The sequence below is a fragment of the Papio anubis genome, chromosome 20 (assembly GCF_008728515.1).
Source record: "Papio anubis isolate 15944 chromosome 20, Panubis1.0, whole genome shotgun sequence".
NCBI lineage: Eukaryota > Metazoa > Chordata > Mammalia > Primates > Cercopithecidae > Papio > Papio anubis.
Genome location: NC_044995.1, coordinates 47,312,255 through 47,440,912, shown reverse-complemented (window position 1 = coordinate 47,440,912; position 128,658 = coordinate 47,312,255). Strand labels below are relative to the sequence as shown.

Here is a 128,658-nt window from a genome sequence, read left to right as displayed (position 1 = left end):
AAAAGACCCCAGAACAGTGGACGAGACCCACCCAGAGTCCATTTAATCTTTTTGGCAAGGATGGACACATGCCCCGGCTCCCAACGCCTTAAAGTGTCAATTACTCCCCCCCTTTCACCAGAGCAAGGCCACTCTAAAACATTTTTTTAAATTTATTTTAATTGACAAACAAAATTGCATGTATTGTTATGCGCATATTAAAACATTTTTATTATAAAATGCACATAACGGCCGGGCGCGGTGGCTCAAGCCTGTAATCCCAGCACTTTGGGAGGCCGAGACGGGCGGATCACGAGGTCAGGAGATCGAGACCATCCCCGTCTCTACTAAAAAAAGACAAAAAACGAGCCGGGCGCGGTGGCGGGTGCCTGTAGTCCCAGCTACTCGGGAGGCTGAGGCAGGAGAATGGCGTGAACCCGGGAGGCGGAGCTTGCAGTGAGCCGAGATCCAGTCACTGCACTCCAGTCTGGGAGACAGAGCGAGACTCCGTCTCAAACAAACAAACAAACAAAAAAATGCACATAACATAAAACTTGCCATTTTCACCATTTCTAAATGCACAGCTCAGAGGCATTAGGCGACCACCACCACCATGTCCAGAAGTTTCTCATTTTCCCAAACTGAAACGCTGTCCCTGTGAAACCTCACTCCCTATCCCCCTCCCCAGCCCCTGGAACCCACCATCCTACTTCCTGTGAATCTGATGATTCTAGGGACCTCATATGGGTAGGATCACACAGGTTTTGTCCCTTTGTGTCTGGCATATTTCACTGAAGGCCATGTCCTCAAGATGCATCCACGTTGGAGCCTGTGTTAGAATTTCCCAACATGACTGGTCTAGGCATATTTCCAATCGGGTAGCCCTGCTCCAAAAAAGAGCAGAAGGAAAAAAAATAAAAGAAAAATTTCCTCCTTTTTTTTTTTTTTGAGATGGAGTCTCGCTGTGTCACACAGGCTGGTGTGCAGTGACGCGATCTCAGCTCACTGCAAGCTCCGCCTCCCGGGTTCACGCCATTCTCCTGCCTCAGCCTCCCGAGTAGCTGGGAGTACAGATGCCCACCACCACGCCTGGCTAATTTTTTATATTTTTAGTAGAGATGGGGTTTCACCGTGTTAACCAGGATAGTCTCAATCTCCTGACCTCGTGATCCACCCGCCTCGGCCTCCCAAAGTGCTGGGATTACAGGCGTGAGCCACCGCGCCCGGCCAGAATTTTCCTCCTTTTAAAGACTGAATAATATTCTATTGTGTGGATGGACTATATTTTGCTTGTCCATTTATCTGCCACTAGACACTTTGGTGAATTGTGCTGCTATGAACACAGATGTGCAAATACCTGTTTGAGTCTTCGCCTTGAGTTATTTTGGGTATATGTTCTGAAGAGGAATTGCTGGATTATATGGTAATTCTATGTTGAACTTTTTGAAGCACCACCTTACTGTTTAATACAATAGCCGTACCACTTCATAAGAAAGGTCATGTTATTTACCTGGTGGTGTAAGCCATTAAAAATTTATTTAATTTGGCCAGGCATGGTGGCTCACGCCTGTAATTCTAGCACTTTGGGAGGCCGAGATGGGCAAATTACCTGAGCCAAGTTCAAGACCAGCCTGGGCAACACAGCGAAACCCCCTCTCTAGTAAAATACAAAAAATTGGGAAGGGCGCAGTGGCTCACACCTGTAATCCCAGCACTTTGGGAGGCCGAGGCAGGTGGATCACCTGAGGTCAGGAGTTCAATACCAGCCTGGCCAATACAGTGAAACTCCCTCTCCACTAAATAAATAAATAAATAAATAAATAAGCCGGGTGTGGTGGCGCGTGCCTGTAATCCTAGCTACTCAGGAGGTTGAGGCAGGAGAACTGCTTGAACCTGGGAGGCAGAGGTTGTAGTAAGTTGAGATTGTCCCATTGCACTCCAGGCTGGGCAACAAAGTAAGACTCCGTCTCCAATAAAACAAAACACAACAAAAAAAAATTAATTTTTGGCCAGGCATGGTGGCTTACGCCTGTAATCCCAGGACCCTGGGAGCCTGAGGCAGACTGATCACTTGAGGTCAGGAGTTCGAGACCAGCCCAGCCAATATGGTGACACCTCGTCTCTACTAAAAAGACAAAAATTGGGCTGTAGTCCCAGCTACATGGAAGGCTGAGGCAGGAGAACTGCTTGAACCCAGGAGGTGGAGGTTGCAGTGAGCCAAGATCACGCCACTGCACTCCAGCCTGGGTGACAGACCAAGACTCCGTCTCGAAAAAAAGAAAACAAAACAACAAACAAAACACTGCTCCTAGGGAAGCCTGCTGCTGGGTTTTTACAATCTGGGCCTTTCGGTTTGACTTCTCTTCACTCCCACCTGCTTGTCCAAAATTCAGATGGACGCTCATCTGGCCTCAAATAAAGACAGGCCCTTTCAGAGACCGGGGTATTTCCATGTTCCTTCTGTTCTGCCCAGCAATCATTCTCCCATTTTATCCTATTTTAAGTTTTTTTTTGAGACAGAGTCTCACTCTGTTGCCCAGGCTGGACTGTAGTGGCGTGATCTCAGCTCGCTGCAAGCTCCGCCTCCCGGGTTCACGCCATTCTCCTGCTTCAGCCTCCTAAGCAGCTGGGATTACAGGCACCCACCACCACACCCGGCTGGTTTTTTTTTTTTTTTTTCAAGACAAGTTCTCACTCTGTCACCCAGGCCCCAGGCTGGAGTGCAGTGGCACGATCATAGCTCACTGCAGCCTCCACCTCCCTGGCTCAAGCGATTCTCCCACCTCAGCCTCTCTAGTAGCCCTGGCTACAAACATGCACCACTATGCCCAGCTAATTTTTGTATTTTTTGTCCAGACGGGTTTTCTCCATGACGCTCAGTCTGGTCTCACACTCCTAAGCTCAAGCGATCCTCCTGCCTCGGCCTCAGCAGTGCTGGGACTAGAGCTGTGAGCCACTGCGTTCAGCCATTAATGCACAATTCTCCAAAGTTCAATTTCTTGAACTGTTACAAGTCTATACATCCATGTAACACTTGCCCTTACTCCAGAAAGTTTGTTCACTGCCCTTTTAGTTCATTCTCTGCACCCAGCAGTAGTGAGCTGGTGAATGTTTAATGAGCTGGTAAATGTTTAACAATGAGCCATTAAAATAAGGAGAGGCCGGGCATGGTGGCTTATACCTGCAATCCCAGCACTTTGGGAGGCTGAGGTGGGCAGATCACTTGTGGTCAGGAGTTCGAGTCCAGCCTGGCCAACATGGTAAAACCCCATCTCTACCAAAAATACAAAAATTAGGATGGTCGCGGGTGTTATCCCAGCACTTTGGGAAGCTGAGGTGGGCAGATCACCTGAGGTCAAGAGTTCAAGACCAGCCTGACCAACATGGTGAAACCCCATTTCTACTAAAAACACACAGAAATTAGCCGGGCATGGTGGCGGGCGCCTGTAATCCCAGCTACTTGGGAGGCTGAGGCAGGAGAACTGCTTGAACCCTGGAGATGGAGGTTTCAGTGAGCCAAGATTGTGCCTCTGCACTCCAGCCCGGGCAACACAGTAAGGCTCTGCCTCAAAAAAAAAAAAATTAGCTGGGCATGGTGGCGGGTGCCTGTAATCTCAGCTACTTGGGAGGCTAAGACATGAGAATCACCTGAACCTGAGAGATGGAGGTTGCAGTGCGTCAAGATCATGCCACCGCACTCCAGTCTGGGTGACAGAGGGAGACTGTCTCAAAAAAAAAAAAAAAAAAGCCCGGGCGTGGTGGCTTATGCCTGTAATCTCTGCACTTTGGGAGGCTGAGGCGGGCAGATCACCTGAGGTCGGGAGTTTGAGACCAGTCTGACCAACATGAAGAAACCCCGTCTCTACTAAAAATACAAAACTAGCCGGGCGTGGTGGTGCATGCCTGTAATCCCAGCTACTAGGGAGGCTGAGGCAGGAGAATCGCTTGAACCGGGGAGGTGGAGGTTGTGGTGAGCCGAGATGGCACCACTGCACTCCAGCCTGGGCAACAAGAGTGAAACTCAGTCTCAAAAAAAAAGAAGTTGACGACGGTATCAAAGATGCTTTTGAGTGGCTGTAAGCCAGCTGCAGTCCACTACCACCCCAGAAACCCCCTAGATTCTGCGTTCTATCCCCATAGATTCGTTTTTCCCTGTTCAAGAGTTTCCTGTAAATGGAATTGCACTCATGGTGTCAGCTCTTTGTGTTTTAGGACAATCTTTTGGTTTTGGTTTTGGTTTTGGTTTAGACAGGATTTTGCTTTATTGCACAGGCTGGAGTGTAATGGTGTGATCTCAGCTCACTACAGCCTCCACTTTCTGGGCTCAAGCCATCCTCCCGCCTCAGCCTCCAGAGTGTCTAGGACTACAGGCTCGCACCACCATGCCCAACTAACTTTTGTATTCTTTGTAGAGATGGGGCTGTCGTCATGTTGCCCATGCTGGTCTCGAACTCCTAGGCTCAAATGACGCTAGTACCTTGGCCTCCCAAAGTGCTGGGATTACAGGCGTGAGTCACTGTACCAGATCCTGAGACAATATTTTTGAGGTTCATTTATATTGTTTCACATAACGATAATTTGTTCGGTTTCCTTGCTAGATGATATCCCATTGTATGTACTGTGGGCATTGCCCTTGACATAGAACAGTAAATGAATTCTCCTTTTGACTGGGCACGGTGGCTCACACCTGTAATCTCAGCACTTCGGGAGGCCGAGGTGGGTGGATCACGAGGTCAGGAGATCAAGACCATCCTGGCTAACATGGTGAAATCTTGTCTCTACTAAAAATACAAAAAAAATTAGCCGGGCGTGGTGGCGGGTGCCTGTAGTCCCAGCTACTCGGGAGGCTGAGGGAGAATGGCGTGAACCCGGGAGGCAGAGCTTGCAGTGAGCCAAGATCACATCACTGCACTCCAGCCTGGGCGAATGAGCAAGACTCTGTCTCAAAAAAAAAAAAAAAAGAAAAAGAATTCTTCTTCTTTTTTTGGAGACAGTCTCACTCTGTTACCCAGGCTGGAGTGCAGTGCTGTGATCACTGCTCACTGCAGCCTCTACTTCCTGGGATCAGGTGATCCTCCTCCCGCCTCAGCCACCTGAGTAACTGGGATGACAGGTGCACACCACCTTGCCCAGCTAATTTTTTATTTTTTGTAGAAATGGGCGGGGGGAGTCTCACCATCTTACCTAGGCTGGTCTCAAACCCATGGGCTCAAGCGATCCTCCTGCCTCGGCCTCCCAAAGTGCTGGGATTACAAGTGTGAGCCACCAAGCCCAGTCTGTTAGAAACTTTTTTTTTTTTTTTTTGAGACAGAGTCTTGCTCTGTCACGTGGGCTGGAGTGCAGTGGCGCAATTTTGGCTCACTGCAACCTCCGCCTCCTAGATTCAAGTGATTCTCCTGCCTCAGCCTCCTGAGTAGCTGGGATTACAGGCAAGCACCACCACACCCGGCTAATTTTTGTATTTTTTGTAGAGACGGGGTTTCACTATTTTGGTCAGGCTGATCTGGAACCCGTGACCTCATGATCTGCCTGCCTTGGCCTCCCAAAGTGCTGGTATTACAGGCGTGAACCACCGTGCTGGGTCTGTTATGAATTTTTTGAGGCCAAAGAAGATGTTGGGTGTATCTCCTTCTCTCCCGCTTTACCTCCACGGACGTAACAGATGCTGGATACATATGGGCTACTTGAAGGAATGACCTGGTGTTCTTGTCCTCCAGGAGACAGGTTGCCTTATTAAAAGGCAACCATTCGCAGCACTTATGATAAAACAGGAGCTTTACTTGCTGAGGTTACAGTGCAACCTCACCCCCTCCACCCATTCTCTATCTTTACTACCAAGCATCCTTTGCCCTGTGACCTCTCTCTGTGATATATTTCCTACTTATCGTTGCTCCCAATAACACTTTTTCTGAGTACATCTGTCCCTTGGTCCCAGAGACGTGGTATCTCCTAAATTGCTCCTCCCAGGAAATAAATTTCTAATAGCTTTCTTGATAGATTCAATCCATGGTGACATTTATCTTGTAGAGGCACATGCTGGCGTTAATATCACAAGTGTACATTGTTTCCAACTAGCAATGTCCTGTGAACTTTATCTCTCTCACCTGTGCAGTGGATTAACTGCCAGAACAGCGGAAGAGACCCCTTTGGAAAGCAATTTAACCCTATCGTGACCACGCTGTGACTCAGTAGTTGGAATCGTGGGCATATGACTTAGAGAAACTCCTGCCTGTGTGCAAACAGGAAACTCACACAATAATGTTCTCAATGGCAAAAATTTGGAAAGTACACAGGGTCCATTGATGGGAGAATGGAAAAATACGACCCAGCGCAGTCCCACAGAGAAATAGGAGACAGCAGAAAATTCCTATGTGACAACAGCATGAAAGAATCTTAGTTAGTCTCAGCTACTTGGAAGGCTGAGACGTGAGGATTATTTGAGCCCAGGGGTTCCAGGCAGACCTGGGCAACATAGTGATCCTCCCGCCTCGGCCTCCCAAAGTGCTAGAATTAGAGGCCTGAGCCACCACACCCAGCCTTTTTCTTTCTTTCTTTTCTTTCCTTTTTTTTTTTTTGAGACGGAGTCGCGCTCTGTCTCCCAGGCTGGAGTGCAGTGGTGCAATCTCCGCTCACTGCAAGCTCCGTTGCCTCCCAGGTTCACGCTATTCTCCTGCCTCAGCCTCCCGAGAAGCTGGGACTACAGGTGCCCACCACCACGCCCAGCTAATTTTTTTGTATTTTTAGTAGAGACTGGGTTTCACCGTATTAGCCAGGATGGTCTCAATCTCCTGACCTCGTGATCTGCCCGCCTCAGCCTCCCAAACTACTGGGATTACAGGCGTGAGCCACCGCGCCCAGCCCTTTTATTTTTGTATTTATTTATTTATTTATTTATTTTTTGAGATGGAGTCTTGCTCTTTTACCCAGGCTGGAGGGCAGTGGTGCAACCTCAGCTCACTACAACCTCCGCCTCCTGGGTTCAAGCGATTCTCATGCCTCAGCCTCCTGAGTAACTGGGATTACAGGCATGTGCCAGCACACCCAGCTAATATTTTTGTATTTTTAGTAGAGATGGGGTTTTAACATGTTGGCTAGACTGGTCTTGAACTCCTGGCCTCAAGTGATCTGCCCTCCTCAGCCTCCAAAAGGGCTGGGATTACAGGTGTGAGCCACCGTACCTGGCCTTATGATACCATTTCTATAAAATGAAAATGGCTCAATGTTATTAGCTATTAGACAAATGCAAATTAAAACCACAATGAGATACTTCCATACGCCTATTAGAATGGGTAAAATAAAAATACTGACCAGGTATAGTAGTTCTGCCTATAATCCCAACACTATGGGAGGCTGAGGTGGGAGGATGGCTTGAGGCCAGGAGTTCCAGACCAGCCTTGGCAACATAGTGAGATCCCTGTCTCTACGAAAAACAAACAAAAAAAAAGCTGGGTGCACAACTGTAGTCCCAGCTACTTGGGAGGCTGAGGTGGGAGGATCACTTAGGCCCAGGAATTCAAGGCTGCAGTGAGCTATGATTGAGCCACTGCAGTCCAGCCTGGGTGACAGAGCAAGACCCTGTCTCAAAAGGCAAAAGAGGCTGGGTGTGGTGGCTCACGCCTGTAATCCCAGCACTTTGGGAGGCAGAAGCGGGCGGATCACCTGAGGTCAGGAGTTCGAGACCAGCCTGGCCAACATGGTGAAACCTCCCCTCTCTACCAAAAAATACAAAAATTAGCCAGGTGCGGTGGTAAATGCCTATAATCAGAGCTACTCGGGAGGCTGAGACAGGAAAATCTCTTGAACCCAGGAGGCGGAGGTTGCAGTGAGCCGAGATTGTGCCACTACACTCCAGCCTGGGCAACAAGAACAAAACTCGGTCTCAAAAACAAAAATAAAAACAAAATTTGGCTGGGCACAGTGGCTCACACCTATAATTCCAACATTTTGGGAGCACAAATGGGCAGATCACTTGAGCTCAGGAGTTGGAGACGAGCCTGGACAACATGGCAAAACCCTGTCTCAGCCGGGCGTGGTGGCTCACGCCTGTAATCCCACACTTCGGGAGGCCAAGGCGGGCGGATCATGAGGTCAGGAAATCGAGACCATCCTGGCTAACACAGTGAAACCTCGTCTCTACTAAAAATACAAAAATTTGCGAGGGTGGTGGCGGGTGCCTCTAGTCCCAGCTACTTGGGAGGTTGAGGCAGGAGAGTGGCGTGAACCCAGGAGGCAGAGTTTGCAGTGAGCCAAGATCGCACCACTGCACTCCAGCCTGGGCGACAGAGTGAGACTCTGTCTCAAACAAAACAAAACAAAACAAAACAAAACAAAACAAAAAAAACCCATCTATAGAAAAAAAAAAAATTAGCTGAGGGTGTGTTGGTGCACGCCTGTTGTCCCAGCTACTCAGGAGGTTGAGGCAGGAGGATTGCTTAAGCCTGGGAGGTTAAGGTTGCAGAGAGCTATAATGACACCACTGTACACCAGCCTGAGCAGGAGAGCAAAACCCTATCTCAAAAAGAAAAAAAAAAAATCAACAAAAAGATCAAGATGGTACATTTTATGATATACATGTATTTACCACAATTTTAAAAAGATTGGGGCCGGGCGCAGAGGCTCACGCCTGTAATCCCAGCACTTTGGGAGGCCGAGGCAGGTGGATCACGAGGTCAGGAGATCGAGACCATCCTGGCGAACACGGTGAAACCCCGTCTCTACTAAAAATACAAAAAAATTAGCTGGACATGGTGGCGGGAGCCTGTAGTCTCAGCTACTCGGGAGGCTGAGGTAGGAGAATCAGTTGAACTCAGGAGGCGGAGGTTGCAGTGAGCCAAGATCACGCCACTGCACTCCAGCCTGGGCAACAGAGCAAAACTCCATCTCAAAAAAAAAAAAAAAAAAAAAAAAAGAAAGAGAGAAAGATTATATAGAAATTATAGATTATAGAAAAGGAAAACTGCGCCTTATAATGTTTAGGGATATGAACACATGATTAATTGAATTTCGTGAAGTCTGTGAGTTCCTGGAATGCCGGGAACTCATCCATCTTGGCGTCCCTGGCTGCCAGCACAAAGCCTGACACATGGGAGGTGTTTGGTGAGCACAGATGTGAGCAAGTGAACGTGGCTGCTTTGGGAACCTCGTGGCACGGTGGCAGTGTGCAACCTGCAGGGGTTTGGGGCAGACACACCTGGCTCGAAGCCTGTTCCCTTGGATCACAGGATGTTCTCATCCTATTCTAGTGAGTTCCTGATGAAACCTCTCGCTCTTAGCCTGTGGCCGAGCTCCCAGGGTAGAGAACTCCAGAAACCAATCTGAGCTTCCTTGCAGAGCTGCAGCTGATTAACTTAACATCCTGGGGCGCAGCGTTCAAGGAGAAAAACAGGATGCTCTGAGAGAAGCTTAGCAGTGCTGTGCCAAAGCCAGCTCCTACTGGTGGGTAAGAGCCTATTTGTTCAAGTTTTGGGAAATTTGGGAACTGGTAGTTAATAGCTATGATTAAAAATCAGTCCAGGCGCGGTGGCCCACGCCTGTAATCTCAGCACTTTGGGAGGCTGAGGCAGGCGGATCACAAGGTCAGGAGTTTGAGACCAGCCTGGTCAACATGGTGAAACCCCGTCTCTACTAAAAAAACTACAAAAATTAGCTGGGTGTGGTGGCGGGCGCCTGTAATCCCAGCTACTCGGAAAGCTAAGGCAGGAGAGTCATTTAAAACCAAGAGGCAGAGGTTGCACTGAGCCGAGATTGCACCACTGCACCCCAGCCTGGGACAGACCAAGACTCTGTCTCAAACAGACAAACAAACAAACAAACAAAAATTCGGCTAGGAGCAGTGGCCCACCCCTGTAATCCCAGCACTTTGGGAGGTCAAGGCGGAAGGATCATTTGAGGTCAGGAGTCTGAGACCAGCCTGGTCAACATGATGAAACCCTGTCTCTACTAAAAATAGAAAAATTAGCTGGGAGTGGTGTTGGGCACCTGTAATCCCAGCTACTCAGGAGGCTGAGGTGGGAGAATGGTTTGAACCCGGGAGGCGGAGGTTACAGTGAGTGGAGATTGCGCCACTGCACTCCAGCCTGGGCAACAAGGGCAAAACTCTGTCTTAAAAAAAATAAATAAATAAAGAATAGGGAAATATTTTCCAGTATTCAGAAACGATTATGTGATTCATCACAGAAGTCATCCACATTTTTGATGAGCAAGTGAAGTTTTTTTTTTTTTTTTAGACAGAGTTTCACTCTGTTGCCCAGGCTGGAGTGCAGTGGCGTGATCTCGGCTCAGTACAACCTCCACCTCCCAGGTTCAAGCAATTCTCCTGCTTCAGCCTCCTGAGTAGCTGGCATTACAGGCACCTGCCACCACACCTGGCTAATTTTTGTATTTTTAGTAGAGACTGGGTTTCACCATGTTGGCCAGGCTCTTCTCGAACTCCTGAACTCAGGTGATCCACCCGCCTTGGCCTCCCAAAGTGCTGAGATTACAGGTGTGAGCCACCACACCCAGCCTTTTTTTTCTTTTTTTTTTTTTTTTGAGATGGAGTCTCGCTCTGTCACCCAGGCTGGAGTGCAGTGGAGCCATCTCAGCTCACTGCAACTTCTGCCTCCCAGGTTCCAGGGATTCTCCTTGCCTCAGCCTCCCAAGTAGCTGGGATTACAGGAACCTGCCACCACACCCAGCTAATTTTTGTAGTTTTTTTAGTAGAGACGGGGTTTCACTATGTTGACCAGGCTGGTCTTGAACTTCTGACCTCAGGTGATCTGCCCGCCTTGGCCTCCCAAAGTGCTGGGATGACAGGCATGAGTCACCACACCCAGCTGGCTTCTAGAGTTTCTTTTCTTTTTCTTTTTTTTTTTTGGAGATGGAGTCTCACTCTGTCACCAGGCTGGAGTACAGTGGCGCAGTCTCAGCTCACCACAACCTTCACCTCCTGGGTTCAAGCGATTCTCCTGCCTCAGCCTCCCGAGTAGCTGGGACTACAGGCACGTGCCACCACACCCGGTTAATTTTTTTTATTTTTAGTAGAGACAGGGTTTCACCATGTTGGTCAGGATGGTCTTGATCTCTTGACCTTGTGATCCACCTGCCTCGGCCTCCCAAAGTGCTGGGATTACAGGAGTGAGCCACTGTGCCCAGCCTGGAATTGCTTTATGACTTTGTGCCACATCCCGGCCGATGGATGCTTTTTAATTATTTTATCGCTCTGCAATCAAGGATTTGTGCAGATTAACGGGAAATGCGAGGGAACATGGGAAAATGAAAGGCGTTTAATTGTGGGAGCAAAGAGAACACAAAAAATTTATTTTTCGCTTTCCCATGATTGATTTATTTACACATATTATTATTATATTTTGAGATAGAGTCTCACTCTGTTGCCCAGGCCGTGGCATGATCTTGGCTCATTGCAACCTCTGCCTCTCAGGTTCAAGTGACTCTCCTGCCTCAGCTTCCCCAGTAGCTGGGATTACAGGCACGTGCCACCATACCCGGCTAATTTTTGTATTTTTAGTAGAGACTGGGTTTTGCCATGTTGGCCAGGCTGGTCTCGAACTCCTGACCTCAGGTGATCCACCTACCTCCACCTCCCAAATTGCTAGGATTACAGGCGTGAGCCACCATGCCTGGCCTTACCAAGTTCTGATTGAAGTGAGATGCCTGTAAGAAAGATAAAGTTAAAATGATGTTTTCACATGTCGAAATCGCTCTGATCAAAGTTCCAAACCCAAGGTTCTAGAAAGTGCAATGACTTTTTTTTTTTTTTTAAACAGGGGCAATTAAAAATTTCTGAGGCTTAGCAAGATCAAATGGGTGTGTGCAGTGCTCTCTCTGACATGCAATTTATGTAACTGTTTATTCGTAAATGTGATCTCTGTACTTCCTGTGAAGTATTTGAGGTCCTATTTGGAGAATTTGGTAAATAGGAAGTCTCTCAGAAACACGGGGTCTTCAGAAACGCATCTCAACCTTCTGGGCCTCAGTTTCCACTTTTCTTGTTTTAGAAAGACAGGGTGTCTCTCTGTCACCCAGACTGGAGGGCAGTGGCACGATCATAGCTCACCGTGGCCTCTAATTCTTGGGCTTAAGTGATCCTCTCACGTTAGCCGCCCAAGTAGCTGAGACCACAAGCACGTGCCACCATGCCCGGCTAATTTTTAAATTTTTTGTAGAGACAGGTTTCACTTTGTTTCCCAGGCTGATCGCAAACTCCTGGGCTCAAGCTCTCTTCCCACCTTGGCCTCCTAAAGTGCTGAGATTATAGGTGTGACCTATTATGCTGGCAATAAAATAACTTAAAACAATTTTTTTTAGAGACAAGATCTCACCTGGCACCCAGGCTGGAGTGCAGTGGCGCAGTCATAGCTTACTGCAGCCTCAAACTCCTTGGCTCCAGTGATCCTGCCACCTCAAACCCCTGAGAAGCCTGGACTACAGGCACCTCCCACCATGCCCAGCTAATTTTAATTTTTTTTGTAGAGACAGGGACTCGCTATGTTGCCTAGGCTGATCTTGAACTCCTGTGCTCAAGCAACTTTCTCACCTCAGCCCCTCAAAGTGCTGGGATTACAGGCGTGAACCACCATGTCCTGGCCATAAATTCAGTTTTTAACTCAGGCAGTGAGCTGTGGTCTCTAATTTGCCTACCGCAATACAGGGTGTGATTACATTGGGAGGCATTTGAGACATGAAACATGGTCATGTTTGTTTGTTTTGTTTTGTTTTGCTTTGGGCCATGTTCCTTTTTGTTTTGTTTTGTTTTCTGAGACAGAGTCTCACTGTGTCGCCCAGGCTGGAGTGCAGTGGTGCGATCTCAGCTCACCTCAAGCTCTGCCTCCTGGGTTCACACCATTCTCCTGACTCAGTCTCCCAGGTAGCTGGGACTATAGGCACCCGCCACCGCGCCCGGCTAATTTTTTTTTTTTTTTGTATTTTTAGTAGAGACGGGGTTTCACTGTGTTAGCCAGGATGGTCTCAATCTCCTGACCTCGTGATCTGCCCGCCTCGGCCTCCCAAAGTGCTGGGATTACAGGTATGAGCCACCGCGCCCGGCCGGCCATGTTCTTTATTATGAAACTACTGTGAGTCACTTCTCTTAACGTTCATTGATTTGACATATTTTTATTTTATTTTTATTTTTATTTTTTTTTTTTGAGACGGAGTCTCGCGCTGTGTCACCCAGGCTGGAGTGCAGTGGCGCGATCTCGGCTCACTGCAAGCTCCGACTCCCAGGTTCAGGCCATTCTCCTGCCTCAGCCTCCGAGTAGCTGGGACTACAGGCGCCCGCCACCACGCCCGGCTAGTTTTTTGTATTTTTAGTAGAGACGGGGTTTCACCATGTTAGCCAGGATGGTCTCGATCTCCTGACCTCGTGATCCGCCCGCCTCGGCCTCCCAAAGTGCTGGGATTACAGGCTTGAGCCACCGCGCCCGGCTGACATATTTTTATAGAAACCCTACTAAGTGCCGAGCGTTGGATGAGCAAAACCCCTGCCCTCACGGAGTTTACAATCTGGTGGAGAAATAGGCCACAAATAACATGCCAGGAAGAGCCACAGAGATTAATAAAGTGGGGAAGGAGCTTGGGTGCAGTGGCTCATGCCTATAATCCCAGCACTTTGGGAGGCTGAGGTGGGAGGATCACTTGAGTCCAGGAGTTCCAGACTAGCCAAGGCGACATGGTGAAACCTTGTCTAAAAATTTAAAATAAAGGCTGGGCGCAGGTGGATCACCTGAGTCAGGAGTTCAAGACCAGCCTGCCCAATGTGGCGAAACCCAGTCTCTACTAAAAATTACAAAAATTAGCCGGGTGTAGGGGCAGGCACCTGTAATCCCAGCTACTCGGGAGGCTGAGGCAGGAAAATTGCTTGAACCCGGGAGGCAGAGGTTGCAGTGAGCCAAGATCGCGCCGCTGGACTCCAGCCTAGGTGACAAGAATGAAACTCCGTCTCAAGAAAAAAAAAAAAAAGTGGGAGGAAGGGGATAGAACTGTGGAAGCAGAGAGTTGAGGAAAGGTTGGAGTTTTTGCTTTTGTTTTGTTTTTTTGAGACAGTGTTACTCTGTCACCCAGGCTGGAGTGTAATGGCTTGATCTCGGCGCACCGCAACCTCCACCTCCTGGGCTCAAATGATTCTCCTGCCTCAGCCTCCTGAGCAGCTGGGACTACAGGTGTGCACCACCACGCCCGGCTAATTTTTGTATATTTAGTAGAGACAGGGTTTCACCATGTTGCCAAGGCTGCCAATGCTTGAACTCATGAGCTCAAGCGATCTGCCCACCTCAGCCTCCTAAAGTGCTGGGATGGGAGGCGTAAGCCACTGTGCCTGGCCAAGGTTGCAGTTTTAAGAAGGCTGTTGGGGTAGGTCTCAATGAAAAGGTGACATTTGGGCAGAGGTGAGAGTGTACCCCACAGATATCGGGGAAAGAGGGCACAGCCCACGCAAAGGCCCTGAGGCTGGACCACGCTTGGTGTTGGAGGAGCAGTAAGGAGGCCTGTGTAGCTATAACAGAGTGAGCAAGGGGGAGAGAAGGAGGAGGGCAAGATGGGGAGGGGGTAGGGGTAGAGGACAGGGCAGGTCATGCAGCGCATTGTGGACCACAGGGGCAACTTGGGCTTTGACCGCCAAGGAGGTGGGAGCCATAGAGGGTTTCGGGCAGAGGAGTGACAGGCCCTGACTTCGGTGCTCACGGTTGCCCTCTGGTGTCTGCTGTGGGGAAGATCAAGTTTGCAGGGCGAGAGTGGGAGCTGAGAAACAGGTTGGAGGAGAATGGGCTGGTTCAGGCCTGCTAAGGTGAGGTGAGGCTGCACCAGGTTGCATTTTGAACATGGAGCCAACAAGACTTTCCTGGTGTAGAGTTTTGCAGGTATGAGAGAAAATGTCAGGGATAATGAGAAATTTGGACCTGACCCCTCTGGAAGGATGGTGCTTCTGTTTGGTAAAATGGGAACGTCAGACCAGGCGCAGTGGCTCACGCCTGTAATCCCAGCACTTTGAGAGGCTGAGGCGGACGGATCACGAGGTCAGGAGATCGAGACCATCCTGGCTAACACGGTGAAACCCCGTCTCTACTAAAAACACAAAAAATTAGCCCCGTGTGGTGGCGGACACCTGTAGTCCCAGCTACTCGGGAGGCTGAGGCAGGAGAATGGGGTGAACCTGGGAGGCGGAGCTTGCTGTGAGCCGAGATGGCGCCACTGCACTCCAGCCTGGGCGACAGAGCTGGGCATGGTGGCACATGCTTGTAATCCCAGTTACTCAGGAGGCTGAGGCAGGAGAATTGCTCAGACTCGGGAGGTGGAGGTTGCAGTGAGCCGAGATCATACCACTACACTCCAGCTTGCATGACAGAGTGAGACTTTGTCGGAAAAAAAAAAAAAAAGGAGTGGCAGCAGGAAGTACAGGAAGTACAGGTTGGGGAGAAAGTGAGGAGCTCAGGTTCAGCTGTGTCTCCTGAAGTGGGCAGATCACCTGAGGTCAGGAGTTCCATACCAGCCTGGCCAACATGGTGAAACCCCCATCTCTACTAAAAATACAAAAATTAGCTGGACATGGTGGCGCACGCCTACAGTCCCAGCTAATTGGAAGGCTGAGGCAGGAGAATTGCTTGAGCGTGGGAGGCATAGGTTGTGGTGAGCTGAGATCATGCCACCGTATGCATTCCAGCCTGGGCGGCAGAATGAGACCCTGCCTCAAAAAAAAAAAAAAAAAAAAAAAAAAAAAAAAAAAAAGGCTGGGGTAGTGCTTAGGTCGGAAGTTGGAGACCAGCCTGGCCAACATGGTGAAATCCCGTCTCTACTAAAAATACAAAAAAATTAACTGTGTGTGGTGGTGGGTACCTGTAGTCCCAGTTACTCAAGAGGCTGAGGCAGGAGAATCGCTTGAACCCCGGGAGGCAGAGGTTGCAGTGAGCTGAGATTGCGCCACTGCACTCCAGCCTGGGCAACAAGAGCAAAACTCCATCTCAAAAAAAAGAAAAAATAATAATGTAAGAGGTTATCGGCATATTTATGAAAGGGCTTTGAAAATCCACACTGCTGTTCAAATATGCTAGTAGTTTTGACACTAATTAAACACCAAAACATTTAATTCCAGCCGGGCGCGGTGGCTCACGCCTGTAATCCCAGCACTCTGGGAGACCGAGGTGGGCAGATCACCTGAGGTCAAGAGTTCGAGACCAGCCTGACCAACATGGTGAGACCCCCTTCTCTACTAAAATAGAAAAAAAAAAGCTGGGCATGGTGGCAGACGCCTGTAATCCCAGCTACTCGGGAGGCTGAGGCAGGAGAATTGCTTGAACGTGGGAGGCGGAGGTGGCAGTGAGCTGAGATGGCATCACTGCACTCCAGCCTGGGCAACAGATCGAGACTTCATCTCAAAAAAAAAAAAAGAAAAAAAACCCAAACTTTCCCCATAGCAGAAGAAAGACTGGGGGAGGTTAGGTAGTTCCGGCTGCAATAGAGAATGTCAGTATCTCCTAAGATCCTCTAGAGGGAGCCGGGAGCTGGGACGCGGGTCCATCCCCGTATCCCACGTCTTCCTGGTATCCCCAGTTCCCCAAGCAGGACGGGCCTGGGTGGAAAAGGTGGTGGGGTCAGCAGGGGTGGTCTCTGTCTTTGGAACTTGAAAGCCCTGTCTACCCTTCCAGAGTTGGGGGCTTGGAGGAGAGGGGGTGCCAAATTAGCACAGGGGCTGGCAAACATTTTCCTAAAGAGCCATATAACAAATACACACACACTAAATAAATATATATACAGTTTAGGCAGTTTAGGTGGCTCATGCCTGTAATCCCAGCACTTTGGGAGGCCGAGGCGGGTGGATCGTTTGAGATCAGGAGTTCAAGACTAGCCTGGGTGGCTGGGCGCGGTGGCTCAAGACTGTAATCCCAGCACTTTGGGAGGCCGAGACGGGCGGATCATGAGGTCAGGAGACTGGCACGACCCCATAATGGTGAAACCCCGCCTCTCTACTAAAAAAATACAGAAAAACTAGCCGGGTAAGGGCGGGCCAGTCCCAGCTACTCAAGGGAGGGCCGAGGCAGGAGAGAATGGCGTGAACCCGGAGGCGGAGCTTGCAGTGCCGGAACCGCCACCGCACTCTGAGCCTGGGCGACAGAGCAAGACTCCGCCTCAAAAAAAAGACTAGCCTGGCAACATACAAACCCAGTCTCTACTAAAATACAAAAATTGGCCAGGCATGGTGACGTGGGCGCCTGTAATCCCAGCTACTTAGGAGGCTGAGGCAGGAGAATCGCTTGAACCCAGGAGGTGGAGGTTGCAGCGAGCTGAGATCATGCCACTGCACTCCAGCCTGTGCGAGAGAGCAAGACTCCATCTCAAAACAACAACAAAAACAAAACACAGACACACATACACACAGCCACCCAGCTTAAACTGTCTCTGTTGCAACTCCTAAAATCTGCTCTTGCAGTTTACAAGAGGCCTTAGATAACCTGTAAGCAACTGGGCATGGCTGTGTTCTAATACAATTTTATTTTTAGACACTGAAATCTGAATGTCACATCATTTTCTGTGAATACTACCATGAAATAATTTTTTTTTTTTTTTTTTTTTTTTTTGAGACGGAGTCTCCCTCTGTCGCCCAGGCTGGAGTACAATGGCGTGATCTCGGCTTGGAGGAGAGGGGGTGCCAGATTAGCACAGGGGCTGGCAAACTTTTTTCTGAAGAGCCATATAGTAAATACACACACACTAAATAAATATATACAGTTTAGGCTTGAACCCGGGAGCGGAGGTTGCAGTGAGCCGAGATCGCGCCGTTGCACTCCAGCATGGGAGACAGAGCTAGGCGTCGTCTCCAAAAAAAAAAAAAAAAAACAAGCCGGGCGCAGTGGCTCATGCCTGTAATCCCAGTACTTTGGGAGGCTGAGGCAGGCAGATTACGAGGTCAGGAGATCGAGACCATACTGGCTAACACGGTGAAAACTTGTCTCTATTAAAAGTACAAAACAAAATTAGCTGAGCATGGTGGCAGGTGCCTGTAGTCCCAACTACTAGGGAGGCTGAGGCAGGAGAATGGTGTGAACCTGGAAGGCAGAGCTTGCAGTGAGCTGAGATCACGCCACTGCACTCCAGCCTGGGCAACAGAGCAAGACTCCATTAAAAAAAAAAAAAAAGGAGAGATAAATTAGCAAATACGTGTTAAAGTACCCAATGTGTGGGGCGGTGGCTCACACCTGTAATTCCAGCACTTTGGGAGGCTAAGGCAGGTGAATCACTTGAGGTCAGGAGTTTGAGACCAGCCTGGCCAACATGGTGAAACCTTGTCTCTACTAAAAATACAAAAATTAGCTGGACTTGATGGTGGGCGCCTGTAATCCCAGTTACTCAGGAGGCTTTGTCAGGGGAATTGCTTGAATCTGAGAGGTGGAGGTTGCAGTGAGCTGAGATTGTGCCACTGCACTCCATCCTGAGCAACAGAGCAAGACTCCATCTCAATAAATAAATAAATAAATAAATAAATAAATAAATAAAATAGAGTACCCAATGGAGAGTTCCCTTATATAACAGGAAGGCTTAAAAGAGCCTGGGTGGGCGGGGCGCGGTGGCTCACGCCTGTAATCCCAGCACTTTGGGAGGCCGAGGCAAAAGGATCACGATGTCAGGAGATTGAGACCATCATGGTTAACATGGTGAAACCCCATCTCTACTAAAAATACCAAAAAAAAAAAAAAAAAAAAAACTAGCTGGGCGTGGTGGTGCGCGCCTGTAGTCCCAGCTACTTGGGAGGCTGAGGCAGGAGGGTGGCGTGAACTCGGGAGGCGGAGTTTGTAGTGAGCTGAGATCGTGTCACTGCACTCCAACCTGGGCGACAGAGCGAGACTCCAACTCACACCCACACACACACACAGAAAAAAAAAAATCATAAAAATACTTATTAGTGGGCTGAAATGTCTTCCATCATTACGTTTTCCCTCTGGTGAATTGTAATATTTCTTTTGTTTTGTTTTTGTTTTTCGAGATGGAATTTCACTCTTGTTGCCCAGGCTGGGGTGCAGTGGTGCAATCTTAGCTCACCGCAAACTGCGCCTCCCAGGTTCAAGTGATTCTCCTGCCTCAGCCTCCCGAGTAGCTGGGATTACAGGCGTGCACCACCACACCCAGCTAATTTTGTATTTTTAGTAGAGACAGAGTTTCTCCATGTTGGTCAGGCTGGTGTCGAATTTCTAACCTCAGGTGATCCACCTGCCTCGGCCTCCCAAAGTGCTGGGATTACAGGCATGAGCCACTGTGCCTGACCTGCAATACTTTTTTTTTTTTTTTTTGAGACGGAGTCTCGCTCTGTTACCCAGGCCGGAGTACAGTGGTGCGATCTCAGCTCACTGCAAGCTCCGCCTCCCAGGCTCACACCATTCTCCTGGCTCAGCCTCCCGAGCAGCTGGGCCCTTACAGATGCCCGCCACCATGCCCGGCTGATTTTTTGTATTTTAAGTAGAGACAGGGTTTCACTGTGTTAGCCAGGATGGTCTCGATCTCCTGACCTAGTGATCTGCCCGTCTCGGCCTCGCGAAGTGCTGGGATTACAGGTGTGAGCCACTGCGACTGGCCAATACTTCTTTATTTATATTACTGGCATGATTATATACACAATGTTCAATAAAATAAAAAATTTGGCCGGGCGTGGTGGCTCAAGCCTGTAATCCCAGCACTTTGGGAGGCCGAGACGGGCGGATCACGAGGTCAGGAGATCGAGACCATCCTGGCTAACACGGTGAAACCCCGTCTCTACTAAAAAAAAAAAATACAAAAAACTAGCCGGGCGTGGTTGTGGGCGCCTGTAGTCCCAGCTACTCAGGAGGCTAAGGCAGGAGAATGGCGTGAACCCGGGAGGCGGAGCTTGCTGTGAGCCGAGATCCGGCCACTGCACTCCAGCCTGGGTGACAGAGCGAGACTCTGTCTCAAAAAAAAAAAAAAGAATTAAAAAAATAAAAAATTTTTACTCTATTTCTTTTCTTGCCATTACTATTACTTGTTGCATTTTATAATCATCACTGAAGCTTTTCGTCATTTGGAGAAGGCAATATTAAAACAGTGTTCACTGCCAGGCTCTGTGGCTCACGCCTGTAATCTTAGCACTTTGGGAGGCTGAGGCGGGCAGATCACGAGGTCAGGAGTTCAAGACCAGCCTGACCAACATGGTGAAATCTGATCTTTACTAAAAATACAAAAAGTTACCTGGTGTGGTGGCGGGCACCTGTAGTCCCAGCTACTTGGGAGGCTGAGGCAGGAGAATCGCTCAGGAGGCGGAAGTTGCAGTGAGCCGAGATTGTGCTACTGCACTCCAGCCTGAGCGACAAGAGCAAAACTCCGTCTCAAAAAAACAGAGAAGGAATGAATCCTGCCCACACCTTGATCTTGCGGACTAGATAGGGAAGCATGCGAAGGGATAGTTCAGTTTCCGGGGCCTGGAGATGCGATCCTCCTCAACCCCCGCAGGCCAACCAACCCCCATAGGATGGAGCAGAGGAGACACCCCCTGCCTCTGCCCTGTTTCCTCCTCCAACAGGAAGGATGCAAGCTGACCGCCTCCATAGCCAGTGGGGGCCTCCTGTCCCTCCTTTTCCAGGTGAGAGGGTCCGCTGTGACCCTTGGACCCACCAGCCATAAAGCAATCACCAGGAGCAGGTGGTGGCGAGACTGGGAGGTGCGCACTGGACTGAGGGGTGTGGATGAGGAGATGAGATGGGGTAGGTGCCGGCTCTCAGTACCGCCCTGCTGACAACCTGTTCCCCTGAAACTGGGGGACTGACTGACTTTCCTTTTTTCTTTTTTTTTTCTTTTTCTTTTTAAGACAGTCTCGCTCTGTTGCCCAGGCTGGAGTGCAATGGCATGATCTCGGCTCACTGCAACCTCTGCCTCCCGGTTCCAGCGATTCTCCTGCCTCAGCCTCCCAAGGAGCTGGGATTACAGGTGTGCACCACTACGCCCAGCTAATTTTTTGTATTTTTAGTAGAGATGGGGTTTCACCATGTTGGCCAGGCTAGTCTCGAACTCCTAACCTCAGGTGATCTGCCCACCTCAGCCTCCCAAAGTGCTGGGATTACAGGTGTGAGTCACCGCATCCGGCCTATTTACTTCTTCTACAGTAATGGTGTCATTCAGCATCTTCCTGTCTTGGGTGGGGAGTGTGGAATGCCTCCTCGGTTTTGTTCCCTGTTGGATCCCAGCACCCGGTACACAATAGGTACTCAATAAATAACAGTCAAAGGAATGAATGAATGAATGAATGAATTGTCAAGCACAGTGTCCTCCATTCTTTAGGAAGGGCAGAGTGAGTCCCCCAAACTCATGGGATCTGGAGGTTCTGGCTCCAATGTCCTGTCTTCACCCACCCCTCTGAGAGCAGAGGCTGGAACTCCCGGTATCCACCCAGGACATCAGAGGGGAGTTGGATGCCTGGAGGGTCAGGTCCTAATCAGTGTCATCGCCCATGAGGCCGATCAGAGTCCCCCTGTGGCCTGCCAGCCTCTGGCTGGCCCCTGGCACACCCACATCACAAGGGTTATACTCACTGCCTGGCTATATTACAAGGGAGGGAAGAGGAGGAGGGGGAGGAGAGAGAGGAAGGGGAGGAGGGCAAGATGGAGGAGGAGGAAGGGCGGAGGGAGAGGGGGAAGGGGAGGAGTGGGAGGAAGAGGGAGAAGAGAGGAGGGGGGAGGGAAAGGAGGAGGGAGAGGAATGGGGAAAGAAGGGGAGGAGGGGAGGATGAGGAGGGGAAGTGGAAGGAGAAGAAAGGAAGCACAGACGAGGGGGAGGAAGAGGAGAAACAGAAGAAGGAAGGGAGGAGGGAGAGGAGAAGGGGGAGAAGGGAGAGGTGGGGAGGAGGGGGAAGAGGGGAAGGTGGGGAAGAAGGGGGAGGAGGGTGAGAGACAGGAGGAGGGAGAAGAGAGGAGGCAGAGGAGGAGGGAGAGGAGGGAGAGAAAAAGAAGGAGGGAGAGGAGTGGGGAAGGAGGGGAGGATGAGGAAGAGGATGGGGAGGGGAAGGAGAAGAGAGAAGGGAGCAAGGAGGAGGAGGAGGAAGGAGAAGGGGAAGAGGAGAGGCAGGAGGAGGGAAAAGGCCAAGGAGGAGGGAGCACGGAGGAGGAGGAAGGCAATAGGAACAGAGTGGAGAGGGAGGAGGCAGAGGAGAGAGAGGAGGAGGGGGAGGAGGGGGAGCTGCCGCCACCTGGACGCCCTCACTTGTTCCACCAGGAACTGGCCCACAAGGGAGGTGATCGAGGACCCCAGGGCAAGTCCCCCCCACCTCCTATCTGGAGCAGGGGACCTGGGTGTTGTCACCTCTTCTGCCTGACTCATGTGATGGCCAAGTGAGTCATATCCCCTTATCAGCTCCTCTGTCCTCCTGTGCAGACTGGGAACTGTCCTTTACGATCAGAGCTGTGCAGAGGCCAAAGGGCTAAGGCAACCAGGAAGGGACAGCCGGGCATCCGCTTGGCGTCACGGAACTGCAGCGAGACAGATTTCTTTTTTTTGAGACAGAGTCTTGCTCTGTCGTCAGGCTGGAGTGCAATGGCAAAATCTCAGCTCACTGCAACCTCCACCTCCCAGGCTCAAGCGATTCTCCTGCCTCAGCCTCCCTGTAGCTGGATTACAGGCATGCGCCACCACGCCCAGCTAATTTTGTATTTTTAGTAGAGACAGGGTTTCACCACGTTGGCCAGGCTGGTCTTGAACTCCTGGCCTCAGGCAATCCGCCCGCCTCGGCTTCCCAAAGTGCTGGGATTACAGGCGTGAGTCACCGCACCAGGCCGGAAGTCCCTTTTTAGCACTTTCCATGGGAATGCTCCCAAGTGTGGTTGGTCCTTTATCCCTGGCTTTACACATGAGGAAACTGAGGCAAGGGGAAGCAGTCGTTTGCCCACAGTGACAGGGGGGCAAGTGGCAGAGCCAGGATTCTGTCCAATAGACCACATAGACTTTTTTTTCTTTTCTGAGACGGAGTCTCACTCTGTCACCCAGGCTGGAGTGCAGTGGTGCAATCTGGGCTCACTGCAACCTCCACCTCCCGGGTTCAAGCGATTCTCCTGCTTTAGCCTCTTGAGTTGCTGGGATTACAGGCACAGGCCACCACGCCTGGCTAATTTTTGTATTTTTAGTAGAGACAAGGTTTTACCATGTTGGCCAGGCTGGTCTTGAACTCCTGACCTCAGGTCATCCGTCTGCCTCGGCCTTCCAAAGTGCTGGGATTAACAGGCATGAGCCCCTGTGCTCGGCTAATTTTTGTATTTTTAGTAGAGACGGGTTTTCGCCATGTTGGTCAGGCTGGTCTCAAACTCCTCACCTCAGGTGGATCACCTCCGCCTTCCAAAGTGCTGGGATTACAAGCGTGAGCCACCATGCCCGGCTCACGTAGACTTTTTTTTTTTTTTTTTTTTTTGAGACGGAGTCTCGCTCTGTCGCCCAGGCTGGAGTGCAGTGGCCTGATCTCCGCTCACTGCAAGCTCTGCTACCTCCCAGGTTCACACCATTCTCCTGCCTCAGCCTCCCTAGAAGCTGGGACTACAGGCGCCCTCCACCTCGCCCGGCTAGTTTTTTGTATTTTTTAGTAGAGACAGGGTTTCACCGTGTTCGCCAGGATGGTCTCAATCTCCTGACCTCATGATCCGCCCGCCTCAGCCTCCCAAAGTGCTGGGATTACAGGCGTGAGCCACTGAGCCCGGCCTCACATAGACTTTTATTTATTCACTTATTTATTGTTTATCTCCACCTTCCTGAGGTATCCTCTTAAGTTTTCCAGCAGCTATATTTTAAAAGTTCAGGGCAAAATTAAATTTCACTTAAAAAATATATTTGGGTTCCAGCCTCGCCAACATGGTGAAACCCTGTCTCTGCTAAAGATACAAAAATTAGCCGGGCATGGTTGCGGGCACCTGTAATCCCAGCTATTCGGGAGGCTGAGGCAGGAGAATTGCTGGAACCCAGGAGGTAGAGGTTGTAGTGAGCCGAGATCACGCCATTGCACCCCAGCATGGGTGACAGAGCAAGACTCCATATCAAAAAAAAAAAAAAAAAAACCCAAAATTTAAATAATGATAAACTATTCCTTGTTTGATGACATCGTATTTTTTGCGCAATGGGAAACTCCTGTGGTTCCCGGGCCAGCACGCTGTTGTATGCTCTGCTGGGTGGGTTTATGAGAACTGACAACAGTATGCAAACACATTAGGCAATGCAAGGCTTTATCCATGGACGTGTTCCATTGTCAAGCTTTTATTGACTTTACCCACTTGGTTCAAAACATGGGAGGGGCCGGGTGTGGTGGCTCACACCTGTAATCCCAGCACTTTAGGAGGCTGAGGCAGGCAGATCACCTCAGGTTGGGAGTTCGAGACTAGCCTGATCAACATGGTGAAATCCCGTCTCTACTAAAAATGCAAAATTAGCCGGGCGTGGTGGCAGCCACCTGTAATCCCAGCTACTCAGGAGGCTAAGGCAAGAGGATTGCTTGAACCCAGGAGGCAGAGGTTGCAGTCAGCCGAGATCGCAGCCAGTGTACTCCAGCCTGGGCAACAAGAGTGAAACTCAGTATCAAAAAAAATAATAATAAAATTAAAAAAAAAAAAGGGGGGGCCCAGCATGGTGGCTCATGCCTGTAATTCCAGCACTTTGGGAGGCTGAGGTCGGAGGATCACTTGAGCCTAGGAGTTTGAGAGCAACCTGGGCAACATGAGGAAACCTCATCTCCACACACACAAAATACAAACATTAGCCAAGCATGGTGCCACGCACCTGTAGCTTCAGCTACTTGGGAGGTTGAGGTGGGAGGATCACTTGAGCCTGGCAGGCAAAAGTTTCAGTGAGCTGAGATGGTGCCACTGCACTCCAGCCTGGGTGACAGAGTGAGACCTTGTCTCAAAACAAACAAACAAACAATGATGTGTTAGCAATAAAGTGACAGATAGTCTACAGAGGGAACATGTACTTAAACACATTGCTGGAAATGACTGTAGGAGTTTTACTTTAGATTCCGAGTTATTGTTGCTTTGAGATATGTAGTCGTGTTCAGTGGATAAAATGCTATGAGGTCAATGGCAGTGAAAAGTCCTTCTGTCCCCCCAAGTGCTTCTCCCTCCCCCTCCTCCTCCTTTTCCTTCTCCTTTTCCTTCTCCTTCTTCTTTTTTGACAGAATCTTTCTCTGTCCCAGGCTGGAGTTTAGTGGCATGATCTCGGCTCACTGCAACCTCCACCTCCTGGGTACAAGTGATTCTTCAGCCTCAGCCTCCTGAGTAGCTGGCATTACGGGCGCGTGGCACCACGCCCAGCTAATTTTTGTATTTTTTAGTGACTGGGTTTCGCCACGTTGGGCAGGCTGGTCTCAAACTCTTGACCTCAGGTGATCTGCCCACCTCGGCCTCCCAGAGTGCTGGGATGACAGGCGTGAGCTACCATGTGGGGCCAAGTGTTTATTCTCATCCTCCCTGTTCACGGATACCTGAAATCCCTTCATTGAGGTGTACAAAAGGCTTCTAAATTTCATGATAATAAGTATTGTTATTTTTGAAACAGAGTCTCACTCTGTGGCCCAGGCTGGAGTGCAATGGTGCAATCACAGCTCACCGTAGCCTCAAACACCCAGGCTCAAGCGATCCTCCTGCCTCAGCCTCCCAAGTAGCTGGGACTACAGGTGCGCACCGCCACATCTGGCTAATTTTTCTATTTTTAGTAGAGATGCGGTTTCATCATGTTGGCCAGGCTCCCTGGCTAATGTTTTAAAATTTTTGTAGATATGGGGTCTTGCTGTGTTGCCCAGGCTGATCTGGAACTCCAGGGCTCGAGCAATCTTCCCGCCTCAGCCTCCCAAAGGACTTGGATTACAGGCATGCGCTGCCGTGTCCAGCTCCAGCAGATCTTGATAAGAGAAGGGGGAGGGATCTCTCTCGAGGGCACTAGGGCTCCCAAGAGTCATAAACGGGGTGAGGAGAGGCAGAGAGGGGTCCAGAAGTCAAACTTCACCTACTTGATCCACCCACTGTGACGGCCCTGGAAAAAAACCTCCATGACAAATGCTGAATAAATATTATGACTGGCATCGCTAAAGCCAAAGCCAAGGCAAACAAAGCCCTTAAAATCCAACACAGAGCCGTTTAAAAGGAAATCAGAAAAATGCAGGGGTCAAGGGCGAGATAATTCTAGCAGCACCCAGAGAGGGACAGATACTGTTATTGGGGTCTCTCCTTGGGCCCCATGGGCCTTGGGGACCCAGATCGTTCTATGGGGTGGGGCCATCCCGGGCACTGCAGGTTGCTGAGCAGTGTCCCTGGCCTCCACCCACCCCACGCCAGGGCCACCTCCCTTTTTTGTAACAACCATAGATGTCCCCAGACATCAACCAGTGTCCTGGGGACGGGGGCGTAAAATCACCCTGGGTGAGTTGCTGCCCTGGATTAGGGGATTCCATGGGCCCCCAAGAGACTGCATCCTGTGATCGTCTGCTCTACTGAGGTCCCAGGAGGCTGCACACATTGAAATCCATGCCCTGAGTGGGGAGGGAGGAGGAGGTGAATCCCAGGAAATGGGATCCCCCTGGTTTATACCCTCTGCCCCATTGGGAGTTTATTCTGGTGTCTGATGTGAGCAGGGATCCCACTCAATTTTTTTCCAAATAATTAATGCAGTCCTTCTCCCCCTGGACCCCGTGGCTGTGGGGTGGGATTGGTCTCTGCGGTGGGGCTGTCCTGGGTACTACAGGGTGCTAAACGGCATCTCTGACTTCCACCCACTCTATGCCAGGAGTACCTCACACTCATGACAACCACAAATGTCCCAGACATTGCACAGTGAGTGTCCTGAGCTTCAGCCTGGAAGGTTGAGGCTGCAGTGAGTTTTGATCACACCGCACTCCAGCCTGCCCTGGTGGAGGACAACTGCAGTAATATGAGTTAGTGTTAGATAAAAGAATCATATCGGGCATGGCATACGGTAGCCCCTTACTGAATTTTGGTTTCCTAAATACGTATGAGTGATCCATTGAAAAATATAAACCGGCCGGGCGCAGTGGCTCAAGCCTGTAATCCCAGCACTTTGGGAGGCCGAGGCGGGTGGATCACGAGGTCAGGAGATCGAGACCATCCTGGCTAACATGGTGAAACCCCGTCTCTACTAAAAATACAAAAAACTAGCCGGGCGTGGTGGCGGGCGCCTGTAGTCCCAGCTACTCGGAGGCTGAGGCGGGAGAATGGCGTGAACCCGGGAGGTGGAGCTTGCAGTGAGCCGAGATCGCGCCACTGCACTGCAGCCTGGGCGACAGAGCGAGACTCCGTCTCAAAAAAAAAAAAAAAAAAAAAAAGAAAAATATAAACCAGGCCTGAGCCTCAGTTTTGTCAACTCTCCAATGGGACCAAGAAGAGCTCATAGCAAGTCTCAAGGGACAAAGGTCACCCAGAGGCCAGGTATCTCCAGCCAGGGCTCTGCCTGGCCCGCTGGGACTGCTTAATCAATAGAGTAAATCATTACTGATCTACTGTTCCCCACATCTAGGAGGGGCACCCTGGAACCTGGGATCCCGTAACCTCATTCACTTTTATGGAGCATCTACAGGCCGGGCGTGGTGGCTCATGTCTGTAATCCCAGCACTTTGGGAGGCCGAGGAAGGTGGATCACTTGAGATCAGGAGTTTGAGACCAGCCTGGCCAACATGGTGAAATCCCATCTCTACCAAAAATACAAAAATTAGCTGGGTGTGGTGGTGTGGGCCTGTAATCCCAGCTACTCGGGAGGCTGAGGCAGAAGAATCACCTGAACCCAGGAGGCAGAGGTTGCAGTGAGCCGAGATTGTGCTACTGCATTCCAGCCTGGGCAACAGAGCTAGACTCTGTCTCAAGAAAGAAAAGAAACAGAGAGGCCGGGCGCGGTGGCTCAAGCCTGTAATCCCAGCACTTTGGGAGGCCGAGATGGGCAGATCACGAGGTCAGGAGATCGAGACCATGCTGGCTAACCCGGTGAAACCCCGTCTCTACTAAAAAATACAAAAAATTAGCCAGGTGAGGTGGCGGGCGCCTGTAGTCCCAGCTACTCGGGAGGCTGAGGCAGGAGAATGGCGTGAACCCGGGAGGCGGAGCTTGCAGTGAGCTGAGATCCGGCCACTGCACTCCAGCCTGGGCGACAGAGTGAGACTGTCCCCAAAAAAAGAAAGGAAACAGAGAAAAGAGAGAGGAAGAAGGAGGGAGGGAGGGAGGGAGGGGAGGAAGGAAGGAAGGGAAGGAAGGAAGGGGAAGGAAGGGAAGGAAGGAAGGAAGGAAGGGAAGGAAGGAAGGGAAACAAGGAAAACAAACTAGATGTGAATAAAGAAATAGAGTGTTAAGGCATATGCAATTACCCCTTCCAACTCATGATGGTATTTGTCCAGCAAACAGAGAGTTTGATTTTTATCACCTATTTGTTAAACTTCCAACAGTGATAGCTTTAGCACAAATCAGACTCCTTGCCACAACGCACAGGGCTGTGCACGACCTGCCCCATCCCCTCCTTGCCTTCCCCTCCTCCCTCTCTTCGTCTCCTCACTCTGCTTCAGCCACAGGGACCTTGTCACTGTTCCTCCAATGCACTAGGCATGGACTTGCCCCAGGGCCTTTGCACAAACTGTGCCTCTGCCTGGGACACCTTCCCCTAGATCTCCCCAGGGCCAGTTCCATCTTATTCTTCAGGGCTGCACTGAACATGCCATTTTTTTTTTTTTTTTTTTGAGACAGAGTCTCACTGTCGCCCAGGTCGGAGTGCAGTGGCGTGATCTTAGTTCGCTGCAACCTCCGCCTCCTGGGTTCAAGTAATCCTCCTGCCTCAGCCTCCCTAGTACTGGGATTACAGGCACGTGCTGCCACGCCCGGCTAATTTTTGTATTTTTAGTAGAGATGGGGTTTCACCATGTTGGCCAGGCTGGTCTTGAACTCTTGACCTTAGGTGATCCACCCACCTCGGCCTCCCAAAGTGCTGGCATTACAAATGTGAGCCACCACACCTGGCCTAACATGTCATCCACTAAAGGGGAACTTTGTCTGGGCACAGTGGCTCACACCTGTAAACCCAGCACTTTGGGAGGCTGAGGCAGATGGATCATTTGAGCCCAGGAGTTTGAGACCATACTGGCCAACACAGTGAGACCCCATCTCTATAAAAAAACAAAATTAGCCAGGTGTGGTGGTGCACGCCTGTAGTCCTAGCTACTTGGGAGGCTGAGGTGGGAGGATCACTTGAACCCACGAGTTGGAGGCTGCAGTGAGCTATGATCGTGCCACTGCACTCCAGCCTGGGTGATACAGTGAGACCCTGTCCCCCACCACCACCAAAAAAAGAAGCAGGGCTCCTCTCTCTTGGTGGGGGGTGGAGGGGAGGTCAGAGACAGCCTCTCCGCCACCTGGGCTGATTCACAAATATCGAACATTCACGAAAATGTCAATACAGTGACCTAGAGCCAGAGGGGAAGAGCGAGGGTACGAGAGGAGAGTTCCAGGCAGAGGGGTCAGCAGGTGCAAAGGCTCTAAGCAGGGACCAGTTTGGCTCCATAAATATTTGTTGACTCAATGAACGATAGAAGATTCTAGAGAGAATTGATTGCACAGAATCGGCCATGGGGACTCGGAGGCGGAGTCCAAGCTGGTCTCGGAGGGGGCTGGGGGCCGGAGGTTGGCAGGTGGGGTGAAGGATGGGAGCTGCTGGCAGGAAAACCGACTTCAGTGAAGATCTGGGCTGGTCCTCTTGGTTTGTTTCTGTCCAGGGAGTGGACGGGACCCATGTAAGGGCCCTGGGCTATCCCAGAACCCATCTAGGAATTCTGAAGAGAAAAGGTTCCGTTAACTGGCCGGGTGCGGTGGCTCACGCCTGTAATCCCCACACTTTGGGAGACCAAGGTGGGCCGATCACGAGGTCAGGAGTTCAAGACCAGCCTGGCCAACATGGTGAAACCCCGTTTCTACTAAAAATACAAAAGTTAGCCGGTCGTGGTGGCCGGGACCTGTAGTCCCAGCTACTCGGGAGGCGGAGGCAGGAGAATCACCTGAACCCAAGAGGAGGATGTTGCAGTGAGCCGAGATGAGATGGTGCCACTGCACTCCAGCTTGGGCCACAGAGCGAGACTCCGTCTCAAAAAAGAAAGAAAAAAAGAAAGTCCTCGTAAGTAGGGGAGAGGTCACGGCAGAGCTGAGGTACCCCAGACTTCGACCTTTGCCCGCTGAGGGCTGGAAAACCACAAAACACCCAGATAACGGTCTTCCCTCCCCTGCCCCCGCCTGTCCCCGTGTCACTGGCTCTCAACCCTGTCTCTCCACGCTGTCCACCAATCAGCACCTGGAGGCGGGCTGGGAGCTGCCCAGGGCTGCTTCAGCATCTTTTGGGAGTGATGACAGAGCCACAGAGGGCTGTGAGCTTGCCCGGCCCCGGGTAACGCTGGCGGTGGGTGGGCCTCCAGCTTGGAGCAGAGACCCCCCCTCCAGGCATCTGCAGACAGAGCTGGATGGACCCATGAATATGGATTTAGCTGCTGGAAAGGTGAGCCCTGCTAGGTCCTGAGCGAGACTGGGAGTCTAGGCTGGGAAAGCCTCCCCAAGCTGCCAGAGCTGCGAGGAACCCCATCTCCACCCCCATTGTACAGATGGGAAGACTGAGGCCCAGAGAAAGGATGCAATGAGCAAAACTGTGTGTCTTTGCCCTGGGGTTGCCCTTGTCTTTCTTCCAAGTGCCCCTGCCTCCCAGGAGTGGGCACTTGGGGAGGCTGTGAAGGCCTGAGAGGCAAGCGGCATCTCTAGCTAGGGCCTCTCTCCAGCACTTTTTATTTTATTTTATTTTATTTTAATTTTTATTTTTTGAGATGGAGTCTCCCTGTCGCCCAGGCTAGAGTGCAATGGCATGATCTCAGCTCACTGCAAGCTCCACCTCCCGGGTTCACGCCAGTCTCCTGCCTCAGCCTCCCAAGTAGCTGGGAGTACAGGTGTGCACCACCACGCCCGGCTAATTTTTGTACTTTTCATAGAGACAGGGTTTCACCATGTTGACCAGGCTGGTCTCAAACTCCTGACCTCAGGTGATCTGCCCACCTCGGCTTCTCAAAGTGCTGGGATTACAGGCGTGAGCCACCGTGCCTGGCATACTTTTTTGTTTTTTGAAACAAGGTCTTGCTCTATGACCCAGGTTGGAGTGCAGTGGGGCGGCCATAGCTCACTGCAGCCTCAACCTCGTGGGTTCAAGGGATCCTCCTACCTCAGCCTCCCCAGTGGCTGGGATGACAAGTGTGTGCCACCACAGCCAGCTAATTTTTAAAAATTATTTTTAGTAGGGATAGGGGTCTGCTCTCTATCTTGCACAGGCTGGTCTTGAACTCCTGGGCTCAAGTGATCCTCCTGCCCTGGCCTCCCAAAGTGCTGAGATTACAGGTGTGAGCCACCACATCCAGCCTCTCCAGCACTTTAAGAGAAATTGGCTCTCACACTGTGGAATTCTATCAACCTCAAAGTCCAGATTTGGAAGGGGAGTCCCAGCGAGGGGCAGTGGCTGGCCCAACCTGGAGGCAGAGCAGCCACTGAACTCGAGCTGGAAGGAGCCGCAGTTGTGCGCATGTGGGAGGTGGGGAGGAGAGGGGCTATGTGTGACCCTCTCACCTGTTCCTTGCACCCCAGATGGCTTGTTCTGCCTGCCCCATGGACCCCATCGACAGCTTTGAGCTCCTGGATCTCCTGTTTGACCGGCAGGACGGCATCCTGAGACACGTGGAGCTGGGCGACGACTGGGGCCACGTCAAGGACCAGGTGAGGAGCCCACTGCAGTTGCCCCGGGGCCACAGACCTCCAGGCGGTCCCACTGAGGCCCTGCGAAGGTCTTAGACCTGCCAGAGCCCAGCCAGAGCTCTGCTCGGCTCTACAGTGCACTAATGGGTCACGGTGCGTGATTTTAGCCAAGCACATCATTTTGCAGGTAGCATCAGCTCCTTCTCACGGGTGGGGAAGTGGAGGCCCAGAGCAGGGTGGAAACTCATCCAAAGTCACACAGCAATTTGAAGTTAGGTTCAAACTCAAACTTGGGGCACCTCCTTGGCTGGGTTCAGTTCTCTTCTCCTTCCTCTCCTTCCTTTCTCTCTTTCTTTTTTATCTTTCTTTTCTCTCTCTCTGTCCTTCCTTTCTTCATCTTTTTTTCTTTCTTTTCTCTCTCTCCTTCCTTCCTTCTTTCCTTCCTTTTTTCCTTCCTTCCTCTCTTTCTTTTTTCCTTCTTTTCTCTCTCCTTCCTTCCTTCTTTCCTTCCTTTCTCTCTCTTTCTTTTACTCTCTTCCTTTTTCTTTTTTTCGAGATAGAGTTTATCTCTTGTTCCCTGGGCTGGAGTGCAATGGCGCGATCTTGGCTCACTGCAACCTCCACTTCCCAGGTTCAAGCGATTCTCCTACCTTCAACCTACCGAGTAGCTGGGATGACAGGCACCTGCCACCACGCCCGGCTAATTTTTTGTATTTTTAGTAGAGATGGAGTTTCACCATGTTGGCCAGGCTGGTCTCGAACTCCTGACCTCTCAGGTGATCTGCCTGCCTAGGCCTCCCAAAGTGTGGGGATTACAGGGGTAAGCCACTGCACCCGACCCTTTTCTCTCTTTCTTTCTCTCTCTCTCTCTTTTTTCTTTCTCTCTCTCTCTCTCTCCCCCTCTCCCTCCCTTCCTCCCTTCCTTCCTCTCTCTCTCTCCCTCTCCCTCTCTCTCTCTCCCCCTCTTTCCCTTCCTCCCTTCCTTCCTGTCTCTCTCTCTTTCTCTCTCTCTCTCTCTCTCCCCCTCCCTCCCTTCCTACCTTCCTTCCTCTCTCTCTCTCTTTCTTTCTTAGACAGAGTTTCACTCTTGTTTTGCCCAGACTAGAGTGCAGTGGCGCAATCTCGGCTCACCACAACCCCCGCCTCCCAGGTTCAAGCGATTCTCCTGCCTCAGCTTCCTGAGTAGCTGGGATTACAGGCATGCGCCACCACGCCTGGCTAATTTTGTATTTTTAGTAGAGACAGGGTTTCTCCATGTTGGTCAGGTTGGTCTCAAACTCCCGACCTCAGGTAATCTGCCTGCCTTGGCCTCCCAAATTGCTGGGATTACAGGCGTGAACCACCGTGCCTGGCCCTTTTGTTCTTTTTTTTTTTTTTTTTTTTTTTGAGATGGAGTCTTGCTCTGTCACCTGGGGTGGAATGCGGTGGTGTGATCTCGGCTCACTGCAGCCTCCGTCTTATAGGTTCAAGCGATTCTCCTTCCTCAGACTCCCAAGTAGCTGGGACTACAGACACCCACCACCACGCCCAGCTAATTTTTGTATTTTTAGTAGAAATGGGGTTTCATCATGTTGGCCAGGCTGATCTTGAACTCCTGGCCTCAAGTGATCCACCCTCCTCAGCCTCCCAAAGTGCTGGGATTATAGGCAGGAGCCACTGTACCTGGCCCTGGCTGGGTTTTTTGCGCTATGTGACTGTGTTTGAGCCTCAACAGCCCCGGGAGGAAGAAGCATTAATTCCATCTTGGAGAAAGGAAGGACACCTAAGGCCCAAAGAGGGTCACTGGTTTGCCTGGGGCCAGACAGCAATCTAGAAACAGTGTGCACCTCCTAATACCTATCCCTCCCTGTCCACCCCAGCAGGCCCAGCCAAACCCTGACCCTGACGACTTCCTCAGCTCCATCCTGGGCTCCAGAGACTCACTGCCCAGCTCCCCACTCTGGTCCCCCGAAGGCAGTGACAGTGGCATCTCTGAAGACCTCCCCTCCGACCCCCAGGACACCCCTCCACGCAGCGGACCGGCCGCCTCCCCAGCCGGCTGCCATCCTGCCCAGCCTGGCAAGGGGCCCTGCCTCTCCTATCATCCTGGCAACTCTTGCCCCACCACACCCCCAGGGCCAGTGGTCCAAGTGCCTGAAGCCTCTGTGACCATAGACCTGGGTGAGTTCTGTTGTATGTCTGCCCACTGCCCTCACCTTGTTCCAGGGCCCTTCTTGTAAGTGACGAAATGGAGGCCCAGAGAGGGTTGGCATCTTGTCCAAGGTCACACAACAATTTGGAGTTGGGCCTAAACTCAAACTCAGGACATGTGTCTCCCTTGGCTAGGGGTTTCCATGTTTTCATGTGGATGCTATTGGGAGCCCATTTTCCAGATCGTGAGACTGAGTCCCATCGGGTTGAGCAATGAGATAAAACCACAGAGCTAGGATGCAACCCCGGCGGGTGGCTCAGGCACCAGGCATGGCGCTGACAAGCAGAGCCCGAAGTCAGGATCTTGCCTTCTACGTGTCTGTACCCCATGCCTGGTTCCTAGTAGATTTTTTTTGTTTGTATTTGTTTTTGAGACACAGTCTCACTCTGTCACCCAGGCCGGAGTAAAGTGGTACAATCTCTGCTCACTGCAACCTCCGCCTTCCGGGTTCAAGCAATTCACCTGCCTCAGCCTCCTGAGTAGCTGGGATTACAAGCATGTGCCACCATGCCCAGTTAATTTTTATTTTTATTTATTTATTTATTTATTTATTTATTTATTTATTTTTTTGAGACGGAGTCTCACTCTGTGAGTGAGTTGCCCAGGCTGGAGTGCAGCGGCGTGATCCTGGCTCACTGCAAGCTCCGCCTCCCGGGTTCACACCATTCTCCTGCCTCAGCCTCCCGAGTAGCTGGGACGACAGGTGCCCGTCACCACGCCCAGCTAATTTTTTGTATTTTTAGTAGAGATAGGGTTTCACCATGTTAGCCAGGATGGTCTCGATCTCCTGACCTCGTGATCCGCCCGCCTTGGTCTCCCAAAGTGCTAGGATTACAGGTGTGAGCCACCGTGCCCGGCCTCATTTTTATTTTTTAGTAGAGACGAGGTTTCACCATGCTGGTCAGGCTTGTCTCAAACTCCTAAGCTCAGGTGATCCGCCTGCCTCAGCCTCCCAAAGTCCTAGGATTACAGGTGTGAGCCATGGCGCCCGGCCTGTAGATGCTCCATAAAAGTGCATGAGGTTACGGGGTCCCAGGTTCTCCATAAAAGTGCATGAGGTTACGGGGTCCCAGGTTCCAGGGCGCTCCTCCTAGACGTGGGGAACAGCAGATCAGTAATGATTTACTCTGTTGATTAAGCAGTCCCGGCAGGCCAAGCAGAGTCCTGGCTGGAGATACCTGGCCTCCGGGTGGCCTTTGTCCCTTGTGCCTTGCTATGAGTTCTTCTTGGTCCCATTGGAGAGTCGACAAAACTGAGGCTCAGGCCAGGTGTGGTGACTCACGCCTGTAATCCCAGCACTTTGTGAGGCTGAGGCAGGCGGATCACTTGAGGTTAGGACTTCACCAACATGGTGAAACCCTGTCTCTACTAAAATACAAAAATTAGCCGGGCATGGTGGGGGGCACCTGTAGTACCAGCTACTTGGGAGGCTGAGGCAGGAGAATCGCCTGAACCCGGGAGGCAGAGGTTGCGGTGAGCCGAGATCATGGCACTGCACTCCATCCTGGGTGACAGAGCCAGATTCTGTCTCAAAACAAAAAACAAACAAACAAAATAACCAGCTGGGCACAGTGGTTCACACCTGTAATCCCAGCACTTTGGGAGTCCAAAGCGGGCGGATCACAAGGTCAAGAGATCGAGACCATCCTGGCCAACATGGTGAAACCTCTGTCTCTACTAAAAATACAAAAATTAGCTGGGTGTGGTGGCGGGCGCCTGTAATCCCAGCTATTCAAGAGGCTGAGGCAGGAGAATCACTTGAACCCGGGAGGCAGAGGTTGTGGTGAGCCAAGATTGCACCACTGCACTCCAGCCTGGCGACACAGCGAGATTCTGTCTCAAAAAAAAAAAAAAAAAAAAAAACCCTGAGGCTCAGAGAGGTGAAGTCAGTTACTCAAGGTCACACAGCCCTGCCCAACCAGGATGGGAACCAAAGGTTATCTGACCCGAAGTTTGTGTGCTCAGACAGCATGCCTACTGCATGCCGGGTACCAGGAGGGGACAACTGGAGGTGAATCAGACCTCGTCCCCGCCCCTCGGGTGAGATAACGCCTGGCGGGCTGCAAATCTAACCTGTAATTCTGTGTGATAACAGCCACTCCCTTTTGAATCAGCTGGTGTCTCCTGACAATGTCCTGTGTCTTCCTCAGCCTTGTGAGACAGACAGAATCAAGCCCTGTTGAATTTGGGTCCCCATCTTTTTTTTTTTTTGAGATGGAATCTCGCTGTGTCATCCAGGCTGGAGTGCAGTGCCGCAATCTCAGCCCACTGTAACGTCCACCACCTGGGTTCGAGTGATTCTCCTGCCTCAGCCTCCCGAGCAGCTGGGATTACAGGTGCACACCACCAGGCCCAGCTAATTTTTGTATTTTTAATAGAGACGGGGTTTCACCATGTTGGCCAGGCTGGTCTTGAACTTCCAACCTCAGATGATCCTCCTGCCTCGGCCTCCCAAAGTGCTGGGAATACAGGCGTGAGCCACCATGCCTGGCTGGGTTCCTGTCTTATAGCAGAGGGGAGACTGAACCACTAGTGAGGGCTGCCTCCTTCAACCCAGGCCGTGAGGACTCCAAGCTCTGGCAAAAGTCCTACGAATGTTGAGATGAAGCATGGGAGACTTGGTGGAGGAGGTGGTTAGAGGCTGGAAGCTCGGGACTCCTCCCATCTCACACTCTCCCCGTTTCCGTCCCCAACTGCCTTGGTCAGAAATGTGGGGTCCAGGAGGAAGGACCTATGCTGAGAAACAGGCTGACCCGGTGCACGTGCCCCCACGATGCAATCTCACCGTGAAAGACCTCCTCCTTTCGGGCGGCAGCGGGGACCTGGTGAGCACCCCCACACCCTCCCACGGGGCGTTGGATCTGGGAAGGCTGCTCGGGTTCGAGGAACCTAAATATCCCCATTTCAGAGACTGGAAAACTGAGTCACAGAAAGGCATGGAATTTGCCCACAGTTAGAGAACATTCCAGTCCTGGGTTCACTGTCGCCTGGGCTGGGGCGTCTTCCTCTGTAGTATTTAGCAGTAACAACAGCAACAACAAAAAAAGCTAAAACTGGCCGAGTGTGGTGGTTCACACCTATAATCCCAGCACTTTGGGAGGCCAAGGCAGGCAGATCGCTTGAGCTCAGGAGTTTGAGATCAGCCTGGGCAACATGGTGAAACCCCATCTATAGAAAAAATACAAAAATGAGCCTGGCATGGTGGCACATGCCTGTGTTCCCAGCTACTTGGGAGGCAGAGGTGGGAGGATCGCTTGAGCCCAGGAGGTCAAAGCTGTAGCGAGCTGTGATTGCACCACTGCACTCCAGCCTGGCCAACAGAGCAAGACTGTCTCAACAATGACAACAAAAGGAACAAAGCTAAAACTGAGGATGCACCTGCTATATGCCAAGCACTCTTCTAAATGCTTTATTTATCATCTTAAAAATTTTTTTTTGAGACACGATCTCACTCTGTTGCCCAGGCTGGAGTGCAGCAGCACAATCCTAGCTCACAGCAGCCTCAAACTCCTGGCCTCAGGCAATCCTCCTGCCTCAGACTCCCAAGTAGCTGGGACTACAGGCGTGCACCACCACACCCAGCTAATTTTTCTTGTCTTTTTTTTTTTTTTTTTTTTTGAGACAGAGTTCTCTCTTGTTACTCAGGCTGGAGTGCATGGTGCAATCTTGGCTCACTGCAACCTCCCTCCGCCTCCCAGGTTCAAGCGATTCTCCGGCTCAGCCTCCCAAGTAACTGAGATTACAGGCATGCGACATCAGGTCCAGCTAATTTTGTTTTTCTTTTTTTGTTTTTGTTTTTGTTTTTGTTTTTTTTGAGACAGAGTCTTTCTCTGTCACCTAGGCTGGAGTGCAGTGGCGCGATCTCGGTTCACTGCAAGCTCCGCCTCCCGGGTTCACATCATTCTGCCTCAGCCTCCTCGGCAGCTGGGACTATAGGCACACGCTGCCATGCCTGGCTAATTTTTTTGTATTTTTAGTAGAGACGGGGTTTCACCGTGTTAGCTGGGATGGTCTCGATCTCCTGACCTTGTGATCCACCAGCCTCGGCCTCCCAAAGTGCTGGAATTACAGGTGTGAGCCACTGCACCCGGCGTAATTTTGTATTTTTCAGTAGAGATGAGGTTTGAGGTTTCACCATGTTGGTCAGGCTGGTCTCAAACTCCTGACCTCAGGTGACCCACCTGCCTCAGCCTCCCAAAGTGCTGGGATTACAGCAGGCATGAGCCACTACGCCCAGTTTAGACCCAGCTAATTTTTCTTTTAATTTTTTTCTGTAGATATGGGTCTTGCTATGTTTCCCAGGTTGGTCTTGAACTCCTGGCCTCAGGTGATCCTCCTGCCTTGGCCTCCCACAGTGCTGGATTATAGGCATGAGCTACTGCACCCTGCCTGTAATCCCAGCACTTTGGGAGGCTGAAGTGGACAGACTGCTTGAGACCAGCCTGGGCAACATAGTGAAACCCCATCTCTACAAAAAAATTCAAAAATTAGCCAAGCATGGTGGCACGCCCTGTGGTCCCAGCTACTCGGGAAGCTGAGGCTGGAGAATCGCTTGAGCCTAGGAGGCGGAGGTTGCAGTGAGCCAAGATAGCACCACTGCACTCCAGCCCAGGCGAAGTAGCAAGACCCTGTTTCAAAAATAATAATAGTCATAATAAAATTAAAAGAAGAAAGCTCTCAAAAGGGCCGGGCGCGGTGGCTCACACCTGTAATCCTGGCACTTTGGGAGGCCGAGGCGGGCAGATCATGAGGTCAGGAGATCGAGACCATCTTGGCTAACACGGTGAAACCCCGTCTCTACTAAAAATACAAAAAGTCAGCCGGGCGTGGTTGCGGGCGCCTGTTGTCCCAGCTACTCGGGAGGCTGAGGCAGGAGAATGGCGTGAACCTGGGAGGCGGAGGTTGCAGTGAGCCAAGATCGCGCCACTGCACTCCAGCCTGGGTGACAGAGGGAGACTCCGTCTCAAAAAAAAAAAACCAACAAAAAACGCCATTTTGTGCATGAGGATATCTGTAGGACTGATTTCTGAAGGTAGAATGGCCAAGTCAAAGGACTGTGTGTTGGTTATTTTGAGTCCTGGTGCCAAGGGAGATTGTGGGGTGATAGTTTTTGTTGTTGTTGTTTTGAGACGGAGTTGCTGTTGCCCAGGCTGAATCTCGGCTCACTGCAAGCTCCGCCTCCCAGGTTCAAGCAATTCTCCTGCCTTAGTCTCCCAAATAGCTGGGATTACAGGCACCGGCAACCATGCCCGGCTGACTTTTTGTATTTTTAGTAGAGACAGGGTTTCACCATATTGGCCAGGCTGGTCTCGAACTCCTGACCTCAAGTGATCCACCTACCTTGGCCTCCCAAATTGCTGGGACTACAGATGTGAGCCACCTTTTTTTTTTTTTTTTTTTTTTGAGACGGAGTCTTACTCTGTCTCCCAGGCTGGAGGGCAGTGGCATGATCTTGGTTCACTGGAACCCCCGCTTCCCAGATTCAAGCAATTCTCCTGCCTCAGCCTCCCGAGTAGCTGGGATTACAGGTGCCCACCACCAGGCCCGGCTATTTATTTATTTATTTATTTATTGAGACAGAGTCTCACTCTGTTGCTGGGGCTGGAGTGCAGTGGCACGAGCTCGGCTCACTGCAACCTCCGCCTTCCGGGTTCAAGCAATTCTCCTGCCTCAGCCTCCCAAGTAGCTGGGACTACAGGCACACGCCACTACGCCTGGCTAACTTTTTGTATTTTTAGTTGAGTCGGGGTTTCACCATGTTTCACCATGTTGGCCAGGCTGGTCTCAAACTCCTGACCTCGTGATCCACCCACCTCAGCCTCCCGAGTAGCTGGGATGACAGGTGTGAGCCACCGTGCCCAGCCTGGGGAGATAGTGTTTTCGATCTGATGACTCTTTCATTTCCTGAAGGTGGTTGGTGTCCCTGCACCCGCCGTCATTCCTCTGCTTTCTTCCGTAGCAACAGCATCACCTGGGGGTCTCCCACCTCCTGAGACCTGGGGCTGAGCACTGTCAGGAGCTGGTGCTCACTGAGGATGAGAAGAAGCTGCTGGCTAAAGAAGGCATCACCCTGCCCACTCAGCTGCCCCTCACTAAAGTGAGTCTGGGGGGACTTCCAGCCCCGGGTCCATCTCCCCTTCGTGCACTTACCTGCGTGTGTGTCCCACATTTACTTATTTATTTACAGTCTTTCTGTGTCACCGAGGCTGGGGTGCAGTGGCACGATTTCAGCTCACTGCTACCTCTGCCTCCCAGGTTCCAGCGATTCTCCTGCCTCAGCCTCCTGAGTAGCTGGGACTACAGTTGCCCGCCACCACGCCTGGATAATTTTTGTATTTTTAGTAGAGACGGGGTTTCACCATGTTGGCCAGGCTGGTCTTGAACTCCTGACCTCATGTGATCCTCCCGCCTTGGTCTCCCAAAGTTCTGGGCTTACAGGCATGAGCCACTGCGCTGGCTATGTGTCTTACCTTTAGAATACCCGTACTAGAATGCTACGGTGTGTGTCACCAGATCCAAAACAATCAGCCAGAAACCCCATTGTAAATTCAACTCAGAGGTTAATTATCAACATCCAGGAATGAATGGCGGACTCCAGGTGGCAGCAATTTGGGTGCAGCAAACTGTTTTTTTGGAGATAGGGTCTTGCTGTGTCTGGCTGGAGTGCAGTGGTGCCATCATAGCTCACTTCAGCCTTGACCTCCTGAGCTCAACAGATCCTCCCGCCTCAGCCTCTCAAGTAGCTGAGATGACAGGTGCACGCCACTACACTTGGCTAATTTAAACTGTGTGTGTGTGTGTGTGTGTGTGTGTGTAGAAACGGAGTCTTGTTATGTTGCCCAGGCTGGGCTGGAACTCCTGGGCTCAAGTGATTCTCCGATCTTGGTCTCCCAAAGTGTTGTGATTACAGGCGTGATCTATCATGCCTGGCCCTGCAGACATGTTTTGATTTGACTGTACTGCATTTTATACATTTTTTTTTTTTTTTGAGACGGAGTCTCGCTCTGTCGCCCAGGCTGGAGTGCAGTGGCGCGATCTTGGCTCACTGCAAGCTCCGCCTTCCCGGGTTCACGCCATTCTCCTGCCTCAGCCTCCCGAGTAGCTGGGACTACAGGCGCCCGCCGCCTCGCCCGGCTAATTTTTTGCATTTTTAGTAGAGACGGGGTTTCACCATGTTAGCCAGGATGGTCTCGATCTCCTGACCTCGTGATCCGCCCGCCTCGGCCTCCCAAAGTGCTGGGATTACAGGCGTGAGCCACCGCGCCCGGCCCATTTTATACATTTTTTAACTGCTTGATAATGTTTTTTCTGACCGGTAGATTTTAAATGAGAACTCAGTGACTTGAGGCCGGGCATGGTGGCACCTGTAAGGTGCTTCTCAGCCTCCCAGCTTCTCAGGAGGCTGAGGCAGGAGACTCTCCCTTGAACCCAAGAGGCAGAGGTTACAGTGAGCCGAGATGGTGCCACTGCACTCCAGCCTGGGTGACAAGAGCGAAACTCTGTCTCAAAACCAAAACCAAAACAAAACAAAAAATCAAAAACATAAACAAAACAAAACCCAGAAAACCAACTCAATGACTTGAATGGCCTCTGTTCCAAATTCTGAAACCAGGCACCAGTCAGTGGCTGGGTAGCTGCTTGGGCTCTAGCTAACCACAGTCCCCATTCAGCCTGCTCCACTATCAATGCCTAAGTTTGATATTCTCATCTGTTTTTTTTTTTCCTTTGAGACAGGGTCTTACTCTGTCGCCCAGGCTGGAGTGCAGTGACATGATCTTGGCTCACTGCAGCTCCCTGTCTGGAGTTCAAGTGATTCTCCCACCTCAGCCTCGCTAGTAGCTGGAACTACAGGTGTACCCCATTATGCCTAGCTAATTTTTTTTGTTTTTTTTTCTGAGACGGAGTTTCGCTCTTGTTGCCCAGGCTCGAGTGCGGTGGCGCGATCTCGGCTCACTACAACCTCTGCTTCCCAGGTTCAAGCGATTCTCCTGCCTCAGCCTCCCAAGCATCTGGGATTACAGGCGCCTGCTACCATGTCCAGCTAATTTTTTGTATTTTTAGTAGAGACAGGGTTTCTCCATGTTGGTCAGGCTGGTCTTGAACTCCCCACCTTAGGTAATCCGCCTCCCTCAGCCTCCCAAAGTGCTGGGTTTATAGGCGTGAGCCACCGTGCCTAGCCTCTTTTTTTTTTTTTGAGACAGAGTCTCGCTCTGTTGCCCAGGCTCGAGTGCGGTGGCGCGATCTCAGCTCACTGCAACCTCTGCCTCCCAGGTTCAAGCGATTCTCCTGCCTCAGCCTCCTAAGTAGCTGGGATTACAGGCGTGTGCAACCACACCCAGCTAATTTTTTTTTTTTTTTTTCGTAGTAGAGATGGAGTGTCACCATGTTGTCCAGGATGATCTCAATCTCTTGACCTTGTGATCTGCCTGCCTCAACCTCTCAAAGTGCTGGGATTACAGGCCTGAGCCACTGCACTCAGCATTTTTTTTTTTTTTTTTTCCCGTAGAGACAGGATCCTGCTATGTTGCCCAGGCTGGTCTCAAATTCCTGGCCTCAAGCAATCCTCTAGGGTTGGCCTCCCAAAGTGTTAGGATTATAGGTGTGAGCCACCATGTCCCTCTGTTTCTGTTTTGTTGTTGTTGTTGTTGTTTGTTTTGAGATAGGATCTCACTTTGTTGCCCAGGCTGGACTGCAGTGGTGCAATCTGCAGTTAGTAGCTCCTGGTCTCAAGGGATTCTCCTGCCTCAGCCTCCCAAGTAGCTGGGACTACAGGCATGTACCACCACACCCAGCTACTTTTGTTGTTGTTGTTTTGTTTTAGTAGAGACAGGATCTTCACTAAATGTTGCCCAGGCTAGTCTTGAACTCCTGGACTTAAGCGATTCTCTTGCCTTGGCCTCCCGAAATGCTGGGATTACAGCACTGTGAGCCACCGCGCCCAGCCTGACATTCCCATTTGAAGACACTTACTGGCCGGGCGCAGTGACTCACGCCTGTAATCCTAGCTCTTTGGGAGGCAAAGACGGGTGGACCACCTGAGGTCGGGAGTTTGAGACCAGCCTGGCCAATATGGTGAAACCCCGTCTCTACTAAAAATAGGCATGGTGGTAGGGGCCTGTAATCCCAGCTACTCGGGAAGCTGGGGTGGGAGAATCACTTGAACCCGGGGGGTGGAGGTTGCAGTGAGGTTGACATCTCACCACTGCACTCCAGCCTGGGCGACAAGAGTGAAACAAGAAAGAGAGAAAGACAGACAGAGATTGAGAGAGAAGGAAGGAAGGAGGGAGGGAGGGAGGGAAGGAGGGAAAAAGGGAAGGAAGGAAGGAAGGAAGGAAGGAAGGAAGGAAGGAAGGAAGGAAAGAAAAGGAAAGAAAGGAAAGCAAAGAAAGAAGAAAAAGCATGTATCAATTAGTCTTGAAACACTTCCTGTCTCCAGGGAAAGGTACTGTTTCCAGAGATGGCCCCAAGGTGACACAGTGGTACCCGTGCCCAAAGTCCGGTGGGCAGTTGCCCATTTTACAGTATTGGGAGCTGGGAAGAGACCCTCAGACCCAGGCGCCTCCCAGAGACTCTGTGAGGGTGTGCGCAAAGCGTAGCTTCGAGTTATTAGGAATCTGCCTGTGGGTCTTCGGGGATGTCTCATATGGAAAGAGGATGGGGTGAAGTTGTGGGGTAAAGGTTAGGTGAAGTGGGGTCAGGACAGTGGGGACTGTCCCACTGTCCCCAAAGTGAAGACTTTAAATTTTTTATTTTATTTTTATTTATTTATTCATTTATTTATTTATTGAGATGGAGTTTTGCTCTTGTTGCCCAGGCTAGATTGCAATGGCACAATCTTGGCTCACTGCAACCTCCGCCTCCCACGTTCACACCATTCTCCTGCCTCAGCCTCCCGAGTAGCTGGGATTACAGGCACCTGCCACCGCGCCTGGCTAATTTTTGTATTTTTAGTAGAGACAGGGTTTCACCATGTTGGCCAGGCTGGTCTCGAACTCCTGACCTCAGGTGATCCGCCCGCCTCGGCCTCCCAAAGTGCTGGGATTACAGGCGAGAGCCACTGCCCCCGGCCTCCAAGTGGGGACTTGCTGTCCTGATATCCTCCTCCTCTCCATTTCACTTGGCAGTACGAGGAGCGAGTGCTGAAAAAAATCCGCCGGAAAATCCGGAACAAGCAGTCGGCCCAAGAAAGCAGGAAGAAGAAAAAGGAATACATAGACGGCCTGGAGACTCGGTGGGTAGTGCTGGACCCAGACTCTACACTCGGGGAGGGAACTGAGGCCCAGAGAGAAGGAGACGTGGCTAAGACCACACAGCTTAGGGTCTGACAAAATTGGAGGTGATTCTCCTCTCTGGAAGAGATCATGCTTCTTACTGATTGCAGGGATGGGAAGCTGCTTAGAGACGGTGTAGGACAAGGGTTTGGGAGACCCTTTGCCCCCTGGAAGGTGTGCGGAGAAAGGACAGTGTGACCCATCCTATTCTGACCCTCTGCCTGAAGATAGACACTTCCTTCCTTTTCTTGTGTGTGGCAGAGTCTCACCCTGTCACCCAGGCTGGAGTGCAGTGGTGCGATCTCGGCTCACTACAACCTCCACCTCCCGGGTTCAAGCAATTCTCCTGCCTCAGCCTCTCCAGTAGCTGGGATTACAGGCACCCGCCACCATGCCCAGCTAATTTTTTTTGTATTTTTGGTAGAGATGGGGTTTCACCGTGTTGCCCAGGCTAGTCTCGAACTCCTGACCTCAGGTGATCTGGCCGCTTCAGCCTCCTAAAGTGCTGGGACTACAGGTGTGAGCCACTGCACCTGGTCTGTCCCCTTTCTTTCTTTCTTTCTTTTCTTTTTTTTTTTTGAGTCTCGCCTGTCACCCAGGCTGGAGTGCAGGTGCTGACCCTCGGCTCACTGCAACCTCCACCTCCGGTTCAAGCAATTCTCCTGCCTCAGTTCTCCAGTAGCTGGGATTACAGGCACCACACCATGCCCAGCTAATTTTTTTGAGACGGAGCCTCTTATCGGCCCAGGCTGAGTGTGGCTGGATCTCGCTCACTGTAGTTCTCCCGGTTCATGCCATTCTCCCAGTCTCAGCCTCCCGAGTAGCTGGACTACAGGCTACCACACCTGTCTGTTTTTTTGTATTTTTAGTAGAGACGGGTTTCACCCAGTTAATCAGGATGGTCTCGGGATTCATGATCTCGATCCGCTTCCCAGTGTTGCTGGGATTACGGCTTGAGCCACCGCTACCGCTCCTCAGCTAATTTTGTATTTTTGGTAGAGATGGGTTTCACCCGCACTAGGCTAGTCTCAACCTGAGGTGATCTGGCCGTCAGGCCTCCCTGTGCTGGGACTACAGGTGTGAGCCACTGCACCCGGTCTAACCCCTTTCAGGACGAGTCTCATTCTGTCACCCAGGCTGGAGGCGGTGGCTAATTTGGGCTCACTGCAGTCTGCCCCTGCGGGTTCACGTGATTCTCCTGCCTCAGCCTCCCGGTAGTTGGGACTACAGGCACCTACCACCGCCTCTGGCCAATTTTGTATTTTTAGTAGAGACAGAGGGTTTCACCGTGGTTCCATATCCTGACCTCGTGATTCGTTCACTGCCTCCCAAAGTGCTGGGATTACAGGCGTGAGTCACCACGCCTGGCCCTGGTCTGTCCCCTTTCTTAAATGCAATCTGCTAAGCTTCTCATCATCTTTATCCAGGGTCATTCTCCCCACCACCCTATGTCCTGGGTAATTGTATCCCATTTCACAGACCCAAAAACTGAGACCAGAGAGTGAAGTGGCTCAAGGTCATGGGTCGGTGGGGAGAGTTGAAACTTGAATCTCCTAGGATGTCCGGTTGTCCTGATACTTCATCTTCTGGAAACATCACTGCCTGAATCTAGGAGGCTCGGCGGGTTTTTGTTTGTTTTCGTTTTTTGTGACAGAGTTTCATTCTTATTGCCCAGGCTGGAGTGCAATGGTGTGATCTTGACTCACTGCAACCTCCACTTCCCGGGTTCAAGCGATTCTCCTGCTTCAGCCTCCCAAGTAGCTGGGATTACAGGCGCCCACCACCAAACCTGGCTAATTTTGTATTTTTAGTAGAGATGGGGTTTCACCACGTTGGGCAGGCTGGGGTAGAACTCCTGACCTCAGGCGATCCGCCCGTCTCGGCCTCCCAAAGTGTTGGGATTACAGGTGTCAACCACTGCGCCCGGCTGGGGGGCTCAGCTTTGAATGAAGCCCCCTCCGTATTAATGCAGAAATGGGATCTAGGAACCAGGCTGATGTGGGTTCAAATCCCGGCCCCGTCTGACCTGCCAAGTAACCTTGGATGACTGACTTCCCCTCTCTGGCCTTGGGTTCCCTGTTTGTAATGTGAGGCCTCCCGGGGAAGATGTCAGTGCGGCCGTCTGGTGACTGGCGTATGCTGAATGTCAATGTGTCCTTCTCCTTTCAGGATGTCAGCTTGCACTGCTCAGAATCAGGAGTTACAGAGGAAAGTCTTGCATCTCGAGAAGCAAAACCTGTGAGTCTGGGTCCTGCTGGGGCAGAGGACAGGGGAAGCAGCCCCAGAGTCCCTTGCAGGAAAAGCAGAGAACCCATGTGATGGCAGAATGACATAGGAAATAAGAGTTTCACCTATGGGTCGGGTGCGGTGGCTCACACCTGTAATCCCAGCACTCTGGGAGGCCAAGGCAGGTGGATCACCTGAGGTCAGGAGCTTGAGACCAGCCTGGCCAACATGGTGAAACACCGTCTCTACTAAAAATACAAAAAAGTAGCCGGGCATGGTGGCAGGCACCTGTAATCCCAGCTACTCGGGAGGCTGAGGCAGGAGAATCGCTTGAACTCGGGAGGTGGAGGTTGCCAGGAACCGAGATCACACCACTGCACTCCAGCCTGGGCGACAGTGCAAGGTTCTGTCTCAAAAATAAATAAATAAGGCTGGGAGCAGTGGCTCACGCCTGTAACCCCAGCACTTTGGGAGGCTGAGGGGGGCGGATCACAAGGTCAGGAGATCAAGACCATGCTGGCTAACGCAGTGAAACCTGGTGTCTACTAAAAATACAAAAAAATTAGCCGGGTGTGGTGGTGGACGCCTGTAGTCCCAGCTACTCGGGAGGCTGAGGAAGGAGAATGGTGTGAACCCAGGAGGCGGAGTTTGCAGTCAGCTGTGATCGTGCCACTGCACTCCAACCTGGGCAACAGAGCAAGACTCTGTCTCAAATAAAATAAAATAAGTAAAATAAAATAAATAAATAATAAAGAGCCGGAGGTCCTTGAAGGATGGATGGAATTTGGACTTTAGTGGGGCTGGGGGACCCCGGAAATGGACGAGAAGCAGGACCGAGGCCCTTTAGGGCTCAGCAGAGGCCTGCCTGTCTCTCTAAGGTCCCTCTTGGAGCAGCTGAAGAAACTCCAGGCCATTGTGGTGCAATCCACCAGCAAGTCGGCCCAGACAGGCACCTGTGTCGCGGTGAGTCCTGGTGCCCCCAGGAAAGCCGGGGACCTAGGCTTCAGCAGAGGGGCCCATAGGGAGGTGACAGGGAGTCCAAGCTCTCCTCGTGCCACAACTCTAGTATGATCCAGTCTGGTCTTTGGGGCCTCAGTTTCCCTGCCTGTGGGATGGAGGTGCTTGCAGGGGAGGGGAGAGAGGGGGTGACCCTGCTGCTGTCTCCACCAGGTTCTGTTGCTGTCCTTTGCCCTCATCATCCTCCCCTCCATCAGCCCTTTTGGCCCCAACAAAGCCGAGAGTCCCGGGGACTTTGCGCCTGTGCGAGGTAGGGGATCCCCACCTTTGAAACCCTCGTCTGGGCTCCCCAAGTCTCCGTCCTAGGCCTCTGGGGGAGGGGAAGAAGACCCCTGTGCCCCTGTTCCCTGAGGCTGGGGGCCAGGGAAAGGAGCATAGGACCCCACCTCCACCTTGTCCCCTGTGATGCCCCCCTTCCCCAATCAGTGTTCTCCAGAACTTTGCACAACGATGCTGCCTCCCGCGTGACCTCTGATGCTGTGCCGGGCTCCGAGGCCCCAGGACCCCAACCCGAGGCTGACACAACCCAAGAAGGGTCTCCAGGAAGCCCTGGGGCAGACTGGGGCTTCCGGGACAGTGCGAACCTGACCAATTCGACGGAGGAGGTAGACAATGCCACCCTGATCCTGAGGAATGCAACAGAGGGGCTGGGCCAGGTCACCCTGCTGGACTGGGTGGCGCCTGGGCCGAGCACTGGCTCAGGACGTGCAGGGCTGGAGGCGGCGGGAGACGAGCTGTGAGCCCCGCCAGGACTATGCTCCCAGGCCCCTCTGCCCAGGGGTGCCTTAGGGATGCTGCGCTGGACAGCGACCCACCTGGGGATGGGACGTGAGGCCGAGACCCCAGCAGAGATGCCAGAATGGGGGAGGCACAGCTCAACAGCCACACACCCAGGGCCTGACTAGGGCCCACGCAGGAACTGACACTCAGACACATGGCAAAGAGAGAGCCACAGGACCCGGGAAATACACATAGAGCCAGGAGCAGAAGCAAAGAGCAAACACACATACAGCCTGAAACAGACCCGGACAGACAGACACAGCCTGAAACAGACCCAGACAGACAGACAGACACAGCCTGAAACAGACTCAGACAGATACAGCCTGAAACAGACCCAGACAGACAGACAGACACAGCCTGAAACAGACCCGGACAGACAGACAGATGCCCAGCAACCGGCCTCCCTCGCACACTGGAAGGAGGCAGCCGCCGAGACTGCAGGGAGCCTGGCCTCGGAGCCCTGGGTGCGCCCTGGTCTTCGGAGCAGCCACGGCCCACAATCACCCCCCTTTTCTAAGACTGCCTGATCCGAAATAAAGTATTTTGACAGAACCTTGTTTTGGTGTGGAGGCGGAGTCTGGGGCTCCTCGACTCCCCAGAAGGAGGGGCTGGGCCAGCCTGGGATGGGGGAGTGAGGTGTGGGCTCCACACCCCCGCCAGATGCCGGCGCTGGAGCTGCGGAAGGAGAGGCGCCGGGCACGACTTCAGCACCTTGGAGAGCGGCAGCGGGCGGAGTGCGGGGAGGCAGTCGTGGCGCTTTCAAGGTGTCGCCCCGAGGTTGCGGGGAGGCAGCTGCCTTCCCGGGGATCTGCGCGGTCCACCCTGCTCGTTTTGCCGGTGAGGACACGGAGGCGTCGGAAGTGGAGGGACTGCCCAAGGTCACAGCTGGGGAAGGTGGAACCTGGCTGCGCCTGCGCTCTTCTGTGGGGTCGCCCCCCACTGAGGGCTGTGTGCGCCTGCCAGGCTGCAATCCCAGTTGGGGCCAAAGCACTGGAGGGGGCTCATAGCCTGGGGGAAAATGTTAAACAAACAAAAAATGCACATAAGTGTATAACTACAAACTGAGTGCTTAGAAAATGCCAGCTACCATGTTGACTTCATCAGAAAACTGGCCTGATCCCTCCAGAGGTGGGGTGGGAGAGGTGAGCCCTTGTTCCTCGCCCCCAGGCTTGAGGGGCAGGGATTGCAACGGAGCCCAGGCAGGTGGTTCAGGGAGGAGGGGACCACGAACTCCTGACCCAGGGGGTGAGGACCTGCCACAAATTGGTAATTTAAACACTCACTGGGCACGGTGGCTCACGCCGGTTAAGTCCAGCACTTTGGGAGGCCGAGCTGGCCTGACTGCTTGAGCCCAGGAATTTAAGACCAGCCTGGGCCACAGAGTGAGACCCCCGTCTCTACACAAAAAAATGCAAACAAATAGCTGGGTGTAGTGGCACAAACCTATAATCCCAGCTACTTGGGAGGCTGAGGCAGGAGAATCACTTGAACCCAGGGAGGCAGAGGCTGCAGTGAACTGAGATCAAGCCACTGCATTCCAGCCTTGGTGACAGAGTGAGACTCTGGCTCAATAAAATAAAATAACATAACATAAACACACTGAGATGCAAGATGGAAATTTTTTATTGCATTGAGGACTTTTCCAGAAGCCTGGTGGACCCACGTCTCCCTCCAGCCCCAAAGGCAGTGCAAAGCCTCTACTGTGTCCCCCACTTCGAGGTGGGTCTCCCCTCCTGCAGGGTCCATGGAGGAGGGGTAGGGTGGGATGTGGGGGGCCCAGTGGGGAGGCCCTGGGGGCAGAGGGAGTTCACTCCTGTTTAAGCTGGAGACCAGGGAGGGTCCAGCCGCACCTCTGGACAACACTCCAAGTCAGAGGATGGGGTGTGGCAGGGGCTCAGCTGTTAGCTCTGGGGTGTGGCTTCTTCCCCAAACCCCACCAAAGGCCCCTAGAGCCCAGGGAGAGACCATGGAGGTCCGGTGCAACCCCTGGCCTGCAGCACAGCTCTCAGAGCCCTGAGGCTCCCGGGGACAGAAACAAGTAACAAAGTGAGACCACGAGAGGAAAAGAATCCACAGTTGCTACAAAAAGCCCCACCCTCCCCAAGCACCCTGGTCAGCTGGGGACCGCCTCGGCCTTCACCCTTTTGGGGGGTCTGTTGGGGGCAGGGCTGGTGGGCCGCTCCCGTTTGGGGCTGGCGGGCTCTGAGCCGTTGTGCTGGGCGCAGGGCTCCTGCTTGGGGCCGGCAGGGATAGAGCCGTTGATCCGGGTGGGTGATTCCTCCTTGGGCTCCAGCTTGGGGGTAGGTGGGCGGGGCAGGGGTGGCAGCGCCCTCTCCAGCACGCGGGGGCCGTCCCAGGCGGGGATCTCCAGCCCCAGGTGCTTCATGAGCCGGGTCATGACCTCGTCGACGTAGCCGTGGATGCGGAGGTCAGCATGGCGGTCCTGCCGGGGGACGGGATGGGTCAGGCGTGTGGGGCAGAGGGTGCATGGTGGCCCTGGGCAGGGGTGGGCTCAGACACCTACGTGCTTGGTGGGCTGCAGGTTGACGATGACCAGGCGGCCCCCCCGGCGCTTGGTAGCCAGCGGCAGGTTCCCGCTGGGTCGGATCTGCAGTGATGTTCCCAGCGTGATGGACAGGTCGGCGTTCCTGGGGCCAGGGAGTGTGGGCTTAGCCTGATCCCTTCCCCAGCCCCGCTCCTGCCAACATCTCGAGCCAGCCCTGGGGTCTGGCTCACACCTAGGTCATCTGTGCTCACTGGGGTGGTCAAGGCCAGCCCCGCTCCCGAGTCAGCCTTCGGGATCCTACCCTGCCCTCCTCTGCTGTCCGCTGGCAGGGTCATGGATCTGGGCCAGCCCTTAGACACTCCTAAGGAGCATCACAGTGTGGTAAGAGCTTGGATGCCTAGGGTGGGACCCTGGCTCAGCCACCTCCCGCTGGGCAGCACTGGATAGAGGAGACACCTGGCCAAAGCCTTGGTTTCCTTGTGCAGCACCCACCCAGAGCCATGAGGCGAGGAGTGTGTGTGTGTGTGTGTGTGTATGTATGTGTGCAGCCCCTGGCCTGGCCCACCTCCTCCAGGAAGCCTCCCCTGACTGCCTCTGAGCCAGAGCCACTGCCCCGTGCTGGAGCTGGCTGTGTTTGTGCTGTCGCCCCGGCCCGCCCCACCATAGGCTCCCTGAGGGGGGTCAGACCTGCTGGCCTCATCGGCGAGTGCCAGGTCCCGGTCGGGCAGGGAGTCCTCCCAGTCTAGGATGGTGTCCCTCAGCTCCCCCCTGCAATGAGGAAGCCGAGGAGAGTCCACAGGGGCCTAGCAGCCTCCCCTGGAGCCCAGGGCATTGGGGGGGGGTGGCTCACCTGCAGGCCCGCAGCCCCCTTGCCTTTGCCACGGTGCAGAGCCGGCCAGTGGCCTTCAGGCCCATGGTGCCCACGACTGTATCCCGGACGTACTGCCTGTGTCGGGGAGGAAGGAGGAGGATGGGGCTGGGTCAGCCCCCGTGGGTGACTCTCGCACTGTTTCTAGGGTGACGTTCTCCCAGGAAGGTGGGTGGACAGGTCACCAGAACTAGCACCCAGAGACACGAACGAGGAGCCTTCCAGGAATAACAGGTCAGGATGCTGTTCGGTGCCCACACACAGAAAACAAAGCAGGAAACTGTCTCAGACAAAGCTCGAGAGACAGGACCCCGCATGGGATCCTGGACCAGGAGAAACAGGAACCATTGGAGCATGGGGACAACAGGCCGAGTCTGGATTCAGGATTAGAGAAGGCGATGTCCACTTTACTTTTCCTGACTTTAATTGTTATACTGGGACGGGTGCGGTGGCTCATGCCTTTCATCCTAGCACTTTGGGAGGCTGAGGCAGGCAGATCATGAGGTCAGGAGTACAACACCAGCCTGGCCAATATGGTGAAATCCCATCTCTACTAAAAATACAAAAATTAGGTGTGGTGGCGGGCGCCTGTAGTCCCAGTTACTCAGGAGGCTGAGGCAGAAGAATTGCTTGAACCCGGGAGGCAGAGGTTGCAGTGAGCTGAGATTGCGCCAGTGCACTCCAGCCTGGGTGACAGAGCAAGACTGTCTCAAAAAAAAGGAGAAACACAGAGATAAGAAGGCCCCTGTAGCTATAGGCCCAGGACCACCAAGGGTGGCTGGCTGCCACCAGCAGCCAGGAAAAGGCAGGAAAAATCCTCCACCACAGGTTGCAGAGGAGCACGGCCCTGCAGACACCTGGATTTTGGACTTCTGGCCCCCAGAACTGTCACAAATTTCTATTGCTCTAAAATGCTTATCTGCGGTAGGTTGCTATGGCAGTGCCAGGACATGGATGTACCCCCCCAGGAGGGAGGCATGCCCCAAAATCCCTCTAGGAGGCAGATATGCCCCTCAGATCCCCCCAGGAGGAAGGCATGACCCTCAGATCCCCCCAGGAGGGCCACACCCCAGTCCCCCCACATCCTCTGGGTCTCTGGGACAACAGATTCGGCCCCCAACCCCTCTGGCAGAGCCTGCCCTGAGGGAGGGATGGTGGCTGCATGGCTCACACTGTGCACCCGCCTGGGGGAAGCCTGGCAGAGCCTCTGCCCCTGCACCCAGGTGGCACTCACGTCTTACACTTGGCACATTCTTCCACGAACATGTTCCCATGAAGCTCTGCCAATTTGTCCCTGTGGGAGAAGAAGAGGCTCGATGGTGGGAAGGGCTCCCTGGATGCCCAGGCTTTGGGGCTGGTGCTAAGCCCCTCTACTCCAGGAAGGCTTCCCGGACTCCTCTCCCACAACGTTGATCAACTCCTTTCTGGCTCTTCTAGCTCCTGGCTCCACCACTCATCTGCTATGTGTCTCTGGGCAAGTGGCCCAACCTCTCTGAGCCCAAGAAATCATTAACCCCTGCGGTTGAACCCACCTTAGATAACGGGAAGCCCTTTCCACTCAGAAAATGCCCGTCCCCTCCGACAGCATATGGGAACCTCTTGATGTCACCAGGTCAGAAGCACAGGAATTCAAATTCCCAGTTTATAATGGAAGAAACCGAGGCAATGAGTGGCCCTGAAGCATGAGATCCAATCCCAGCTTTATTTTATTTATTTTATTTTATTTTTTTGAGATGGAGTCTCGCTCTGTCGCCCAGGCTGGAGTGCAGTGGCGCGATATCAGCTCACTGCAAGTTCTGCCTCCCAGGTTCAAGCCGCCAGCTCACTGCAACCTCCGCCTCCTGGGTTCAAGCGGTTCTCCTGCCTCAGCCTCCTGAGTAGCTGGGACTACCGGCACCTGCCACCATGCCTGGCTAATTTTTCTTTTTTTTGAGATGGACTGGCTAATTTTTTGTATTTTTAGTAGAAAGGGGGTTTCACCGTTTTAGCCAGGATGGTCTTGATCTCCTGACCTCGTGATCTGCCCGCCTCGGCCTCCCGAAGTGCTGGGATTACAGGCGTGAGCCACCGTGCCTGGCCTAATTTTTCTATTTTTAGTACAGACGGGGTTTCACCATGTGGCCAGGATGGTCTTGATCTCCTGACCTTGTAATCCACCCGCCTCGGCCTCCCAAAGTACTGGGATTACAGGCACAAGTCACCATACCCAGCCCTCCTTTGCTTTTTTTTTTCTTTTGAGACAGAGTGTTGCTCTGTCGCCCAAGATGGAGTGCAGTGGCATCATCTCGGCTCACTGCAACCTCTGCCTCCCGGGTTCAAGCGATTCTCCTGACTCAGCCTCCCGAGTAGCTGAGATTACAGGTGTGTGCCACCACGCCCAGCTAATTTTTGCATTCTTAGTAGAGATGGGGTTTCACGATGTTGGCCAGGCTGGTCTCGAACTCTTGACCTTGTGATCCACCCTCCTTGGCCACCCAAAGCGCTGGGATTACAGATGTGAGACACCGTGCCCGGCCTCTCCTTTGCTTTCATAAGCAGAGAAAAAGCTCTTCCTCACCCCTTACCCCTGTGTGCCCAGCTCCTTGTTCAACAACTGACCTGGCTGTCACCGTCTGCTTCAGGGGTGAGACCCGGCAAAGAGGGGCAGGGGAGGGCCACACCTCTATTAGGAAATCAGTCAGCCCCAGAGCACAGGTTCACTTCAGTGTTAGACACGTTTAGTGTCAGATTAATAAAGATGGAAATTAAAAACACAACAGGCCGGGCGCGGTGGCTCACGCCTGTAATCCCAGCACTTTGGGAGGCCGTGGCGGGCGGATCACCTGATGTCAGGAGTTCAAGACCAGCCTGACCAACATGGAGAAACCCCGTCTCTACTAAAAATACAAAATTAGCTGGATGCGGTGGCACCTGCCTATAATCCCAGCTACTCAGGAAGCTGAGGCAGGAGAATTGCTTGAACCCGGGAGGCTGAGCCGAGATTACGCCATTGCACTCCAGCCTGGGCAACAAGAGTGAAACTCGGTCTCAAACACAACAACAACAACAACAAACTGCAACTTCTAGACCCTGACAGCTCTGCTCCACTCGGCCCCATCCCAAGGGAAATTCTGCCTCTGGCCCGGGCGGGGACAGCTCTGAGCCATGGGGCTCAGAAATCTCCACACACTGGGCCAAGAAAGATCCAGAGAGCTCAGGGCTAGAATCTTACAGAACCAGGAAAAGGGGACTTTCCTCCTAAAAACGCAAACCCGGTTTGTGGGGCCCCAAGTGCTTTCCTGGGGCACAGGGCCCGGGTGTTACCTGGGGAAGCCTGAGCGCACATGGAGCCCGTCCACGTTCTGGCTGACCAGGAAGCGAAGGAGGCCCACGCGTTCCAGCTGCACCAGCGCCATGTGGGTCTGCGTGGGCCGTGCGCTCTCAAAGGTGGTGTCGAACTTGGGGGCCAGGCCTCGCTCCTCCATGGTCCAGACTCCGTGGGGACCCCTGAAGGTGACAGGCCGGGAGAGATGGACAGGCAGAGGGGAACAGAAAAAGAGACAGAAGGAGCATCAGAGAGGCATAGAGAGAAAGTTGGAGAGAGAGAAAATCGGGAGACAGAGAGAGACAGGGAGACAGAGAGAGGGAATCAGAAAGAGAGAAATAGAGGGTGAGTCGGAAGAACAGGGAGAGGGGGATAGAACAAGACACAGACAGAGAGATAAAGAGTGAAAGACAAAGAAAGCAAGTCAGAGACAGAATAGGAGAGAGAAAGAGAGAGGGAGAGGCAGAGAGAGAGATGAATTCACACCAAGGCAAAAATGACTTGTTCTATTCAACCAGCACTGCTGCTGCAATGAGCCCAGACGATGCCCACATGGACCCAAGCCCTGCCCTCCAGAAGCCCTTGATCTTGAGGAAGACGTGGACACAGACCCTCTGGCCCCAAGAGTCAAGCCTGGACCAGAGGAGGTACCCGGGCTTGGGGAAGCCCAGTGGAGGTGGTGGGGGCCCTGGGCTTCTCCAGGCCCAGGTATCTCTTTTGGTCCAGGCTTGACTGGGCTTCCTGGAGGAGGCTGAGCAGTTTCTTGAAGGGTGAGAGGGAAGATCAGACAGAAGGGGTAAACAAAGGCCTGGGTGCTGGGAAGAGCTGGGAAATGCAGGTGTTTGGGGGCTGCAGCAGGAGCAGGAGGGGCTGAAGTTGGAGAGGTGATTCAGGGCTGGGGCAGGAAGGGTTTCAGCTTCCAGCACAAGGTATTCAGAACTCTACACTGCCTGGCAATGGGAAGCCACAGCACGTTATGGAAGAGGAGGAGGAGTAGAAATTCACGCCTTGGAATTCTTTTTTTTTTTTTTGAGATGGAGTCTGGCTCTGTCGCCCAGGCTGGAGTGCAATGGCACGATCTTGGCTAACTGCGAACTCCACCTCCCGGATTCAAGCGATTCTCCCACCTTGGCCTCCCAAGTAGCTGGGATTACAGGTGCCCGCCACCACGCCTGGCTACACTTGCAAATGTGAAAGACTACATTTCCCAGCATTCCTTGAAGCCAAATGTGATCAGGCGACCGTGTTCTGGCCAATGGGGTGAGTGGAATGCTGGTTGTGACAGGGACACATCTTCGTTTTGTTTTGTTTGTTTTTAGACGGAGCCTCACTCTGTCGCCCGGGCTGGAGTGCAGTGGTGCGATCTCGGCTCACTGCCTCCACCTCCCAGGTTCAAGAGATTCTCCTGCCTCAGCCTCCCAAGTAGCTGGGATTACAGATGTGTGCCACCACACCTGGCTAATTTTTTTTTTTTTTTTTTTGAGATGGAGTCTCGCTGTGTCTCCCAGGCTGGAGTGCAGTGGCGTGATCTCAGCTCACTGCAAGCTCCGCCTCCCGGGTTCACGCCATTCTCCCGCCTCAGCCTCCCAAGTAGCTGGGACTACAGGCGCCCGCCACCACGCCCGGCTAGTTTTTTGTATTTTTAGTAGAGACGGGGTTTCACCATGTTAGCCAGGATAGTCTCGATCTCCTGACCTCATGATCCACCCGCCTCGGCCTCCCAAAGTGCTGGGATTACAGGCTTGAGCCACCGCGCCCGGCCGCTAATTTTTGTATTCTTAGTAGAGACAGGGATTCATCATATTGGCCAGGCTGGTCTGGAACTCCTGACCTTGTGATCCCCCACGCCCAGCCAAGGGACACATCTTACAGGGAGGGGGTGTTGCCCCTCCCCAGTACCCAGGACACATCCAGGAGAACAGCAGATGGATGGGTTCTAATTCCCAGATGTATATGGCTCGCAAGGAAGCCCCCGGCAGCCTGGTGGGCTTTGCCTCGAATTCCCCTGCACACTCACAGACCTGAAGTCGGGAATGCCAGAGGCAGTGCTGATGCCGGCACCCGTGTGGAACACCACATTGGAAGACTGCCAGACCAGCCTCGCCAGCTCCCACACCTTCCGCTCCAGCTCCTCCGGGGGGTCGAAGATCTGTGGGGGGAGAGAGCAGATGGAGGGGTCAAAACAGTTCCCCGAGTGGCAAGGCCACACACAAGCCACAGACTGAGCTGTCCCTGTCTTGCCTGAGGGAGGAAAACGGATTGGAAAAGGCAGCTTGTCCTCATGCCCCTCCTCTGCCTACAACCTTCCATGACTCCCACTTGCCTTGTCAAAGCCCTAGCCCTCCCCACGGCCCACCAGGCCCTGCACTACCTGCCCTGCCCCCTCCCTGCCTTCTTCTCCTCCCTCTCCCCGCCTCACTCTGCTCCAGCCACACAGGTCTCCTCCCTGTTCCTCCATCACACCAGGCATAGTCCTGCTTCAGGGCCACACCCTTTAATGCTCTTCCCCCAGATACCCACATGGCTCCCTCCCTCACCTCCTGTAACTTGTGGCTCAGATGTCACTTCAGTGACAGTGACGCCTCCCTTGGCCACCTGGTTTCCATGCAACCCCTAGTCAGTCTCTCTTACTAGAAAGAGGGGTTTTTAATCTGTCTTGCTCCTGGCTGTGGCCCTAGTACCTAGAAAGTGCCTGACCCACGGTAGGTACTCCATAAATGTTGGTAGAATAAAGTGACTAACAGGCCGGGCGTGGTGGCTCACGCCTGTAATCCCAGCACTTTGGGAGGCCAAGGTGGGTGGATCACTTGAGGTCAAGAGTTCGAGACCAGACTGGCCAACATGGTGAAACCGCGCCTCTACTAAAAACACACAAATTAGCTGGGCGTGGTGGCAGGTGCCTGTAATCTCATCTACTGTACAGAGGAGGCTGAGGCAGGAGAATCACTTGAACCTGGGAGGGAGAGGTTGCAGTCAGCCGAGATCGTGCCACTGCACTCCAGCCTGGGCGACACAGAAACTCCGTCTCAATAATAATAATAAATAATAATAATAATAATAAAATAAAGTGACTAACAGCAGCATGAAGAGTGGGGCTTCTGGACGGGCGCACACCATCGGCGCTCATTAAATGCATGATTCAGAATGCATGGGCCAGCCTTTTTGGAATGGGGCCATCTTCCCCTCGTTTGCAGAAAGGATGGAGATGGAGACCCAGAAGGGAAATGACTTCCCCAAAGTCCCACAGTGCGCGGTGGGGGCAGCCGATCCCTCCACTTCCCCTCCGAGTGGCTGGAGGGATCTTTCTGGCACATTCTGTCCAGGCCCCTCGCCAGGGCAAAACCGTTCCCCATCACCCTCAGGATAAAGTACCAACTCCCCAGCCTGGCATTTGAGCCCCGTCCTGGCCCAACTCTGGAAACCTCCCAGGCCTAATCGTTCTCCAAATGTGTTTATTCCCACCTCCCTGCCTTTGCGCCTGTCGTCCCCTCCTCCTGGAACTACATCCCCTCTCTCCCCCATCAGCCCGAACAGGCTGGCCACAGAGTTGGGCGTGTTCGCGTCCCCGGGCGCGCAGGGGCGTCACTTCCCGCCCCTTCCTCACTGGGAAGTCCCTCCCATGGTCTAGCCTCAGTGCCTCCTGATATTCCCACAATGCCCCGCGGCCCCGGGGCGCGAAGCTCGGGACCCTCGGACGCGCTCACCTCAGGGAGGCCGCACTTGCCCTTGTCCGCGTACGGCGACAGCCCCGCCGCATAATTCACCGACATCCTCGCCTACCCCACGGGAACAATAAAGTTTCCCTTGTTGAGGCCGCTTCCGCCGGAAGCGGGGCGGGGCGGGGAAGAAGGAGGAAAGGCGTTCTCGTCCTGCGCACCCGGCCTCCCACAGCAAGGCGCATGCGCCTCGTGCTGACGCCGCAGGCGCCATGTTAACTGTTGTCAGAAAGAAACCTGGCTCTTTGCATGCAGGCGTTCGCGCGGCTTGGGAAGAGGCTGCCCTATGACCCGGGCGGGAAATTGGGGCGGTCACCTACGTGACAGTTCTCCAGTCACCTCTAAAATGAGGGACACAGGCTATCGATGCCCCCACAACCCCTTTTACGGATTAGTAAATTCGCATGATCGAGCCGACAGGGACCCCAGTCCAACGGCTTTTTGGAAATTCGCTTCTACCCAGGAGTTATCAGAGTATCTTTTTTTCAGAAGGGGAGCTTCGCCTGTGGCCCAGGCTGGAGTGCAGTGGAGTCCGTTCACTGCCAACCTCCGCCTCAGGTCTGCCATTCTCCTGCCTCAGCTCCTCTGCAGGGCTGGGATTACAGGCTCACCACCACGCCGCCCAGCAAATTTTTGTATTTTTTGGTAGAGACGGGGTTTCACCATGTTAGTCAGGCTGGTCCCGAACTCCTGACCTCAGGTGATCCGCCGGCCTCGGCCTCCTAAAGTGCTGGGATTACAGGCCTGAGCCACTGCGCCCGGCCAGGTTATTTGAGTATCATCCAACTGGAGGTTCTGCGTTCTGCAGGACGGGTCCTGCTCAAGGTCAATGGGGCTGGTGGCCTGGAGGACTCATTTAAGAATCATGTGTTGAGTACCTACTTTGAACAAAGGTGGTACCGTCTATGCCCTGGTGGCTGGGGGTGGACACAAACATGTGACCAGGTAATGGTGACATGGTGTGGTTGGGGTGCAATGGGTGACAAAGAGGGCACAGGGCAATGAGGGAGCTCACAGGAGGCACCTGACCCAGGCTGGGGGCATCCGGGAGGGCTTCCTGGAGGAGGAGATGTTGCAGCAAAGATCTAAAGAGTGCATGAGCCAGGTAGAGCCGGTTGGGGGTGACATGAAGTACAGAAAGAATGTTCCTGGTCAGGGGAACAGCAAGTGCAAAGGCTGAGAAGAGAGGAAGAGCATGGCTCCTTCCAGAAACTGAAATCAGTCCAGTGATGACAGGGAAGATCGTGGGTGTCTTCCCGCCAGAGCCAGTTGGCCAACAGGCAGTCCGCTGCCAGCCTGTCTCCTCCCTCGGCTCATCCTCGGCCCCCTGGGGCGGCCGCCCGCTCAGAGCCGATCAGGTGTCAGAGTGGAGCGGCTGGAGCTGCTCGTGGCCCAGCTGGGAGTGGGTAACCGGAGCCGGCAGTGGGCACTGTGGCCGGGAGCTCGGGGCACTGGAGCTGCAGGAGGTAGGGGAGGAAGGAGGTGGGAGAGGCCCAGGATGGAGGATCCCCTTAGGGCCCTAGGCCCCTGAGCCCTTGTGTGTGGGAGAAAGAAGCTGTGCTGGGTCCCAGCCAGGCTTCAGAGCTACCCGGGTACCCTGACACACACATGCGCTCCTTCACCCACGCACTTCGCACTTGCCGGCCTGTGCCCTGCCTCACTTCCTCCAAGGTGGGTGCTCAACATCCCACCCGGCCATCAGGCCCTTCTTATTTACCATCACCTCTTCCAGCAAGCAGCTCCCTAAATTTAGCAGGCATTTTTCCCTCCCCCAAGCCCACGGACTGTCTTCTCCCAAGCAGCCTGTGAACTCCTCTGTTGGGTGTCTTATTACCCCCTGCTTTGGGTGTGATTGAATCCTCCAGTCAGAGGTAGAAGAAGAAAGGGTAGGTGGCAGCACGGGCACCGGTGGAAAATGAAACGGATGGGTGGCAGATGGATGGAAATAATAGGATGGACTGGCCCGGCAGATGGATGAATGGTAGATGGATGGATGGATGGATGGATGGATGGATGGATGGATGGATGGATGGATCGACACTGCATGGATCCATGGATGGATGGGTGGATGAATGGATGGACTGGTGGTTGGGTGGGTGGATGGATGGATGGTGAAGTGGATGGATGAGTGGATGGATGGTGGTGGATGGTGGTGGATTGGTGATGGATGGATGGATGGATGGATGGATGGATGAATGGTGGGAGTTGGTAGGTGTTTGGGCGGGTGGATGGATGTGTGGATGAAGCCTGAATAAAGGGTGATGAAGAACCATGAGAACACAAATTGGGTGGGTGAGTTTGTGGGTGGTGGCCAGTGGGTGGGTGTACAGTGCTTAGGTGGGAGGATGGATGCCCAGGTGAGTGCATAGGTGGTAACTGCGTGGAAGGGTGGCTTGGAGAATTCACAAGTAGGTAGGTGGACAGATAGAGGCCATCCCAACCCCTACTCCCTGGTAAGAGGCAAATACAGATTCTCCATCACAAAGATCCCTTTCAGACATAGGGCCTCACAGTCACACCCCTCAAAAAACACACCCCCTCGAGATAGTCCTGCCTGACCTCCGTGCCTGCACATGCGGAACATAGAACAGGCCCAGGTGGACAGACGTGCACATGCCCCATGGTCACGTCACACACATGCATGCAGCCATCGCCCCAGACCTCCACCCACTATGGGTGAATTGCTGTCACATGGAGGTTCCCTCTGATTATCTAGCAAACAGGCCTCTGTGCTGAGAGCCCTCAGCCCTGGCTTCAGTCCCCAGGGAGCCCCTGACTGTTGCAAAAGACAGAATCAGCCCAGACCCTTCCAGCCCATGGAGCCAGGGGTGAGGCAAAGGAAGAGACCCAGCCAGCGTAGGCGGGAACCCAATTTGGGGAGTTAGATCTCTGCTTGGGAACGAGAGGCAAAGCTGATCAGAGCAAGGGATTTTGGTAACTGGGTTTTGAAGGATGAGTAGGAGTTCAGAGAAGAAAAAGGAAACCATTCTAGGCAGAAATAACTGCACAGAGAGAAAAGTTAGACCAGAGAAGGCTTGATCTGTTTGGACCACAGGAAATACCAGCGAGATGCATTTATGGAGCTCCTCATGTTTGGCCAGGCTCTATGTTGGGACCATACTGAAAACTGACCATGAGTTGCTCAAGAAAGGATCGTTTCTGTCATTTTATAGATGAGGGAAATAAAAACAGAGAGGGCAAGTAACCTGCCAAAGGACACACAGCAGATAGGAGAGACAGCAGGTCTGTGTCTTGTTCTAGGGGGCCAGGACTGGTCAGGGAGGAGGAAGTGGCCCTTTTGAGGAGGGAGAGGCAAGGGACCCTGCCGTCCACCGGGACTGGTGTCCCTCACCTTACCCCCACCCTTGACCTTCCTCAGGTGGCCTGGGAAGAGGAGAAACGCAGAGCACCGACCATGAAGACTCTCAGGGCGCGATTTAAGAAGACAGAGGTGAGTGTGAGGCCCTAGATGCCGGACACACGCCCCCCGCAACTTCAGGCTTCTGTCTCCTGGGGCTTGGCTGAAAACCCTCCCTTTCATTCCAGTGCCCACCTCTTCTCCTTTCCTCTCTGCTGCCCCCTAGCGTCCTGACCTCCCCACTGCTCCCCGTACAAGCTTTCCAGCCCAGGCCTTTGCCCAGGCCCTAGTCTGCTCCCCATGGAATAGCTTCTCCCTGCATTGCCACCTATCAGACCCTCCTCATCACAGTTTGGCCCCAGTACTACCTCCCCATCCAATCTCCGCTCTCCCCGGCCACAGTGACCCCTTGCTTTTCCAAGGACCCACTTTCCCTTGGACCTTGATCTTTTGCTTTGGAGCGTGTGTACTCAGCACATATTTAGATAGCAGGCGCTGCTCCAGGCATCGGGGAATCAGCCAGGGAATAGGGTAGGCAAAAATCCTTGCCCTCGTGGAGCCGACCGCTGAGTACGGGAGATGAACACGAAGCAAGATAAATAAGTGACAATGTGTGTTTTGTGTCGCGAAGACAGACAAAACAGGAAAAGGGAATTGAAGCATCCTGGGCAGGGGAGGTGGCTGCAGTTTTTAAGAGGGTGGCCAGCGAAGGCTTCCCAGAGAAGGTGATATTGGAGCAAAGATTGGAAAGGGAAGGGGAGAGCTGGGCATGGTGACTCATGACTGTAATCCCAGCACTTTGAGAACCCGATGCAGGCAGATCACTTGAGGTCAGGAGTTCGAGACCAGCCTGGCCAACATGGTGAAACTTTGTTTCTACTAAAAATACAAATATTAGCTGGGTGTGGTGGCGGCCACCTATAATCCCAGCTACTCTGAGCCCAGGCTGAGGCAGGAGAATTGCTTGAGCCCGGGAGGTGGAGGTTGCAGTGAGCCAAGATTGTGCCATTGCACTGCAACCTGGGCAACAGAGTGAGACTCAATCTCAAAAATAAAAAAAAAAATAAAAAAAAAAAAGAAGGGGAAGGGGAGTGGGGGAGGGAGTTTGCAGGAATTGCATTCCAAGTGGCTGGAACAGCCAGTTCAAAGGCCGTGAGGTAGATCCAGCTGTCTTCTCTTGCATCCGTCTCTTTAGCTATGAACTCCTAGAAAGACATGCTTCTTCCTCTGTCATCCCCACTCCCTCTCAGCCCCCCAAGTCCCTGTGGCGGCCAGTTCAGGGCACCGATGGAGAGGATGACAGGGAGGGCTCCCCTCCAGGGACAGGCAGGCAGCCTTCCTGAGCACCTCTTTGTGCCTGGCCTGGGTGGGCAAACTTGACTTGGACCCTTTAGTTTTCCCATCATGGGATACAACCTCCCCAACCGGTGTGGCCTGGAGAAATCAGGGAGTCTGCCTGGAGGAGTCAGCACCAGAGCAGAGCCTGGAATAGGGAGGATTTAGAGAAGTGAAGGCAGGCATGTGAGGAGCGGAGCACGGACCCATGTGGGGACAGATTCGGAGGCTGGACCAGGTCTGCTTGATTCACGGGCATGACAGGCAGATTCTCTTGGCAAGAGCGGAGAGTGCATGTGAGTGGGAGCTCAGGATCTTTGAAAGCCATTTTTGAAAAGTCAAAAAGAGAGGCCTGTGGAACAAACCTATATTTCATTTTTTATTTTATATTATTTTATTTTATTTTATTATTATTATTATTTTTTGAGACTGAGTCTCGCTCTGTCGCCCAGGCTGGAGTGCAGTGGCCGGATCTCAGCTCACTGCAAGCTCCGCCTCCCGGGTTTACGCCATTCTCCTGCCTCAGCCTCCCGACTACAGGTGCCCGCCACCTCGCCCGGCTAGTTTTTTGTATTTTTTAGTAGAGAGGGGGTTTCACTGTGTTAGCCAGGATGGTCTCGATCTCCTGACCTCGTGATCCGCCCGTCTCGGCCTCCCAAAGTGCTGGGATTACAGGCTTGAGCCACCACGCCCGGCCTATTTTATTTTATTTTTGAGACGGAGTTTCCCTCTTGTCGCCCAGGCTGGATGGAGTGCAGTGGCTCAATCTTGGCTCACTGCAAACTCCACTTCCCAGGTTCAAGCGATTCTCTTGCCTCAGCCTCCTGAGTAGCTGGGATTGCAGGCATGCACCACCATGCCCAGCTAATTTTGTAATTTTAGTAGAGGCAGGATTTCACCATGTTGGCCAGGCCGGTCTGGAACTCCTGACCTCAGGTCATCCACCTGCCTTGGTCTCCCAAAGTGCTGGGATTACAGGCATAAGCCACCACGCCTGGTCCAATTTTTTTTTTTTTTTTGAGACAGAGTCTCTTTCTGTCACGCAGGCTGGAGTGCAATGGTGCTATCTCAGCTGACTGCAGCCTCCAACTCCTGGGCTCAAACGATCCTCCTGCCTCAGCCTCCCAAAGTGCAGAGACTACAGGCGTGCACCACCACACTGGGCTAATTTTTATTTTTTATAGAGATGTGTTGCCCAGGCTAGTCTTAAACTCCTGGCCTCAAGCGATCCTCCTACCTCCTACCCAAAGTGGTGGGATTACAGGCGTGAGCCACTGCACCCAGCCAAGCCTGGGATAGAATCAGGTGGCTCTGAGTTCAGATTATTCCTCTGTCCCTGGTGTCCTGGGTAACTCTGGGCGTGTCATGACCCCTCTGTGGCTTCCTTCAGTTGTTTGGGTTCATTTTATTTATTTTTGAGACAGAGTCTCACTCTGTTGCTGAGGCTGGAGTGCAGTGGCATGATCTCTGCTCACTGCAACCTCCGCCTCCCGGGTTCAAGCAATTCTCCTGCCTCAGCCTCCCAAATAGCTGAGACTACAGGCGCCCGCCACCATGGCTGGCTAATTTTTTTGTATTTTTAGTAGAGACAGGGTTTCACTATGTTGGTCAGGCTGGTCTCAAACTCCCGACCTCAGGTGATCCGCCCACCTTGTCCTCTCAAAGTGCTGGAATTACAGGCGTGAGCCACTGCACCCAGCCCATTTTATTTTTAAACTATTTATTAATTATCATGTTCCCTTTCTTTTCATTATTCATTTTAATTTTATTTAAAACATTTTAATTTAATATCATTGAATACACTTTTATTTCTTTTATTTCTTTTAAGTTTTTCTTTCTTCTTCTTTTTTTTTTTTTTGAAGGAGTCTCACTCTGTTGCTCAGGCTGGAGTGCAGTGTTGTGATCTTGGCTCACTGCAACCTCCGTCTCCTGGGTTCAAGTGATTCTTTTCTTATGCTACAGCCTCCCGAGTAGGTAGGACTACAGCCCACTACCACGCCCAGTAATTTTTTTGTTTTTTTAGTAGAGATGGGGTTTCACCATATTGGCGAGACTGGTCTCAAACTCGTGACCTCAAGTGATCCGCCCACCTCGGCCTCCCAAAAGGTTGCCATTACAGGCATGAGCCATTACAGACATGCCTGGCCCTAAGTTTTGTTTTTTTTTTTTAAGAGATGGGGTCTCACTGTGTTGTCCAGACTGGTCTCAAACTCCTGGGCTCAAGAGATCCTCCTGCCTGAGCCTCTCAAGTAGCTGGGACCACAGAAGTGCGATACTGTGCCTGGCTTATTTATTTTATTTTCATTTTTGTTGATTTTTCAGCACGATAGAGAACATAAGATGTGCTTTGCAGGTGTCAGCTCATTTAATCCTCACCAGCATGTAATGAGGCAGGAGCTTTTATTATCTTCATTTTATAGATGAGGGCGGGAAGCCCAGAGAGGTTAAGACACCTGCTCAAGGTCACACAGCTAGTAAGTGAGACACAAGCCTTCCCCTAGGGCTGCATTACTATGAACATGATTGGCCTGGAGGTGGGAGGGGGGTGCATTGACTGAAAAGAGAACAGGTGGAGACAGACAGCGGGAGAGAAAGAGGTGGAAAATGGCTCATTAACTGCCTACAAAATGTGGCATTGGGTGAGTTTCATTCACTGTGGAGTGATCCTAAAATTTTTCTTCCCATTTGGAATCAATTTATCGATTATAGTTGCCCTTTGAACAATTACAGCCCACCACCTGCACAGTCAAAAATCCATGAAGAGGCCAGGCGCTGGGGCTCATTCCTGTAATCCCAGCACTTTGGGAGGCCCAGGCGGATGGATCACCTGAGGTCAGGAGTTTGAGACCAGCCTGGCCGACACGGCGAAACCCAATCTCTACTAAAAATGCAAACATTAGCTGGGCGTGGTGGCGCGTGCCTGTAATCCCAGCTACTCGGGAGGCTGAGGCAGGAGAATCGCTTGAACCCGGGAGGCAGAGGTTGCAATGAGCTGAGATGGCACCACTGCACTCCAGCCTGGGCAGCGGAGCGAGACTCCATCTAAAAAAAAAAAAAAAAAATTCTGGCTCTGCATGGTGGCTCACACCTGTAGTCCCAGCACTTTGAGAGGCAGAGGCAGGCAGATCATCTGAGGTCAGGAGTTCGAGACCAGCCTGGCCAACATGGTGAAACCCCCTCTCTACTAAAAATGCAAAAATTAGTCGGGCGCAGTGGTGGGCACCTGTAATCCCAGCTACTCAGGAGGCTGAGGCAGGAGAATCGCTTGAATCCAGGAGGCAGAAGTTGCTGTGAGCCGAGATCGCGCCACTGCACGATTGCCCAGCCTGGGCGACAGAGCGTGACTCCATCTCAAAAAGCAAACAAAAAATCCACATGTAAGTGGACCTGGGCGTTCAAACCCATATCGTTCAGGGGTCAACTCCTGAATGCTTTTTTCCCCCAAGCATTCCCCAGAAGTAGTAGCCACTGTTAAACCAAGCCGTATGATTGCTTCGTTTCCAAAGCACGGTTATATTTAATATTTAAATCAAATCCTTCAAGAAGCGTGGGCGGCTAAAAAAGAGATGCCTCATTCGGGACGTGGGTGTGTTTTGATATGTTTGCAATGGGAGGGGTCGGGACAAAGTCAAAATTGGACGGGGACAGGATAGGTGTTAAAACCTCAGATGGGTGTGAGGGCCTCTGAGGGTGTCTGGAGCTGGAGGGGCCTGAGGTCGGCCCACAGCCTGCGGGAGCTGTTGCAGCAGATGGGAGGCCTGGCTGTTGGTGGGGAGCTGCATGGCCTCCATCCTCCCCTCCCGGGGCACCTCGCCATCCGTCCCTCCACCTGCCCTTCTCCAGTTTCGCAGCAGGCAGCCAGAGTCAAGTTCAGCTTTTGTTCAGCAGCCCCGAGGGAAGAAAGCAAACACCCGTGACTGCAGGGACCTGGCCACCTCCTGTCCCTGGGACCTTGTGTTCCGTGTCTTCTAGCCACTGCTACCCCTCTCCTCCTCTCCTTATCCCTGCCTGGTGGCCTTTCTGCGTGCCTTTCCTGGTCTCTAACACCGGCTTTTTCTTATTTATATATTTACTTTAATTTAATTTGTTTTATTTTTGTTTATTTATTATTTTTTTTTGAGACGGAGTCTCGTTCTGTCGCCTAGGCTGGAGTGCAGTGGCACAATCTTGTCTCACTGTAAGCTCCACCTCCCGGGTTTAAGAGATTCGTCTCTCTCAGCCTCTTGAGTAGCTGGGATTACAGGCGCGCCACCACACCTGGCTAATTTTTGTATTTTTAGTAGAGACTGGGTTTCACCATGTTGGCCAGGTTGGTCTTGAATTTCTGACCTCATATAATCTGTCTACCTTGGCCTCCCAAAGTTACTGGGATTACAGGCGTGAGCCACCACCCCCAGCCTATTTATTTATTTATTTATTTATTTATTAGGCAGAGTCTTGCTCTGTTGCCCAGGCTGGAGTGCAATGGCGTGATCTCGGCTCACTGCAACCTCTGCCTCCTGGGTTCAAGGGATTCTCCTGCCTCAGCCTCCCAAGAAGCTGAGATTACAGGCGCCCACCACCATGTCCGGCTAATTTTTTTGTTGTTGTTTTTATATTTTTAGTAGAGATGGGGCTTCACCATGTTGGCCAGGCTGGTCTCAAACTTCTGACCTCCAGTGATCCACCCGCCTCGGCCTCCCAAAGTGCTGGGATTACAGGCGAGAGCCACTGTGCCTGGCCAACACCGTCTCTTTCTTCAGGGTCCCAACAGTTGGCATTGCTTACTCTGATGCCCCTTAGGCTGTCCGTGGGCCTCAGTATTTCTATCCATAAAATGGGAGTTACCTGGAGCTGTCCATCTGGGACCTCACTGACCTCCTGCCTTTGTTTTAGGTTTCAGGAAAATCTCCCAAGTGGCAAGATTGGGGTTTCTAGAGATTCACAGATGCCATACATCAATGCTTCGTGGAAAGTCCTCTCTCTCTGTCTGTCTTTTTTCTTTTCATATTTTTATTTTTTACTTAAGTATGCATTTTTTTTTTTCAGAGATGAGGTCTCGCCACGTTGCCCAAGCTGGTCTTGAACTCATGGCCTCAAGCGATCCTCCTGCCTTAGCCTTCCAAAGTGCTGGGATTACAGACATGAGCCACCACGCCTGGCCAGGCCTCGTATTTTCATTTTTTCACTGAGGCCTACGAAACCTGTAGTTGGTCCTGCATGGAATACAGCAGTGACTAAGATAGACAATAATCGCTGTCCCTAAGGAGGTGACATTCTAAGGAAGAGATCAGGAGGAAACAAGCTGGGCACGGTGGCTTACGCCTGTAATCCCAGCACTTTAGGAGGTCAAGGTGGGAGGATCACCTGAGCCCAGGAGTTCGAGACCAGCCTAGGCAACATAGCAAGACCCCGTCTCTTCAAAAAAATTCAAAAATTAGTTGGGTATGGTGGTGTGTGCCTCTGGTCTCCAGTTACTCAGGAGGCTGAGGTGGGAGGACCACTTGAGCCCAGGAGGTTGAGGCTACAGTGAACTGTGATTGCACCACTGCACTCCAGCCTGGGTGACAGAGCAAGACCTTGTGCCAAAATAAATAAATAAATAAATATAAGAGTAAACACAATATTTTTAAAAAGATATGTAGGTGGTGATAAAAGGCCCGGCGTGGTAGTTCCCACCTGTAATCCCAGCACTTTGGGAGGCCGAGGTGGGTGGATCACTTAAAGTCAGGAGTTTGAGACCAGCCTGGCCAACATGGCAAAACCCTGTATCTACTAAAAAATACAAAAGTTAGCCGGGCGTGGTGGCGGGCACCTGTAATCCCAGCTACTCGGGAGTCTGAGGCAGAAGAATCACTTGAATCTGGGAAGCAGGGGTTGCAGTGAGCCAAGATCCCTCCACTGTACTCCAGCCTGGGCAATACAGTGAGACTCCATCAGAAAAAAAAAAAAAAGCAATAAAGGAAAAATACAGTCTAAGACAGGGCTGTCAGAGAAGGGCTCTTGGAAGAGGCATCTCCAGGTGTGGACAGCAGTAAATTAAGCAGCCATGTGCGTGGTGGGGCAGGTGCTCCAGGCAGAAGGAGCTGCAGACACCGAGGCTCAGAGGTGGGACCCAGCCGTTTGAAGGACAGGAAGGAGGCTGCTATGGCAGCATGGGTTGCACCAAGGGAAATGTAAACAGAGATGATGGCAGGCGCGGTGGCACATGCCTGTAATCCCATCACTTTGGGAGGCTGAGGCGGGCGGATCCCCTGAGGTCAGGAGTTCAAGACCAGCCTGGTCAACATGGTGAAACCCCGTCTCTACTAAAAATACAAAAATTAGCCAGGCACGGTGGCGGGTGCCTGTAATCCCAGCTACTCGGGAGGCTGAGGCACGAGAATCGCTTAAAGCCGGGAGGTGGAGTTTGCAGTGAGCCGAGATCGTGCCACTGCACTCCAGCCTGGCGACAGAGTGAGACTCCCTCAAAAAAGAAAGGAAGAGAGGGAAGGAGGGAGGGGAAATTCCATGAGGTCAGGGACTGGCAAAGAGGGGCTGCTCAGAGAAGGGTTGGCAAATTTTTTCTTAAAAGGCCAGAGGGTAACTATTTTTGGTTCGTGGTGTAGATCAGCCTCAGCTCTGCCATTGCAGCCTGAGAATAGCCTTTGATTATCTGCACTTTTTTTTTCATACCCTGCGTGTGGCATCCAGCCATCTATAAATGAATGGGCAGGGCTTGGCCCCAATACAACTTTATTTATGGACACTGAAATGTGAGTTTTTTTGTTTTGTTTTGTTTTGAGGTGGAGTCTGGCTCTGTCGCCCAGGCTAGAGTGCTCTCGGGTTACCGCAACCTCAGCCTCCCACGTTCAAGCGATTCTCCTGCCTCAGCCTCACGAGTAGCTGGGATTACAGGCGTGCATCACCATGCCTGGCTAATTTTTGTATTGTTAGTAGAGACGGGGTTTCACCATGTTGACCAGGCTGGTCTCAAACTCCTGACCTCAGGCCATCAGCCCACCTTGCCCTCCCAAAGTGCTGGGATTGTAGGCATGAGCCACTGCGCCTAGCCAGAAATGTGAATTTCATATCATTTTTCACGCGTCAGGAAGGATGATTCTTATTTTGCTTTCCCCCGCCCCCCAACGACTCACACGTGTAAATACCATTCTCTGCGGAAACAGGCAGTGGGCAGGATCTGGGCAGTTTGCATTTTAAGCTGAGTGAGGTCTCTGGAGGCTGCTGTGCAGGAGAGAGAGATGAGGTCTGATGCAGGGTTTAGGAAGCCGCCTCTGGCTGCTGGGGGAGAAGGGACAAGGCGACAAGGTCAGAGGCTGGAGACCAGGAAGGATGCATCCCAGAGGCAGAACCTGCAGTGATGGGGCTAGACTACGGTGGTGGCCGTGGAAGGGGTGAAAAGGGGCAGAACAGGACCCAGTGTGCAGCCAGTGGGCTTGGCTGGTGGACCGAATATGGGGCAAGAGAGAGGCATCAGGGTGATGCCAGGGCTTGGATGAATCCTGGAGGGATGGCATTATCCATGGTATACCTCAGTGGGCCCGAGGGGCATTTGCTCTGATTTTTTTTTTTTTTTGAGATGGAGTCTCTCTCCGTCTCCCAGGCTGGAGTGCAGTGGCTGATTCAGCCTGAGCCGCCAGACTCCAGCCTTTTTTCTCGAATGGAGGTTCATCTTCTAGCCACCTGGTGGCTGGAGTGCAATGGCTGCATTCGCTCACACTGTAACCTCCACTCCCAGGCTCAAGGACTGCCTTAGTCTCCCAAGTAGTTGGGATTGCAGGCATGCACCACCACGCCTGGCTAGTTAGGAGCTTTTAGTAGAGATGGGGTTTAAGCATGCTGGCCAGACTGTTCTGAACTCCCACCTCTCAGGTGATCTGCCTGGCCTGCCTCCCAAAGCGCTTGGGATGACAGGCGGAGCGCATCGGGCCTGGCCATTTGCTCTGATCTTGTGGCATCCAGGAGGGCAAGTGCAGGAGACAATTGGAAACCGAATCCATGAGTCACAGTGGATCCATTTCAGTCTCTTCTCTGGAGAAGCTCAGAGGACCTTCCCACCCCCAAGGGTGAAAAGAGAGAGGAGTTCCAAGGACACCCTCCTTCCCAAATGCCTGTCACTTTCCATTTTACTGCCTTGGTTCCCACTCCTCCCTCCTCTTGTCCAAAGGTGTCTAAGAGGGCTGGGCGCGGTGGCTCATGCCTGTAATTCCAACACTTTGGGAGGCCAAGGCAGGCCGATCACGAGGTCAGAGTTCAAGACAGCCTGGCCCACATGACGAAACCCCGTCTCTACTAAAAATACAAAGATTCATGGCCGGGCGCGGTGGCTCGAGCCTGTAATCCCAGCACTTTGGGAGGCCAAGACGGGCGGATCACGAGGTCAGGAGATCGATACCATCCTGGCTAACACGGTGAAACCCCGTCTCTACTAAAAAATACAAAAAACTAGCTGGGTGTGGCAGTGGGCGCCTGTAGTCCCAGCTACTCGGGTGGCTGAGGCAGGAGAATGGCATGAACCCGGGAGGTGGAGCTTGCAGTGAGCTGAGATTGTGCCACTGCGCTCCAGCCTGGGCAACAGAGCGAGACTCCATCTCAAAAAAAAAAAAAAAATTTCGCTAGGCGTGGTGGCGCATGCCTGTAATCCCAGCTACTCGGGAGGCTGAGGCAGGAGAATTGCTTGAACCTGGGAGGCAGAGGTTGCAGTGAGCTGAGATGATGCTACTGTACTCCAACCCAGACGACAGAGCAAGACTCCTTTTCAATAAATAAATAAATAAATAATGTCTAAGAATAATCACAGGCCACAGCAACATGTGAATGAATGGTCAATGCTCACCCAGCCCTAAGCCAGTGGTCAGTGTGTCAATGGAGGGACACTTGCCAATGTTGGGACATCTGTGGTTGTCACAACTTGGAGGTGCTCCGGATGTGGAGTGGGTGGAGGCCAAGGATGCTACTCACCACCCTGCAGTGCCCAGGACAGCCCCACCCTAGAGAAAGATCCAGCCTCAAATGCCCACAGTGCCTCCTTGGTGCCTGTCCCATTATCTATCTAATTTAACAGTTAAGAAATTGAGAGGGAGAATTTCAGAGAGGGAAAGCGATTAGCTCAAGGTCACACAGCAAGGATGACATAACCAAACTGAATTCAAGCCCCTGTCGCCTGTCTGCTGGGTCGTTCTTCTTAAATTCTGGCTCTGGAAGTCCTCGGTTTTTTTTTTGTTGTTGTTTGTTTTTGTTATTATTTGTTTGTTTTGCAATGGAGTCTCGCTCTGTCACTCAGGCTGGAGTGCAGTGACGCCATCTCGGCTTACTGCAACCTCTGCCTCCCGGGTTCAAGCAATTCTCCTGCCTCACTTCTTGAGTAGCTGGGATTATAGGCGCCCGCCACCACACCCAGTTCATTTTTGCATTTTTAGTAGAGACAAGGTTTCACTATGTTGGTCAAGCTGATCTCGAACTCCTGACCTCAGGTGATCCGCCCGCCTCGGCCTCCCAAAGTGCTGGGATTAGAGGCATGAGCCACCGCTCCTGACCTCCAGGGCTCCTTCTAAAATGCCAGCTGCCTGCAAGGGTCTTGGCTGTGCTCCCAGAGTCTCCAGGCCTGCGAATGCTGCGTGGCATCCAGTAGGTGCTCAATAAATACTTATTGCACGAAGGAGCATCTCCCCCAAGTGTTCATCTGATGCATATTTGCGGAGCACCTGCCGTGGGCCAGGCACTGGGTACGCGGCAGTGACCAAGAGGAACCCAAGGCTCCTCCTCTGCTGGAGGAGCTGCGGTCCCAGGAGTGGCGGAAATGGACCAGAAATGGCTAGAGAATGTCAGAGCTGCGCCAGGGCCAGCTAGCTCTTTCTGTGTCACAGTTTTATTGTGCGCTTACTGTATGCCAGGCACTGGTCGACTGAGTGCTGCGCAGGTAGTACTTCAGCATCCTCCCAGTAACCCTCCGCGGTAGGAACTATTTATTATGAAACCCATTTTAGAGAGGAGGAAGGTGAAGTCCAAAACTGGTAAGTCTGTTGGCCCAGTCATATAGGCAGGAAAGGCTGGGGCAGGGGCGGGGTGCTGGATTCAAATACAGGTGTGTAGGACTGCAGATCCCCATTGGCGAATGAATGAATGAATGAATGAAATAAATGGAAGGGATGGAATGGAATGGAATGGTGGAAGGAATGGAATGGAATGAATGGAAGGAAGGATAATGAATGGAATGGAATGGAATGGAATGGAATGGAATGAATGTAATGGTGGAATGGAATGGAATAGAATGGTGGAATGGAATGGATGGAATGGAGCTGGAATGAATGGAATAAATGAGTGGAATGAATGGAATGGAGTGGAATGGAATGGTGGAATGGAAGGAATGGAATGGAATGGAATGGAATGGATACAAGGAATGAATGGAATGGAAATGGATGGAATGAATGAAAGGGTGGAATGGTGGAAGGAATGGAATGGATCGAGTGGAATGGAATGGAATGGAATGGAACAATGGAATGGAATGGAATGGAGTTTGGAATGAATGGAATGAGTAAATGAATGGAATGGAATGAAAGGGTGGAGCGTAATAAACAAATGGATGAATGAACGAATGAATAAGTGGAATGGAATGAATGAATATGGAATGAATGAATAAAAGTGTGGAATGAATGAAAGGAAATAAATAAATGGAAGGAATGGACAAAGGAATGGAATGGAATGGAATAATGAATGAATGGCAGTGGAATGGAATGAATGGGTGGAATGGAATGAATAATGGAAGGAATGGAATGGAATGAATGGTGGAAGGAAAGTGGTGGAGGTTTGAATGGTGGAGGTGGATGGATGTGGAGATGGAAGGAATGGAAAGGAAACTTCTTAGGTGACAGGTCAGGAGGCCGGGCGGTGCCCTCCCTCATCGCCCAGCCCCCTTCCTGGGTCTTCCCATTCCATCCCGTGGGGGAGGGGGCTGGCGAGGGGGGCGAGGGGGAGGGGGCGGCACCAGGGAGGGCGGGACCGGGCGGGCGGGGCGGGGAGCTCCGGCAGCGCCCAGCCCCGCCTTCCGGCCGCTCCCCGCGGTCCCTCCAGCCCCTCCGGCCGCCGCCTCATCCTGGAACCCCGTGCGCCCCCCGCGCCCCGCGCCCCGGACGCCATGAAGCAGCTGTGTCTGTGCGCAGCCGCCTCCTTCGCGGTAGGGCCTGGGGAGGGGGCGCGGGAGCGGGCGGGGCGCGGGTACTTCCTCTTCCCTCTCTTCCCCGTCCCCGGCTGACCTGGACCACCCCCTCATTCCAGACCCGGGAAAGATGGGCGGGGGAGGGGACAGAGGTTGGGGCAGCTTTTGGGGGGATGGAAGAGACATTTGGGGAGACATGTGGACACGTTTTGGAAGACACTTGGAAACAAATGGGGACATTTAGGAGCATTTAGAGGGCATTGGGGGGTGCAGTTTTGGGAAAACATTTTGGAGACAGATGGGGTCACTGAGGGGACAACTTGGAGGCTATTTTGAGAGAGGCGATTTTGCGAAGAGGTAATGGTTTGGAGAACAGTTTTGAAGAACAGTTGAGGGATGTTTTTGGAGGATATTTTTGGGACATGACGGGCTCATTGGGAAGGATGGTTTTACAGAACACTTCAGGAATTTCGGGGAGACATTTTGTAATGCATTTCAGGCTATAGTTATGGGAGGAGAAGCCTCGGGATGTTTAGGGGACAGTGGTGGCATTTCAGGGCAGTTGTGGATAAACAGTGCAGAGGATGATCCTGAGAGACGTTTAGGGGGCCTTTTAGGGGTTCAGATGGGACTTTGGAGGGTAGTTTGGAAAAGACTGATGGATCCATTTGCTGGGGGCGATGTTGCAGGGGTGGTTTTCACTAACGGATGAGTTGTGGGACAACTTTTTTTGTTGTACACACAAGGGGTCTTGCTGTGTTGCCCAGGCTGGTCTCAAAATTCCTGGGCTCAAATGATCCTCCCACCTCAGCCTCCCAAGCAGCTACAGGGATGAGCCACCACGCCCTGCTGACTTTTTTTATTTTTTGTAGAGACGGGGTCCTACTGTGTTGCCCAAGTTGGTCTCAAACTCCTGGGCTCAAGCGATCCTCCCACCTTGGCCTCCCCAAGTGCTGGGATGACAGGCGTGAGCCCCCGCGCCTGGTCCAGGGAACAACCTTTTGTCCCTGCCAGGGGGCTGCTCAGGGGATGATGCTGGTGGTGGGCTTTTGTTGGACAACTAGGGTGATGGGCCTGGGGGCAGATGCTGGGGGTCACAGGCTTGGGGAACACTGTCTGAGGACCCCCTCGCCCAGGACCACCTCCCCCTGCAGCTGCGGCTCAGCCCCACTGACCTTGGCTCCTGCCCGCCCTGCGGCCCCTGCCCCATCCCGAAGCCGGCAGCCAGAGGCAGGCGCCAGGCAAGTGCCCAGGGGCAGGCGGTGAGAGCCCGGAGGCCCTGTCAGGGGGCGCGGGGAGGGGTCAGGGGCCAACCCTGCCCCACGCACCTGTGGGTGTGCCCTGCAGAGTCAAGACTGGGGCAAGAGTGACGAGAGGCTGCTACAAGCTGTGGAAAACAACGATGCACCTCGGGTGGCCACCCTCATCGCCCGCAAGGGACTGGTGCCCACGAAGCTAGACCCCGAGGGCAAGTCCGCGTGAGTGCCCGTGACCCGGGAGAGAGATGGCTGAGGGGTGCAACCTGCTGGCTGAGCCCTTGTCTCTCACTTCCAGGTTCCACCTGGCAGCCATGCGGGGTGCGGCCAGCTGTCTGGAGGTGATGATAGCTCATGGTGCCAATGTCATGAGCACGGACGGGGCAGGTACTGCCAGCTGGGCCCCGGGGAGGGAGGAGGAGCTCAGCCCAGGTGCCCAGTCTGAGCGTCCAGCCAGGCCCTGATTCCAGGCCTCAATGTTCCCCGCTGAAAAAGGGGGAGGCTCCCTCTGGTGCCCCTCCCCTGCCCCCAGGGAGACACACAGGGGCATGTTAGGATGGGGTGGCCAAAAACAGAGACTGTGGCTGGCACTGAGCAAAGCGAGTGGACAGCTTGTGGATGGGGAGTGACTAGGATTCAGGTATTGGTTCAGTTGGATGGGGAAATAGCTGGCACAGGGAAGTAGCTGGGGCTTGGAGGATAGCTGCAAAGTTTCTGGGGTTTTGTTGTTTTGTTTTTCTTTTTTTAGGGGAGGGACACAGTCTCCCTTTGTCACCCAGGCTTGAGTGCAATGGGCATGATCTCAGCTCACTGCAGTCTCCACCTCCCGGGCCCAAGAGATTCTCCAACCTCAGCCTCCCAAGTAGCTAGGACTACAGGCGCACACCACCACGCCCAATTAATTTTTCTATTCTTAGTAGAGATATGGTCTCCCTGTGTTGCCCAGGCCAGTCTTGAACTCCTGGGCTCTAAGTGATCCTTCCACCTCAGCCTCCCAATGTGTTGAGATTATAGGTGTGAGCCACCATGCCCAGCCTGGGGAAGTTTCTAGAAAGTGACTGAGGCAGAGGAAGAACCTGGGGCTTGGGAGATAACTGGGACTATTGGACGAACTAAGCTTTGAGGTGTATCTGGGATGTGGGAGTATCCGAGATCAAGGAAGTGACTGAAGGGAACTACTTGGAGTTTGGAGGAGGAACTGGATTCATGAGAGTAGCTGAGCTTGCAAAGTATCTGGGGCAGGAGAATAACAAGTAGAGTTTGGGGAATATCTGAGGTATGTGGGATAGCTGGGATCTAGAAGTAGCTGGAGTTGTGGGAGCAGGTGGAGCTGTGGGAGTAGCTTGAGCTCTTGGAGTAGCTGGGGTACAAGGAGAACTTGTATGTATGTATGACTTACCTGGGGACCTGGGGGGAATAACTGAGATAAAAATGTGTGGCCAAAAGGACTAGTTGGGGCTCAGGAGGCAACTAGCATGGGGACACAGTTAAATCTGAAGCTTTAGGGCCACAGGCATGATGGGCAGGGTATATGGAGTAGCTGGGGATTCGTGGAGCATCAAACAGGGACAGAGTTGGCATGTGGAAGAGCAAGGGTATGTGGATTGGAAGAACATGTACGGCAACTGTGGGTTGTGAAGGGCAGAGCTGAAACTTTGGTGTAGTTGACCCTGTAGAGTATCTGGGGATATGGGGAGTAGCTGAGGCAATAGGGCTTGAGGAATAGCGGGGTGTGGAGAGTCACTGAGGTGGGATTGTCTGGAATACAGACTAGCCACGGCTTGGAGAGTCTCTGGGTACAGGGAATAGCATGGTTTTGAGAAGTACCTGACGGTGGGGCACAATGGCTCATGCCTGTTAATCCCAGCACTTTGGGAGGCTAAGATGGGAGGATCGCATGAGCCAAGGAGTTCAAGACCAGCTTGGGCAACATAGCAAGACCCCCGTCTCTACAGAAAATACAAATACAGTAGCCGGACATGGTGGCACTTGCCTGTAGTCTCAGCTACTCGGGAGGCTGAGACAGGAGGATCGCTTGAGCCTAGGTGTTCAAGCCTACAGTGAGCTATGGTCACACTGCACTCTAGCCTGGGTGACAGAGCAAGATCCTGTCTGTAGGGAAAAAAGAGAGAAATACTAGGGTTCAGGGACTTTGCTAGATACAGAAATTCATCACAAGTCTTGACATGGCTTGGGGAGCAGCTGGGAGCTACTTGAATAGCTGGAGCTCCAGTAAATCTTCTTTCCTTCCCCAGGTTACAATGCCCTCCACCTGGCCGCCAAATACGGGCACCCACAGTGCTTGAAGCAACTACTGCAGGTCATTTACTTTCTTATCTCAGCTACTTCGTTGGCCCCTACTACTCCTGAGTTCCAGCAGTTCCTTGAACCCCCAGATGCTCTATGAATCCTAGATATTCCTTGGCCCCTTTTACTCCAGAACCCTAGCTACTCCCTGGATAACCAGATACTCTCAGACCATCCACATGCTTCTCTTATTTAAGATATACTCCCGAGCCGGGCGTGGTGGCTCAGGCCTGTACTCCCAGCACTTTGGGAGGCTGAGGCTGGTGGATCGCCTGAGGTCAGGAGTTCGAGACCAGCCTGGCCAACATAGTGAAACCCTGTCTCTACTATAAATACAAAAAATTAGCTGGGAGTGGTGGCGTGTGCCTATAATCCCAGCTACTAGGGAGGCTGAGGCAGGAGAATCCCTTGAACTCGGGAGGCGGAGGTTGCAGTGAGCCAAGATCACGCCATTGCACTCCAGCCTGGGCAACAAGAGTGAAATACCATATATATATATATATATATATATATATATATATATGTACATATACTCCCAGTGCCAGGTATTTCCTGAGTTCTGTTTCTCCCCAAGCCCTAGGTCCTTTCTTAGACCCAGACACTCGTAGAGTTCCCAGCTACTCCCCAAATTCCCAGCTGCTTCTCAGCTCCCAGCTATTTTCTTTTCTCACCAAGTTTCATGAAAATGGAGTCACGTGGGGACCAGGGAAGGGTGGGGCTGAAGTATAGCAGAGCCCAGGGTGGGGAAGACAGTCCTAGAGAAATTAGGCAGCAAGAAGGATGGCTCCGCCTCAAAGGACTTGCCCCATCCCCAGGCTTCCTGCGTGGTGGACGTCGTGGACAGCAGCGGGTGGACTGCCCTACACCATGCAGGTGGGTGCAGCCCAGCCCTGCCCTGACCCCGTAGCCCAGAGGGTGCTAGACTTGGGGGTTATTCTACCCAGGACCCTAGGGATCTGACATGCTATGAAGCTTTCTGTTTCCTCCTTTCTTTTCTTTTTTTTTTTTTTTGAGACAGAGTCTCACTCTGTTGCCCAGGCTAGAGTGCAGTGGCGAGATCTCAGCTCACTGTAACCTCCACCTCCCAGGTTCAAGCAGTTTTCCTGCCTCAACCTCCCCAGTAGCTGGGACTACAGGCACCTGCCACCACGCCTGGCTAATTTTTTTGTATTTTTAGTAAAGACGGGGTTTCACCATGTTGGCCAGGATGGTCTCGAACTCCTGACCTCAGGTGATCCACCTGCCTTGGCCTCCCAAAGTGCTGGGATTACAGGCGTGAGCCACCACTCCTGGCATTCCTTTTCTTTTTATGAAATAGGGTCTTGCTCTGTTGCCCAGGCTGAAGTACAGTGGTGCAATCATGGCTCACTGCATCCTTGACCTCCTGGGTTCAAACAATCCTTCTGCCTCAGCTTCCCAAGTAACTGGGACCACAGGCATGCACCACCATGCCTGGCTAATATTTTAAATTTAGTTGTAGATACAGGATCTTGCTATGTTGCCCAGACTGATCTCAAACTCCTGGGCTCAAGTGATCCTCCCACCTTGGCCACTCAAAGTGCTGGAATTACAAGCGTGAGTCACCCCACCTAGCCTCCTTTTTTTTTTTTTTTTTTTTTGAGATAGAATCTCCCTCTGTCGCTCAGGCTGCAGTTCAATGGTGCAATCTCGGCTCACTGCAACCTCCACCTCCCAGGTTCAAGCAATTCTTCTGCCTTAGCCTCCTGAGTAGCTGGGATTACAGGCCTGTGCCACAACACCTGCCTAAAATTTTTTTGTATTTTTAGTAGAGGCAGGGTTTCACCATGTTGACCAGGCTGGTCTTGAACTCCTGACCTCAGGTGATCTGCCCGCCTCGGCCTGCCAAAGTGCTGGGGTTACAGGCGTGAGCCACCATGCCAGCCCTTCTCCTCCTTTTTTATTACCTACTGTATGCCAGGCACTGGAGCCCATCATAAATCCCGGTTACCCTTTGAACTGCAGGCTTTTAGCCCATTGCACAGATGAGGCTTAACTTGTCTGCAGGTAAGTCGTAGGGAATCCAGGTCATCTGACCTCAAGGAGCAGCCGATTGTACTCCTGGTCTTTGTGAGGATGAGGAGAGGTCCCTAGGGTTTAATTTCCTTTGAGGAGCTCCTAGGAGATATCAGGAAAACCATAACTTCAGGCAGCTGGCACCCTCATAATCACCAAATCCAATCTCCTTCCCAGAGGGAGGGAAAGGGGCCCACGGATGTGAACCAGAACCCACAGCCCCCGATCTGTCCGCTGTGCCCATGAAATTCAGGCGTGGCTTTCGCTGCCGACTCACGAAACATCTGTTCTTTTGGAAACTCAGAATAAAATTGGGCTTTTGGGATTTTAGTCCCTGAGGGAGAATTCCCTGCAGTTGGAGTATGCTGCCACCTAGTGGCAGCAATGCCTCTGGTCACAATACCGGAGCCGGTTGGTTTTTGTCATTCAACAGTTACCGAGCACTTTGGAAGGCCCAGGCAGGCAGATTACTGGAGGTCAGGAGTTCGAGAATAGCCTGGCCAACATGGTGAAACCCTGTCTCTACTAATAATAAAAAATTAAGGCCAGGCGCGGTGGCTCACGCCTGTAATCCCAGCACTTTGGGGGCCCGAGGCGGGCGGATCGAGACCATCCTGGCTAATCCGGTGAAACCCCGTCTCTACTAAAAATACAAAAAATTAGCTGGGTGTAGTGGCAGGCGCCTGTAGTCCTAGCTACTCGGGAGGCTGAGGCAGGAGAAGCGCTTGAACCTGGGAGGTGGAGGTTGCAGTGAGCCGAGATCGTGCCACTGCGTAGCCTGGGCAACAGAGCAAGACTCCATCTCAAAAAAAACAAACAACAACAGAAAACAGTTATTGAGTACCTACTGTGCGTCAGGCACTGTTCTACATGTTGTAGATAAGGTTTGCAGCAATCAAAACCTCATACTCCCTCAGACACACAGCAGGTACCCAAATAGAGTTTATTGACTACAAAATGGATTTTTGTGCATAGACTGTATGTCAACCTGCTGGAATTCACACCCAGGGATTCCAGAGACTGTGTTCTTGTCTCAGCTGCACAGCCTCCTGGGGAGCCTCCCTGTCTCCACTCTGGTCCTGCGCAAATGGCAGTAGGAGGGATCTCTTAAAATATAAATAGGCCAGGCACAGTGGTGCAGGCCTGTAATCCCAGCGCTATGGGAGGCAGAGGTGGGAGGGTTGCTTGAGCCCAGGAGTTTGAGACCAGCCTGAACAACATGGCAAAACCCCATCTCTACTAAAAATATAAAAATTAGCCAAGTGTGATGGCTCATGTCTATAATCCCAGCTACTTGGGAGGCTGAGGCAGGAGAATCGTTGGAACCCAGGAGGCGGAGGTTGCAGTCATCCAAGATCATACCCCTGCACTCCAGTGTGGGTGCAGAGGGAGACTCTGTCTCAAAAAATAAAAATAAAAATAAAATAAAATAAAATAAATAAATGTAGAAGCAGGGCCGGGCGTGGTGGCTCCACGCTATAATCCCAGGTTTTTGGGAGCCAGAGGCAGGAGGATTGCTTGAGCCCAGGAGTTTGAGACCAGCCTGGGCAATATAGTGACATTCCATTTCCATAAAAAAAATCCAAGGCCGGGCGCGGTGGCTCAAGCCTGTAATCCCAGCACTTTGGGAGGCCGAGACGGGCGGATCACGAGGTCAGGAGATCGAGACTATCCTGGCTAACACGGTGAAACCCCGTCTCTACTTAAAAAAAAAAAAAAAAAAACAAAAAACTAGCTGGGCGAGGTGGCGGGCGCCTGTAGTCCCAACTACTCGGGAGGCTGAGGCAGGAGAATGGTGTGAACCCGGGAGGCGGAGCTTGCAGTGAGCTGAGATCCGGCCACTGCACTCCAGCCTGGGTGACAGAGCGAGACTCCATCTCAAAAAAAAAATAATAATAATAAAATAAAAAATCCAAAAGAAAATTAGCCAGGAGTGGTGGTGCATGCCCACACTCCCGGCCACTCAGGAGGCCAAGGCGAGCAGATTGCTTGAGCCCAAGAGTTCAAGAAAAGCCTGGGCAACATAGCAAGACCTTGTCTCTAAAAAAACAAAATAAAGTAAAAATTAGCCAGTCATGGTTGCACATGCCTGTAGTGTGGGTCTCATGCCTGTAATCCCAGCCCCTCGGGAGGCTGAGGCAGGAGGATTGCTTGAGCCCAGGAGTTCGAGACCAGCCTGGGCAACACAGTGAGACCCCGTCTCTACAGAAAGTAGAGGGAACCACAGTGCTTGGGACTAGCAGTTGGCAGACTTAGATCCTAGATCTGACTCTTCCTGTGACCCCACTGGGTGACCCCAGGCCTGGTTGGGCCTTGCTTTCTGCATCTGTAAAATGCAAAATTTGCCTTTGTTACAAATCTCCCAGGGTACGTGGGAATTTCTCATGAAATAAAGGGGCAGGGTCACACCCAGGCAGAAAGTCCCCAGAAAAGGTTGAAGTCTCACCCTACCCCTACTCTTCCCCCTTTTGTTTTTCTTCCTTTCTTTTCTTGGTTTTTGAGACAAGATCTCACTCTGTCACCCAGGCTGGTGTGCAGTGGCGCCATCATGGCTCACTGCAGCCTTGAAACTCCTGAGCTCAAGCAGTCCTCCTGCTTCAGCCTCCCGAGTAGCTGGTTCCACAGACACATGCCACCACACCCAGATAATTTTTGCTTTTTTTTTTTTTTTTTTTTTTTACAGGATCTTGCTATGTTGGCCCAGGTTGGTCTCGAACTCCTGGGCTCAAGTGATCCTCCTGCCTCGGCCTCCCAAGGTGCTGGGATTACAGGGTTGAGCTACCACACCCGACAACCTTTTCTCTTTTGCAGTGGCTGGTGGCTGTCTCTCCTGTTCAGAGGTGCTCTGCTCCTTTAAGGCACATCTAAACCCCCAAGATCGGGTAAGCTTCTGGGATCTCTTTGGGGAAGATGTTATGCTTGAGGTATGCTGCCACCAAGTGGCAGTATCTCAGGCACCCTTTGAAAGCCTGAGAAAGTTCAAGGTGAAAACTCAAGGGCGGTTATATAGGCTTCTGCACCTCCTGGGGGTCAGTTTCTCATGCCATCACATCCCTCCTCCTCCCTACCAGTCAGGTGCAACACCCCTCATTATAGCAGCTCAGATGTGTCACACAGACCTGTGCCGTCTCCTGCTGCAGCAAGGAGCTGCCGTGAATGATCAGGACCTGCAAGGCAGGTGAGCATCTCCCCTCCCAGCCAGTCCACCCTATGCTGTGTGACCTTGGGCAAGACTCTTAACCTCTCTGAGTAAAGTGATCTAGCCAGCCTCCTCTTCCCAGCCCGGCCTGGGTGCTGAGGTGGGCGTGGGGGCTTGGGGGATGTTCTCATCTCCTCAGTAGCCCCCTCCCCTGGTAGGACGGCCCTGATGCTGGCCTGTGAGGGGGCCAGCCCGGAAACAGTGGAAGTCCTGCTGCAGGGCGGAGCCCAGCCGGGCATCACCGATGCGCTGGGGCAGGACGCGGCTCACTATGGCGTGCTGGCGGGGGACAAGCTCATCCTGCACCTTCTGCAAGAGGCGGCCCAGCGCCCCTCCCCACCCAGCGGTATGCAAGCCCCATCTCCCCGCTGCATTTGCTTCTTGGCAGCTTCTTGTCACCCGTTTTCTTTATCGTGAATAGTTTCAAGGTACCCCTGACTGTCTGCATTCTAGGAGGTCCCAGAGCTTACCCAATTCTACTCAGAACAGTTTCAAGGAGCCCCAGGGCATTTAGAGTAGTCTAGGAGGGGGTCTGCTTCTCCTTTCGTGGGTCATCTGTACAGTAAGAACTTTGTTGGCCGTTGGTGGCTCACGCCTGTAATCCCAGCACTTTGGGAGGCCAAGGTGGGTGGATCATGAGGTCAGGAGATCAAGACCATCCTGGCTAACATGGTGAAACCCCATCTTTACTAAAAATACAAAAAAAATGAGCCGGGCGTGGTGGCGGGTGCCTGTAGTCCCAGCTACTTGGAAGTCTGAGGCAGGAGAACGGGGTGAACCCGGGAGGCGGAGCTTGCAGTGAGCCGAGATCGTGCCACTGCGCTCCAGCCCGGGCAACAGAGCGAGACTCCGTCTTAAAAAACAAAACAAGGCCGGGCGCGGTGGCTCAAGCCTGTAATCCCAGCACTTTGTGTGTCTGACCTAAGAAGGGCATCCCTGCTAGGCAAGGTGGCTCATGCCTGTAATCCCAGCACTTTGGGAGGCCGAAGTGGGCGAATCACTTGAGGTCAGGGGTTCGAGACCAGCTTGACCAACATAGTGAAACCCTGTCTCCACTAAAAATACAAAAATTAGCCACACGTGGTTCAAACAAATCTCCTGCCTCATCCTCCTGAGTAGCTGGGACTCCAGGTGCCTGCCGCCACGCCTGGCGTGGGACTCCTTTAGTGGAGTCGGGGTTTCGCCACATTGGCCAGGCTGGTCTCGAACTCCTGAACTCAGGTGATCCACCCGCCTCGGCCTCCCAGAATGCTGGGATTATAGGCATGAGCCACCGCACCGGGCCTGTCCTCTCTTTTTAAGAGTCCCAAGTCGCTCTATCAGCACTCTACCCAAGCACCAGATTTCTACCTTAAACGCCCTGATTCTTGGGGAAATCAGGAACCCCCTACAAGTCCCTGGGGCCCACCAATGCCCTTCCTGGGGCTGGGAACAGAATGTCTGACCCTGCTTCCCTCTCTCCCCAGCCCTCACAGAGGATGACTCAGGCGAGGCGTCATCTCAGGTATGGACCCCTAAGCAGTGAAGGAGCCCCTCCTCCCTGCAACCACACTAACTTCTCCCCTGCCCCAAGCTCTGTGAGAAGAGAAGGAAGTTAGACCTGGGAAAACCTGTTTGGAAAGAATCTTACCTTCGGGGTATGCTGCCACCAAGTGGCGGCAGTGTGCCCAGCCTAACTCCCAGAACTGGGTGAGAATACTGGGGGGATGGGCCCAAATTATGGGGCTGGGGTGGGAGGCATGTGGGGCCGCACCTGGTCGGGGGTTTTTTTCTCAGGGGGGGGAAGCGCATCTGGCCTCTTTCCCTCTTTCAGTTTTTTTTTTTTTTTTTTTTTTTCCCCGCGAGACAGAGTCTCGCTCTGTTGCCCAGGCTGGAGTGCAGTGGCTCGATCTTGGCTCACTGCAACCTCCACCCCCTGAGTTCAAGCGATTCTCCTGCCTCAGCCTCCCTGGTAACTAGGATTACAGGCACCCACCACACCTGGCTAATTTTTGTATTTTTAGTAGAGACGGGGTTTGACCATGCTGGCCAGGCTGGTCTCAAACTCCTGGCCTCAAGTGATCCACCCGCCTCAGCCTCCCAAAGTGCTGGGATTATAGACGTGAGCCACCGTGCCCAGCCCCTCCCAGTTTTTTTGTTTGTTTTTTGTTTTTTGTTTTGTTTATTTTTTGAGAGATGGAGTCTCGCTCTGTCACCCAGGCTGCAGTGCAGTGGTGTGATCTCAACTCACTGCGACCTCCACCTCCCGAGTTCAAGTGCTTTTTCTGCCTCAGTTTCCTGAGTAGCTGGGTGCCACCACACCCAGCTAATTTTTTGTATTTTTTAGTAGAAACAGGGTTTCACTCTATGTTGTTCAGGCTGCTCTCGAACTCCTGACCTCCAGTGATCACCCGCCCTGGTCTCCTAAAGTGCTTGGATTACAGGTGTGAGCCACCGCGCCCAGCCCCTCTCCCAGTTTTAAAGCATCTCTGTTCCACAGAGGAATGAAAACATGTGGGCACTGTGGTCTAGCTGGGCAAAGAACTGAGGCACAGAGAGGAGAAGAGAGTGAAGAGTAAGATCTGGAACTTACAGGGAGGTGGTCTTGTCTGCGTTTTGCTGGGATAAGCAAGGGGGAGGAGGCAGGGGCTGGTTCCGTGTTTACGGGAAGTCAGGCCATGACTGGGGCTGGCTAGGTTGGTTTACTGTCGGGGAGGCTGGCATGGACCCCGATCTGCCCCCTTCACCCTCTCTCCCCTCCCTTCCCAGAACTCTATGTCCAGCCATGGAAAGCAGGGGGCCCCCAAGAAGCGGAAGGCGCCTCCACCTCCTGCCAGCATCCCTATGCCGGTGAGAGACACCCCGAGTATGGGAGGAGGCATGGGGAGCCCCCAGGCACAGGGTGGGGCTCTGGCTGAGACCTGGGATGGGGAAACCTTAGGCCCCATCTAAAGGCCACGGGCGGGGAGGGGAACAGGATGATCGAGATGCCTATGAGGAGATCGTGAGGCTGCGCCAGGAGAGGGGCCGCCTGCTGCAGAAGATCCGGGGCCTGGAACAGCACAAGGAACGGAGGCAGCAGGAGGTTAGGAGGCCTCCAAGATTTGGGCTTGGGGCCAAGCCCGGGTGGGGTCAATGCAGGCATGAAGATCCCCCTACTTTTCTCCCACCTTCCCTCCTCCGTCTCTCCCCCTCCCCACTCTGCTGCGGCCACCTGGGCCTCCTCGCTGTTCCTTCAACTCACCAGGCGCGGTCCTGCCTCAGGGCCTTTGCACGGCCTGGGTCCTCTGCCTGGAATGCTCTAGCCCCAGATGTTCCCACAGCTCTTTACCTCACCTACTTTATAGGCCCCTTGCCAAAGACACCTCCCATGCCCACTTCTTAAAATTGTTAACACCCAACCAGGTGCAGTGGCTCCGCCTGTAATCCCAGCACTTTGGGAGGCCGAGGCAGGTGGATCACCTGAGGTCGGGAGTTTGAGACCAGCCTGACCAACATGGAGAAACCCCGGTTCTACTGAAAATACAAAACTAGCCAGGCGTGGTGGCTCATGCCTTAATCCCAGCTACTCAGGAGGCTGAGGCAGGAGAATCGCTTGAACCTGGGAGGCGGAGGTTGCTGTGAGCCGAGATCGTGCCATTGCACTCCAGCCTGGGCAACAAGAGTGAAACTCCATCTTAAAAAAAAAAAATTGTAACACCCGCTCCCCCCTGCCAACTCGCTAGTTCGCTTTATTTTTTATTTATTTATTTTTTGTTTTGTTTTGTTGCCACTCTTGTTACCCAGGTTGGAGTGTAATGGCACAATCTCAGCTCACTGCAACCTCTTCCTCCCAGGTTCAAACAAGTTTCCTGCTTCAGTCTCCCAAGCAACTGGGATTACAGGCGACCACCACCACGCCCAGCTAATTTTGTATTTTTGGTAGAGACGGAGTTTCACTACATTGGTCAGGCTGGTCTCGAACTACTGACCTCAGGTGATCCACCCACTGCGGTCTCTTAAAGTGCTGGGATTGCAGGTGTGAGACACTGTGCCTGGCCTCTTTATTTTTATTTGCAGCACTTACTGCTATTGGGCATCCATTTATTTTATGTATGTCCACCCATTTGACTATGAGCCTGTGAGGGCAGGCATGGCTGGTCGTGCCTGGGTCACAGTATGGGCATCATCAATATTGATTGGGTGAATGAATATTCAAGTGAGTGGATGAATGAATGGCCGAAACCAGGGTCTGCCCTAGAAGAGGCACTCAGTAAAAACTTTCTGGCCGGGCGCGGTGGCTCACGCCTGTAATCCCAGTACTTTGAGAGGTTGAGGTGGGCGGATCACTTGAGGTCAGGAGTTGGAAATCAGCCTGGCCAACATGGTGAAACACTGTCTCTACTAAAAATACAAAAAAATTTAGCTATGCCGGGCACCGTGGCTCACGCCTGTAATCCCAGCACTTTGGGAGGCCAAGGCAGGTGGATCACCTGAGATCAGGAGTTCGAGACGAGCCTGGTCAACATGGCAAAACCCTGTCTCTACTAAAGTACAAAAAATCAGCCAGCCGTGATGGTGCGCACCTGTAGTCCCAGATACTTGGGAGGGTGAGGCATGAGAATCGCTTGAACCCAGGAGGCTGAGGTTACAGTGACCTGAGATTGCACCACTGCACTCCAGCCTGGGTGACAGAGCATCTCAAAAACAAAAAAAATTAGCTGGACCTGGTGGCAGGGGCCTGTAATCCCAGCTACTTGGGAAGCTGAGGTAGGAGAGTTGCTTGAACCTGGGAGGCAGAGGTTGCAGTGAGCCAAGATCGCGCCACTGCACTCCAGCCTGGGTGACAGAGCAAGACTCCGTCTCAACAACAACAACAACAAAAAACAAAATAAACTTGTCGAGTGAATGAGCGGATGGAACAGTGCCTGACATACAGCAGGTGCTTAATAAGTACTTAGTAATGAATGGCCAGAATGGTGCATACTGGCACAGAGCAGGCACTCAATAAATACTTAGAAATGAATGACTGGTCAGAATGGTGCATGGTGGCACACAGTAGGTGCTCAATAAATACTGAGTGAAAGGTCAGAACAATAGCTAGCACAAAGTAGGCACTTAATAAATAGGAATGAATGGGGCCCAGCATATAGCAGGTGCCCAATAAATACTTAGTAATGAGTGATTAAACAGAATGGTACCTGGTACACAGCAGCCACTCAATAAATAGTAATGAGTAAGCAGGCAGAATGCAGTAGGTGCTCAATAGTTGCACATGGCCTGCGTGAATGTGCATGGAATGGAGGCTATGAAGCAGGAGGTGGGGCAGGGAGACCTTCTGCCCAGATCCAACCCCCTGTCCCTGCTTCTCCCATCAGTCCCCGGAGGCCAGCTCCCTGCACAGCCTGGAGAGACAGGTAGGTGGGAAGGTGGGGAGGAGCCGGCCTCCCCCTGCCCAGCCTTTCCTGCCAGAGGCAGCTGAGCGTCCACTGCTGCTCACAGGTGCAAGAGCTGCAGCAGCTGCTGGTGGAGAGACAGGAGGAGAAGGAGAGCCTGGGACGGGAGGTGGAGAGTTTGCAGAGCCGGCTGTCCCTGCTGGAGGTAGGAGCGGTGATGAGTCGGGGCTGGGCTGGGGCTGGGGCTGGGTGGGGGAACTTCTCTCCTGCAGCAGTGAAAAGACAGCCACACCAGTGCACGCACAGCCTCACACACATGCAAACGCACCCACCAGACACATGCACTCACAAACCCATAGTCACAGCAGGGCGCAGTGGCTCACGCCCGTAATCCCAGCACTTTGGGAGGCCGAGGCAGGTGGAGCACGAGGTCAGGAGATCGAGACCGACCTTCCTTCCTTCCTTCCTTCCTTCCTCCTTCCTTCCTTCCTTTTTTTTTTTTTTTTTTTTTTTTTTTGACAGAGTCTTGCTATGTCACCCAGGCTGGGGTGCAATGGTGTGATCTCGGCTCATGGCAACCTCTGCCTCCCGGGTTCATGCCGTTCTCCTGCCTCAGCCTCCCGAGTAGCTGGGACTACAGGTGCACGCCACCACGCCCGGCTAACTTTTGTATTTTTGGTAGAAATGGGGTTTCACCATATTGGTCAGGCTGGTCTTGAACTCCTGACCTCAGGTGATCCGCCTACCTTGGCCTCCCAAAGTGCTGGATTACAGGTGTGAGCTACCACACCCAGACCCAGAAAGGACTTTTCTTTAAGCATACGTATACACACAGGGATGGATAACCGCTCTCTAGGCACGTGGCAGAGCATAGATAACAGCAGGCACACCCACAAACACACAGTTTACAGACACGCAAGAAACACATCCAAGAATACATCATCACACACACAGGCACTGTGTATGCATCCATCTCATGCAGTCACGCACAGACAACATGCCCACAAATACATACACATGCAAAAAATACTTCTTTTTTTTTTTTTTTGAGACAGGATCTTGTTCTGTTGTCCAGGCTGGAGTGCGGTGGCATGATCATGGCTCACTGCAGCCTTGGCTTCCCTGGCCTCAAGCAATCCTCCCACCTCAGCCTCCCGAGTAGCTGGGACCATAGGCGTGTGCCACCACACCTGGCTAATTTTTTTTTTTTTTTTGGAGAGATGGCGTCTCACTATGTTACCCAGTCTGGTCTCGAACTCCTGGCCTCGAGTAATCCTCCTATCTCTGCTTTCCAAAGTGCTGGGATTGCATAAGCCACCGTGCCCCGCCAGTATTTCTGAAAACACATAATTATGCAAACATATATACATACAGACAACCATACACACAAACACAGAGATCCAGAGACACATTAAAAATACAGCCACACACACCCGCCTAAAACTCAAGCATGAGGCCGGGCACCGTGGCTCACACCTGTAATCTCAGCACTTTGGGAGGCCGAGGCGGGTGGATCACCTGAGGTCAGGAGTTCGAGACCAGCCTGGCCAACATGGGGAAACCCCATCTGTACTAAAAAATACAAAAATTAGCCGGGCATGGTGGTACATGCCTGTAATCCCAGCTACTTTGGAGGTTGAGGTGGGAGAATCGCTCGAATCTGGGAGGCGAAGGTTACGGTGAGCCGAGATCGTGCCACGGCACTCCAGCCTGGGAAAAAGAAAAAAAATGGGGCCAGGCACAGTGGCTTACGCCTGTCATCCCAACACTTTGGGAGGCTGAGGCAGGAGGATGGCTTGAACCCAGGAGTTCGAGACCAGCCTGGGCGACGTGACGAGACTGCATCTCTGCAAAAAAAAAAAATTAAAAATTAGCCAGGTGTCGTGTTGCACACCCATAGTCCCAGCTGCCTGGGAGGCTGAGGTGGGAGGATTGTTTGAGCCCAGAAGTTGGAGACTGCAGTGAGCTATGATCACACCACTGCACTCCAGCCTGGGTGACAGATTAAGACCCTGGCTCCAAAATAATAATTTAAAAAAAGCAGGGGAAAGGGGAGTGGCAAAGGACATAGAAGGCGCTCACTAAATCCTTGTGGGCCAAATCTGGGGGGCCAAATGCAGCCATCTGGTACTCATGGGAGACATACAGATATGTGAACAGCCCAGTCCCCACTGGAGTCTTGGTGGGAACACACAGGGGCTGAGAGCAGAACCCCGAGCTGGACTCTGCTCCCTACCCCCAGAACGAGCGGGAGAATACTAGCTATGATGTGACCACTCTGCAGGATGAGGAGGGTGAGCTGCCTGACTTTCCAGGTGAGCCCCCACCTCCCCACGCACTCCCGGCCCCCTTGTCCCCTGGGGCCCTGGGGGACGGAGCCTGGACCTCTAGGTGTGGGGGAGTTTGAAGCTGGGAGGGAGGTATGTACTCTTCCGTTTTTTAAATTCTGCTTGCCTAAGTCTGCCCTGAGGACCCTGATCCACCACTCCAGCCCCCCACCTCCTGTCCCCTGTGGCCCAGGCCCCCGGGGCCTGACTCTGTGTCCCCCTCCAGGGGCCGAGGCGCTGCTGTCCAGGCAACTCAGCCCGTCGGCCCAGGAACGCCTGGCCTCACTGCAGGAACAGGTGGCTGTGCTCACCAGACAGAACCAGGAACTGATGGAGAAGGTCCAGGTAGGGAAAGTGAGGCTGGGGACAGATCTGAGGACCTAGGGCTGGTTCCCTGAGGTCAGGGTGGGCAGGGAAAGTGGCAAAGCTGCCCTGTGTCCCCACGGTCACATCAACCCCTGCCAGACTCCTGCCCCCCACCCCACTCCCCAGATCCTGGAGAACTTTGAGAAGGATGAGACACAGATGGAAGTGGAAGCTTCAGCAGAGGTCATCCCTCTTGCCCTCTATGACTCTCTCCGGGCCGAGTTTGACCAGCTGCGCAGGCAGCACGCTGAGGCCCTGCAGGCACTGAGGCAGCAGGAGACACGAGAGGTCCCCAGAGAAGAGACGGCGGCCTGTGGGGAGAGTGAGGGTGTTGGAGCCACAGCCACCAAAAACGGGCCAACCCACATGGAGCTAAATGGCTCAGTGGCTCCAGAAACCAAAGTTAATGGAGCTGAGACCACAGATGAGAAGGCTGCAGGAGATGAAACCATGGAAGCCAGGACTATGGAAGCCACGTCCATGGCAGCTGAGGCCACGGGAGCCACGGCCACAGAGACAAAACCCACAGGGGCTGAGGTCAGAGAAATGGAGACTGTAGAAGAGGAAGCAAACATGGAAACTAAGCCCACAGGAGTGCAGACCACAGACACAGAGGCCACAGGAGTGGAGGCCATGGGAGTGGAGGCCACAAAAACAAAAGCAGAGGAAGCAGAAGTGCTGGCCTGCAGAGCGGGTGCTGGGCAACCAGAGCCCCCAGTCACAGGGACCACAAACATGGAGGCCACAGGCTCTAGGGCCACGGGGGTAGAAGCCACAGGATTCAGTGCCACAGGTGTAGAGAACCCTGGGGTAGAGGCCATGGCCCCGGGGGTCTCTGCTGGCCCTGTCCTACATCCTGGTGCTGCAGAGGCCTCGGAAAAGCTTCAAGTAGAGCTGGAGACCAGGATTCGCGGCTTGGAGGAGGCGCTCCGGCAGCGGGAGCGGGAGGCAGCTGCGGAGCTGGAGGCAGCCCTGGGGAAATGCGAGGCCGCGGAAGCTGAGGCGGGCCGGCTGCGAGAGCGCGTCCGCGAGGCCGAGGGCAGCGGGGCCAGCGTGGAGAGGGGTGGCGGCGACACCGCACAGCTGCGGGCCGCCCTGGAGCAGGCCCGGGAGGATCTCCGAGACCGGGACTCCCGCCTGCGGGAGCTGGAGGCGGCCTCGGCCTGCCTGGATGAGGCTCGCGCCAGCCGGCTGCTGGCCGAGGAGGAGGCCCGGGGCCTGCGGGCGGAGCTGGCCCAGCGGGAGGAGGTGCGGCTGGAGCAGAGCCGGGAACTGGAGGTGCTGCGGGAGCAGCTGGCCACGGCCAAGGCCACGGGGGAGCAGCAGCGCACGGCGGCCGCGGAGCTGGGCCGGGCACGGGACGCGGCCGAAGCCCGAGTGGCTGAGCTGGCTGCGGCCTGCGAGGAGGCGCGGCAGGGCCTGGCCGAGCTGCGGGAGGCCTCCGAGGCCCTCCGCCAGTCCGTGGTGCCGGCCACTGAGCACCGCCGGCTGCAGGAGGAGGCCCTGGAGCTGCGGGGCCGGGCGGCCAGTCTGGAGCAGGAGGTGGTGGCCACCGGCAAGGAGGCCGCCCGGCTGCGCGCGGAGCTGGAGCGGGAGCGTGTGTGCAGCGTGGCGCTCTCCGAGCACGAACGCATCGTGGGCGCCCTGCAGGCCAACGTGGCACAGCTGGAGGGGCAGCTGGAGGAGCTGGGACGGCGGCATGAGAAGACCAGCGCAGAGGTCTTCCAGGTGAGCAGGGCTGGCCCCCACCTGGCACCCCAGCAGCCACGTGGTGGCCTTTTTTTAGCCCCCCAGCCCTGAGGTGTTTTGACCCCATCGATTTTACTGGAACAGACTTATTTTATTTTTTAATTTAATTTTTTTTTTTTTTTTTGAGAGGGAGTCTCGCTCTGTCGCCCAGGCTGGAGTGTAGTGGCGCGATCTCGGCTCACTGCAAGCTCCACCTGGGTTCCTAGCGTTCTCCTGCCTCAGCCTCCCGAGTAGCTGGGACTACAGGTGCCCGCCTGCCTTGACCCCTAACTTTTTGTATTTTGTTTAGTAGAGATGGGTTTCACCGTGTTAGCCAGGATGGTCTCGATATCCTGACCTTGTGATCCACCCGCCTCGGCCTCCCAAAGTGCTGGGATTACAGGCGTGAGCCACTGCGCCCGGCTGGCTTCCTTCCTTCCTCCCTTCCTCTCTCTCTTTCTCTTTCTCTCTCTCTCTCTTTTTCTTTCCACGCCTTCGCGCGCCGGCGCACTGTGCGCTGCCAGCAGCGGGCGGATGCGTGCGGAGGCTGGGGTGGGCAGGCGTGGCAGCTCCTGCCTCCACCTCCTGGGATCAAGCAATCCTCCCACCTCAGCCTCCCAAGTAGCTGTACCACAGGTGTGCACCACCATGCTCATCTAACTTTTTAATTTTTTATGAAGACAGGGTTTTGCCATGTTGCCCAGGGTGGTCTCAAATTCCTGAATTCATGGCTGGGCGTGGTGGCTCACGCTTGTAATCCCAGCACTTTGGGAGGCCAAGGTGGGTGGATCACCTGAGGTCAGGAGTTCGACACCAGCCTGGCCAATATGGCAAAACCCCATCTCTACTAAAAGTACAAAAAGTTAGCTGGATGTGGTGACGGGTGCCTGTAATCTCAGCTACTCAAGAGGCTAAGGTAGGAAATTTGCTTGAATTCGGGAGGTGGAGGTTGCAGTGAGCCAAGATGATGCTACTGCACTGCAGCCTGGGTGACAGAGGGAGACTCCATCTCAAAAAGCAAAAACAGAAACTTCAGCATCAGAGTCCGCTGGATTAAAAATAATGAAATCTGGCCAGTTGCAGTGGCTCACACCTGTAACTCCAGCAATTTGAGAAGCCAAAGCGGGCAGATCACATGAGCCCAGGAGCTCGAAACCAGCCTGGGCAACATGGCAAAACCCCATCTCGACAAAAAATACAAGAAAACAGGTTGGGTGTGGTGGCTCTTGCCTTTAATCCCAGCACTTTGGGAAGCTGAGGCAGGCAGATCACCTGAGGTCAGGAGTTTGAGAACAGCCTGGCCAACGTGGTGAAACCCCATCTTTACTAAAAATACAAAAATTAGGTTGGCATTGTGGCACGTGCCTGTACTCCCACCTACTCAGGAGGCTGAGGCATGAGAATCACTTGAACCTGGGAGGCGGAGGTTGCAGTGAGCCAAGATTGCACCACTGCACTCCAGCCTGGGCAGCAGAGCAAGACTCTGTATCAAAAAAAAAAGCAACAAGAAAACAGTAGCCAGGGTCGGGCACGGTGGCTCATGCCTGTAATCCCAGCACTTTGGGAGGCCGAGGTGGGCGAATCAAGAGGTCAGGAGATCGAGACCATCCTGGCTAACACAGTGAAACCCCCGTCTCTACTAAAAATACAAAAAATTAACCAGCCTGGTGGCAGGCGCCTGTAGTCCCAGCTACTCAGAAGGCTGAGGCAGGAGAATGGGGTGAACCCAGGAGGCAGAGCTTGCAGTGAGCTGAGATCACGCCACTGCACTCCAGCCTGGGCGGTGATAGAGCCGGTGACTCCGCCCCAAAAAAAAGAAAAAGAAAAGAAAAAAAAAATAAACGTAAAACAGTAGTCAAGGCGGGTGGCATGCACCTGTCGTCCCAGCTACTTGGAAGGCCGAGGTGGAAGGATCCCGTGAGCCTGAAAGATTGAAAATGCAGGAGCCATGACCGCATCTACTGCACCCAGCCAGACTACAGCTCTGGGAGCACAAATAATAGAGCAAGCTCTTGTGGTTTTAAAAAAAACTGGGCACAAAAACAAAGTAGAAGGGCCTCATAAGGACCCTGGGGGTCTAGCATCATTGGAGTCTTTAGTGTCCTGAGATCACTGCCATGGGCTTCAACAAGCAGGTGCAGCGTGAGGCCCTGTTCATGAAGAGTGAGCGACACGCCGCCGAGGCGCAGCTGGCCACAGCAGAGCAGCAGCTACGGGGGCTACGGACCGAGGCGGAAAGGGCTCGCCAGGCCCAGAGCCGGGCCCAGGAGGCTCTGGACAAGGCCAAGGAGAAGGACAAGAAGGTGGGTGCCCCCTCTCCCACACCCGGTCAGGGAGGCATTCACTCAGCAAAGGTTGGGAACAGTCTGTGAAGGTCCCCGCTGCAAGGGCCTTGGAAAATCAACCCATTTTCCAGAAGGGAAACTGAGGCTCAGAAACAGAAGGGGACCTGGTTACAGCCTCTGATAAGTCAGACACACAGAGGCTGCTGTTCCAGCTACTAATTATAACCACAAAGCTATTTTTATTTTTTATTTTTATTTCTATTTATATGTTTTTGAGATGGACCGCTACTTCTGTCACCCAGGGTTGAGTGCGGTGGTGCTGCATTCCCGCCTACCGTAGCTCCGGCACCTCGGGTTCACGCCATTCTCCTGCCTCAGCCCGAGTAGCTGGGACTACAGGCGCCTCGGGCCACCACCGCTGATCTTTTGTAGTTTGGTAGAGATGGGTTTCACTGTGTTAGCCAGGATGGTCTTGTTCCCTCCTGACCTTGTGATCTGCCCACTGCCTCCCAGCATAGGATTACAGGCATGAGCCACCGCACCTGTATCTTTATTTAATTTAATTTTAATTTAATTTCTAATTAATTTATTTTATGTATTTATGTAATTCTTATTTTTGAGACGAGTCTTGTTTGCCTTCTTGCGGGCTGGAGTGCAGTGGTCGATCTCAGCTCACTGCAAGCTCCGGCCTCCCGGCTACTGCATTCTTCTTGCCCTCAGCCTCCCTTGTGCTGGGACTACAGGCTCACACCTCTGTTAGTATTTTGTATTTTAGTAGAGACGGGTTTCTACCCATTTTTTAGCGCCAGGATCGCCTCGACTCTTGACCGTGATCCTCCCTGCCTCGGCCTCCCAAAGTGCTGAGATTACAGGCTTGAGCCACCACGCCTTGGCCTCCTCTTTATTTTTATTTTTTAATTTGAGACAGAGTTCTGCTCTGTCACCTAGACTGGGAGTGCAGTGGCATGATCTCAGCTCACTGCAACCTCTGTCTGAAATTCTCCTGCCTTAGCCTCCTCCTCTCGAGCAGCTGGGATTACAGGCACGTGCACACTCACGCCCAGCTAAGTTTTTAAGCATTTCAGTAGAGATAGGGTTTTGTCATGCTGGCCAGGCTGGCCTCGAACTTCTTAGCTCAAGTGATCTACCTGCCTCAGCCCCACAAAGGGCTGGGGTTACAGGCGTGAGCCACCGCATCTGTCCCCACAGTTACATTTATTTTTTATATATTTATTTACTTTTGAGATGGAGTCTCACTCTGTCGCCCAGGCTGGAGTACAGTGGTGCAATCTCAGCTCACTGCAAACTCCGCCTCCTGGGTTCACGCCATTCTCTTGCCTCAGCCTCCCCAATAGCTGGGACTACAGGCACCGGCCACCACGCCCAGCTAATTTTTTATGTGTTTTTAGTAGAGATGGGGTTTCACCATGTTAGCCAGGATGGTCTCGATCTCCTGACCTCGTGATCCACCCGCCTTGGCCTCCCAGAGCGCTGGATTACAGGTGTGAGCCACCGTGCCCAGCCTCACACGTTACCATTTTTAATCTTCCTGCAACTCTAAAAGCCAGAAAGCTTTTTTTTTTTTTTGGGACAGGGTCTCACTTTGTCACCCAGGCTGGAATGCTGTGGCACAATCTCAGCTCATTGGACCCTTGACCTCCTAGGTTCAAGCGATCCTCCTGCCTCAGCCTCCTGAGTAGCCGGGACTACAGGTGTGTGCCACCACACTTGGCTAATTTTTTTGTTTCTTTTTTTGAGAGAAAGTTTCACTCTGTCGCTCAAGCTGAAGTACAGTGGTGCAATCTCGGTTCACTGCAACCTCGCCTCCTGGGTTCAAGAGATTCTCCTGCCTCAGCCTCCTGAGTAGCTGGGATTACAGGCATGCACCACCACACCCAGCTAATTTTTGTATTTTTAGTAGAGACAGGGTTTCACCATGTTGGCCAGGCTGGTCTTGAACTCCCGACCTCAGGTGATTCAGCCTCCCAAAGTGCTGGGATTACAGGCGTGAGCCACCATGCCTAGCCTGTTTTGTTTTTGTTTTTGTTTTTTTTTGGTAAGAGACAGGGTTTCAAACGCCATATTGCCCAGGTTGGTCTCAAACTCTTCAGCTCATGTGATCTGTCTGCCTCAGCCTCGCAAAGTGGTAGGATGACAGACGTGAGCCACTGCACCTGGTTTCAGAAAGTATTTTTGTCCCCATTTTCCAGATGAGCAAACTGAATCTTTAAGAGATGAAGTTAGTGGCTCAAAATCACGCAACATGTCACTGGACAGGAGATGAGACACCCAGAGTCCCAGGCGCTTCAGCATAAAGAATGACCCAGCCCCGACTCACTGTGTGACCTTAGACCAGACACTTCACCTCTCTGAGCTTCAGTTTCCGCCTCTAAATAGAGGGCAAAATTGCAGTTAGGATGATGGTTTATCTATAGCCTGGTTTCTTCCCCTGCGCACTGTGGACGTCGAGGCAGGATCGTTTCCTGGGCTGGGGCTGTCCTGGGCACTGGGGGGGACTGAACAGCATCCCTGACCTCCACCCACTCCATGCCAAAAGCTCCTCCAGGTCGTGTTGTCCTCACACAACACCCAGTGTCCCCTTGGGGGGCAGAATTGCCTCAAGTTGAAAACCCCTGATGTATAGTAATAATAAGGCCCTGCATTTATTGAGTGCCTACTGTTGACCAGGCACAGTTTAAACATACTCTCTGTGGAGGATCACAGCTACTACTAAGTTAAGAACTTGGCCGGGCACAGTGGCTCACGCCTGTAATCCCAGCACTTTGGGAGGCCGAGGCAAGTGGATCACCTGAGGTCAGGAGTTCGAGACCAACCTGGCCAACACGGCGAAAACCCGTCTCTACTAAAAGTATAACCATTAGCCAGACGTGGTAATGGGCACCTGTAGTCCCAGCTACTCAGGAGGCTGAGGCAGAAGAATTGCTTGAACCTGGGAGGCGGAGGTTGCAGTGAGCGGAGATCACACCACTGCACTGCACTGCACTGCAGCCTGGGTGACAGAGCGAGACTCTATCTCAAAAAAAAAAAAAAAGACAAAAACAAAAAAAACGTGAAAACCAATTTTAGCTTGTGGGTTGTATAAAAACAGGCTGTGCTGGTAACCATAAGCATCTAAAATAGAAATAAATAAATAAATAAATAAATAAATAAATAAATAAAATTAAAACAGGCTGTGGGCCAGACGTGGCACTCAGGCCAGAGTTTGCCTGGGACGGGACCTTCCCTCGAAGGCCTTTATCCCTCGCCTTTTCCTGCGGCTGCAGAGAGGTCCTCAGCCCCCAGCCCTGGGCCCAGGGTGATGGCTGACAGCACCCGCACCCCCAGATCACAGAACTCTCCAAAGAAGTCTTCAGTCTTAAGGAGGCCTTGAAGGAGCAGCCGGCCGCCCTGGCCACCCCCGAGGTGGAGGCCCTCCGTGACCAGGTGAAGGATTTACAGCAGCAGCTGCAGGTAAGGGCCGGGCCGGGCGGGGGCCACGGGACCATCAGGATGGAGGAGTCCAAATATTTACCAATCAGCACAGCGTGGGTGGGGATCCCAGGAGAGGGGCTGGGGTGGGTCGGTGGCGTCCACATCACCTGCACGGTGCGGCCAGGAAATAGTTCCTTTATTTCTTTTGAGACAGGGTCTCACTCCATCACCCAGGTGGAGTGCAGTGGCACAGTCTCGGCTCCCTGCAGCCTCAGCCTTCCGGGTTTAAGCAATTCTCGTGCCTTAGCGTCCTGTGTAGCTGGAATTACAGACACGCACCACCACACACCCAGCTAATTTTTGTATTTTATTAGAGACGGAGTTTTCCCATGTTGGCCAGGCTGGTCTCAAACTCCTGGGCTCACATGGACCTCCCAAAATGCTGGGATTGCAGACGTGAGCCACTACTCCTGGTACCCACTCCCACATTTTTTTTTGGACACAGGATCTTGCTCTATCAGGCTGGAGTGCAGTAGCGCAATCATAGCTCACTGGGCAGCCTCAAACTCCTGGCCTCCAGCAGTTCTCCACCTCAGTCTCCCAAAGTGCCTGGCCATATTTCCATATATCTATATCTATATCTATATCTATGTCAAAAGTCAAAAATAGATATAGATATAGATAGAGAGAGAGAGAGAGAGAGAGATTTTTTGAGACAGTCTCACTCTGTCACCCCGGCTGGAGCGCAGTGACATGATCTTGGCTCACTGCAACCTCTGCCTCCCAGTTCCCAAGTTCAAGTGATTCTCCTGCCTCAGCCTCCTGACTAGCTGGGACTATAGGTGTGAGCCGCCTTGCCTGGGAATTTTTTTTTTTTTTTTTTTTGAGATGGAGTCTCGCTCTGTTGCCCAGGCTGGAGTGCAGTGGCACAATCTCAGCTCACTGCAAGCTCCGCCTCCCGGGTTCAAGCGATTCTCCTGCCTCAGCCTCCCGGGTAGCTGGGACTACAGGCACCCACCACCATACCCACCTAATTTTTTGTACTTTTAGTAAAGATGGGGTTTCACCGTGTTAGCTAGGATGGTCTCGATCTCTTGACCTCGGATCCGGTCTCGGGCCTCGGCCTCCCAAAGTGCTGGGATTACAGGCAGAGCCACCATACCGCCAATTTTTGTATTTTTAGTAGAGACAGGATTTCACCATGTTGGTCCAGGCTGGTCTTGAACTCCTGAGCTCAGGTGAGCCGCCAGCCTCAGCCTCCCAAAGTGCTGGGATTACAAACGTGTGCCACTGTGTCCGGCCATCTTTTCATATTTTAGCAGTCATCCATCAAAAATACAGGCTTGGGGAGCAAAGGACACTTTTTGGTGTGTTTTGCTGTGGGGAGGTGGTCCTGTTCTTCTGAGCACCCCTCCCTCATACCTACAGGAAGCTGCCAGGGACCACTCCAGCGTGGTGGCTGTGTACAGAAGCCACCTCCTCTACGCCATTCAGGTGAGTGGCCAGCTCCCGGGTGCCCGGTGGCTTTGGGCAGGCCACGATTGCTCTCTGGGTCTCAGGTTCCTCTTCTGTACAGTGGGAGGCTGGTCCTGGGGAGAGGTTCGTGGCAGGTGGGAGCCCACCTGTGTGCATTTCCCTCCTGGCTGGCTTGGTCTCTGGGAGTGGTGGAGGGGCCTGGGGCAGCCGTCGGGGGTACACTCAGGGTCCCCCTCTACTCCCCCCACCCTAGGGCCAGATGGATGAAGATGTGCAGCAGATTCTCAGCCAGATTCTACAGATGCAGAGACTCCAGGCTCAGGGCCGCTGAGAAAGGCCAGGCCCAGTGGCTACACTGACCACACCCACGCAGGGGCCTCACGCCCCTGCAGGCCCCTTGCAGACCGGCTTCACTTGGCCCCATCCGGACCCATGCACTTGGAGACCAGCCTGGGTCCCTGCCTGACCATCCCCAGCTGGCTCCATCGCCCCACCTGGTCTCTGCACGCAGGCACTGGTCAGTCTGGACCTGGGGCGTGACTGCCCCTCCCCCACCACCGGAGAATCTAAGTCCCTGTGTCCTCCACATCCAGACGCCAGCCCAGGAATAAAGGCATTCTGTGCACAGGACCAATGCGTGCCGTCTGGTTGCTGGGCTTCCCCTGTGGGGAGGGAAGGGGGTGGCCCAGAAAAGGAAGCACTCACACCCCTCCCCACCTGCCCCACAGCACAACAAATCAACCATCAGGATAAACCCCAACTTTTTTCTTCCTTTTCTTTTTTTGAGACAGAGTCTCGCTCTGTCGCCCAGGCTAGAGCGCAGTGGCACGATCTCGGCTCACTGCCAGCTCTGCCTCCTGGGTTCACGCCATTCTCCTGCCTCAGCTTCCCAAGTAGCTGGGACTATAGGCGCCTGCCACCACGCCCAGCTAAGTTTTGTATTTTTAATAGAGACAGGGTTTCACTGTGTTAGCCAAGATGGTCTTGATCTCCTGACCTCATGATCCGCCCACCTCGGCCTCCCAAAGTGCTGAGATTACAGGCATGAGCCACCGCGCCTGTTCTCTTTTTTTTTTTTTTTATGTGGAGTCTCCCTCTGTCACCCAGAGAGTGCAGTGGAGTCATCTCAACTCACTGTAACCTCTGCCTCCCGGGTTCTCGTGATTCTCCTGCCTCAGCCTCCCAAGTAGCTGGGATTACAGGCGCCTGCCACCACGCCCAGCTAATTTTTGTATTTTTTCTTTTTTTTTTTGAGACGGAGTTTCGTTCTTGTCCCCAGGCTGGAATGCAGTGGCATCATCTCGGCTCACTGTCTCCTGGGTTCAGGTGATTCTCTTGCCTCAGTCTCCCCAGTAGCTGGAATTACAAGGCACACACCATTACGCCTGGCTCGTTTTTGTATTTTTAGTAGAGACGGGGTTTCACCACCTTGGCCAGGCTGGTCTCGAACTCCTGACTTCAGGTGATCCACCCGCCTCGGCCTCCCAATGTGCCGGGATGACAGGTATGAGCCACTGTGCCCGGCCTTTGGATATACTCCATTTTAATGCAATATTTCAAAAAGGCAAAATGGGTGCAAAAAGTGCATGATGAACTAAGTATGGAAATGTCAAAGAAAAGCAGGATTGGCTGGGTGTGCTGGCTCATGCCTGTAATCCCAGCACTTTGGGAGACTAAGGTGGGAGGAGTGTTTGAGCCTAGGAGTTGAAGACCAGCCTGGACAACATGGGGAAACTCCATCTCTATCAAAAATACAAGAATTAGCTGGGAATGATGGTGCGCACCTGTGGTGCCAGCTACTCAGGAGGCTGAGGAGGGAGGATCGCTTGAGCCCAGCAGTTAGAGGCTCCAGTGAGCCATGATTGCACTACTGCACACCAGCCTGGGTGACAGGGCAGGACCCTGCCTCTAAAAACGGGAAAAAAGAAAAAAAAAAAGACACTCTCCTAAATCCTAAGCCTGGCCATGGTGGGAGCCCCTCCTCCCAGCCTCTCCCTGCCCCTTGGCAAATCCCTTGAAATCCCCACGAGTTTCTCGGCATTTTTCAGCAAACAGAGGGGAGGTGGGAATGGGAGTGGGGATCCCCGAGCCTGTCCAGCCTACCCCTGGGGGTTTCCTTTTTTCTGGGCATCCTGATGACTGGGACATCTGTGGTGGCAGCTGCTTCCCCAGGCCTGCACTCGTGTGTCTCTCTCTCTTCTCCATGTCTCTTTTTTTTTTCTTTTTTGAGACGGAGTTTCGTTCTTGTCGCCCAGGCTGGAGTGCAATGGCGCGATCTGGGCTCACTGCAACCTCCATCTCCCGGGTTCAAGCGATTCTCCTGCCTCAGCCTCCAGAATAGCTGGGATTACAGGCGCACGCTACCCCGCCCATCTGATTTTTATATTTTTAGTAGAGACGGGGTTTCACATGTTGGTCAGGCTGGTCTCGAACTCCTGACCTCAGGTGATCCACCCATCTTGGCCTCCCAAAGTGCTGGGATTACAGGCATGAGCCACTGTGCCCAACCTCTATGTCTCTGTCTCTATCTCTTGATCTCCATCTCTGTCTGTCTCTGACTCTTCCCATCTCTGTCTCTCTCTGTCTTCCTCTCTTATCTCTGTCTCTCATCTCTGTTCTCCGCATCTGAGCGAATGCAAGCGAATGAATGCGATGATTTCGGCGGAACGCGACGGAATGAAGCGTGACGGACGGACGGAAGATTTCTGAATGCGCGATTTGACGAGCGATTTGACGCAGACGACGCAGGACGGAATGGATCTGAATGCGGAATGATTTTGAAGACGGATCTTTGATTTGCGGACGACGGATTTTGTTTTGATCGAACGCCGACGCGATGCGCGGATTTTGATGACGGAAGATGTTCTTTTGAATGCGACGGACGAATGTCGACGCGGAGCCTCATCTGTGTCTCTGTGGCCCCTGTCTCTGTCACCCCATTGCCCCCGTCTCTGTCATCCCCCCGTCTCTCTGTGTGTGTCCTCCTCCTCTCATCTATATCTCTCTGCCTCTCTCATCTGTGTCTCTCTCTGTGTCTCTGTCTTTGGCATCCCCTGTCTCTGTCTCTGTCATCTCCCCGTCCCTCTATCTCAGTGTCCTCCTCCTGTCTTCTCTGTCTCTCTGCCTCTCTCTCCAGTGTCTGCCTCTGTCTCCCTCCACGTCCCCGAGCCCCTGCCTGCCTGCCTGGCTGGGGTTTCCCCGCCTGCAGGGCAGCGGAAGGAAGGCCAGCAGGACACGCTGTGCTGGGAAAAACCAGCAGGTCTCCACTTCTCCCTTTCACAGCCTCCTCCCCCTGCCCCCACCCTCGGGGCCTTCCGCGCAGGGGTGGCCTGCACTCCCCAGGGGGCTGGGGCTCCTCCGCACCCTAATTCATCTCCCTAGGAGCCCGGCCAGTGAGTCAGACCTGAAGGAAGTCGAAGGGGGGCCTTGACCCTGGACTGGGCTTTCCGCTGGGCAGGTCCCAAGTCCTCACCACCTCCCCTCTCAAGTCTCCCATGACGTTCCCACCCCCGCTCCTGAGAGCACAGCTGGCCACAGCCATGACCTCGCAGCTTCTCCTGGCCCTTGTCCTCTGGACTGGCTGCCTGCCCTGCAGTGGAAGGAAAGGTATGTGGGGTCCCTGGGGGGCCTGGGGGACCCAGGCAGACGGACATGACGCGCGGACTGGCCTCGGATCATGTCTGAGGTGGGAACTCACAGGCCTCCTGTGTGCCCACTGGTGGGATGGGGTTACCCTCCCATTGTACAGGTGGAGGAACTGAGGCACAGAGAGGCAGTGCCACGTTAGGGGTGGAAGGATGTCACCTTGTGGGTGATAGGGACTGGCAGTCACAGCTTAGAGGTATCCATAGAGCTGCACAGACATAAGTACGAATTCAAGTCATAGTCATTCATTTTGTTTCTTTTGGTTTCTGTTTTTTTGAGACGGAGTCTCTGTCGCCCAGGCTGGAGTACAGTGGCACCATCTCGGCTCACTGCAACCTCCACCTCCTGGGCTTAAGCGAGATTCTCCTCCCTCAGTCTCCCGAGTAGCTGGGACTACAGGTGCCTGCCGCCACGCCTGGCTAATTTTTTGCATTTTTAGTAGAGACGGGGTTTCACCGTGTTAGCCAGGATGGTCTCGATCTCCTGACCTCGTGATCCACCTGCCTCGGCCTCCCGAAGCCCTGGGATTACACGCTTGAGCCACCGCGCCCGACCAGGTTTCTGTTTTTTGAGACGGAGTCTCTGTCGCCCAGGCTGGAGTACAGTGGCACCATCTCAGCTCACTGCAACCTCCACCTCCTGGGCTCAAGCGAGATTCTCCTTCCTCAGTCTCTCGAGTAGCTGGGACTACAGGCGCCTTCCACTGCACCCGGCTACTGTTTGTATTTTTAGTAGAGACGGGGTTTTACCATGTTGGCCAGGCTGGTCTCCAACTCCTGACCTCAAGGGATCCACCCTCCTCGGGCTCCCAAAGTGCTGGGATTACAGATGTGAGCCACCGTGCCCGGCCGACATTCATTTTGCACTAGAGAACATTTCTATGTCCTTGAAGACAAAATGGTTACAGCAGGGCATGGTGGCTCATGCCTGTAATTCCAGCACTTTGGGAGGCCAAGCCGTGAGGATCACGTGAGGCCAGGAATTCGAGACCAGCCTGGGCAACATAGTGAGACCGGCCCCCACCAATCTGTACAAAAAATTTAAAAATTAGCTAGATGTGGTGGCACGTGCTTGTAGTCCCAGCTACTTGGGAGGCTGAGGTGGGAGGATCGCTTGAGCCCAGGAATTGGAGGCTGCAGTGAGCTATGATTGTGCCACTGCACCTGCAGCCTAAGTGACAGAGGATACTTTGTCTCCAACATAATAATAATAATAATAATAATAACAACAACAACAATAATAATAATAATTTATAGGCTGGGTTTGGTGGCTCACACCTGTAATCCCAGCACTTTGGGAGACCAAGGCAGGTGGATCACCTGAGGTCAGGAGTTTGAGACCAGCCTGCCAACATGGTGAAACCTGGCCCCCTACTAAAAATACAAAAAATTTCTCCTAGCATGGCAGTACATGCCTGTAATCCCAGCACTTTAGAGGCCGAGACGGGCGGATCACGAGGTCGTGAGATCGAGACCATCCTGGCTAACACAGTGAAACCCCGTCTCTACTAAAAATACAAAACTAGCCAGGCGAGGTGGCGGGCTTGCAGTCCCAGCTACCCGGGAGGCGGAGAGGCAGGAGAATGCATGCAAAACCCGAGGTGGAGCTTGTAGTGTAACCGCTGGAGATCCCCGCCACCGGTACTCCAGCGTCCAGCCACAGAGTGAGAGTCCACCTCAAAAAAAAAAAAAAAAAAAAAAAAATTACAAAGAGAGAACACAATAAAACCTCTCCCTCTTATCCAAGTTCCTCTCTGTAGATGCTTAAACCTCAGCTTCCCTATCTGGCAAATGGGCTAATAGTTCTCACTTTGATGCACTTAATAGGGGATAAAAGATGACAGACGCTTCTTCGGCTCCATAAAAATTCTATTTATTCCACAAGCCTTTATTAGGCACTTACCATGTGCCTGGCACTGGCTGGCAACGTGGCAGGAACCCAGCACACAGGAGGGCTGTGACAATCTGGGGGTAAACCAGAAGCTCACTCTTTCTGTCTCCCTGCAGGGCCCCCAGCAGCTCTGACACTGCCCCGGGTGCAGTGCCGAGCCCCTCGGTACCCGATCGCTGTGGACTGCTCCTGGACCCTGCCACCTGCTCCAAACTCCACCAGCCCCGTGTCCTTCATTGCCACGTACAGGTCGGAGAGCCTGGAAGGGGGCCTCGGGGACACTGGACTTCCTGGAGAGCCTAGAACTCTGGCCCTGAGAGCCCTGGGGTCAGGAAAACTGGAGACCCAGATATCCTGAACCCCAGGCCGATGGAATTCTAGGGCAACCCTGCCAAATAGAAATATACTTCCAGGGCCAGGCACTGTGGTGCCTGCCTGTACTCCCAGTGCTTTGGGAGGCTGAGGAGGGCGGATTGCTTGAGGTCAGGTGTTTCAAACCAGCTTGGGCAACATAGTGAGACACTATCTCTACAAAAAATTTTAAAAATTGGTCAGGTGCAGCGGCTTATGTCTGCAATCTCAGCTACTCCAGAGGCTGAGGCAGGAGAATTGCTTGAACTCAGGAGGCGGAGGTAGCAGTGAGCTGAGATGGCGCCATTGCACTCCAGCCTGGGCAACAGAGTGAGACTCCATCTCAAAAAAAATAAAATAAAATACTTCCTGGGTTGGGCACCATGGCACATGCCTATAATCCCAGCACTTTGGGAGGCTGGTATGGGAGGATCACTTGAGGTCAGGAGTTTGAGGCCAGCTTGGGCAAAATAGTGAGATCCTGTCTCTACAAACAGTTTTTAAAATTAGCTGGGCATGGTGGCTCATGCCTGTAATCCCAGAACTTTGGGAGGCCGAGGTGGGTGGATCACGAGGTCTGGAGATCGAGACCATCCTGGCTAACACGGTGAAACCCTGTCTCTACTAAAAATACAAAAAATTAGCCAGGTGTGGTGGCGGGCGCCTGTAGTCCCAGCTACTCGGGAGGCTGGGGCAGGCAGGACAATCACTTGACACAGAAGGTGGAGGTTGCAGTGAGCCAAGATCGTGCCACTGCACTCCAGCCTGGTGACAGAATGAGACTCCGTCTCAAAAATAAAAAAGAAAAGAAAAGAAAAAAAATTAGCTGGGCATGTTGGTACCTGCCTGTAGTCCCAGCTACTCGGAAGGCTGAGGTGGGAGGATCATCTGAGTCCAGGAGTTTGAGATCAGCCTGGGCAACATAGCAAGATCCTGTCTGTACTTAAAATCAAAAAAATTAGCTGGATGTAGTGGCACACATCTGTAGTCCCAGTTACTTGGGAGGCCGAGGTGGGAGGATCACTTGAGCTCAGAAGTTAGAAACCAGCCTGGGCAACATACTGAGACGCCTGTCTGTAGTAAAAAAATGTAAAAATTAGCCAGGAGTGGTGATGCGGCACCTGTAGTCCCAACTGCTCTGGAGGCTGAGACAGAGAAGATCCCTTGAGTCAGGAGTTCAAGGCTATAATGAGCTAGGATCCTGCCACTGCACTCCAGCCTGGGCGCCAGAGGGAGACCCTGTCATGAATGAATGAATGAATGAATGAACGGATGAAAGAATGAATGAACGGATGGATGGATGGATGGATGAATGAATGAATGAATGAATGAATGCTGACATCCCAGAAACCTTTAGAATACGGGACCCTAGTATCTAGCTTGGGTTGTAATCCCCGACCTGAGCCATCAGGGGCACTGTGATGTTGGGGCCCATGCCCCGCTCCCGGGAGGGTGGCACGGCCACCACCAGGACCCCACCCTGGGATGCCCATCCGCTGCCCTTTCCTGTTCCTGCCTCTCCTTGGGGTCCCGGGTCAGGCCCGGCAGCAGGAGGTGCTGAGGCCACAGGCGCTCCCTGAGACGCTCAGCGAGCCCCACCCTGTGCAGGTTCGGCATGGCTGCCCGGGGCCACAGCTGGCCCTGCCTGCAGCAGACGCCAGCGTCCACCAGCTGCACCATCGCGGATGTCCGGCTGTTCTCCATGGCGCCCTACGTGCTCAATGTCACTGCCGTCCACCCCTGGGGCTCCAGCAGCAGCTTCGTGCCTTTCATAGCGGAGCACATCAGTGAGTGCGGGCGGCCCTGGGCGTGGGGGCGGAGCTGCCGTCTCCTTCCAGCTCCCCCCACCCCACCTCACTTCCCACCTGTCCTCCAGTCCTGCGGCTGCACCTTCACACTTCAGCAAAAATCTGACTCCTTCTTCCCCCTCCTCTACCAGTACGTGGAGCACCCCCATCATTGACAGCCCAGTCCCCTCCATCCTGAGCCCTGGCCCCACAGTCTGTCCTTCCCACAGCAGCCACCAGGGGGCGCCTGAGAGCACCTGCGTCAGGGCCCGTCCCTCTGCCTACAGTCCTCCATGGCTCCCACCCGCCTTGGGGTCAAAGCCCAAGTCCTTCCTACTGCCCAACAAACCCTGGACAACCTGCCCTGTCTCCTCCATGCCCTCCCCTCCTCCCTATCTCCCCCTTGCTCACTCTGCTCTAGCCACATGGGCTTTCTCGATGTTCCAACATGCCAGGAACGGTTCTGCCCCAGGGCCTCTGCATGGGCGGTGTCCTCTACCTGGAACACCTGTCCCCATGACTTATTCCCTCACCTCCTTCGGGTCTCTATGCCTACATCACCTCCTCAGTGAGGCCTCTCCTGAGTAGATTATTACAAATTGCAAGCCCTGGCTAGGCCCAGGGGCTCACACTTGTAATCCCAGCACTTTGGGAGGCCGAGGCAGGCAGATCACCTGAGGTTGTTTGAGACCAGTCCTGGCCAATATGGTGAAACCCTGCCTTTACTAAAAATATAAGAATTAGCTGGGCGTGGTGGCAGGTGCCTATAATCCCAGCTACTCAGGGGGCTGAGGCACGAGAATCACTTGAACCCGGGAGGCGGAGCTTGCAGTGAGCTGAGAGCGTGCCACTGCACTCCAGCCTGGGCGAGAGAGCGAGACTCCATCTGAAAAAACAACACAAAACAAAAAATGCAGCCACTGCCGTTCTTGCACTCCCCAGCTTTCTCCTCTATTCTGTGTGACTATGGATTTCTCATTTCCTGCCTTCCCTCTGAGGGATTACGAGTTCCATGAGGACAGGGGAAGGTCAGTTAAGGTCACCGCTGTGTCCCCTCTGTGACAGCCCCAGGCACGCAGTTTCTCAATAAATATTTGTTGGTTGAGTCAGGCATGGTGGCTTACAGCTACTCGGGAGGCTGAGGCAGGAGAATCGCCTGAACCTGGGAGCCAGAGGTTGCAGTGAGCTGAGATCGTGCCACTGCACTCCAGCCTGGGTAACAGAGTGAGACTCCGTTTCAAAAACAAAAAACAACCAAACCAAATATATATATAATATGTTGGTTGGTTGGATGAATGAGTGAGTGAATGAATGACTGGACTCACTGACCCCTGACGCTGCTTCTTGCTTGTCCGTCAGTCAAGCCCGACCCCCCAGAAGGCGTGCGCCTAAGCCCCCTGGCTGAGCGCCAGCTCCAGGTGCAGTGGGAACCTCCCGGGTCCTGGCCCTTCCCGGAGATCTTCTCACTCAAGTACTGGATCCGTTACAAGCGTCAGGGAGCTGCCCGCTTCCACCAGGTGAGGAGGATGAGGGGGAGGCCGGGAAGCGCGGTGCCTGGCAGAGGGAATGGCTTCTACCAAGACCAGCAGGTGTGCTGGGCTCTCGCATAGAGCTTGGGATTCCGGGTGCATTAAATAAGAGCAGTCCAGGCCGGCGTGGTGGCTCACGCCTGTAATCCCAGCACTTTGGGAGGCCGAGACGGGCAGATCACGAGGTCAGGAGATCGAGACCATCCTGGCTAACACGGTGAAACCCTGTCTCTACTAAAAAAATACAAAAAAACTAGCCGGGTGTGGTGGCAGGCGCCTGAGGCAGGAGAATGGTGTAAACACGGGAAGCGGAGCTTGCAGTGAGCTGAGATCCAGCCATTGCACTCCAACCTGGGCAACAGAGCGAGACTCTGTCTTAAAAAAAAAAAAAAAAAAGCAGTCCGGCAATCTGATTCCTGGGCCTCTGACTAAACAGATGGAAAGCAGGGGCTCGCACAAGCAGTTGCACACCCGCTTTTGTTGTTGTTGTTCTTGTTATTGTTTTGAGACAGAGTCTCGCTCTGTCGCCCAGGCAGTGGCACAATCTCGGCTCACTGCAAACTCTGCCTCCCAGGTTCAAGCGATGCTCCTGCCTCAGCGTCCGCAGTAGCTGGGATTACAGGCACGTGCCACCATGCCCGGCTAACTTTTGTTTTTTTGTTTGTTTGTTTGTTTGTTTGAGACAGAGTCTCGCTCTGTAGCTCGGGCTGGAGTGCAGTGGCCGGATCTCGGCTCACTGCAAGCTCCGCCTCCCGGGTTTACGCGATTCTCCTGCCTCAGCCTCCCGAGTAGCTGGGACTACAGGCGCCCGCCACCTCGCCCCACTAGTTTTTTGTATTTTTTAGTAGAGACGGGGTTTCACTGTGTTAGCCAGGATGGTCTCGATCTCCTGACCTCGTGATCCGCCTGTCTCAGCCTCCCAAAGTGCTGGGATTACAGGCTTGAGCCACCGCGCCCGGCCAACTTTTGTATTTTTAGTAGAGATGGGGTTTCACCATGTTGGCCAGGCTGGTCTCAAACTTCTGCTCTCAGGTGATCTGCCTGCCTCGGACTCCCAAAGTGCTGGGATTACAGGTGTGAGCCACCAAATTGTTCACTTTATTGATGGATTGATTGATTGAGACAAGGTCTCGCTCTGTCATCCAGGTTGGAGTGCAGTGGCGCGATCTCAGCTCGCTGCAACCTCCGCCTCCCAGGTTCAAGTGATTCTCCTGCCTCAGCCTCCCGAATAACTGGGACTACAGGCCACCGCACCCAGCTAATTTTTGTATTTTCAGAAGAGATGGGATTTTGCCATGTTGCCTAGGCTGGTCTCAAACCAATGAGTTCAGGTGATCTGCCTGCCCGGGCCTCCCGAAGTGCTGGGACTACAGGTGTGAGAACTTCATCTGGCCAAATTAACCATTTTAAAGTGAACAATTCTGGCCGGGCAGGGTGGCTCACACCTGTAATCCCAGCACTTTGAGAGGCCAAGGTGGAAGGACTGCTTGAGTCCAGGAGTTGGAGACCAGCCTGGGCAACACAGTGAGACTCCCATCTCTACAAAAAATTTAAACATTAGTTAGGTGTGGTGACACACACCTGTGCCCCCAGTTACTCAGGAGGCTGAGGTGGGAGGATCACTTGGGCCTGGAAGATTGAGGCTGCCGTGAGCCGTGTTGGCACCACTGCCTTCCAGCCTGGGCGACAGAGAGAGACTCTGTCTACCAACTTAAATAAATTAAATAAAATAAAAAGCATGGTTAGGCTGGGTGTGGTGGCTCATGCCTGGAATCCCAGCACTTTGGGAGGCTGAGGCGGGCGGATCACGAGGTCAGGAGATTGAAACCATCCTACAATATGGTGAAACCCCGGCTTACTAAAATACATGAAAAATTGGGCCAAGTGGTGGTGGTGGGCTCGTAATCCCAGCTTTCACCAGGGGCTGAGGCGAGAATCGCTGAACCTGGGAGGCAGAGCTTGCAGTAAGCCCAGAGATCACGCCACTGCACTCCAGCCTGGGCGGGCAGAGCAAGACCAGCCTCAAAAAAGGGCTGGGCGCCGTGGCTGGCGCCTGTAATCCCAGTACTTTCTGGGAGGCTGAGGCAGGTGGATCAATGCAGGCTGTGAATTTGAGACCAGCCTGACCAACATGGTGAAATCCCACCCTACCTAAAAATACAAAATAGCTGGCCAGGTGTGGTGGTGGGCACCTGTAATCCTAGCTACTCAGGGGCTGAGGCGGAGAATCGCTGAACCTGGGAGGCAGAGCTTGCAGTAAGCCGAGACGCGCCCACTGTTCTCCAGCCTGGGTGACAGAGCTAGACTGTCTCAAAACAAAACAAACAAAAATTAAAGGCCAGGCATGGGCGGCTGCCTGTAATCCCAGCTACCTGGGAGGCTGACGCGAGAGAGGATTGCTGGAGCCCGAAGCAGAGGTTGTAGTACAACAAGATTGCCCCATCGCACTCCAGCCTGGGTGACAGAATAAGACTGTCTCCAAACAAAACAAAAACAAGCGACGCGTGGCTCACGCCTGTAAATCCCAGCACTTTGGGAGGCCGAGACGGCGGATCACAGAACAGAGATCGGTGACCACGGTGGAAAACCTCGCCTCTACTGTAAATACAAAAATTAGCCGGGCTGCTGGGTTGTAGGCGCCTGTAGTCCCAGCTACTCGGGAGGCTGGTGCAGGCGGTTCGGCGGAATCCTGAGTGAGCCGCAGTGAGCTGGAGATCCGCCACTGCACTCCAGCCTGGGCGACAGGAGCCAGACTCCGCCTCAAAACAAAAGCATAGTTAATATAGTGGACCGGCCGGGCGCTGGTGGCTCAAGCCCAATCCCAGCACTCTGGGGAGGCCGAGACGGGCGGACAAGGGTCAGAGATCAAGACCATCCTGGCTAACACAGTGAAACCCCGCTCTCTACTAAAAAAATACAAAACCTAGCCGGGTGAGGTGGCGTATGCCCAGTCCCAGCTACTCGGGAGGCTGAGGCAGGAGGAATGTGGCGTGGAACCCGGGAGGCAGAGCTTGTGCAGATCCGGCCACTGCGCTCCAGTCTGGGCGACAAAGCGAGACTCTGTCTCAACAACAACAACAACAACAACAAATATATATATATATAGTGGGACCAGGGGTAAAGGGAGGTATGGGGTCCTATCCCAGAGATCCTAGTTGAGTCCCGAGGAGGAGAAAGAAGAGGATTCTAGGGATCGGGGTGTCCTGATGAACAAAGACCCTCATGGGTAAGACATCCGCAGGGGCTAGTGTGGTCCAGGAAGGATTTGTGAGACAGGTGGCTCTGGGGGCCAAATAGACAGAGGCTGGGATTGGGAGGAACCCATGATGCTATTTGGGGTGGGGCCGCACAGCTGGGGCCAGCGTCCTGGATTGGAGCCTGCAGCGGGCAGGGAGGACTGCGGGGTCCGTGGTGTGGTTCTGTGCACAGTGGCCCCTCTCCATCTTCTCATTCTAGTGACCTGACGCTCTCTCTTCCCTCAGGTGGGGCCCATTGAAGCCACGTCCTTCATCCTCAGGGCTGTGCGGCCCCGAGCCAGGTACTGCGTCCAAGTGGCGGCTCAGGACCTCACAGACTACGGGGAGCTGAGTGACTGGAGTCTCCCCGCCACTACCCCGATGAGCCCGGGCAAGTAGTGAGGGCTTCCCGCTGCCTCCAGACACGACCTGGGTCCTCGCCACCCTAAGCCCTGGGACACCTGTTAGAGGGTGGATGGGCTCTGCCCAGGCTGGGCTGGAGTCCTTGCTTTGCTGCTGCTCAGCTGCTGGGCAACCTCAGATGACCAGCTTTTCCCTTTGAGCCTCAGTTTCTCTAGCTGAGAAATGGAGATGTGCTACTCTCTCCTTTACCACAGTGCGGGGCTTACTGAACCGTCACTGTGAGATCTTTTTTATTGTTTAATTAGAAAAGAATTATTGTTGGGCTGGGCGCCGTGGATCGCACCTGTCATCCCAGTTATCAGGAAGCCAAGGTGGGAGGGTGGCCTGAGGTAGGAGCTCGACACCAGCCCGGGCCACACAGGGAGACCCCATCTCTGACAAATTAATATAAAATAAATTAGCCAGGTGTGATGTGGCACACCCACAGTCCCAACTACTTGGGAGGCTGAGGTGGGAGGATCGCTTGAGTCCAGGAGGTTAAGGCTGCAGTGAGCTGTGATCATACCATTGCCTTCATGCCTGGGCAACAGAGCAAGACCTTGTTTAAAAAAAAAATCATAGTTGAGGCCGGGCCTGGTGGTTCACGCCAGTAATCCCAGCACTTTGGGAGGCCGAGGCAGGCAGATCATGAGGTCAGGAGTTCGAGACCAGCCTGACCAACATGGTGAAACCCCATCTCTACTAAAAATACAGAAATTAGCTGGGCGTTGTGGCGCGTGCCCATAATGCGAGCTATTCAGGAGGCTGAGGCAGGAGAATTGCTTGAACCTGGGAGGCGGGGGTTGCAGTGAGCTGAGATTGCGCTACTGCACTCCAGCCTGGGCAACAGAGTGAGACTCTGTCTCAAAATAAAAACAAAGAAATAATAGTTAAAATGAAAACTCCAGCTGGGCGCGGTGGCTCATGCCTGTAATCTCAGCACTTTGGGAGGCTGAGGCAGGTGGATCACTTGAGGTCAGGAGTTCAAGGCCAGCCTGGCCACCACAGTGAAACCGTGTCTCTACTGAAAATACAAAAATTAGGCAGGCGTGGTGGCAGGTGCCTATAATCCCAGCTACTCGGGATGCTGAGGCAGGAGAATTGCTTGAACCTGGGAGGCAGAGGTTGTAGTGAACTAAGATTGTGCCATTGCACTCCAGCCTGGCCGACAGAGTGACTAAGACTCCATCGGAAAAAAAATACAAAGAAATGAAGATTCCTCCCTTCGATTAGATGAGATCCGGCGAGGACTCAGCCCTAAACCGAAGGACACAGACACCACAAATCCCCACTCCCATACTGTCAGGGCTACACCAGGGGACATCATGGGCCTGGGGATGTCAGGGTGGGGGGCTGGAGGTTCCACCTGAAGGGGGACAGTAGAGTCCATTCAGGGGCAGGCATGGTGGCTCACACCTGTAATCCCAGCACTTCAGAGGCCAAGGCGGGTGGATCACAAGGTCAGGAGTTCAAGACCAGCCTGGCTAAGATAGTGAAACCCCATCTCTACTAAAAAATAATACTGAAAGAAAAATTGGGGCCAGGCATGTTGGTGTTCGCCTGTAGTCCCAGCTACTGGGAGACTGAGGCAGGAGAATCAGCTGAACCCGGGAGGTTGTAGTGCGCCAAGATCGCCACCAGACCCAGCCTGGGTGACAGAGTGAGACTCCAACTCAAAAAAAAAAAAAAAGAATCCATTCAGATTAGCAGTTAGGTTGATTCACTCTTCTTTTTCTCTTTCTTTTTTTTTATTGAGATGGAGTCTCGCTCTATTGCTCAGCTGAGTGTGTGCATAAAGAATCTTGCTCACTGTGTGCTCCACCTCCCGGGAAACCATGCTATTCTCCTCTGCCTCAGCGTGTCTCCCAGCAGCTGGGACCAGGAGCTCCTCGCTCCACCACGCCTGGTTACTCTTAGGGAGTTTGTGTAGTAGAGACGGGGTTTCACTGGCAGTTAGCCAGATGGTCTTGATCTCCTGGACTCAGCATCTGCCCACTAGCCTCCTCTTAAAGTGCTGATTACAGGCATGAGCCACTGCGCCCAACTGGTTCACTTCCTGAAAACCTGCCCAGATGTCAGTCTCATTGAGGATAGACACCCATAAGGTATGAGTGGCTCTGGGGAGATTTAACTGAACAGTGGGCAAGGAAGGTAGCCAGGCCCTGAAGGAGAGAGAAACAGCCTTGGGCTTGTCTGTGGGTTCCACTTGGGTCGCCAGCCAAAAGTCACCTCCTCCAAGAAGCCTTCCGTGACTACCCCATCTGTGGCAGGTAGAGTAACACTCCGCAATCCCTCAAAAACATCCATGTCCCAATTTCCAGAGGTCATGAATATTTTGCCTGATGCAGTCAAAGGAACTTTTGGGAGTAATTACATTAATAATCTCAAAGATCTTTAAAGATTAAAGATCTTTCATCAAATTAATGAAAATGGGCCAGGCATGGTGGCTCACGCCTGTAATCCCAACACTTTATGAGGCCAAGGCAGGAGGATTGCTTGAGGCCAAGAGCTCCAGACCAACCTGGGCAACATAGTGAGACCCTCATCTCTAAAAAATAAAACAGGCCGGGCATGGGGGTTCATGCCTGTAAATCCAACACTTTGGGAATCAAAGGCGGGAGGATCATGAGGTCAGGAGTTCGAGACCAGCCTGACCAATATGGTGAGACCCTGTCTCTACTAAAAAATACAAAAATTAGCCAGGCGTTGTGGCATGCACCTGTAGTTCCAGCTACTCAGGAGGCTGAGGCAGAAGAATCACTTGAACCCTGGGGAGTGCAGAGGCTGCAGTGAGCTGAGACGACTACTGCATCTCCAGCCTGGGCAACAGAGCCAGACTCTGTCTCCAAAAAATAATAATAAAATAAAATAAAAATTAATAAAATCAGTTAGCCAGGTGTGATGTCATGTACTCGTTGTCTCCCACCTAATCAGACTGAGGTGGGAGGATCTCTTGAGCCCAGGAGATCAAGGCTGCAGGCATGATCTCACCACTGCACTCCAGCCTGGGCAAAAAAGCAAGACCCTGTCTCAAAAAAAAAAAAAAATTGGCCGGGCTCAGTGGCTCACGCCTGTAATCCCAGCACTTTGAGAGGCTGAGGTGGGCAGATCACGAGGTCAGGAATTTGAGACCAGCCTGGCCACTATGGTGAAACCCCATCTCTACTAAAATACAAAAAAAAAAAAAAAAAATTAGCCAGATGTGGTGGCACACACCTGTAGTCCCAGCTAATTGGGAGGCTGAGGCAGGAGAATCACTTGAATCCAGGTGGTGGAGGTTGCAGTGAGCCAAGATCGTGCCACTGCACCCCAACCCGGCAACAGAGTGAGACTCTGTCTCAAAAAAAAAAGTATTTCTAAAAAATTAATAGATGCCAGGCACAGTGGCTTACGCTGATAATCCCAGCACTTTGAGAGGCTGGGGCAGCTGGATTGCTTGAGCTCAGGAATTTGAGACCAGCCTGGGCAACACAGTGAGACACCATCTCTACAAAAAATACAAGTTAGGCAGGCATGGTGGCACATGCCGGTGGTCCCAGCTACTCTGGAGGCTGAGGCAGGAGGATTGCCTGAGCCCAGGAGGTTGAGGCTTCAGTAAGCTATGATCGTGCCACTGCACTCCAGCCTGGGTGAGACAGTGAGACCCTGTCTCAATAGAAAAAAAAAAAAAAGACTAATAGGGATGGGGTCTCACCATGTTCCTCAGACTAGATTCCAACTCCTAGTCTCAAGCAATCCTCTCACCTTGGCCTCCCAAAGTACTGGAATTACAGGGCTGATAAGCCACCATGCCCAGTCCATTTTTTATTTCTGACCTGTAAAACTATAATAAATGTTGTAGGCAGACGCAGTGGCTCATGTCTATAATCCCAACACTTTGGAAGGCCAAGGTGGGAGGATCACTTGACCCCAGGAGTACTAGACCAGCCGTGGCAACCTATCAAGACCCTGTCTCTCAAAATAATAATTTAAAATGTAGCTGGGCATGGTGGCATGCACTTTTAGTCCCAGCCACTCAGGAGGCTGAGGGGGGAGGATCTCAGCCTGGAGCTCGAGGCTGCAGTCACTGTGATCACAGCACCACACTCCACCCTGGGTGACAGAGCAAGACCCTGTCTTAGAAAAAAATATAAATACATAAAACAAATGCGTGTTGTTCTCAGACACTGAGTTGGTAGCCATTTGTTACAACAGCCATAAGCCCCTCAAGCATCACCTACAATTGCCCCCTTTCCATCACTATCCATGGTCAAAAGACAAAGCTGCAACCTTGGCCAGGCACAGTGGCTCATGCCTGTAACCCCAGCACTTTGAGAAGCTGAGGCAGGTGAATCACTTGAGGTCAGGAGTTCGAGAACAGCCTGGCCAACATGGTGGAACCCCATCTCGACTAAAAATACAAAAATGAGCCTGGTGTGGTGGCACAGGCCTGTGGCCCCAGCGACTTGGGAGGCTGAGGCAGGAGAACTGCTTGAACTCAGGAGGTGGAGGTTGTGGTGAGGTGAGATCACATCACTGCACTCCAGCCTGGGCAACAGAGTAAGACTGCATCTCAAAACAAAACAAATGCTGCAACCTATATAGTTCAGAGATCTTAATTGGGTTTTCTTTGCAATTCTGGAATCGGGCAACACCTCATTTCATCAGATCGAATTAGCTACTAAAACGCCAGCTGTTTGGTCTAGGTCTTGCTGCCGTCTGCACAGAAAGCCAATCACTGAGACAACAAGGATTGCCAGGGAGGAATGCTTTATCCTGGGGCTGCAATCAAGGAGAAGGGGTGGTAAAGTTCCATATGTCTCCCTGACCAACTAAAATTGGGGAGTTTACATAGCTGGGGAATGGGAGAAAACAAATTCAGGGAGGATGTTAAGGAAATAATCTTGATGGATGATGGGGTCTGGACTCTCATTGTCTGGATGTGATGATCTGATGAGTTTCAGTTCCTTGCCTGATGGTCAGTTTCCTGAGGAAGGAACCAAGATGAGACAAATGTTAAGTTTCAAGTTTTAAGACTAGGGAGGATCCATTTCTATGTTTATTGAAATAATCATAAGTACCGCCCTATAACAACAACAGTCAGAATGTTTCCATGAGCTTTGTTTATAACATTAGGGTTCTTTCTTTCTTTTTAAAGTCTGTTGGCTGGGCTCGGTGGCTCAAGCCTGTAATCCTGTGCACTCGGGAGGCTGAGACAGGCAGATCACGCAGGTCAGAGATCGAGACCATCCTGGCTAACAATGGTGAAACTCCCTCATCTTCACCAAAAAATGAGAATTAGCCAGGCTGGTGGCGGGCGCTTCAGCTACTGGGAGGCTGAGAATGGCGTGGAACCTGGGAGGCAGTGGAGTCTGCAGTGAGCCGAGATCATGCCACTGCACTCCAGCCTGGGTGACAGAGTGAGACTCTTTCTAAAATAAAATAAAATAAAATAAAGTCTGTTAAACCTTCCACTTTTGCAAAGCAGGTTTTATTTATTTATTTATTTATTTATTTTGAGACAGAGTTTTCGCTTTCTCCTCTTGTTGCCCAGGCTGGAGTGTAATGGTACCCTCACTCACTGCAACCCCTGCCTCCTGGGTTCATGGATTCTGCCTCAGCCTCCCTCAAGTAGCTGGGATGCAGGCATACACCAATTTCACCACCTGGCTAAGTTTGTATTTCAGCAGAGAGATGAGTTTATCCATGTTGGTTTGCTGGTCTTGAACTCCGACCTCACCACCGTGTCTGGGCTAATTTCTTTTTTTTTTTTTTTTTTGAGGTGGAATCTCTGTCCCCCAGGCTGGAGGCGGTGCTTTTATCTCGCTCACTGCAAGCCTTGCCTCCCCGGTTCACGCCATTCTTCTGCCTTAGCCTCCAAGCAGCTGGGACTACAGGTGCCTGCCACCACTGGCTAATTGGTACTTTTAGTAGGGATGGGGTTTCACCATGTTAGCCAGGATGGTCTCCATCTCCTGAGCTCATGCAATCCGCCTGCCTTGGCCTCCCAAAGTGCTGGGATTACAGGGGTGAGCTACCGCGTCTGCCCTTTTCTTTGAACAACTCACTCTTTGTCGCCTACAGTGGAGGTGTGGATAAGTTGGCTCACTGCAACCTCCGCTTCCCGGGTTCAAGCGATTCTCTAGCCTCAGCCTCCAGAGTAGCTGGGATTACAGGCTCCCGACCCCACGCCCGGCTAATTTTTGTACTTTTAGTAGAGTTGGGGTTTTGCCATGTTGGCCAGGCTAGTCTCAAACTCCTGACCTCAGGTGATCCGACCACCTTGGCCTCCCGAAGCGCTGGGATTATAGGCATGAGCCACCATGCCCAGCTAGGGACCCTTTTTTCTGACACAGGGAGGGCAATAATATGGGACAAGGAATGGTGTTAAATAAAGTTTACAGGAGGCCATTGGTTTGGACTGGCCACTGGTGAGCCACCGTGCCTGGCTAATTTTGTATTTTTAGTAGAGATGGGGTTTCTCCATGTTGGTCTGGTTGGTCTCGAACTCCCGACCTCAGGTGATTCACCTGCCTCAGCCTCCCAAAGGGCTGGGATTACAGGCATGAGCCACCGTGCCTGGTATCTTTTCCTTTTTTTTTTTTTTTTTTTCTCTTTTTTTTTGAGATGGAGTCTCACTCTGTCGCCCAGGCTGGAGTGCAGTGGTGCAATCTCAAATTCGGCTCACTCACTGCAACCTCAGCCTCCTGGTTTCATGCAATTCTCCTGTCTCAGCCTCCTGAGTAGCTAGGATTACAGGTTCCCGCCACCACGCCCGGCTAATTTTTGTATTTTTAGTAGAGATGGGGTTTCACCATGTTGGCCATGGTGGCCAGGCTGGTCTCGATTTCCTGACCTCATGATCCGCCCGCCTTGGCCTCCCAAAGTGCTGGGATCACAGGCGTGAGCCACCGCGCCCGGCGACTATAACAATCGTAAAAGCATATATGGCTGCACGATATCAGGACCTCTGGACCTTCCATTGTTGTAGGAGTGCGTCCTCCCAGGCATTTGTAAGATGCTTTCTCAATTGTAAACATCTTATGACCCTGGGTCGTGACTGGCAGTGAATGTGCCTTGTTACTTTTAAGATGGAATTGATTTGTGGCCGGGTGTGGTGGCTCATGCCTGTAATCCCAGCCCTTAGGGAGGCAGAGGTGGGCAGATCACCTGAGGTCAGGAGTCCGAGACCTGCCTGGCCAAAATGGCGAAACCTCATCTCTACTAAAAATACAAAAACTAGCCAGATGTGGTGGTGAGTGCCTGTAATCCCAGCTACTTGGGAGGCTGAGGCAGGAGAATCACTTGAACCCGGGAGGCGAAGATTGCCGTGAGCAGAGATCACGCCACTCCACTACAGCCTGGGTGACAGAAGCAGACTCTGTCTCAAAAAAAAAAAAAAAAAAAAAAATGGAGTTGATTTTAAAATGGTGTCACCTGGCTCTCCTATGCTCCTGTTTCTCTAACATTCTGATCATTCCTCATGCCCTGAAATGACCCTTTTTTATCTATTGTCTGTCTGTCTGTCCCATCAGACAGTGATCCCTGTGAAGGCGGGAATCTTGTGTCTTTTCTTTTTTAAAGTAGAGACGGGGTCTTGCTATGTTACCCAGGCTGATCTTGACCTCCGGGGCTCAATCACTCCTCCCACTTCAGCTTCCCAAAGTGCTGGGATTCCAGAGGTGAGCCACCTTGCCTGGCTGGAGTCTTAGGTCTTGTTTTCTCATGGGTCCGCATTTAATGAGCAAGTCATCTTGTTAGAGGCATTCAAAGCAGAGTGACTCCATTTTGAGTAGGGGCTGGGTAAAATAAGGCTGAGACCTACTGGGCTGCATTCCCAGACGATTAAGGCATATTGAGTCACAGGATAAAACAGAAGTTTGGCACAAGATACAGGTCATAAAGACCTTGCTGATGAAACAGATTGCAGTGAAGAAGCCGGCCGAGACCAAGATGGCAACAAGAATTACCTGTGGTTGTCCTCACTGCTACACTCCCACCAGCGCCATGACAGTTTACAAATACTATGGCAGGCTGGGCGTGGTCGCTCACACCTGTAATCCCAACACTTTGGGAGGCTGAGGTGGGTGGAACACTTGAGATCAGGAGTTTGAGACCAGCCTGGCCAACATGGTGAAACCCTGTCTCTACTAAAAACACAAAAATTAGCCAGGCGTGGTGGAACGCGCCTGCAATCACAGCTACTTGGGAGGCTGAGGCAGGAGAATCACTTGAATCCTGGAGGCGGAGGTTGCAGTTAGCCAAGATCGAACCACTGCCCGCTAGCCTGGGCAACAGAGCAAGACTTTTTCTCAAAAGATAAATAAATAAATAAACGATTGCCACAGCAACGTCAGGAAGTTACCCTATATGGTCTAAAAAGGGGAGGTATGAATCATCCACCCCTTGTTTTAGCATATCATCAAGAAATCACCATAAACATGGGCAACCAGCAGCCGTCGGGGATGCTCTGTCCATGGAGTAGCCATTCTTTTATTCATCTACGTTCTAAATAAACTTGCTTTTGCTTGGCACTGTGGACTCGCCCTGAATTCTTTCTTGCACGAGATCCAAGATCCCTCTCTTGGGGTCTGGATCCGGACCCCTTTCCTGGAACAATCTGACATAGAGGAAACGTCCATGAAAGGTGAGGAGGAGGCTGGGGAAGGAATGGGATGGGAAGTCCTCTTTAAAGGGAAGGCACAGGTGGGCAATGGAGGGACATTTGGGAGACACTGCGTATGTTTAGAAAGTGGGTTTGGAGCCTGATCTTTAAGTCAATGTCTGTGACTCAAGAGGCGTCCAGCGTCCTCTTAAGTCATCCTATATGTGGCCCCAACCCCATGTGAAAGCTGCGGGCACAGGAACGATGTGTGGATTCCCAGAGCCCAGAATACAAGGCAGGCGCATAATACATATTTGCTGAATAAAAGAATGAAGAACAAGGGCTGTCGCGACGCGCAGCCAGGTCACGTTACAAAATTTTAACGAGCCGCTGCCCGCTTCTTGGGGGCGCAGCGCACTCTACAAAACTCTCCAATTCCATATGGCTCCCGGAACCCTTATTTCGCGCTACTCAGGTTGCAACTCCGGAGGGAAGACGCCGGGACTTCCAGCTTGATAGACGGGGATTGGAACCAATGAAAGAAGTCGGCTATGTATGCTGCAGCCAATAACAGGATGAAGGAAGTGACGTTTACGGAAGTGAGGCTTCCGTAGGAAAAGCTCGGTACTTAGGCTTAGCATTTCTCAGGTGCTTGCGAGGTGATTAGGAGGCAAAGATGTCGGAGCGAAAAGTATTAAACGTAAGTGGTGGGCGACTGGGGCTTTCCAATCGGAGCGGGACATCCCGGAACTGCGGGAGAGGGAGGAGCTTCCTGGGATCTCTTCTTTCCCTTCTTTCCCAACGGCCCTCCATGGGATGGGGCTTCCCAGACTCTTCCCCAGACTCCTTCCCATCGCCTTCCGTGGGGGGTGGGCCTTCGCTAAGTCTTCCCTTCCGGGCGGGGGTGTAGCCATCACTTGTGGGGCGTGGCTTGGGCTTTTACCCAATCACTTCACCAGATAGGGTTTTTCCCGGAGGGAATGATCCAATCACGTTATCTGGGGGCGGGGCTTCCTTAAAATACTGGCGGTCTTGTGCCATCCTTTTGAGGGGCGTGGCCGTAAGAAGCCCTGCCCCTCTTGGGGCCTGTAGCCAATCGTGTTCTTTGGAGAGGGGGGTGTGTGTGTGTTTTTGTTGGGGTCTGGTCATGCAGATACCCTCTGCCTGACAGTGGCCAAGATTCCAGACTCCTAGAAGAAAAGCAGAGGTTCAGTATAAACCATACTGTTGGCACAGTTCTGTTTTTTTGTTTTTTGAGACTGAGTTTTGCTCTTGCTGCCCGGGCTGGAGTGCAGTGGCACGTTCTTGGCTCACTGCAGCTTCTGCTTCCTGGGTTCAAGCGATTCTTCTGCCTCAGCCTCCTGAGTAGCTGGGATTACAGGTGCCCGCCACCACACCCGGCTAATTTTTGTTTTGTATTTTAGTAGAGATGAGGTTTCACCATGTTGCCCAGAGTGGTTTCGAACTCCTGAGCTCAGGCAATCCGCCCACCTCAGCCTCCCAAAGTGCTGGGATTACAGGCGTGAGCCACCGTGCCCGGCCGCACGCAGGTCTTTCTAGGAGAGCGGTCCCAGGCTTGCTGTAGGAACTCCTGGGAAACAGGAGCCCTGGGATACAAAGGGAGTGTGAGTATGGATTATGACAGATAACTCCACTGCACCACTGGAAAAGAAAGCACTTTGTGTTTGAAGCACCTGCTGGGTACCAGACACTGCAAAGAGCAGTTTATCCCCCTTGCCTGAAGGAATGCGTGTAAAGACTCTTGGAAGACAATGTGCCCATTTCACAGAGGAGTAAACTGAGCCCCGCAGGTTTCAGCTACTCAGGATTCAGATCCAGGGGCATGACTGTGTAGGAAACGATATAGTATAGTAATTGGGAGGCTGCGCTAACAGTGTCCTGGTTTACCTTCTACAGAGTTGCTGGTGAGTTGGGACACCTTGGGGAACTCAGTCTCCTGCCCAAACAACAGAAGCGCTAAGCAAAACTTAACATCTACAAAGGGCAGGGTATGGGGCCTCACGCATGTAATACCAGCACTTTGGGAGGCCAAGGTGGGTGGATCACCTGAGGTCAGGAGTTCAAGACCAGACTGGCCAACATGGTGAAACACCATCTCTACTAAAAATACAAAAATAAGCTGGGTGTGGTCTTGGGTGACTGTAATCCCAGCTACTGGGGAGGCTGAGGCTGAGGCAGGAGAATTGCTTGAACCCAGGAGGCAGAGTTTTGCAGTGAGCTAAGATCATGGCCCTGCACTACAGCCTGGGCAACAAGAGCAAAACTCCGTCTCAAAGCAAAAACAAACAAACAAACAAACTGGCTTTTTAGAGCTTCCCGTGTAGATAACATTTCACGTGTATTGTCATGACTGGTATTTAGGAGAATCAAATGCATCCTGTATGTCTCCACTGAGAGAGAGTCAGGAAGCTTGTGCCTGGCCTCCCTCCGACTGTACTGAGTCCTGCCAGTCCTCTCTGCCTATCGCAGAACCTAGGGTGGGCTTGGGGACCCCCGACACAGCTCCCCAGAGCCCCTTCCCTCTGCCATGTCCTGCCCCTGCTTCTGAAAATAACTCCCCCAATGTTTCCTTCCTCCCCCGCAGAAATACTACCCGCCAGACTTTGACCCGTCAAAGATCCCCAAACTCAAGCTCCCCAAAGACCGGCAGTACGTGGTGCGGCTGATGGCCCCCTTCAACATGAGGTGAGCACCCGCCGCGAGACCCCACACACCAGCCGTGGCTGAAGGACACAGTGCCTGGCATCGACAGAGGTGACTCGTCCTGTGTTCAGACCAGATCACTGGTCCTGGCTCAGACATTGACCACTCTGGCCCTCCTTCACCTCACCATTTGGAATTAAAATATGGACCTTTTAGAACCCCCGCCTCCGCCAGTGCCTGCCTTGAGATCTTGGTGGTTAGTAAACATATGAGCAGAGAGGATAGGACCCCACAGAGTTGCAGCCCCATAGATATATTTCAGCTTCTCCAGCAGCCAAGCTCATCCTATCCCAGGGTCTTTGCACACACTGCTGCCCCTGCTTGGAACTCTCTCCCTCTACTTTCTTTCTTTTGTTGTTGTTGTTGTTGTTGAGACAGAGTTGCTATGTTGCCCAGGCTGGAGTGCAGTGGTGTGATCTCGGCTCACTGCAACCTCCACCTCCCGGCTTCAAGCGATTCTCCTGCCTCAGCCTCCTGAGTAACGGGGATTACAGGTGTGCGCCACCATGCTCGGCTAATTTTTGTATTTTCAGTAGTGTTGGGGTTTCACCACGTTGGCCAGGCTGGTCTGAAACTCCTGACCTCAGGTGATCTGCCCTCCTCGGCCTCCCAAAGTGCTGTGATTGCAGGCGTGAGCTACCACGCCCGGCTTTCTCCTTCTGCTTACACGTGGTGGGCTCCTCTTGTCTGCCATAGGTCATGGCTCCAATCTCACCCCCTCCGGGAGGCCTCCATTGTCCCCACTCACGGTACCCACATCTTGCCCTTTGTAGCACTTTAGAATTATTGTATTTCACCAACTCTAAACCCCACACCTCTTCATGCTGTAGCATATCTGAAATCACACACCTGACGAGGAAAGAGGCATCTGGGTCAGTGAAATTTGTTTCATTTCCATGTGTTGATGGCCTGTCTGCTCCTCCCCCTCCTTCATTCATTTATTCATTCAACACTCATTTATTGGGCACCTGCTGTGTGCCAGGGTCTGTGCTGGGCGCCAGAAACAAAGTCCCTGGCCTCATGGAGCCCACAGTCTACTGGGAAGTGGAGATCATTGGTAGTCAGGCAGGTGCACGGGCCCCAGAAGTCAGGCAGGAGAGAGAGCCCCTGGGGCAGTGGTGGAGGAGGCAGGGCTGTAGGTAGCTGGGGTGGTCAGGGCGACATCAGGCAAATTGCTGGTGGCGCTGAGGTCTGAGGATGAAGGGCGTCACTGGCCATGGGACCGTAGGAGCAAAGGCCTTGAGCTGGGACTGAGCGGGGGGTGTTTGCAGGCTCAGACAGGAGGCGGGTGTGCTGGGCTGGGGAGCAGAGCCTCGAGTAGGAGGGGAAGAGGGAGGTGGGGCGGCATTTTTCTGTGCGGCGTCTTTCCTCCTGGGGGGTGGGGTGCCCCGTAAGCACCAAGATTGCTTCTGGGAGTGCATGACAGGCAGGCCTCACCTACTCAGGGGGCTTCCCAAGCTGGCGACCCTTGGACCGAGCCCCAGAAAGATATGAATGAGAACACGAAGTTCTCAGGTAGAGGAAATTTGGACACAGGGTGGGGCAGCCTGCCCCGTGAAGGAGGAAGCTCCCCACCGCTGGAGGCAAGCAAGCAGTGATCTTGCAGGATGCCGCAGGGACAGCCCACCAGTGGGAGCCAGAGTCTCAAGACAGCTCGCTCCCCTACATCCCGCCCCGCAGGTGTAAGACGTGCGGAGAATACATCTACAAGGGGAAGAAATTCAACGCTCGGAAGGAGACGGTGCAGAACGAGGTCTACCTGGGCCTGCCCATCTTCCGCTTCTACATCAAGTGCACGCGCTGCCTGGCAGAGATCACCTTCAAGGTAGACGAGACGGCCAGCCAAGCCGGTCCCTCTCCCCCAGCACACCTCAGATCAGGGCAGGCCCCGGGGTTCCTTACCCCGATCCTCTCCATGCAGGGAATCTCATTTCAGTTTATCCCCAATTAACAGACAACAGTTTGGGGGAGATGTTCATGGCAGCATTCTATATAAAGGCAAAAAGACAGAAGCGACCTAGATAGATAATAATAAGGCATGAGAAGAACAAATTAGCTTGCAGGCTGGGCACGGCTCACACCTGTAATCCCAGCACTTTGGGAGGCCAAGGCAGGTGGATTGCCTGAGGTCAGAAGTTCAAGACCACCCTAGCCAACATGGCAAAATGCCGTCTCTACTAAAAATACAAAAATTACTGCGCATGGTGGCGGACTATAATCCCAGTTACTCAAGAGGCTGAGGCAGGAGAATCGCTTGAACCTGGGAGGCAGAGGTTACAGTGAGCGAAGATTGCACCGCTGTACTCCAGCCTGGGCGACAGAGTGAGACTCCATCTGAAAAAAAAAGCCGGGCACAGTGGCTCATGCCTGTAATCCCAGCAGGTTGGGAGGCCAAGGCAGGAAAGAGAGCCCCTGAGGTCAGAAGTTCAAGACCAGCCTGGCCAACATTGTGAAACCCTGTCTCTACTAAAAATACAAAAATGAGCCGGGCGTGGTGGTTCTTGCCTGTAATCCCAGGAACTTGGGAGACCAAAGCAGGAGAATTGCTTGAACCCAGGAGGCAGAGCCTGCAGTGAGCCGAGATTGCACCATTGCATTCCAGCCAGGGTAACAAAGTGAAACTCCGTGTCAAAAAAAAAAAAATTAGCATGCAATGGAATATTACGCAGCCAATAAAAATCACAATTTGACTTTTAATTGTTACCCTGAGGATTTGAGGAAAGGCTGAAGAGAACTTAAAATTTTCTCTTCCTATGCTTAAGTACTCTTTGAGTACTTTTTTGCGATAAACTTTCTTTCTTTGATTAAAAAAAACATTTTGGGCTGGGCGCAGTGGCTCACAGCTATAATTGCAGCACTTTGGGAGGCCAAGGCAAGCAGATCAGTTGAGGTCAGGAGTTCGAGACCAGCCTGGGCAACATGGCGAAACCGTGTCTCTACCAAAAAGAAATTTAAAATTAGCCAGGGTCAGCCGTGGCTCGGGCCTGTAATCCCAGCACTTTGGGAGGCCGAGGCGGGTGGGATCACGAGGTCAGGAGATCGAGACCATCCTGGCTAACATGGTGTCCCGCCTACTAAAAAATACAAAAAAACTAGCCGGGCGGGTGGCGTGAACCCAGCTACTCGGGAGGCTGGGAGGTGGAAGAATGGCGCGGAACTCCGGGAGGCGGAGCTGCAGTGACGTAGATCGCGCCACTGCACTCCAGCCTGGCGACAGAGCCAGACCCGCCTCAAAAAAAAAGGCCGGGCGCTGGGTGGCTCAAGCCTGTAATCCCAGCACTTTGGGGAGGCCGAACATGGATCACGAGGTCAGAGATCGAGACCATTGTGGCTAACACGTGAAACCCCCGGCTCCCTACTAAAAATACAAAAAACTAGGGGCCGGGCGCTGTGGCGGGATGCCTGTAGTCCCAGCTACTCGGGAGGCTGAGGCAGGAGGAATGGAACCGGGAGGCTGAGCTTGCAGTGAGCTGAGATCCGCCACTGCACTCCAGCCTGGGCGGCAGAGCGCAGACCGCCTCAAAAAAAAAAAAAAAATTAGCTAGTGTGGGTGATGCATACCTGTAGTCCCAGCTACTGAGGGCTAAGGTGAGAGGATCACTTGAGAACCCAGGAGGCTGAGGTTGCAGTGAGCCATGATCCTGCCACTGCACTCCAGCCTGGGCAACAGAGCCAGACCCTCTCCCAAAACCAAAACGCCGGGCGCTGGGTGGCTCAAGCCTGTCATCCCAGCACTTTGGGAGGCCGAGACGGCTGGATCACGCAGGTCGGGAGATCGAGACCATCCGCTAACACGGTGAAACCCCCGCCTCTACTAAAAATACAGAAACATAGCCAAGCAGGTGGCGGGAATGCCTCTGTAATCCCAGCTACCGGGAAAATGAGGCAGGAGAATGGCGTGAACCCGGAGGCGGAGCTGCAGCTGGAGATCTCGCCACTGCACTCCAGCCTGGGCTACAGGAGCAGACCCTATTCTCAAAAAAAAAAAAAAAACAAAAACAAAATAAATATTGTGTTGGGCAGAATCACAACATGTGCAGAGCCTTGTAGATCTTTTTTTTTTTTTTTTTTGAGACAGGGTTCCACCTGTAGCCAAGGCTGGAATGCAGTGTCACAATCTCAGCTCAGTGTAACCTCAACCTCCCAGGTTCATGCGATTCTCATACCCCAGCCTCCAGAGTACCTGGGATTACAGGTATGCACCACCTTGCCCTGCCTAATTTTTGTATTTTTAGTAGAGACGGGGTTTCGCCATGTTGACCAGGCTGGTCTTGAATGCCTGACTTCCAGTGATCTGCCCGCCTTGTTGGAGATTTTATTTGCAGTCATGTTGAGGGTAG

General features: G+C 52.8%; 5 protein-coding genes across 22 annotated transcripts in view; 4 read left to right on the top strand and 1 right to left on the bottom strand.

Annotated features, from left to right (window-relative positions):
- Nucleotides 1–30,292: 30,292 nt before the first annotated feature.
- On the top strand, nucleotides 30,293–48,565 carry CREB3L3 (cAMP responsive element binding protein 3 like 3). Of its 3 annotated transcripts, none has more exons than XM_009193176.4 (10): nucleotides 30,293–30,468; nucleotides 31,593–31,721; nucleotides 33,563–33,860; nucleotides 36,598–36,716; nucleotides 39,851–39,988; nucleotides 44,016–44,122; nucleotides 46,332–46,400; nucleotides 47,267–47,351; nucleotides 47,559–47,655; nucleotides 47,832–48,565. In XM_009193176.4, exons 1-10 carry the CDS (start codon nucleotides 30,442–30,444, stop codon nucleotides 48,143–48,145), a joined length of 1,383 nt encoding a protein of 460 aa, XP_009191440.1. In that variant the 5' UTR covers nucleotides 30,293–30,441; the 3' UTR covers nucleotides 48,146–48,565. The 3 variants fall into 3 exon arrangements, with proteins under 3 accessions (XP_009191440.1, XP_031515967.1, XP_003914729.1); XM_003914680.5 differs by having other exon boundaries at nucleotides 30,298–30,468; nucleotides 33,560–33,860; XM_031660107.1 differs by lacking the exon at nucleotides 44,016–44,122 and having other exon boundaries at nucleotides 33,560–33,860; nucleotides 47,832–47,978.
- Nucleotides 48,566–49,790: 1,225 nt separating this feature from the next.
- Nucleotides 49,791–58,901, bottom strand: SIRT6 (sirtuin 6). Of its 5 annotated transcripts, none has more exons than XM_003914681.3 (8): nucleotides 58,568–58,700; nucleotides 56,885–57,012; nucleotides 54,863–55,045; nucleotides 52,794–52,853; nucleotides 51,542–51,637; nucleotides 51,379–51,459; nucleotides 50,710–50,833; nucleotides 49,791–50,628 (listed from the first exon to the last, which is right to left on the bottom strand). In XM_003914681.3, exons 1-8 carry the CDS (start codon nucleotides 58,631–58,633, stop codon nucleotides 50,299–50,301), a joined length of 1,068 nt encoding a protein of 355 aa, XP_003914730.1. In that variant the 5' UTR covers nucleotides 58,634–58,700; the 3' UTR covers nucleotides 49,791–50,298. The 5 variants fall into 5 exon arrangements, with proteins under 5 accessions (XP_003914730.1, XP_009191441.1, XP_021786237.1 ...); XM_017952088.3 differs by having other exon boundaries at nucleotides 50,580–50,628; nucleotides 50,710–50,793; XM_009193177.4 differs by lacking the exon at nucleotides 54,863–55,045 and having other exon boundaries at nucleotides 58,568–58,701.
- A 348-nt stretch (nucleotides 58,902–59,249) lies between these two features.
- Nucleotides 59,250–100,800, top strand: ANKRD24 (ankyrin repeat domain 24). 12 transcript variants are annotated; one of them, XM_017952090.3, is made up of 23 exons: nucleotides 59,250–59,524; nucleotides 61,753–61,822; nucleotides 61,959–62,030; nucleotides 75,561–75,647; nucleotides 75,754–75,884; nucleotides 75,961–76,049; nucleotides 77,918–77,982; nucleotides 78,785–78,842; nucleotides 82,815–82,885; nucleotides 83,075–83,181; nucleotides 83,361–83,548; nucleotides 84,669–84,706; nucleotides 85,951–86,031; nucleotides 86,159–86,266; nucleotides 88,539–88,577; nucleotides 88,663–88,761; nucleotides 90,799–90,871; nucleotides 91,110–91,228; nucleotides 91,376–92,977; nucleotides 95,113–95,280; nucleotides 98,608–98,733; nucleotides 100,123–100,188; nucleotides 100,424–100,800. In XM_017952090.3, exons 3-23 carry the CDS (start codon nucleotides 61,995–61,997, stop codon nucleotides 100,499–100,501), a joined length of 3,429 nt encoding a protein of 1,142 aa, XP_017807579.2. In that variant the 5' UTR covers nucleotides 59,250–59,524; nucleotides 61,753–61,822; nucleotides 61,959–61,994; the 3' UTR covers nucleotides 100,502–100,800. The 12 variants fall into 12 exon arrangements, with proteins under 12 accessions (XP_017807579.2, XP_009191450.2, XP_009191456.2 ...); XM_009193186.4 differs by lacking the exon at nucleotides 61,753–61,822; XM_009193184.4 differs by lacking the exons at nucleotides 59,250–59,524; nucleotides 61,753–61,822 and adding an exon at nucleotides 59,551–60,045.
- A 2,639-nt stretch (nucleotides 100,801–103,439) lies between these two features.
- Nucleotides 103,440–113,451, top strand: EBI3 (Epstein-Barr virus induced 3). Its single transcript, XM_031660106.1, has 5 exons — nucleotides 103,440–103,776; nucleotides 105,822–105,954; nucleotides 107,665–107,843; nucleotides 109,203–109,360; nucleotides 112,855–113,451. Exons 1-5 carry the CDS (start codon nucleotides 103,665–103,667, stop codon nucleotides 113,005–113,007), a joined length of 735 nt encoding a protein of 244 aa, XP_031515966.1. The 5' UTR covers nucleotides 103,440–103,664; the 3' UTR covers nucleotides 113,008–113,451.
- An 8,714-nt stretch (nucleotides 113,452–122,165) lies between these two features.
- Nucleotides 122,166–128,658, top strand: part of YJU2 (YJU2 splicing factor homolog) — a 21,839-nt gene continuing 15,346 nt past the window's right edge. The window contains exons 1-3 of the mRNA XM_003914684.5: nucleotides 122,166–122,294; nucleotides 124,200–124,300; nucleotides 125,999–126,143. Of these exons, the coding sequence (XP_003914733.1) occupies nucleotides 122,271–122,294; nucleotides 124,200–124,300; nucleotides 125,999–126,143 (270 nt within the window). The 5' untranslated portion in view covers nucleotides 122,166–122,270. The remainder of the gene's footprint in view (nucleotides 122,295–124,199; nucleotides 124,301–125,998; nucleotides 126,144–128,658) is intronic.

What these genes read in the sequence shown, in the direction of transcription:
- SIRT6 (XM_003914681.3), bottom strand. Translation starts at nt 58,633, where the DNA reads ATGTCGGTGAATTATGCGGCGGGGCTGTCGCCGTACGCGGACAAGGGC. An exon ending in TCTGGCATTCCCGACTTCAG is followed by an intron (nt 55,046 to 56,884) that starts GTCTGTGAGTGT and finishes TGTCACCTTCAG; the next exon opens with GGGTCCCCACGGAGTCTGGA. An exon ending in AGGGGGCTGCGGGCCTGCAG is followed by an intron (nt 51,460 to 51,541) that starts GTGAGCCACCCC and finishes TCCTCATTGCAG; the next exon opens with GGGGGAGCTGAGGGACACCA.
- ANKRD24 (XM_009193184.4), top strand. Translation starts at nt 59,722, where the DNA reads ATGTTCCTGGTCAGGGGAACAGCAAGTGCAAAGGCTGAGAAGAGAGGA. An exon ending in TGCACAGCCTGGAGAGACAG is followed by an intron (nt 88,578 to 88,662) that starts GTAGGTGGGAAG and finishes TGCTGCTCACAG; the next exon opens with GTGCAAGAGCTGCAGCAGCT. An exon ending in ACCTCCTCTACGCCATTCAG is followed by an intron (nt 100,189 to 100,423) that starts GTGAGTGGCCAG and finishes CCCCCACCCTAG; the next exon opens with GGCCAGATGGATGAAGATGT.
- EBI3 (XM_031660106.1), top strand. Translation starts at nt 103,665, where the DNA reads ATGACGTTCCCACCCCCGCTCCTGAGAGCACAGCTGGCCACAGCCATG. An exon ending in GCCCTGCAGTGGAAGGAAAG is followed by an intron (nt 103,777 to 105,821) that starts GTATGTGGGGTC and finishes GTCTCCCTGCAG; the next exon opens with GGCCCCCAGCAGCTCTGACA. An exon ending in TTTCATAGCGGAGCACATCA is followed by an intron (nt 107,844 to 109,202) that starts GTGAGTGCGGGC and finishes CTTGTCCGTCAG; the next exon opens with TCAAGCCCGACCCCCCAGAA.
- CREB3L3 (XM_003914680.5), top strand. Translation starts at nt 30,442, where the DNA reads ATGAATATGGATTTAGCTGCTGGAAAG. An exon ending in CTCTGTGACCATAGACCTGG is followed by an intron (nt 33,861 to 36,597) that starts GTGAGTTCTGTT and finishes TGCCTTGGTCAG; the next exon opens with AAATGTGGGGTCCAGGAGGA. An exon ending in CATCTCGAGAAGCAAAACCT is followed by an intron (nt 46,401 to 47,266) that starts GTGAGTCTGGGT and finishes TGTCTCTCTAAG; the next exon opens with GTCCCTCTTGGAGCAGCTGA.